Source organism: Neomonachus schauinslandi, chromosome 10 (genome assembly GCF_002201575.2).
Source record: "Neomonachus schauinslandi chromosome 10, ASM220157v2, whole genome shotgun sequence".
Taxonomy (NCBI): domain Eukaryota; kingdom Metazoa; phylum Chordata; class Mammalia; order Carnivora; family Phocidae; genus Neomonachus; species Neomonachus schauinslandi.
Window position 1 is genome coordinate 17,681,957 of NC_058412.1, and position 144,179 is coordinate 17,826,135.

The following is a 144,179-nucleotide window of genomic DNA, read 5'->3' on the forward strand; positions in this document are numbered from 1 at the left end:
TTCTCTCTCCCTAGCAGAAAAACCCCAGAGGAGCATCTTGTAGTTTCTCAGAAAACCTTGAAATCATTTCTGGGCCACAGGACTCTGATTGAAGGACCAGAAAAGGTCTGCAGCTTTTGTATGCGCACACTCTTCCATCTGCGCTCTCTAGTCCCTGTCTCCAATGAGCAGTCTACACACAAGGCTGCATATGACACCACAATCTGAATGGAGCCTGCTTGAGTCAGAGCTTCACTAAACATTGGGCCTATTCCATGCCACATTCATCCCGAACACTTCCTCAGGACAGAGTTCTTTGCTAGTTGAGTGGACTCATAATGGATATGATGTTCTCTCTGCTTCCCAAAATTAGAGAGCAGTTATGTGGTTATGGATGGTTGCTTACATTTAATTTCACAAATTGGTGAAGAAATAGGTCTCTTTTTGGGATGATGGGATTTCTGGACAATTAGTATGATATTTCTTTGAGAATTCAAAATCATGGAATTAGGAAGTCAAGGTATATATGCTAGACCAGTGACTTCACCAGTTCTGGACCACAGTCTCTCCAAGAGAAAAATAATGGGGGGCAAGGGGGTTGTGAAATGACTGAGCACTAGATAACTCAACTGGACTCTGCTTCCTACAGCCCCACCACCCCTAACAATTGCTTTCTTGCAACCTGATCTCTGAAAGCTCCACTATGCCCCTAGTGACTGAAGATGAGATAGTCCTTGATTCCTGCTCTTCTTTGCCCAAGACTCACCTCAAATTACACCAACCATGACATGCTATTAATCCACCACCTGTGTGTTTCTGTGTGTTTCCCCACCTCACCATCCCTGGTGCTTTTTTGCCTTGGTGGACTAGTCCCTTATGTTCTTCCCAGTTGGTAGCCATCACCCTCTATCTGGTGTCACTCTCTCAGGTCTCCCCACCCAAGCCCTAAACACCCCACCACTTCAAATCCACATCACATAGAAAAATCATGACTTTTCTAAAATAAAAATACATGCACCCCAATGTTTATTACAGTATTATTTATAATAGCCAAATTATGAAAGCAGCCCAAGTATCCATTGATAGATGAGTAAATAAAGAAGATGTGGCATGTATATATATATATATATATGGAATATTATTCAGCCATCAAAAAGAATGAGATCTTGCCATTTGCAACAACATGAATGGAGCTAGAGAATATAATGCTAGGTGAAATAAGTCAGTCAGAGAAAGACAAATATCATATGATTTCACACGTATGTAGAATTTAAAAAACAAAACAAATGAGCAAAGGAAAAAAGAGAGAGACACACAAACCAAGAAACAGACTCTTAACTATACAGAACAAACTTATGGTTACCAGAGGGGAGGCGGGTGGGGGATGGGTGAAATAGGTGCTGGGAAATTAAAGAGTATGCTTATGATAATACTGAGTGATGTACAGAATTGTCGAATCACTATATTGTACACCTGAAGCTAATATAACACTGTATGTTAACTGTACCAGAATTTTTTTTTAATTAATTTAAAAAAATCTGACCATACTATTCTTCCCCTTAAAAATACTTCAAAGCCATTCTATAGCTAGAAAATAAAGTCCAAGCATCTCTTCAGATCCATTTCTCTCCGTATCACAGAATTTAGCTAACTTATATATGATTTGGACTTTTGAAAAGAGATAATACATTGATTAAATTGAACTTTTTAATTTTGGATGATAATAGATTCACATGCAGTTTTAAGAAATACTGAACAGACCCCTGGACTCCTTACACAGTTCATAATGGTAGTATCTTGCAAAACTAGAGTACAGCATCACAACCAAGACATTGACTTTGGTACAGTTAAGATAAAGAACATTTCTACCACCAAAAAAATCTCTTTTATTGCTCTTTAATAGCCATACATACCTACTTCCCCACCCTCCCTCAATGTCTCTAATCTCTGACAACCACTCATCTATTCCTCATTCTTATAATGTTATATTTTCAACAGTTTTATAAATAAAATTATACAGTATGCAACCTTTGGGGATTTCTTTTGCAAAGGATAATTCCCTGAAAATTCATCCAAGTTTTTTCATGTATCAATAGTTTGCTTCCTTTTATTGCTGAGATGTATTCCATAGCACGAATATGCCACAATTTGTGTAATCATTCTTCTGGTGAAGGACTTTTGGGTCATTTCCAAATTTTGACTATTACAAATAAAACCGCTATGTGCATCCACATACAGATGTGAGTGTAAGTTTTAATTTATCTGGGACAACTGGCCGCAAGTGCAATTTCTAAGCTGTATGGTATTTGCATGTTTGGTTTATAAGAAATTGCCAAATTGTTTTCCTGTATGGTTGTAATATTTTATATATTGACACTAGCAATGTGTGAGTGAATCAATTTCTCTATATCCTTGCCAGAATTTGATATTGTCACTATATTTTTTAAATTTTAGCTTTTCTAATAGGAATGTAGTATATCTCACTGTGGTTTTAATTTATATTTCCCTCATGACAAATGTTGGTGAATCTCTTTTCATGTGCTTGTTATTTTTTATTCACTTCGTTAAAATGTCTCTTCATGTCTTTTGCCCATATTGTCATTGGACTGTTTGGGTTTTTTAACTGATGAGCTTTTATTAGAGTTACTTGTATATTTTAAATACTAATTCTTTATTGGATAGGTGATTTGCAAATACTTTCTCATAGACTGTAGCTTGTCTTTTCATGCTGTTAACAGGGTCTTTTACAGAGAAAAACTTTTAACTTTGGATAAGGTCTAATTTATCATTTTTTCCTTTATGGTCTGCTTTTGGTGCCATGTCTGAGGTTTTCTTGTTTTATTTTGTTTGCATAACCCTAGATCCCAAATACTTTCTAATTCTAAAAATTTTATAGCTTTACATTTTACATTTAAGTCCATGATCCATTTTGAGTTAATTTTTATAAGGTGTAAGGTTTAGATCAAGGGTCTTTTATTCTTTTCCTTTTTGTCTCCCCCACCACGTCCCCCATCCAACAAATGTCCAATTGCTCTAGCACCCTTTGTCAAAAAGGCCTGGCAGAAACTTGTAAATGGTGGTGGTTCCATTTGTTCTTCTCCCTTGGTTCCCTATCAGGTGAGGCATCCCTTCTCTGGCTTTCATGATTTCCTGCCCCCTCCCTTTTCATCCAGACCTCCAAAAGGCTTAATTATGACCTACAGTCTCTGGGGCCTCCTGACTGTTCAGTGTCTCTTCAAGAAGCTAGGTACATCCATAGGGGCAGGCCTATGAATCTTAAAAAGCCCTCAAGAATTCCAACTAGAACTACCCTCTATGCTGCTGGCTCAATTACCTTGCCTTCTCCCCCACCACCTCCTCCCATAACCCTGATCTTAAAGAACTAAAGAAATATCAACCTTGCCTAGGTGTGACAACTCACTTGTGGAAACAGGATTTTTAATCTAACATTTCTGGATTTCCTTGGACTTGGTTCCCCAATTTCACAGCATATCAGACTGTGTCCTGGCTCCTTGTTACTACTTCATTTTATGGCTACCATATTGAAAGAATTTGTCATGCCCCGATACCTGGCTCATGTAATAGACAAATACTTGTTACATGCTATAGGAAACCATGTGGGATCTCTTTTGCTTTCTTCAATTCCCAATTATCATATATGTCACAGCTGTACTCACTCTCAGAATACAAACAGCCCTGATTTAAAATCATCTAAATCTATGTGTGCCTGAGGTAACATTTCCACAAAAGAATGTCAAGGACCATTCCTTTCCTGACACATTCTTGAGGGAAACAGTTTAAGCTGAGATACCATGTGGAGATAAGACGATTATTCAGAAAATGCCCTGGGAATTCGTGGTCTGGTCTTAGCACAATTCAGTCCCTTAGGCTGTAAAAGCATGGCCTCTGAGGTTGATCCTGAATCAGTCTATGACTGTTTCTGGTTTTATTTCACTAAACCCTGGATGTGGTAGAGTGTAGAGCTGGGAGTCCTCTTTATCCATAGGTCCATTTTAATGGGCCCTGGTTTTTCTGTCCCTGTCCATTCTTATTCAATGTCACTGTCATCCATGAATTTGATCATACTTTGCCTGAGGTGCTTTAAGCAAATTGGACATTTTTCTTAATGATAAAAAGCTGACAAATGAAATGTTTAAAAATAGGATGGTGCTGATTCCAAGAATGTATCTAGAGTGGATGTGGGAAGAGTGAGGTCTCTGTTGGGCTTTTTTAATGCTCTTCCATGACCCTAAACATTCTGTATCCATTAAGAGGAGTCATCCTTCAGTTTTTTCAAGCTATTCAAACACTGCTTTAGTGCAACTATGTGGAAGACTCTGTCACAGACACCAGTTGGGTAGAGGAAGGTACTTATATGAAGTAGTCCCCAACCCTAACTCTTCAACCTCTTGAGACTCATACCACCCTTCAATACTTTTCCTGTTCCTGAGAGGTCTCCCCTGATCACTATTATGCATAATTATTCCTTCTTCAAGTGCTTCATAAATTAGTACCCCTAACAACTATCTGGCATGTAAAAGGCCTTCTCTGGAACCTCTTTTGCAAGATATTTGTGTAGCATTAGTGAAATCTTATATTGTTTTTGCATAGTCCTGGTGGGAATTCTCTCTCTATCTCTTCCTCTCTCCCCAAATCATAAATTCTCTCTCTTTTGGGGCCATTTTAGCTCCCATACAATTTGAGGCATTTACTTACATGTGCATTAACTATCTGGTCAAACTTTGGTTTGTTTTCTAGTTTTCTTAATTTGTTATATAGTGCTGGAAGCTAAACAGTTGGTTGGAAGCTTACAAGTTGGTTGGAAACTTTCAACAAAATAGAAGTTCAGGTCCTACGTCAGAGTCCTTCTTGATGCATCAGTTGGTCACATCTTTCTCAAGCTTTCAAAATTACATGACCTTTTCTAAAAGATTTAGCAATTTTCATTGTCCTTAACTGCACTTTCTGGAATTTGATAAGGAATCTTCCATAGTCACCATAACTTTATATTCAATTTTTTATAATATAATCTTCTAAAGGTATTAAAAGCAATCATTAGGGATCAAAATTTACATTTAAATCAATGGGGTATAACGTTACCAGTGCAAATTATTTAGCTGAGGTGCAAATTAGGTAAATAATTACCTCCAAAAAGGACTAAGTTTTTATTTATTTAGGCAATAAAAAAATGTCACCATAACTTACTCCTTTGCTTGGCCACTGGAAAGTTTCTCTTGACATAATAAGATGCATCCCAGCTTCTAAACTGCTAAAATTTGAAGACAAAACATGAGTCTTAGAATCAAGAAGTTGCATAATATTTATCCTTCTGGCACCTCAATGATGTTCCAGACATTGGTGTGAAAAACCACACCACCAGTTAATTCTGGTAGAAAATAAAGTACAGGAATTCCATGACAGTTGACTTTGCAAATAGTCTCATCCTTACGTACATAGAAAATATCTAGATTTAAGTATTATTTAGATAGAAAACACCCAAGTAAAATACCTGTAATAACTGTGCCATAAAACCTTTTCCTTCATTTCAGGACCCATTTCTGTTGTTTCTGCTACTTCTAAATTTTGCCATGTTTGGAAATGATATGAAACAACACAGTAGTGGCACAAGCAGTGGATTTGGAGAAGGAAGTTAAAAAATGAAACAAATACATGAGTTTGTATTGGATATGCACCTCTTACCAGTTCTGTGCATTTAATTATTTCTCTGGGCTTCTGCTTCCTCAAATATAAAATGAAGGTTTTAAAAAACTTACTGTAAGGGGCTTGAAGTTATGTAAAATATCTGGTATAGAACAGAATTCAAAATAAAATAGGTGCTCAATAGGTAGTTCATGATAATATGTGTTCCCTATCATCCATTCTTTTTTTTTAAGGTTTTATTTTTATTTATTTATTTATTTATTTATTTATTTATTTATTTATTTATTTAATTTTATTTATTTATTTGAGACAGAGTGAGAGAGAGCGCATGAGCAGGGGGAGGAGCAGAGGAAGAGGGACAAGGAGACTCTGCTCTGAGTGCAGAGCCTGATATGGGGCTCGATCCAATGACCATGAGATCATGACCTGAGCTGAATCGAGTCATATGCTTAACTGACTGAGCCATCCAGGTGCCCCCACTGTCATTATTACTGAAAGTTTTTCATGTGGTGGTAAGGTGTAGGGAAGGGGGTGTCCTATAACCTTCTAACTGAGGCCCAGTCTTTAGTGAGTCTGAGATGTGGACTTCAGAAATGTCTGTCCCTCCTCCAGGAGTGGAAATTTGTCCCTACTGTCCCTTGGTCTCCTTCCCAGTTCCAATGATCCCAGTCTAAATCCTTGAAACCCTTTCCCCTGTTGACCAGACTTCTATTTATTTGTCTTTAGGGTGAGATAGGAAGGCAGAAGTAGGAGGCAGTGGGGAATTGTTCCCTTCTCTAAGCTGGGATAAGTTTTCAGAATTGTCCTCTGGTGAAGTCCTCCACCCTGGAGATTAGACCTTTGCTTGGAAAAAGGTACCATAGCTATTCTTCCTCCCCCTATCCTTGCCGTACCAAGACTGTGTAAGGAACTTTCTCAGATCCTCCCCTTGAAAAACTAATAGGCTTCCTGAAGGAAAATCTTCGAAAATTATGAGGCCCCCTTATGACAGACAGGAGCTTCTCACTCTCATGCTAGTCCAGACTTAGACTCCAGCAATTTGTCAAAATTACCATTTATGTGTTCCTACCAGTTTATGCTCCCAGTGGCTTCTGCTCTAGGTAAGCAGATCTCAGTTGGTGTATCTCTCCAGATGCATCTGACTCTCCAGATTTCAGGGCAGTGGTTTGCCCTGAAACATTAGTTCTCTGATTGGTCCAAGAAAGTCATTGATTTTCAGCTTGTACAGCTTTCTCTCATTTTAAGGACAAGAGGAATGATTTCCAAGTTCTTAATGTAACATAGCTGAAACCAGAAATCCCTCCACCTGTGTTTTGAATCTTGTCCACCCTGCTTTCTCAGGAACCTTACCCAAACCCACTAGTTTCCAATCTTGGCTGTGCACTGGAATCACCTGAAAGGCTTTAGCAACAACCGAGGCCTGGGGTCCAACCCCAGAGGGGCCGATTTAATTAGTCCGGGGCTGAGAACAACTGCCCCAATGATCATACGCTTTCCAGATCAGAGTGATTTTTATCAAAACTTAAATCAGATCACATCAGTCCATCTGCTTAAAATCCTCCAGTGGCTACACCTAGTGCTTTTTAAAAAATCCTTATGTGGTCTACAAAATTCTGTACAGTCTGGCTGCTGCCTAACTCACTAGCTCCCCCGACATCAATATCTGTTACTGGACCTTTTTCATTTCCTAAAATGCACTATGCTCCCTTTCACTACACTCATCCATTTCACAAACGTTATTGAGTGAGGTCTTTTGTGCCTAGACCTACTATGGTCTAGGCACTGATTGAGGTATTGAATATATAGTAGTGAACACAAAAGACCTAATGCCTATGATTAGTGAGCTTACATTTTTGTTTCTGGAAAGACAGACATTAAACAAACAACGTATCTCAAGAGCTCAATAAAAATATTTTTATTAAATTTAGGCACAATGTTGTACAGCACATCTCTAGAACTGCTTCATCTTATATAACTGAAACTGTACCCATGAATAATAACTCATTATTTCTGCCTCCCTCCAGTGCCTGGCAACTACCATTTATTCCTCTGTTTCTATGAATTTATTTTGATACCTCATATAAGTAGAATCATGCAGTATTAGTCCTTCTGTGACTGGCTTATCTCACTTAATGTCCTCCAGGTTTATCTATCTTGTCACATATGGCAGGATTTCATTCTTTTTAAGGCTGAATAATATTCCATTGTGTGTATACATCACTTTTTTAAAAAATCCACTCCTCTGTTGAAGGACATCTAGGTTGTTTCCAAATCTTGGTTACAGTGAATAATGCTGCAATGAACATGGGGGTGCAGATATCTCTTCGAGACCCCGATTTCAATCCTTTTGGATGTATACCCAGAATTGGGATTGCTGAGTCATATGGTAGTTCTACTTTAAGTTTTTTGAGGAACCTCCATACTGTTTTCTATAGTGGCTGCAACAATTTACATTCCCAAGAATTCTAATTTCTCTACATTCTCACCAACACTTGTTATCTTTTGTACTTTTGATAATAGCTATCCTCACAAGTGTGAGGTGATTTCTTACTGTGATTTTGATGTGCTTTTCCCTGATTACTAGTGATGTTGAGCATTTTTTCACATATCTATCAACCATTTGTATGTCTTCTTTGGAGAAATGTCTGTTCAAATCCTTTGTCCATTTTTCAGTTTTGTGCCAGTACCATACTATCTTGACGATTACAGCTTTGTAATAGAGCTGGAAGTCAGGCATTGTGATGCCACCAGCCTTGGTTTCCTTTTTCAAATTTTAGGGTTATTTGTTCCAGCTCTGCATTTTGATAGGGATTGCATTGAATGTATAGATTGCTCTGGGAAGCATAAAAATGTAGCAATATTTGTTCTTCCAATCTATGAGCATGGAATATTTTTCCATTTCTTTGTGTCTTCCTCAATTTCTTTCATGAGTTTTTTATAGTTTTCAGAGTACAGATCCTTTACCTCTTTGGTTAGGTTCATTCTTAAGTATCTTATGCTTTTTGGTGCAACTATAAATGGGATCAATTCCTTAATTTCTCTTTCTTCTCTCATTGTTAGTGTATAGAAATGCAACTGATTTCCGTGCACTGATCTTGTATCTTGCCACTTTGCTGAATTCCTGTATGAGTGCTAGCAATTTGGGGGTGGAGTTTTTTGGGTTTTCTACATAGAGTATCATATCATCTACAAAGAGTAAGAGCTTGACTTCTTTACCGATTTGATTGCCTTTTATTTCTTTTTGTTGTCTGATTTCTGAGGCTAGGGCTTCTAATACTATGTTGAACAACAGTCAAGAAATGGGCAGAAGACATGAAACGACATTTCTCCAAAGAAGACATACAAATGGCCAAGAGACACATGAAAAAATGCTCAGCATCACTCGGCATCAGGGAAATACAAATCAAAACCACAATGAGATACTACCTCACACCAGTCAGAATGGCTAAAATTAACAAGTCGGGAAACAACAAATGTTGGCAAGGATGCAGAGAAAGGGGAACCCTCTTATACTGCTGGTGGGAATGCAAGCTGGTACAACCAGTCTGGAAAACAGTATGGAGGTTCCTCAAAAAGTTAAAAATAGAGCTACCCTATCACCCAGCAATTGCACTACTAGGTATATAACCCAAAGATACAAATGTAGTGATCTGGAGGGGCACCTGCACCCCAATGTTTATAGCAGCAATGTCCACAATAGCCAAATTATGGAAAGAGCCCACATGTCCATTGACAAATGAGTAGAGAAAGAAGATGTGGTATATATATATACAATGGAATATTACTCAGCCATCAAAAAATGAAATCTTGGGGTGCCTAGGTGGCTCAGCCAGTTAAGCATCTGCCTTCGGCTCAGGTCATGATCCCAGGGTCCTGGGATCAAGCCCCATGTCCGGCTCCCTGCTCAGTGGGGAGACTGCTTCTCCCTCTCCTCCCGGCTTGTGCTCTCTCTCCCTATCTCTGTCACTATCTGTTTCTCTCTCTCAAATAAATAAATAAAATTTTTTTAAAAAAATGAAATTTGCCATTTGCAATGACATGGATGGAACTAGAGGTTATTATCCTAAGTGAAATGAATCAATCAGAGAAAGATAATTATCATATGATTTCATTCATATGTGGAATTTAAGAAACAAAATAGGAGCATAGAGGAAGGGAGGGAAAAATGAAACAAGATGTAATCAGAGAGGGAGACAAACCATAAAAGACTCTTAACCATAGGAAACAAACTGAGGGTTGCTGGAGGGGAGGGAGGTGGGGGGATGGGTCAAGGATATTAGGCACTAAGGAAGGCATGTGATATAATGAGCACTGGGTATTATATACAACTGATGAACCACTGAACTCTACCTCTGAAACTATTAATACTCTATATGTTAATTAATTGAATTTAAATAAATAAATATTACTCTGGCTACTGTGCAAGTAGCAGACTTTAAGAATATAACAGGTCAAGTACAGAAGAAGAAAGTATTCAAAGTAATCCAGGTGAAAGCTGATAACATCTTGAAGAGAAGACATAGGAGAGAAAAAGAGAAGGTGGCACACAGTGGTCAGATTCTGAACATATTCCAAAGGTAAAAGAGACAATTCTCAAGTTCACTTGATGTAGAATTTGAATTAAAAAAAAGAATTACAATCATCTATGTGTTAAGGACAAAGCAACAGCATGATGAAGTTAATTGTAACAGAGGAGAGAATATTTTACTAAAGGGAAAGAAAGACAATAGTCTTTTGGGAAAAGACCAAGAGTTAATATGTGGACAGGATGAGTTTGAAGTGCCTAACAAACCACGAAGGGGCAATTTCAAGAAGATAGTGAGATTTTTGATACTGGAATTCAGGGCAGAGATCCAGTCAGAGAAAAAGAAAATGGTACATAGTATTTATAGCCATGGTACTACATGAGGTCAACTTGAAAGTGCTGTAGATAGAGAATCAAAGGAGTTGCAGGTCTGAACCCTGATGCCTTCCAAAATGTTAAGGTAAGAATATGAGTTTGGTAAAGAGAAGGACACCAAATAGCAACCAGTGAAACAGAAGTAGACTAAAGAGTATTGTGTAATGACACCAAGTGAAGTCAAGAGGGAGAAAAGAAATACCATGGTCAAATGCCATTCATACATCAAGTAATAAAAGGACTCAGAAATGACAATTGATTTTGTCAATGTGGAAAACAGCAAGACCTTGATTAGAGCAGTGTTAGTAAACTGGAGGTGAGAATAGCCTGACTTGGGTGGGTTGAAAAGAAAAGTAGGAGTTCCGTTTCTGCTAATGGTAAAGTAGTTTCTATTGGACTAATCCCTCCATGGGACATAATTACAAATTCACAAAACATAAAGTACATGAAATTAAAGCAGCCAAAAATCAGGCAGAGACTGGACAGAGATCGGTCACTTATAAGAGAACTACCCTGGGTAAGGTTTGCATTTAATGGCTCTTCTCCTGAAAGATCTTTTCAGTAAGTGTAGCATAGATTGGCAGGAACTCAAGCAGACAGTTATAGTGTTACTAACTTGAGACATCTTAGAATGGAGGTTAGGGTTTCCAAAGTACTTCAAAAGTGAGGAAAGAGAAAAGATCCACAGTAAGAGAGGGAGACTCAATATCTGTATATTAATTCTACCCAAATCCTTGTTTGAACCCCAACTGTGAATATCTTGGGAAATGCCATGAACCCAAAGGAAAGCAAAAGGTAGAATACTGAATGAACTAAGCAGAGATTCTGGATGCTACCCATCACAAGGGACACAGAGTTTGGAGTTTGAGTCTAGTCAACTTAACTGCCAGCTAGAACAAAAATAGACACTCTTCAGAGGATGATGATAGAATCCAAAGTTTCTATAACATATCACACATCATATCCAGTATAATATAAAAAATTACTAGGCATGTAAGGAAACAGGAAAACATGACCCAAATTAATAGAAAAAAACAATAGGAATTTAACCTGAAAGATTCCACATGTTGAAACCAGCAGAAAAGGACTTTAAAGCCATTTTTATAAATATGTTCAAAGGCTTAAATGAAAACATGGTCGTGATAAATAAACAGAAATATAGGAACTATACAAGAAAAACCAAATGGAAAATTTAGAATGAAAAGAATAATAACTGAAATAAATAATTTCACTGGATGGCATTAAGAGTGATTAGTGATTAAAGAATGAAGAATCAGGGAACTTAAAAAGATATTAATAGAAATTATCTAATTTGAAGAACCAAGTAAAAAAATGATATTAACACAGCCTCAGTGACCTACAGGACAATATCAAGTTATCTAAGACATATATAATTAGAATCTTAGATGACAAAGAGATAGGGTAGAAAAATAATAGCAATAACTGAAAATTTCCCAAATGGTGTAGAAAACATCAACTTCCAAATCTAATAAATACAACAAACCCAAAGAAGGATGATTGCAAAGAAAACTATACCTAATAATATCATAGTCAAATAGCTAAAAACAAAAGATAAAGAAAATATTACAAAAGCATCCAGAGAGAAGTAGCACTTCTTACAAGAGAATAACAATATGAATGGGAAACTTCTCATCAGATACAGTAGAGGTCAAAAGAGATTTATTTTATAAGGTATTAAAACAATAACAACTTTCAATAAAGAATTCTATATTCAGTGACAAAAAATGTATAAAATGAAGGCAAAATAACACAGATAAAGGAAATAGATTAAAGAGGGTTCTGCTAACTAAATTTGGAACACTGTGAGCCCCAAAATAAGTCAGTATTAAATTATAAATCATGCGAAGCAAAAAATAGAAACCTACAAAATTCTTGTAATAATTAATTAGGAAGGCAGGAAGAAAAGAAATAAAAGAAAGAAGGAAGGAAGGGATGGAGGGAGTGAGGGAAAAGACAGAGGGAACTTATTTATAATACAATGTAGAGGGCTGATAGGTAAATATATAAAATGTACTCAAATTGGAAAATAATATTGTGCAGTTGTCAAAGTAAATAAAGGTCAATTCAGGTAAAATCATCAATTGATTCTAAACCTAATATGAGATATTATGATCATCAAGATATATGCAGGGCTACGGTTTTCCTATTAGTTATAAGGGAAAAAAACAGAAGTTATACACTGGAAAAATCAAACTGGGTGATCAAAATTAACATCACTAGGGAGAGGACAAATGGCCATCATATGCCTCAGACATGATATCCTAAAAAATGACACATCTCTTATGTAATATTGTGCCCCGGCATACATAAACTAAACATAATCATGAGGAAATAGCATTCAAACCCAAAGTGGAGAATATTATATTCCCACAAATCATTAATGTCTAAAAAATACACATACCAAGACATAAAAATGGCCAAGAAACTCTTCCAGACTGAAGAATACTCAAGAGACATGAGTATCAAATCTAATCCTGGAAACCTGACTAGATCCTCTTTTGGAGGAAAATGTTTTAAAAGCATTTGGAACATGGACAGTACACTAAAGTGTTGTATCAATGTTCAATTTACCGAAAGAGGTAACTGTTCTTTGGTTATATAAGAGAATATCCTTCATCTTAGGAAACACACACTAAAAAATTTAGGAATACGGGGAAAAGAAAGAGCACAAAAGATAAAGTAATTTGGCAAAATGGTAACAAGATGTGAATCTTGATAAAGTATTCTTTTTAATATTCTTATAAATTTCCTAAAAGTATGAAATAATTTCTAAATAAAAAGCTTTTCTTTAATGAAGAGGAAATAGACATTCTGAAACACAGAATTCTTTACCAGCAGATTCACACACAAAAATGCTAAAGAAAGTTCTTCACATAAAAGTGAATTGAGACTACATGGAGATTTGGGTCAAAAAGTGAAAACAGCAATGCATAAATATAAAAAATATACTAAAAAGTATTAAAAGAAAATTAGGAATTGCAAAGGAATAGATTAGTGAAGTTGGAAACATGGCAATAAAAACTAAAGTGAAATACAGAGAGAAAAGTCTGGAAAACATTAACATAGTCACAAAAGTAGTCAGGCAACTTCAGCAGCCAGTTTTCCAAATTTGATGAAAATTGTAAACCCAAAAATCTAAGCTCAAGGAACCATAAGAGCATAAGACCCATGATGATATCAAGTCATATCATAATCAAATTGATTCAAACCAGAGATGAAGATTTAAATCTTAAGGGCAGCCGGATTAAAAATGTCTTATTAGATACAAAGGACTAAATGTAAAAGTGAGATCAGAGGTGTCTTCAGAAACCATGCAAGTGAGCAAAAGTAGAAAATCTTTAATGGTGTCTAAAAGAATAGAACTGTAAACGAAGAACTCTATACCCAAGAAATATCTTTCAAAAAAAAGATGAAATAAAAATCTTCAGACCTATAAATCCTAAAAAAAGTCACCATCAGAAGACCTGCACTACAAGGAACATTAGAGGAATTCCAGTGAGATCAGGTGGATACCTGAATTGATGAAAAGGAATGAAGAGTACAGGCTGTAAAAAGTGTACTTTTTACACTTTTACTCTTATTACTTATATCACTTAAAAAAAATAACTATTTAGGGGCACCTAGGTGGCTCAGTCAGTTGAGCATCTGCCTTCTGCTCGGGTCATGGTCCCAGGGTCCCAGGTTCCTGGGATGGAGCCCTGCATCCGGCTCCCTGCTCCGAGGGGAGCCTGCTTCTCCCTCTCCCTCTGCTGCTCCCCAGCTTGTGCACGCTCTTTCTCTCTGTGTCAAATAAATAAAATATTTTTTAAATTAAATAAAAAACTGACCATTTAAAGCAAAAGTAATATATTTTAGAGTAAAAGTAAAATATTTGAAAATAAGAACACAAAAGGACAGGAAAAGAGAAATGGAAGTATACAGTTGTAAGATTTTCATACTATCTGTACTTAGAGATACAGCAATGCTGCTAACATCACAGAAAGGTAAGCAGACATGTGGTTCTGATGGAAGCGTGTAACATTACCTATGAAGAAGTCTTGCCAAAAAAAAAAAAAAGTTGAATCTGAATCTATTCAAGCTTCTATACCTGTCAATTGACAAGAAATACAGGGACAGAAATACATGTTAAAACATGTATTCAGGGCGCCTGGGTGGCTCAGTTGGTTAAGCGACTGCCTTCGGCTCAGGTCATGATCCTGGAGTCCCAGGATCGAGTCCCGCATCGGGCTCCCTGCTCAGCAAGGAGTCTGCTTCTCCCTCTCCCGCTCCCCCCTCTTGTGCTCTCTCTCTCTCTCACTCTCTCTCTCAAATAAATAAAATCTTAAAAAAAAAAAAACACGGATTCAGACAGCAAAACACAGATTTTTGGAAACTATAGGACAAACATTTCAGTTTTTTGCACAAATAAAAAGCAAGGAAAAGTAAGAGAAATAGAGGAAGAACTGATAAAATATTTTTCAGAGACACATCAAGAAAGTATTTATAGGTTAAATGATATACTGTGTTTAATATTTGCTTTAAATTAAATAATATGGGAGTACAGTTAAAACATAACTGACATGAGTTGATAATTGTTGAGGTTAGGTGATGAGCACATGGGATTCATTATACTATTCTATTATTCCACATTTATATTTTATAATAAAATTAATTTAAAAAATGAACACAAACCACAATCTAACTTATAAAGCAAAAGAATTAGTAAAATGATATTTTACTTTCAAAAAGTATTCACTATTTGGCTTAAAAGGAAACAGTTACTTCAATGCTTTACAGTAGTTGCCTTATAAATCATTCAATATTAAACACAGGGCAGGGGGAGGAGGATAAACAAATGTGAATTATGGGAGCCTACCCGAGTCGGAAATTGAACATAAATGAAGTATAACTGCCTCTGAAATGATAATTCTAGTTTATGGTAAAGTGGGATTGGATTAGCAAACACCACCTCAGGATCAGAACTATTTTGCAAAGCAAAGTACACTAGCAAACAAATATGTGGAAGATGTTTACCCTTTAGGAAAAGACAGGCACAGGGAATTGTGACCCAGCTCTAAGCCTATTTGCAAACACTGATACTATATTTTCACTGCTTCTCAGACTGTGGTCTAAACATTTGACATCTTTAATGTCATTCAAAGATATTAAATGTTGCAGGCGTGTGAGAAAGGTCATATATCATTTCTGATTTGTTGTTGACGTTGCTGGCAAATGCGCATTTGTGTGCAGCTATCTTTAATAAACTGCTGGCTTCCTGTTTGAATAATTTACTGTCCCCCACGTTATTGGCACCACTTCTGAAAGATGTGAGTAGAAAGGGGATTCTAATATATCATGTTAAAAAAGAAAGTCAGAGAAAACTCTAAATCAGTACATCATTGTAAAAAGCTTCTCCTCATTAGAGAGCAAACCTACGAACCCAAAGGAAAAATGCCTCCCAAGTCTACTCAGTGAAGCAAAGAGGATCAGTGGAAATGGGTCTGTCTGTTGCTCACCATACCAAGGCTCTGCATGTATCCTGAGCTCCGTGAGCTGTCAAATGGTCTCCTGGGTCTGACTCTTTATTTTATTTTCATTTTATGAGGAAGTTAAAAACAAGTAACTCAATCTTCACATCCTTCAGACAGAGGACTATGCATTAGTTATCAATGCTGTGGATAGAGATACCTGAGCATTACGTACTGGGGTCTTATCCTGACTGGCTCTTAATTAAATCACCCCCCTGGATTCAGATATGCACCCACAAACTAGGGCCAAAATATGACCTCTGACCAGGAGCCTGGCTCAGGGCAACTTAGGGAGAGGCAGAACTACAGAAATTACAGCTGGCTAAATTGATGGGTGGTGAGCTCCCTGTCACTATTTTTTTTTTAAGATTTTCTTTATTTATTTGACAGAGAGATAGCAAGAGCAGGAACACAAGCAGGGGGAGTGGGAGAGGGAGAAGCAGGCTTCAGGCTGAGCAGGGAGCTGGGGCTTGATCCCAGACCTAAGCCTAAGGCAGACGCTTAATGACTGAGCCACCCAGGTGCCCCTCCCTGTCGCTATTTCTTGCTCATCACCTGGCAAAGGTACTATAAACCACTGGTTTTTAAGACTTGAAAGAGATTTTTCTTTAAACTTTTTATTTAAAGTCCAGTTAACATACAGGGTAATGTTAGTTTCAGACGTACGATACAGTGATTCAACGCTTCCATACAATACCTGGTGCTCATCACAAGTGCACGAGCTTCAAATGCCTTTAGAAATACAATAGAACTATAAACTTCTCTATGCAAAAATATGTATATTGAACAAAATGTTACATAGCATACTGGGGGCTCATTGATCCCAAGCACCTCATCAATGGTTCAGAATAAGTTTCCGCATTGAGAGGAATCTTTAAGTAGATAACCCTCACAGTCTCTGTCTGCTCTAAGATTCTATTGCTCTTTAGGGAAGATTTTTTAAATCAAGAAGGATTAAAAGTGATTTGAAATTATTCCATCCTACCCTCTCTAATTATTCATAAGCTGGCAAATGGCCCTGATTTATTGCAAGTAAAATAATTATATATGATTTTGGCTTGGCTTTCATGAGAGCCAGTGATGGCGACAAACCCACAAGCAACAATAACACCTTTCTCCCTTTGTCATGAACAACCCAAGCAAAGCTCTGTCTGGCACATTCACTCAACTTGCTGCCCACTACCTCCCATTCCACTTGTCCAAATCAGTGCCTTCTGCATGCCCTCTGAGTTTCTCTTCCCACTCAGAAACCTTCCCGGGTATTTTAGACTTTCTTCCTCTCCTCTCATTCAAACTCCTGCAAAACAAAGTCTGGTGCACAGTTCCACATATAATTATATTCTGTCATATGCTGTTAGTTTCTCTGTCTTATATGTATGTTTCATTTCTGAGAATAGACTGTAATATTCTAAATCATGGGTACCTGTTTAAATTTTCTTCTGCTTTCCCATAGGTTGTAACACACATCACACACTCAAATTAATAAATACCTACTGACCTAAAGTTTATTCTTTGGCTTCTGATGGTTTCACCACATCTTTGAGAAACAGAAAGGTCTCAGTGAGGGTTATTTAAAGGGCAATCTTTTGAAAGAGAAATAGAAGTGAGAAACAAGCTACTCAATGGGTAAGATCTGATGTGAGTTTAGAATATTATATTTTATTGGAATAATGATTACAGGAAACTCTAAGACTAGACTGAAGAATTGAAGAAAAGCCTGATGAGAGGAAACAGGTAAACACATTTTTAATAGGTCACATGGTCTGACCTTATTTTTAATCATTTTTCTAAAAGCTGAAAAGACTTGTTTCATAAAAATTATTTTTAAAAACATTTCTTAAATTTGTTTGGCTCAAGGAATCCTTTGAAAAACAGAGAGACTGTGTTAAATTTCTATGCCTTTAATTGTCTAGTATCCACCCCAGCCTCACTTAAATGGCCCATTGTCACCTTAGAAGGAAGGTTTTACTTTTCTTGGTTATGAATATCCTCAGTTGCTGTCATATTAAACAAGGGGTCAGCACCACTGGAGAATATCGAGTCAATTGTGAATTCTCAGCCTCAGCATCTAATTAGAGGTAGTGTATGGAATGCTTTCCTTAATTACTTTGGAGTCATTGGGGTATTTCATTAGTCTCAGTTTTTATCTTGTAACTTCATTCATAAAATATGTTCCTTATCAATTAGCTCCACCAAGAACAGATCATTGGCCCCGTGCATCCCGCTCTCTGTGTGATCTCTCAGCCCCGAAGGAGGAGGTCAGAATTCCTCTACATAATAACACTTTCAACTCTATTACCACACTCAGAATACCATGAAGGGAAAAGAAAAAAAAAAGCAAGATATTAGGTTGCTTACGAGATAAAATAATGTCCCCACATTTTGCCAGAAATATTAGGTAAAATTGTTATCTTCAAAGAAGTTCAACAGTAAATGTTATTTATGTAAAAATTGATCATAGTTTCCTTCTATACTTTCCTGGGATCAATAGAAGTATGCTTTCCAGATATGCTTTAAAAAGAAAAATTATAAACTCTCTTTGCGTATGAAATTCTATCAACACATATTCAATCAGAAGAGAGATGCACAGGTCATGCTAAAGAGAAAGATGGTTTCAGGGTAGAACACTAAATTCAAGATATTAACATGGCTGAAGAACATTAAGGCAGGAAGGTAATGTCAGTTCTATGCAGAGGCATTGGCAAGGCCATCCGATATGCAGGGTTCTCCCCAGGCATTCAGGCACACCAGGCCCCACTGCAGGGATTATGGAGCTGGTGTATCAGGTTTAATATCTTTAAATATTTAAATCCTGCAGTAAACTTTCTGTCATTCTAATTCCATGTTCACAAGGAAATTTCTAATTATGAATTTGGCTTCCAAATTTCCCTGATACTGGGAAGGACATGTTCCAAATCGGCTTTTGGACCTATCCATTACCTGTGTGACTTTTATTACTGCAAATCCTTCACTAAGAGACAGGGTTTTGATCCCAGCTTTTTGTTCTTTTTTTTCCCCCCCCCCACCTTTTCTTATTTAAAGACAATTGCCATAAGAGAATTTGGAAATAAAGGGAGAAGCTGCTCATTCTCTGTGGCATCTCTCAGTGTTATGCCAACAGATCCAAGCAGTAGGCTCTTCTTTGCTACAGACGTGGCTAAAGGTCCTTTTGTGATAGCCTAAGGCAGGAAACATGTTTTTAAGGAATGGAAATCCACCTGAAGTAGCTCCATAAAAAGGCTGTATTAGAAGGAACCAGAACCCAGGGCATGCAAGAAAATGGTGATCAGAACGGAGGACTTGTCATCTATTGATTAGCTGTTGCTGCACAACAAATGACTATAAATCTCAGTGACTTGAACAGCATTATTAAATAGTTGCTTATGAGCCTATGGGTTTGGTGATGTTTGAATGCTTCAAGTTGGGCTCAGCAAGGCAGCTCTGCTTCAAGCCACAGTGGCTGGAGTGACTATTTCTCACTGCAGTGTATCTGTTGATCTTGGTAGCTCTGCTCCAGGTGTCTTTCTTACACCTCTAACCAGCAAATGAGCTGGGATGTGCTCTCCTTCTTGCTAAAGGAAAGGTACACCAGGGCAAGTGGGAAGACACAAGGCCACTCAAAGCCTCACCTCAGAATGCGAATACCATCAGTTCTACCCCATTCTTTTGGTCAAAGCAAGGCAAATAGCCAAACACGATATCAAGGGAAAGGGAAATATCCCCTGCTCTTTTCATAAAAGGAATTGCAAAGTTACATGGCAAAGGACTTGGATAGAGAGAAATCTAGAATTGGGGCCGATGATGTAATCTACAACCCGTGGTCATCTGGACCACTACAGAAACTCTAGCGGTGGCAGTAGCAACAGGGGCAGGTTTTGAACCTTTATTCGGGTAGCACAATGATCTGGTCTTGACTCAGAAACAAACTTGCACATTTTCTGTCTCCTAGTTCAAATTTTCAAAAGGAAGAAACTGACTTGGATCAGCCTGGCCTATCATTGGTTCCTAGAGGGTCAGGGAGTTCCTTCTTTCAATCAGGGGGAAATCCTCTTAAAAAGGATGCAAGCAGTGAAATAGTGATCACATACATACAAGAATAGTTTTCTTTTGGTTACCATCATCGCGTTGTTGGCAATTCTCTTGGTTTCTAGTCATTTGGCTTCTGTACGGGCAATTTCCCCTTGAGATACGCATATCTTTGTTTTCAAGATTTTTATATTCATAAAAATCAGTCCATTTTACAGTGTTTCACAATTACTTATTGGCCACCTGATCATGGCCAGAAAATGATCTAGTCTTTATCTCAACATCTTAATACTCTGCATGCAATGAATTATGTCTTTGTCCACTCACTGATTCCAGACCTAACCACACATCAGATCCTGACTTCAGCCTGAAAAACCTTGCTGCTGAGATCATCAGTCTTATAGGACAGAGAAGTAGAATTTAGATGGCTCAACTCAGCTTCTTCTCCCTCCCAGAAATACAACCAGAAGTAAATGATGGTGGGGAAACGGCACCATCTTTCCTTACATTATTTCTTTGAAGGAGCCAATTTTTCCATCTCAAACTTCCATAATATATGCATTACTTAAAGAAAACCTACAATCCAAAAGAAAAATGAAGTCAAAATAAAAAATAAAGAAGAAAAATATTTTGTCTTAATAAAATGTTTCTGTTTTTGTTTAAATGTAAAATCACCCACAAAATATAGAGAACATTTGAATGTGTTGATGATGGAAGGTAGAAATTATCTATCAAATAAGTTGGCAGAACATATTTCAATCTATTGTCATTATCTTGAAGGAAATGGTACCATTTTCGTTGACAATTTGCAGAATGAGCAATGAGATGCAGGTCCTATTTAAGTCATGATTTTCCTTATGGTAAGACACTGGGGAGACAGCAGAAGAACCCTTAGTGTGAGCTTCCCTCCACCTGAGCCAATAATGGAAAACACAGACATAAACTAATGTCTAAGCACTGTGTACATGATATACTGTTATTTTGTTCAAGGGCCCTGAGGCTAAAGAAAAATCAAAATAATTTTTACAATAGCACCTGTTTTAAAATAAGCAATTTATTCCATCCTTATAAAATATTTATGGATTTCAAATGGATGTCCTTGAATAAGGCCATTTCATTTCTGTTCCCCACTGAGGATAGGTTAGAGAAAACTCTAGATCTATTTCCTGTTAATTTAATACAGTTCCAAACCTTTTGTGAAAAAGCAGCCACCCAATAACTTTATTTACTAAACTCCATTCTTAATGATTCTGACTTAGTAGTTGTACAAGCAACAGCTCATGCATCATTTCACCTTATTGAAGAGAGGAATCCCTTCTATGCAATAAAATAATTTGATTTCCATTGAGAAAATGTATTTCAAAAAACCCAAGAGATTGAAGGAGCCTATTACTTTTTATTACCCATATCATAATGTTCATCTTAATTACTGATAAAGCAAGTTCACAGATGTAGTCTAATTGAATGTATAACTTTTTAATTGAAAAGGGGGAAAAGTATGAGATTTGAGTTCTAACAAAAGGGTGGGACGCAACTGAAATCCTTCTCTTCCAAAAAGCTTTCCTGGAAGAATTGAGGTTCTTAAAAATGTCCTAATAGGCAGGTATCAACATGGCATTAAAAATATATTTTGGGGGTGCCTGGGTGGCTCAGTTGGTTAAGCGACTGCCTTCGGCTCAGGTCATGGTCCTGGAGTCCCAGGATCGAGTCCCGCATCAGGCTCCCTGCTCGGCAGGGAGTCTGCTTCTCCCTCTGACCCTCCTCCCTCTCATGCTCTCTGTCTCTCATTCTCTCTGTCTCAAATAAATAAATAAAATCTTAAAAATATATATATATATATTTTGGGAATTTGGAGAAATGAGTGAGTGTTATCTATTACGACCAGGATTCCAGCCAGGTCAGAAAACAGTACCTCGTGAGTCATGTGGGAAACCACCCGAGACTATTGACAACTCTGCCTCTGATATCTTGACCCATATCGAGGCTAAAGATTTCACATTTTATATAAAGAATAAAAGATAGGGGTCCTCAGTGACCTCAGCTGGATGGTCCAATGACCATTCTGTCTTTATGAACTCCAGCGAGAGGGTTCTTTGTAGTTGATCATCTTCCGAGCCTCCATGAGGAGGCTCTCTAATGGGAGATCAAGTTGCTGGGACACTTATGCCAATAAGGCCAATAGGTGGGACCGTGGGAATTCTGCTTCCTGACAAGAATAAGCATCAGCAAAGTGAACTCAGGTGTCCCCTCCCTTCTATTCTGAAAAACAGCATAGATTCCCAGGAGTCCATCCAAATTGATTTTGAAGAAATGGGAATCTGTCAATGTTTCTGGGCCTTTAGTTCTGCCCCTTATAACCCAAAGCCTTAACCTTCTATTTGTACTTACAAACACCAGATATGATCCACCTATTTTTGGCAGCCTGAAATTTTAGCCATACTAGTGCTGGTTGAGGGAAAGACCCTTCTAGTAATACTATTGCATTATTGCTATACCTTCCATCTGTAATTGAACAGTATTTCTTCCACGTGTTTTCTTTCTCCATATGAAATTATGTGATGTTTCCCTGATGCACTACAGTGGTACATGCAATGGCTAAACCCACTGAAAGAATATCTGAGATTCTCTGGAGTAAATATATATATATAAATGCACTTGCAATAGAATACTTATGATTTAGATTCTTGTTATCTTGTATGCACATGAACATGGAACTGTTTTCAGACATTCCATTTCGCCAAAATATCAATTAGTCTGACTCATCGAATCTTCTCTTTATATTCTGTATCATGTATGGGACATGTTTCTATTTACGCACCAGAGAACACCACTCGAACTTCCGCTGAAAACAGCCTCTGAATACGTAGATGGTAATCATATGCTTAGGCAGCAAAGGAAGCCTTTCATGACTATTTTTAATGTATCCATAACCACTTCAGATGTCTTTTTTGCAAACCAGCTGCAGAATCAATGTGTTCAAAGTGGTCTCATTCAGCCTCTGCTACGTATCAGCTACCTTTAATTTCTTAAAGGCCAGGTTCTATGCTTACACCAAGACAGGAGTAATATGACTTTAAGGGTGTGGGTTATACTTCAAGTATGACTGTATTAGCATAAAAGAACATAAGCTGCTTTTTCTGAATGCAAACACGGTCCCTAAACTGAGGATGTAAATTAGTATTACAATGAAAGCCGCCAGAAGGACAGAAGTTGGAAGTGTTCTCTTCTCTGAGCAGCAGGAGACTGTTCAGGTCCTGCTGTTTTGAAAACCTTTCTCCCCCCATGCAGGCTGCCCTGCTAAGAGAAACCCATTTGAATATTTTGGCAATCACAGAGGCCCCCACATAAATTATGGATACAGAAATGCAGAAGACAGTCTAACAAATGGAACACGGTGGAATCTGTTTTTCCGCCGCCATATGGTGTCGACAGAATGCCACTTTGTTTCTCTGGGAAACAGCTCATCATTAAAAAATAAATAGCATCTTTTCTGTGGGGAGAGAACCCACAGTCATTATTTTGAAAAATAACAAACAGGAAACTCTGTCCTTTCATTTTACGATCTTTTTTTTCTTACATTATTATTATTGCTGCACACATAGACATTTTTTCCAGGAAAACTTACGATGGCTTGTACCTTGGTGCCCAGGAACTCGACATCATGTTTTTCTAGATTTGGGGAGGTAAGCACAATACACATCATGAAAAATCAGGGCACTTCATTATAGACCTTCTTCTTTCCTTTGGAAAAACTATTCTTTCAACCCAGCATATGGATTTTACTTAAACATATGGATTTTACTTTATGCTTAGATTTTATGCTTATAGATATAATGCACATAAACCATCCTGGTTTACATAAGCTTAACAATTTCCAAACTGAATTCACATGACTTTATTATTTATGGAATGAAGCTATTACTGGAATTCATTCTATAATACATTTGATAACTGACCCTTTTTCAGACCCAGAAAAAATGTGTCATATTCCATAATTAAGTGTAATACAAAGCCTAGGCCTGCCTTTTTCCCTCCAACACCCTTTTCCGGCACTGTCCCCTCTGGGCCACAAAAAAACTTTCCTTTCATGCCCCTATGTCATCCTTCTACATATCAGACTGCTGAAAATTTATAGCTGTAGTGCTATCTATGAACAAATCACAGTATTTTCAAAATAGCATAATTCCCAAAGTGTTTTCACAAATATTATTTTATTTGATGTACAAATAGCACTGACATCGGGGTAGGAAAATTTATCATTTCTTCTTTGCAAACAAAGAAATGGAAAGAGGGGTTTAAAAAAAAGTAACCTAGATTGTTCATGTCAGGGTTGAGCCCTGGTCTTTTGACTCCCAGGTGAGGGATTTTTTTGTTTTGTTTTGTTTTGTTTCCTACAACACTCTGTTAGCTGGGGCAAAGGTACCAAAGAAGACCTCCATCATTACTACTTACTTTCCATTGTCACCTCAGTGATGGCCTCTGACCATATGGCTTGTTATTGATAATGCATCTTCTACCTATTTCCTCCCAAATCAGGCATATATTTTAAGACACAACAGGGAAGTTAAAGGTTTTTAAAAGTCACTTACCATGGAGCAAGAGAAAAGTAGACATCTATTAAGGTTATACTATGTTTCAAATGCAAACCTTTAAGATTCTGAGACTAGAATTACCTACTTCCATTTGGTGAACTCGGTGGAATGGAATTCAGGGTCAGAAAAAAATATTTGAGTTGATAAGCTGCTCTTTGTTATGGCATAATGTTGTTCTAAAACAAGCAATAATTTTATAATATGTTGTCCTGTTGGAACAATGAGTAAGAAATTTTCACAACACCAGGTTAATGATGAGAGCACAAAATCTAGTCCTCCTGTGGATCAGAACTCAAGAACAGAAGATGTGCATTCCCTCTTCTCCCTGAGCTGTCAACACTAAATTCTGTTCTGTAATAGGACGCTGAGTCTCTGCCAAATTGAAAGAGTCCTCACAGTCTCATCTGATTGAATTCATTTCTATCACTTCTAAAGAAAGCATATTCAAAAATATAACTGATCTCAGGGTGCATATGTTATTTTATTTCTTTTCTTCAACTCTTCCAGCTTTGTCCTTTAATACTCCCTTAATTCATATTTGGGATGGGGATTTTGCAAATTAAGAAGCAGAAAATATTTTATATCTGCGAAGTTCCAAGGCATATGCTTTGTTCCTTGTTTCTGGAAACACTGTCTTCAAGAAATTGCATACAACTGGTGGATAATTCCACAATGTTGCTGACAGCCTGTCAATAGTCGATGCTGACAGCTATGTGACATCAAGTGCATCAAGCCAAAAATGCCATAATGTGGAGCAAGCACCAAAAGTAAAGATTCAGAAAAAGGTAGCAAATCTTCTATTGCTCAGTCCTGTTTTAAGGTTGCTCATTCTCAATTCTATGGTATGATTTGCATATATCATTTGTAAGATAACCACCCAGACAGGAAAATGAATGAATAGAATATAACTTTGGATGTTGTGTCTGATAGAGAGTGAGGAAGGAATATATTTTGTGTTATTATTAGATGAAAGCTACTTCTCAATCACCTGCATCCAGCATAATATGATTTTAAACTGGAGTTTCAGACTGAGAAAAAAAAAAGATTTGGGGGAAAATATATGGGAGAGGTGGTCTAAGAAGCTAAACTATATGATTTAAAGTTGCCCTTTATGAAAAGAACTGAGGTCATAATAACTATAAATAAAATTAAATTAAATTAAAGTTTAATTCTTCAGTTGTGGGAGCCTCATTTTGTGTATTTAATAGCCACATGTGTGTAGTGGTAAACACAGATATCGAATATTTCCATCAGCACCGAATGGTCTACAGGACAGCCCTCCCTTTATTGAGTGTATGATTTTCAAGGGAAGCATCATGCAGGTAAGAGAGATTTAGAATACAAACTCTATGTCTGACTTCCCTCCTGAGGTTTGCTATTGGTTTCTTGCCTCATAAAACAGGCCACAGTGACAGAGACTGTATGGGCTTTTTCTAGAAGAAACAAGCCAAAGGTATTATGTAGCTTTTAAGTGCTCAGTAAGTGGGTTAATTATACTAATAGTCATGCTCACTAGATTGTGTCCATAAATTCAGTTCTGTGAATAACTGTTGAATCATCTTCTGTCTCATGATAAAGAAAGGCTTCTACTCTTATATTTGAGCTGCTAAGAGTAGCAACAACCATGAATATAAATGTTTATTGATTCCTTAACATAAGCCAGGTGCATATATGTCTAGATTCAAGTTCGGCTACTGCTATATACTTCCCAGTGAGTTGTGTGCCCCTGGAGTAGTTACTGTACCTCACTGACTTAATCTTCCTAATAGGAAGATGAGATGGTCATCGTCTTTGTGAGGACTAGGTTAATGCTGGCCATAAAGCTCTTAGGACTGTGGCTAGCACACGGTAGGCACTCGCTCAACATTAGCTATTTTTTACCCATTTTCCAGACACTTTGATAAATACTTTACAGCCACTATCTTATGTTGAATCTTAAAACAGCCCTATAAGACACATATCATCATTAGCTACATTTAACAGATGGAAAAACTAGGACTAAAAGAGGGTCAGAAATTTCACCAATTTAATACAGGAGATAAGAAGTGGAGCAAAATTTGAACCAGGTACCCTATCCTCAGAGCCTGAGCATCTAATCTTGATCATGACACCAACCACATGAGATTATGGGGATTTTATGAGATAATGCAGGTAAAGCATTTAGCACATATATTTTCAGCGATTACATTATTATTAAGCTAAGGCTCAGTAGGTAATGTTTTTTCACTGTGGTAGCAATTTTAGTGTTTTATGGTGAGGGGGTGATTATGGTGTTATCAGAGTGGAAGTTGTATCTGATGTCTTAATATTACAGAGCATTTTATAGCCATCTAATAATGTACCTTTTAAGGTTGATACACCATTCCTCCTCTCAAATTTCACTGTCCTTAAAATATAATAATAATGTCATTCTATTCAAACAAACCAGTAAGCAAGTCCTACTTAAAAGAGGAGCAATGACAATATATTTCCTTTGAAACCATGAGCTGTCCTTTGCAGAAGAGTCTTAAATGAAACAGAAGATGATCACTGTATACAGGTAACTGTCCTGAAAGTGGGGCTGAAGGGGTTGTTCTCCACTTTGAGAGCTAGCCCAGCCCAGACCGTGAAAACCTTCACTGATGGGACAACATCAAAGACAATGCTTCACAGACCACAATTTTCCAGCACGTTGCTCCAGCCTGAAGCAGCCCGTTAATATTAGCATAAAGCAACATAAGTCATTTTGGAAGGCGCAGTGGGGGAGACAGTATTTTTTATTACTCCTTTTCAGAAATGTATTAAACTACAACTTTGGATACTTAAGCTGACTATTTCTGCACCAGATAACACCTTATCTATGATAAGGTAAACTCTTTAGGAACCAAGCTCAAATCAAAGAAGCCATCGTCTTCGGAAGGAAAAATAAAAGAGATGAGAGGCCATTTAGAAATCTGGTTGATGTCACGGTAAAAAGAATAAATGGCCTTTTTGCAACATGTAACTTTTTCCTAGAGCAAAGAGAGTGAATAAATCTAATTTTTCAATCTTTCCAAGCAATACAGAATGAGATTTTTGAAAACTGCATGGATATCCTAAAGAATTTCAATAATGGTTTCCTAAAGGCTGAGAAGAGTCACTGATACATAGGATGATATTGTCAGGATCTAAGAAAAAACGTGATTGGTGAAAATAGTAGGGTCAAAAAAAAAAAAAAACCTGGCTGAATTTTAACAAAAATCAAAGTTAATCCTGCACAGCTTTCCAAATTTCAATTTCCCAATTCCCTTGAGATATGGCTTAATAAAAACTCATGTGGAAAATGAAGCATAGGCCTTAGCTGTCCATAAGCTAATGGAAGACTACAGTGTGATGCTGCATGACAAAATGTGATGTAATCTTGGGAAATGTAAAAGGAGAAATACTATCCAGGTCACAGGAGGTGATAGTTAGAATACATTCTATGCTGGAGAGATATAATCCAGAATTCAGGCAGCTTATATACAGATAGCAGAAAATATTAGGATGGGAAGGTACAGACTTCTAAAAGAAGTTATGTGAGCAAGAAGTAGGAACCTGGAAAATATGAACGAACAACAGACGCCTGAGAGCAAAAGAGAAGAAATTGTATCAATTGATAACAATAATTGAATGTATGGACATTATTTATTGCATTATTGCATTCTCAAGTCAAGTGCAGCAAACCCTGGATTGCTGTGTGATACATTACCTCCCGTGAAACTATGCTTGACTTACTTTTGGGCCATGTTTTTTTGTGTTTTGGGGGCGCTGGGACTTTTGGTTTTGGGGTTTGGTTGGTTAGTTGGTTTTGGGTATTTTTCGTTATCATTATCATCATTGTTGTTGTCATTTTACCCTGTTTTACCTCAACTCCGTGAGCTTCCCCAGGCCAGATATCCTGTCATATTCAGCTATTTCCCACAGCAAATGGGACGAACTCCAGGAGGTCCTCAGTGACTATTTGTTGATTTCCTCCAACATGTCACTTTTTCTGCTATTAAGTTAAGCACTGTTCACAATCTGGAGGAGACTTTCTACTCCAACTTAGCTGTTCCTCCTGATCTTCCATATGGGCCATCAAGATGTGTTATCATTAGCAGCCTCTTAAATGCCTTAATTGGAGAAGTTAGGCATTTAGTATCAAGGGGGCACCAAATTCAACTGAGTTTAGCTACTCCAGTACCTACCTTTCAAAATCCAAAAGAGAAATTTTTTTAAAAAGGCTTTGGGGTTGCAAAAGCTATAACTTAATTGGCAACACTGCAGGGAGCAGGTGATAAATGTACGAGGAGGATAAGGGGTATCTCCAATCTTTCTCTGTTGTCGTTCCCCATACACATCTCCCTACTGAGCAGTATACCTCTAACTGTTCGTGTCAAACCTGTTCAGGAAAAAGAAAACTATCAAATAGAAAAAGATCTTCTAGTATTAACAGCTTTCGGAAATGCAGCTGAAATTCTTAATAAAAACTATTTCATCTCTTTCCTTTCTTCCCATCACAATCTAAGTTATTGAGGGTAAAAATTCAAATGAACATATCTTACCAAAATATTTATTCAAATAGGAATGTTAGTGATTTTCAGATGCTTGCCGGCAGAGTGGAAACAGAAAGATAAACAACTTTCTCACCCTATTGAGGAGTTATTGTTGTGCTCTAGCCTGTGATGTTTCCTTGTTATCGAGGGGTACACAAATCCAGGCAATGCATAATTTGGGAACCAAAAGTAAAATAGTAAAACATTTCTCAAGATGCTTTCACCATTTCACCATTTTTTAAAAGAATTTAAATGCAAGAAAAGAAGTATAACTCACACTAGCTCTTCCCAGGCATTAAAATTCCAAGCACAAAACTCTGCACATCAATTCACAAGGTGCTACCAACGCTTTGCAAAGAGCGGGTTGGAATCCCAGTCCATGGAACTCCCAGGCTTCTGGAGAAAAGCTGCTGTTGCCAAAGTTTATCCACCACATTTTACAGATTGTCACACTGAGGTCCAAGGAGGGAAGGCCGCCATAACTTTTCTCAGACCCATCTGGCAACAGTTAGGAGATGAATGTCTTCCAGTCTTCTCACCAATGGACAAAATAATCACCTGAGCTGTTTACTTCCATTTTAATCAGTCAGCCAATCAAGTCTGAAATGAGAGCTTGCTTAATTATGCTCTCAGCCATGTGTTTAGCTCTGCTGTGAAGAACTAAGAGAGCAGAGTGCAGTTTTGCCCTCTGGGAAGCCTGACTTAGACACACCTGAAACAATTAGAAGACAATACAGGACCAGATGCAATTAAGCGGGAAAACTTTCAGTAGAGTGATTATCAGTGCTTCGAAGGGCCCAGAAGTGTGTCTCCAGTAAAGAATGGGGCTGCTCTCTCCCAGCTCCGTCACCCTGTCACCTCTTCCTGGCCGCATTGCTTAGGATTAACGGAAGCGCTAAGATGCTTCAGACACGGCGCCTGCTGCACGGCTGCTAGGCCCCCCAGCTCTTGTTCCTTCCCATTCGCTGTCCAGCTCCGTTTGGGCTGATACTCTTGTTTCTGTCTGAACTCCCCTTCCACAGGCCCATTTCCAACTTCCCTCATGATGGTGTTAACACCCCCCACCCAGGTGACTTCCTCATCACCTTTTCCCTTGCTAACCGTTCCCTTCTTATGCTTCTCACCAGAATCCATCTTATCCTATATGGGTGACACACATGCTTTTGCTTTCTTTCTAACCAATCTGTGGGGGTCCCCAGAGGGCTACATGAGCCTTTCAGTCTTAGATGCTTAAAAATGAAAGAATATTTTATTTTTAAAGAAAGATATTATTTATTTATTTGAGAGAGAGAGAGAGCGCGTGCATGAGCAGAAGTAGTGGGGAGACAGGGAGAAGCAGACTCCCCACTGAGCAGGGAGCCTGATGCGGGGCTGGATCCCAGGACCCCAAGATCATGACCTGAGCCAAAGGCAGATGCTTAACTGACTGAGCCACCCAAGTACCCCTTAAAATGAAAGAATATTTTAGTAGTCCTGAGGATGGTCTCAGGGTATGATATGACAAATTTCTCTAGCAGTACTAAATAAGGCACCATGAGATAGGTCCATATCCTCACAAGAGAATGTGCTCATTTTGGTACATATAGAAAATTTGAACTTTTAATTCCAGACTGACTCTTGAATTAAAAAGTAAAATCTTTTTTGGCAGAACCTCTTTCCTTATTCTCAAATGATTTCTTCTGCTCCACACTCTTCTCTAAGCCAATGGCCTTCGTACCAGCCTCATTTTTAGAGTCCTGGAATGGAAGGTTCCCATAAAAAGAGAGCTTTTACAAAGAGGAAAGAAAAAGAGTAATAATTTAAACCTGACACCTTTTTATGCCTTTATTTTTTCCAAACTAATATGTCAAACTAATTCAATTTATCATGTCCATTTTTCTTCAACGGAAGACACAGATCTGAAGTAAATGAATATGCTCTAGATAATACGGAAGGCAATGCAAATACATAGTCAAACTTAGACCATTCCGGGACTATAATATAGCCAGAGATATAAAATTTTAATTCAAAAGTTAACGATTCATATATCACTTGTTATCTGCACCTGTCAAAACTTCTGACAGCACATTTTAATATTTAGTATTTTTTTCATACTTTATCTTGTAAAAAGAATTTTATCCCTTTCTCACTGTATTTCTCAACATGGAAAAAAAAAAGGCCAGACTACAGTTTGAGATTTTAGGCATGAAGGATGATAACAATGGTTTCTAGTGATAAAAAACAGTTCCTACCCTCATGGGAAAAGACCGATTTTTCTTCAGCCAAAGCAGTAAGTAATCACTAGAACCAATTTCAAATCCATCCTAATTGATCAAGGATGACTTCACATCAGTAACCTTGCTTCTGAAAATCAGCCAATGCGTAACAATGATTTTCAAGTAACTATGTTTTCACAGCTAAAGATCACCCAATATCTAAACACTTCTGGTTTTGAAATTCTACCAATCCCTGAATTCCACAATTCCTGAATCCTTATACAAGGTTAGGTCTCTGTTCAATGAAGGCTCAACTGTGAAGCTCTCCCCGGCCTACCATGCAATAAATTCACAAACTTGTTTCAGATATGGAGTGATAGCCGCTTTCATTTAATCTAATTTGACACTTCATTAGTATAACATATTTAAAGACTTATTTACTTATTATACCATCATTTATTAAAATAGAATATAAAGTAGTTAAATATTATAAAAGCCAACCCATGGCCCAGGCTGCAACGTGCAGGAGGTGATCTATCATGAAATAAGCCAATAAAATTGTCTGTTTCACATGCTGGTTTATTCAAATGTAACATCTCCATCAGTCAGCCCTATTTCTGCACCTCTCTCCCAGCGAGTACTAATATCTGAGCCTCAAGCAAATTATCACACAGCAAGGAAGGAGTTTCCAGAATATCACAATTATGACAACATGGTGGGCAAAGTCAGGCCCTCCAAAGAGCCTTCACCTCAGAATGTCCAGACACCATATACTTGAAAGAAGTTCTCAATATTTATCTAATTTGTTCACAACAAAAAGAGAACAAGAGTGATTTCCCTTAACTCTATTTGAAGTATTTGAAATCATGAAATGTCTTTTAAAGAACAATTATTTTCTTAACACTGAAAGGCTTCAGTGAGACTGTGCATTGACCATGTGACCACCATTTTGTTTAAAGTAGACATTTTATATTTGTTAGAGGATTTCCAAAATACTATATACATAATTACACACGTCATTGTCCTCTTTATTATTTTTAAAGGCTGTTTATACATTATGTCCACTAATTTTATGGATGTAAGGGGCACAAAGTTTGTGGAAGGCCCGATATAATGTACTGATTTATGTCTACAGTAGCCCCCCCTTTTCTGTGGTTCTGTGGTTCCAGTTACCCATGGATGATCCTCCTCCTAACGTATCATCGTAGGGTCAGGAGCAGCCTAATGCTCCACCACATTGCCTGCGTCATTTACCCCTTCATCTCACCACGTAGGCATCTCACATCATCACAAGAAGGGTCAGCACAGTTCAGTAGGATGTTTTGATAGAACCAGAGAGATAGATAACTGCATTCACATAATTTTTATTACAGTATACTGTTATAATTGTTTTCTTTTATTATTAGCTATTGTTGCTAACCTCTTACTGTGCCTAATTTATAAATTAAACTTCATCATAGGTATGTTTGTATAGGAAAAGACATAGTATGTATAGGGTTCAATACTATCTACAGTTTTGGGCATCCCTGGGGGTCTGGGAATGTACTCCCCTAGGAGAAGGGGATACTACTGTAGTATGAGAGCCTGCCCTCGGTAGGACTTATTGTGTCCAGAGAGAGCTCATTATCTATTTTATAAATGAGAATCAGGTCCCCGAGCACACTGTGTTTAGCATGATAAATATCATGACTCCAAGTCTCCTTTACATCCTCTGAGCAAGCTTGCCTGCCATCTGCTGCAAACCTGCCCGCATGGCCTCCCCAGTTTCTCTGATTCCTGTCTCAGTGCTTCTGCCCACGCTCTTCCCCCAAATATATGCTCTGCTTTCCCCTATTTATCTCTACATGCCCAAACCGTCTCCTTGCTATCCAAGTCCATATCCAACAGGAAGTTATATACTATCACTTCGGGATATCCCTTCTCCCTGCCCCAAGCTCACATACACTCACCCAGTTGATGCTTTCATTCATTCATTTACTCAGAAACATTTTGTCTTGTTGGGAAATATGCAGGCGTTTGGTGATTACCACCTGTTGCCTTGTATTATAGTTATCTGTGTATCCATCTTATCCTCCCTTCTTAGCCATAAACTTCCTTAAGTGCAAAGATGTGCCCTTACCATTATAGGGGGCATGATCCATGCTAAGTGGATGAACACATTTGCCTTTGGCATGGTAGGAGGGTTCACAGAAGGTGAACCAAGTCAGCAACATGTGATTCAGTTATCATCAAGTGAGTATCTGATCAAGTCTGGGTAGTTCTGTTCACCAAATTCCCCCTGAACAATTTTTAAAATGTTCCTTCTGCAGTGGATGAATCATGAGCCCTCTAAGAAATAGAAGTTGGAGCAGTGTATTCACAGAGCACATGAAATAAGTTTTAAAACCTCCAGCTATTGGTAACTGTCAATCATTTTGAAAAGTCTATCAATTTAGCTTGCATGCTCTTAGAATCTGTGTGCTTGCATATCCCTAAGGACACCATGTATTCCTGAGATTATCACATTTATGGATCTCTCAAAAGCATAGAGGGGAGCTGACAGGCTTGTTAAGATAACTAACAGTAACCAACATTAGACCAGGAAGCGTACTGGCACTGGACCCTCTGTCCTTTCTTTTTGCAGGATAGAAAGATTGGCGGTTTTTCTTCATGACCACTAAAGGCCACAATGTGTATATTAAGAATGGAACTTTTTATTAACAAGTGTATCACCTGCAGTTGTGTAAGAAACAGAGCCTGTGCTAGAGACTGAGACAACAAATCTGAGACTGAACCTGTGTCCACAAGGTGCTCCTATTTATAGGCTTTTCAGTCTCTGCCATGCATGGTATTTGTGGGAGGGGCTCCTACTTAACCTAGGCACATAGGCACCTCCTCTGGCCCAGGCCCATGGAGAACCAGGGCTCTCTGAAGCTTGTCCTCCCTTGGCTCCAACTGGCACATCTGTGCCAACCTCCCTCCCTCTGTGGAGGTGCCTCCTGGGACTGTGGATTCTATTCCTTCCCCTCTCCACCTGTCTTCTCGGAGAGCTCATCTGCTTGCAATGCTTCCTCTCTCACCAGGATGTAAATGACTCCCAAATCTATTTCTCTACTTTGCATGTCTATCTCTCTACATCACAGGGTACTTACTGCATGCTGTTGGCAGGCACTCATTACTCAGTAAATACTTACTGCCTGATTGTAGGATAAGATGGAAGTAATCTTCCTTCAGGTAAATGCATAAAGGGCTTTTCTGGGTCAAGATGGCCTTGGCCTTCCTAAATTCAAAACTAGAGAGAAAAGGATGAAATTGCTCTAGGTAAACTCTTTAGAGAAGGAACTGTATAATTTTTGTTCAGCATCTGCTGTTTTTCTGCTCAGTATTGCCTTCTTGTTCTGGAATTGCCCTGTCTCCCTCCAGTCTATCTGCACAAGAGCCATATTACCATGTGCTCCTGTCCCAGGCCTACTGAGTGGGCATTTGACCTAAACTAGACTAAGGACCCCTTCCTTGGGACCTTTGAACTCGAAACTGATAGACCCTGTCTCTGGTGATGTCTGCAACTGGAAAATATAAAACCCCTGATATATTTTCCATCATCAAATCACTAACTCAACAAATATTTGCTAAGTAACTACTATGTGCTGGGCACTGTGCAGTGAAGAGCTAGAACAAAAGTCCCTGCATGCTAGTAGAGGAAAACATGGCAAATAAATATGCGAGTAAAACTATAGTATGTCATATGTGGTAAGCCAGAAACTCCCTATCCAAAGAAATCATTACCTCTAATATCCAAACTCAGACTAAGAAGGAAAGGACACAAAGCAAAAACAGAATGTTCATTGTAACACATGCCTATTTCCCCTTCTATTTTCTACGGTTTTTAAACATGAAAACAACAACAGTAAAAGTAACTATAGCAATGGCTCCTACTTAGTGAAGGGGTTCAAGGTGTCCAACAAGGGATTCAATACAGCTGGTCCTCAGCTGACCAAATACCTGCCCTTTGAGATAAGCACTAAAAATTAGCCTGATTTTACAGATGAAGCAGCTGATGCTTTAGAGAAGTCAAGTAATTTGGCCAGCGTCACAGGATGGGCATCAGAACCAGCATTAAACCCAGGCTGCCTCCCTCCAGAATCCTTGCTTTTCCCGCTCACTCCGCCATACTGCTACTGAGCAGCCTTCCCACCGAGACACTGTGCTAAAGTACATCTCGACGCAGGGAGCTCACAGCCAAACGAAGAGAGACGTATCCACTGGGGACAAGTGTGATATGATACAATTGCTGCCTTTATACAGACAAAATTCTGTACTAATGAAAAAAAAAGTGTGTGGCCTGGAATTCTGAGCCCCATTGAACCTTCCGGCATCATCCAACAGCCAAGCCCACCTACTTCCAAGGAGATTAGCTGACAGTGTCTGCTGCTCCTACATGAGGCTGGATAGAGAGTAAGACCCCTCTGGGTGAAAGGAGAAACGGCAGCCCATTTCTGCCCTGACACCTTGAACAAGTTGTCCTCGGTGTTTGCTGAAAGTACGAGGGCTACTGTCCCGCACCTCCCCAATCTACAACTTACTCAAAAGACAGCGCTCAGAAATGTTCGAAGGATTTCCACCAGGCAAATGGGTCAGTACAGCCAGCGCTGAAAGACATGTCACTCCAAATATTAGTTCAAACAGAAAGATGCTTTTTGACTCTCCATCAAATACCAAATTATATTCCAAACTACAAGGACTTTACTGGGATTTTATTTATTTATTTTTTTAACACAATGCCTTTCCATTAAATTGGCTGCCAATGAATTAAAGAAGAGGAAAGCAGGACTGTGGGTTTTTCTTCATTCCTCATTCAGTCATTCATTTTGTTTTTCCACTTTTCAGCCCTTTATTTCGGCCTTCCCAGTAGAAGAGCCCAGGTCAGGAATTCTGCCTCTAAGGACCCAGAGCAGAGGGAGAGAACCTATGGTCTGTGGCCTGAGCAGCAGCCTGCAGGGAAAAGGGAGGCCAAGGAAATGTAGCAGAAAAGTGGGTCAGGAAGGCATCTTTAGAGTTCTCTTAGAAGCTAAAGTGTTTGGAAATTGAATGTCAAAGCCCAACCAGGTTTTTCTTCCCCAAGGGCACTTTTTCTCATCGGGAGAAATATTAAGTTCATTTCGACACTGCTCTCCTGGAATTCACAATTGATATCAGTTCAGGGAGCAGAAGGACAGGTCTCCCCAGCCCCCCCAACCCCAGGCAGGATTCACTGTCCTGGTCCTCCCAGCAGGGGCTCTCACGCCTCCCTCAGTCTCCAAGGGGCCCCTACCTCCCATCCTGGATATCCACACTTGCTTGTTTCCTTGGCGAGATTATAGGATTCTGACCATCAAGAACCTTGTCTCCTTCATCTAGAATCCCCCCAGAGTTTGGAAAGGTGTGAAGTCAAGAACAGCTAGTTTAAACTGTGGCACTTACAAACAATAGGTGAGTGACTGACCTAGGTTTTTTAACCCCTCAAGGATTTCATGTTCTGACCAGTACAAGGAGAGGTAGTAATACGTGCCTAGGCAAGCTGCCCTGATCACTTAAAAAAAAAAAAATTAGAATAACTCACATTTTTTTGAAAGACTGCTGTGTGCTAGGCACTGGTCTGAATTAGCTGCATGCATTATTTCCTTTAAATTTTATAACAGACCATAAGGTAAGTCTTAGTATGAACTCCATTTTATAGGTATGGAAATCAAGGCTTAGGGAAGTAGAATAACTTGCCTCCGGTGCTTAGCCTAAAAGATACATAATAATCATAATAATAACAATAGCTATGCTTTTTGGTACATTGACCCATATATACTAGAGATGTACTAAATATTTTACTTGTATTATTTCACACGTTCCCCATTTTTCCAACTGAAGAACTGGATCTTAAAAGGATGAAGTCACTTGCTGCACCTACTCAATCATTATGTAACAGAGCAGAGATGTCACCCCAGGCCTTTGGGTCAGAGTCTTTAAACTTAACCATTACTCACTCCTTAGAGATGACAGTTTCACCACATCGTGGCTCCTTAATATATTTTGTTAAATCAAATTGATGTTATGGGGAGATTTCCAAATACATTAGATTTCTTATGAAGAGAGTATAGGTTTCAAGTCCTATGCATAGTGTATTTGATTTTCTTTCTAATTTCTTCATGGAGAGGGATCTAAAAGAGGACAGTGAAGAAGAGGGGTGTGCAGTATTCAACCTCAAATGCTCAGCTTTTGAAATGAAGCCAGGTCACCTTCTCCTTAATTTGGGAACCCAAATCCACAACCTTCACTGCAGGCTCCTGAGCTGCTAGAATCAATAGCCCCATTTTTGAGAATGGATGCTGCCCACCAAGAAAAGGCAAAACTATAAGCTGCCAAATTAATGGATGTGTTTATCTGGGGTCTTGGGAATTGCAGTCCAGGAGACACAAAGTCAAGCCAAATTGAAAGTGTGCTCTAAGGTGTAGGCAAGAGGCAGGGGTTTTTAAAGGCAGAAACCACAGGCTTACCCCAATTTTTTTGAATGAATTATGCTTGGTGTTGGTGAGTTTAAGCTGAACATCTAATACATGATTGGCTATTTAGCTAACAGGTTTGCTCATCTCTCCTTCAGTCCCAGGTATGAGGATGCTTTCTAGAATGTGGTAGATTACGGTTGGCAAAAATCACAAGTTCAAAGTTCTATTTGGTTGTGGATGTGCATAGTCCTATTTGCCTTATGGCCTTCTGACTCCATCTTAAAATGATTCTGAGAGCCATGTTTACTCTACTTTGAATCTTCTTTCATGATACAAAGCATTTTGTCAGGCTTCATTGACCAAACAGTGGTAGTAATATAAACAATTCGTAAGAGAGGGTTGATTAAGTGTGAATCCATCAACGGGATGCAACATCCTGCATCCATGAAGGATAATTCTGAGGACCAGAGAGAAGCGCAGGAGCATGCCTAGAATGTTTACCATATGACGTTAACTGATAAAGTACAACATAACGTGCACTCTATGATGGCATTTTTTTTACAGTATAAATATATGTGAAAATTAGAAGTTAATATAAAAAGGGCACCTGGGTGGCTCAGTTGGTTAAGCATCAGACTCTTGATTTCAACTCAGGTCATGATCTCAGGGTCTTGAGATTGAGCTCTTTGTCAGGCTCCACACTCAGTGTAGAGTCTGCTCTTCCCCCATCCCACCCCCACTTGCACACACACTCTTTCTCTCTCTCTCAAATAAATAAACAACATTTTTTTAAAAATTAATATAAGTGGAATTAAATGTTATGTTATGCTGGTACAACTCTGGGTGGTGTTTTATAGTTTTAAGGAATATCTTATTGTTTTGACAGTAAAACATCATAACTGAATGTCAGAATACACTGTGGTCACTGTCCCAGGATGAGTGCCATGGAAGAGCCTGCAATGACTTCTCACAAATATTTTTCCTTGTTATTATTTCCCTGCCACTTAGACTAACTAGGGAGACTGACAAAGGAAATCAACATGTATAGTAATTACTGGCTTTGTGGTCCACAAGACATGCCTGCATGCTATTTTTATATGATACTTAAGTAAGACAGAGATATCCTGGGGTGCCTGGGTGGCTCAGTCGTTAAGCGTCTGCCTTCAGCTCAGGTCACGATCCCAGGGTCCTGGGATCGAGCCCTGCATCGGGCTCCCTGTTCCGCGGGAAGCCTGCTTCTCCCTCTCCCACTCCCCCAGCTTGTGTTTCCTCTCTTGTTGTATCTTTCTCTGTCAAAAAAAATTTAAAAATCTTTAAAATGTCTTCCAAACACTACTTTCTTTCTAAGTGAAGTACAGAATACTCAGGATCCTCTCGCTTGCTGGGACATGGAGGTGAAATAATGGGTCCATGACGTGAACCAGGATTTTCACAGCTCGTCCAGGATTCTTTTCCCTGCGCCAAGTGCTCTTTATACTCCAGTGGTTGTAAATAGCAGTCTGTGCACTTGGGGACCGTAGAGTTGACATACTGATTCTCTGAAGGTTATAGGAAATATGCTTCATGTTTTACTTTTGATACTGTCAGTTTGGGTTGGAGGTGTGAATGTTACAAGACTGAGAGATGCCATCAGAAATGGGGAGCCATTTGGAGCAGGAAGGATTTCCTTATTCGTGTAGGCCTTTTTACTGAAACCACTTCTGCACTGGTCCCAGGAGAGCTTAAGGAGGGTGCACAGTTGTGCACTTTCCTTTCTTTCTCCTGAGCACACATTTTGCATTTATCACCATCCCATGTCCCTTTAAGCCCTGTGCCTCTGTATCCAGTTTCTCTTCCTCTTCCCCTCTCAGCCTCATGTGTCTGATTTAGGGGGGCTTATCTCTGTGCTCCCTCCCAGGCTGACTCAGTGCTACAGCCCTGACTGGTCTGCAAAATTAACAGTTTAACTCCTGTGTCAGAAAGCAGGACTGGGGAAGAGCATCCGGGAAATCGTTAATTTACACAATCGTGTTCAGCAGCCAAGATATCACCCCTTTACTGTCTGTGCACTCCTGGCCCCCAGCAGCACAGGGCCACATGGGGGGTGAGAGGGACACCTGCTCTGTGCAGAGCCTGAGAGGGAGGCTCTCTGCTTAAAGTCTTCAAGGTCTCACTGAGAGTCAAAGACCAGGAATGCTTGCTACATGCTTCTCCCCACCAGCCCTATCCCATGAGGAGGAGGGTGTGTGTGTGTGTGTGCACGTGTGTGTGTGTGTGTGTGTTGTGTGTGTGAATAATTCCAGGAAGTCAAGTCCAGGCCTTTTGAAATGTATCAAAAATCTATGTCCACACTAACCTGGGATCTAATTTCCTGCCCCAGCCTCTCTGTTTAATAAAGTAAGAAGCTGCGTATCTCACAGCACTTTTCCCTTTATTCAACTTAAGCCTTCCCTCCTGCCTTGGTTGTAGGTCATGATCTTGGCTGCTCCCTGCAGATTGAAAAGGTTGACTCCTAGATCTATACGTGACCAGCTTAATTCTAGGGAGACTGTCTGAAGTACTTCACGGTGGTTAGTTTCCACGTCATTTATCACTGGCATCGTCCCATGCATGAAAGTGCAAGGAGATTTAAGGAGCTGGCATTTGCTCACTAGGTCTCCTTTAGTGGAACGGAGCCTAACACGCTACTTAACTTGCTCTGCCACTGAAACATAACTCTCCTCTCCCCGCACTTCCGTCTTGGACAGAAGAGCACAGCCCTTAGCAAGTGGGGAGCTTTTCTCTGGAACTCTTAAGTCCTATTGTACTGAAATGCACATGATGACCACGGGGTTAGGTCACAACCTGTCTTTGCACTCCAAATCCCAGGTCTCAAAAACAGCAAGAAAGAGCCTGGTGTTGCAAGAACAAGTCACCTGAATGGCCAAGAAATCCTCTAACACCACACAGAAGGCAAATCAAGAAAACACTTCTCTGAGTTTGAAGAGAACTGGGTTTTATGACTCAATTTGGATTTTTGCTTCTTCAATTTATTTTCAGGCTTGAAATGCACCACTTTTTTTACTCTATCAAAACTTTAAAAAAATTAAAATCAAAGATAAGATCTTGATGAGTTTATAGCTGGTTTTACTGGACTCCTCATTCTAGAAATAAGATTTCTAGTTTTGCAAAAACAAGCCCCTGGAAGCAGGTATTTTCTGATAAAGGAGTCAATATTCAGGAAGATACAAGTGCAGAGAGCCATACGAACTGTTTCCAAAACTGGAAGTCACACTGATGCAGATACCATATTCTGAAATATTAATATTCTGTTCGGTCAACAGAATGTCCTCCTGTAGGTTCTGCACACCTCCTTCCTGAGCTTGGAAGACCGGGTGCAGTTCTGTCTTGTTTTACACAGGCATTCTGAGCACGAGCCCCAACACACACACACATACATGCACATGTGCACATGGACACATACACAAACACACACGCGTGCACGAACACACACAGTTCCTAAATGAGAAAGTAGATCCGAGCAGTATTTTACCCTATTCTTCCATATACCACCATTTTACACACACACACACATGCACACACGCATGCACGTACACAAGGTTTCAGATATGTGGTCCTATATTGCCTCAGTTAAAGAGATTTATTTATTTGAACATCAATGTCCTCTGAAATTATGATTAGCCTCTGAGAGGGAGCAACTCTCTGGAAGGACATGTATTAAACTGGTAAGACTTAGGCTAGTATGCTAGAGATAAAGCTTCTGTGACATTTATATGATATCAGACATACTAAATTATTTTTAATCCTCCTGACAATTATAATTGAAGATATATGCCATTTTATCTATTTGTTTCTAAACTACAGAAAAAAACTGAGTCATTCAATTTTGCCCAGGTAGATTTGGGTTTCTCTCTGTTTCATTGTGGATCTGCTCATTTATTGCTTTTCTGTGTAAATGTATACTCTGTCCATTTTTGCAAACCAGGGCCTACTTGTGGTTAAATAGGTTGCAATTTTTTTCAGTTAATTGCAAGTTCTAGGAAGTGCCAATGTATATTAATGCCTCATCCCCCAGGCTGGAATTAATGATAAAGTTTCCATGGTTCAGGAAAATTCTTTTGAGTGAAGGAAGCCCCCTTGCTAAAGTAGAAATTCTCCTGGAAGGTAATACAGGAAGTCATTATCTGACATTTACTCCTCTGAGGAAATCTGTATAACATCCTTTGTTATATGGACCAAGTAGCAAAGGGGAAAAACAGGTCTGGAGTGTGGGCATTACATGAAGGGCCTTAATTATCCATCAGGGCAACAGTCACTCAGGAGAAATAGGTAGAGAGAAGGGAAGGTAGAATGATGCCAAAAAATCACTGATTCTCTTCTTTACTCACTGGCCATATTCCAAAGCTGCCACCCATGAGCCAGGTCAGAAAAGGAGGGTTCTCCTATGGATTGCTGTGATATCGACAAAGAAAAATTGTACCAGACAGAATTAAACAGACAAAGAAGACTTTATTTAAGACTATTGCAATAGGAGAGAGAGATTCAAATCCACTGAAACTTCTTCAGTGTCAAATAATAGGACGTTTTTAAGCACTTGGGTGAGCTGGGAGAAAAGTACTGGAGGACATTAGGGAGGTGGTTGGTCTATGTGATTAAGTCACTTATATTTGCTAATTGTCCCTTATCAGAGTTAGATTCCTACCCTCCCACAGAGACTGAAAGATAAGGGTCCTATCTTTCTTGATAATTACATTTCAAAGGGATGGCTCCCAGGTCCTTGAGACATTCCTGGGTGGTAAAACTGGCAAAAGGCTGGGAGTAGATTTCAATCTCAAAGGAGCAGAGAGAGAATTGACAACTAAAGGTTTTCTAAAACACGTGCTCTGAGAAAAGGGAGATCAGGAACCAGTCTGAAGTTTAGTCAAGCTGAAGGGAAAATTAGGGCCATCTTGATCAATCTATAGTAGTATTGGTGAACATGCAATGAGCACTTGCAAGTTCTCGGTTCTTCACATGCACTCCCTCATTTCACAGCAATGTTTTATTTTCCTCATATACAGATGAGGAAATTGAAACACAGAGAGGCTAGGTTACCTGCCTGTGGTTATACAGTGCTCAGGCCATCTGGCTTTGGAGTCTACAATCTTAGCATGACCGTATGGTAGGTAAGCAACCCTTGCACCTCAATATCTGAGTTTAAAATAAATCCTGTGGCAGATGTACCCTAAGGTGAATCATAACAGGTGACACACCTTGTGCAGGTCCCTCTCCTTGAGTGCAGGAAGAACTTGAGACCTCTTCCAGATGATAGAATACGTCAAAGGTGATGGGATAGTCTGCCATGATTACGTTATATCATAGAAGATGGAGCCTTAGCGACCTGGACTGAGAGATTCTCCTATGGAGTTTGAAGAAGTGAACTGCCATGTTATGAGAGCACCTAAGAGAAGGCCACCTGGTAAGGACCTGAGCACAGCCCCCAGGTGACAGCCCACAAGAGAAGGGGACCTCAGTCTGAATTCTGATCTGAATTCTGCCAACAACCCCATGAGCTTGGAGGAGAACTTTGAGCTTCAGATAAGACATAGCCTGGCTAACACCTTGACTGCAGTCCTGGGAGACCCTGAGTGGAAGACCAGCTAAGTCTTGCCCAGACTCCTGACTCATGTTGTAACTTCTGGAGTTTGAGGTGCTTTTTTGACATACCTGCTGTCTTGGTGAGTGCTCTGGCTCTCAGTTAGTGCAACAGCCTCCTAAAAGTTCTTTCTGCCTCCAGTTTGCTCTCCTCAAAATTTGCCCACCATGGTTATCTTTTGAAAATGTATATCTTGATATGTCATTCTTCAATGTCAAATGCGGTAGTAGCAACTAAAAACCTATAGGATGAAGCACAAACTCACTAAATATTGTAAAAAGCTCTCCCAGATTGTTTTCAAATTACCACATGCTTCCTAATTTCTTGCCATCTCCTTCATAAATTATTTGTTCATCCATTTTTCTTTCAACCTATAGTTACCTGATGCCTTTTATCAGAAATTGTTCTGGCACTATACGTATGAAATCTAAGTGATCACATTTCTTGTAAAATAGAGCTCTAATGTAGTTGAAGAGACAGACAATTTAATCAACTATCACAGTGAAGTAGGGAAGCTGAAGGGACCCCATTTCAGAAAGGTTCCTCTGCTGTTTTTCTGTTAGGCCTCATTTATTTATGTTCTGTATTTTGCCTCTGAATACGCCAAAGAAGCTACATTCCCACTCCAATGGGGAAGCAAGAAAGTTCATCATTCTCTGTGCTTTGTCCTAGCTCCAAACACCTAACGACATCCAAGAAGAGCCGGATCCCAAACATGTTCCATTAGCTTTGAACCAACCTCAGCTGATGCTGGCATCAACATCCCTTACCTTTAATAATTTATGGATTAACTCCTATTGTTCATCTGACACTTGCCTTTGATTGGGCCCTACTCTGGATTCCTAAAGGAACACGCACCTCAGACCCCTTTCCAATACAAACCCCTAGCCCCAAGCAACAACGAGACTCATTCTCCTTTCCTTCCGAGTCTCTCAGACACTCCATCTGCTATTCTCTACCTGTCACTAACATTATTCAATAAACACTGTTTCCATTTTCTCTGGCTCAAAGCCAATTTCTACCCTGCCTGAAGCCAAGGATCCTCTTGGCTGGTCCTGTGGGACCTTCTCCAGGGCTCTTGGACTCAGCCTACCCCCATCAACAGTTCAACATAAAATTCCCTGGCTTGAAGAAGTCAAATGATTCCACCACTTACTGCCTGAGAATTTGGATAAGTCAACTTTCATCTCTGAACTTCAGTGTTCTCACTTGTAAATACTGGAAGTAACACCTAACATCTCAGAGCATCACTGAGAGAGATTAAACTATGTGATACAAATAAACTTATTAGCATAATGCTGAATACAGAGGGAAAATCTAATAAGCATTTGTTAAAGCATTTGTTAAATTTGGTATTTCATTTTTTGTGTGTATCCGTTGACACTTTTATATTGCACATGAAGGGGCTAGGACAAGGATCACGGGGCGGGGGGCGGCCAGGCAGAGTGCTTGTGGGGGTAAGCATTAGGGTGAGCGTGTAAGGAGGACAGCATTTTAAAAATTTAGAAACATGGAAAGTTTCCCAGTAGACCAATGTGTATGAAGACACAGATGCCTGAAACAGCAGGATGTTGCAGACACAGTAGTTGGGCTTGTCTGAGAAAAGGTGTATGTGGGAGAATTAAAGTCCCTCTCATTTATTTCCCCAGTACCCATCTTCATTCCCCCACAAACTAAAAAGAAGAAAAAATTCATCTGGGACTAACTATGTGCCAGACATCATTCTAAGTGCTTTACACCTATGAACTTACTGAATCTTACCCAATGAGTTCGGTACTCCTAGTATCTCTATTTTTCGTATGAGGACAGTGACACCAGGAAGGTCTAAGTATTTTTCTCGAGGCTGTACAACCAGTAATGTGTAGATCTCAGATCTGAACCTAAGCGATGGTAGTGCTCTTCACTCCAGTGTGTATACATTTGCAAAGTCCACCAAAACCAAACAGTACAAATAAATATAGAAGCAAGGAAGCCAATAGGGGAAAGGACTGGGTAAACTGAATCATTAAATGAGAAAAGTAAAACTTCAGAAAAGTTAAGTGACTCTCCCTTCATAATAAATGTGGTAAATGGCAGTTTTAAGACTAGAACTTAAATACCTTCAGCAACATGAAAACTCACACTGTTTCCTTGAATGCGCATATATACGTATACACACACATATATACACACATTATACACACATTATATAGATATGAATATGTGTGTTTATATATGTTTGTATGTATGTATGTATCTTGAAAGTATCCATTTAATAGAGTAAGTAATTTGGTGGCTTTTGCCCTATAAAACTATGTGCTTAGTATTTAAAGTCAACTAAATATTGACTGACTGGCCTTCCAGTTGAAAAAGCATTAAGAAAGCAGCCTCTCATACCACTTTGGAACATATACAAGTAGTATCAGATACAGTAATTCTTATAAGCATCTTGAAGTCCTGCTAGGGGAAAAATATATTTAAAATGAATAAAATAGAGACTACTAATGTATATATTGAAAAGTGCTCACTTTAGAATACAGGTAATTAATTCAAAAGACCCAAGGTGACTCTGTTTGTATTTTTTTTTTCCAAAACGCACTTCTAAACATATGTAGTTTTCCCACAAAATTTCCCCATTGGATCATTTAACACATATTGCTTGGCTGCCTATTAAATGTAAGGTACTATTCCTAGGCCTCTGGAAAAAAAAACAGACGTGATCCCAGCCCCAGTGAAACTTAGGTTGTAGCAGGGACAGACAAACAATACATAATACATTTGAAAAAAATTATATAATACGTTCTATGGTGGTAAGTACTGGGGGACAGAAACACAAAGATCAGAGAAGGGGGACCTCAGAGTGGGGGCTGCAGTATCACATAGGGGAGTCAGGGTGACCCTTTAGAGAAGATGACAAGTGGGGAAAACCTAAAAGATGGGATACAAGCTTTCCAGGCAGAGGAAACAGTGCAGGCAGAGACCAGGAAGCAGGAGTGTGCCTGGAATGCTTAGGAAATGCCAGGGACGCCAGTGGGGTTGAAACATGACTAGGGCAAGAAAGCAGAGAGGAGGTAAGGGAGTGAGATCCTACAGGGATCTCTACCCCACTCTGAAACGGAGAGCCACTGTAGGGATTTGAGCAGAGAACTGTCACAATCCCACCAATATTTTAAATTTTTCTTAGGGAGAACTGTAGAAGGATGCCACCCTAATACCAGTGAGAAACGCTGGTGACATGCTGTACTATGATCCCAATCTCAGAGAGAAACGTCCAACACTTCATCATTAAGCATTATGTTTCTTGTAGATTGTCTGAAAACTAACAATCTAACAGTAGAATCTATTGTAAATTTTAACAATACATTCTATTCCTAATTTCCTAAGTTATTTTTAAGATCGTGTGTAAAGTTGATGATACACTTCCTGTGAGTCAATATGATTTTTGTCTTTAATTTGAATGGTAATGAATTACATGGACTGATTTTCTAATATTAAAATAATTTTGCATGCCTAGGATAAACTCTCATAGTGGTTTCTTTCTTTGATGCTTGGTGACTTTTGACTGTTCACTGTGCTTTTTCATTAAAAAAAGAATTATTTGTAGTAATTATTCTAGTCATATCATAAGGGTCGTTTTATCACAAGAAATTGTGCTGGCTTGCCAACAAGTGATATTGGCAAGTTTCTGATTTTTTTTTTTTTTGCTATTAATATAGTTCCTAATATGAAGGCAGCCTTGTATTATTGATAAAATCTATTTTGTCATAATCTGTTATTGTCTGGAACACCACTGAATTCTATTCCTTGGCATTCATTTCAGATCTTTGGACTTGTAACCCAAAGTGTAATTGGTCCATTTTTTGTCTTATTCTAGCCTTTTCGTATTTAGGTATAAAAGTTATAAAAGCCTTATAGAATAAGTTAGATGATTTTCTCTCTTTTTTTATTTTCTGAAGTAATTTATATATGATAGGGACTTTTAAAATTGAGTTGTTTACCATTTCTTTGTTTTCTTTTTTCTTTTTCCTGATTTCTGATGGGCAAATATTTTTATCATCTATTTTTGTCCACTGATTTGAAGCTATAAATTATGTTCCTAATTCAAATACTTTACCCAAATTTAGCTCCACATTTATCTAAGAAAGTCTAAAGTTATTCAATATTTCCTCTTATGCAAAACTTGTCAAAAATCTTAGCATGCCTTAAAAAAATTATAGCCCCACCATTAGGTTATTGCTGTATGTTTAATTTTACCTTTTTAAACACCAAAAATGCTTTTTAATTGACAGATAGATTTTTATTTTTTCTTTGCTCACTTTTATCCTCTTGTCCATGCTCTGAGTTCCTATCTCCACTACCTGTACTGCATATTGTAATAAATCCTCTGGTATCATTCTATAACTGGTCAACAGTCTTTGTATGACTGAATAATGCCTTTTCCTTACCCTCACATGAGAATGAAGATTTAGCTGAGTATAAAAGTCTAGGTTAACAGTGAAGCTCCCTCAGGATTTTGAATATATGATTCTATTGTCTTTTGGACTTTCTTCTGCGTGATCTGTCTGCTTTCAGTCAAAAGACATTTCATACGCAGATAATTCGTCTTTTCTCTCTAGAGACTAGTTTTTAAGATTTTTTTCTTTCTCTTTAATGTTTCACAATCTCACTTCTCTGTGTTAAGTTGTGGATTTGTTTTTAGTTTTCTTGCATGGCATTTGTTGTCTATTTTTTGTTGTGTATTCCCTAAGGACTCAGAGTTTCCTAATTTCTGAGAAATCTCACCTGTTATGTCTTCCTATATTAATTCTCCACCACTCCATCCCTCTTTTATTCCAGAATTTCTATCATACCTATGGTGGAGCTTATCAATCTACACCCACTCTCATAATGATTTTCCAGTTTTTACTGTTTTTCCTGTCACTACTGGATTCTGGGTGATTTCTTCTGTATCATCTTCAAATAACTGTTTTTCCTTTGGGTCCATTCCATGTTTCATCTAATCTATTAAATTCTTTAATTCCAATACTTATAAATTCCGAGATTTTAATCTGATCCTTTTACATTTTTTAAATTGGCTTTTGTCATAATTTCTCCTTTTCAATAGGTAGTATCCAATTATATATCTTTTGATATTCTAAAGGTACTTGTTTTAAATAACAAAGTCTATTTCACGGGAATGAACTGATATTAGAATTATTAGTTTTGTTAGCTTTCTTTCCTTCTGAATATTTGATTTCTTCATGTGTTGAAGAGATGTATTTCAGCCTCATTTGAGGTGCAGGGACCCTCTCCCTCTGTACTCAGTCTTCTTGGCGTAAAATGTCAGACTCAGCCTCATGCCAGACCCCAGAACTAGGTTTTAAATGGGATGCCAGGACTTTGCCACACAGTGATTCTTGAGAGTATTACAGATTCAGCTGATGGCTTTACTGCTTTCCTTGTCATGAGGTTCTTTCTTTTTCCCTCCTACCTCTCTAACCCACATTTTCCTTTAAAGCCATGGATCAAGCAGATCTTCTGCAAAAGATTTTCTCAGCTTTCTTTTACTGGCTGTGATGAAGACACTGAGCCTACTTCCTATCTCCCATCTAATAAGGAATACTTTTCTTCAGTTACCTCTCTGAGCTGAACTTCTGTCTATCCCTTCTTGCTTTCTCATCATCTAGGAATACTATGGCCTCTAGCTATGAAAGGGTAGCTTGTAGAGGCCAGTGCTCTGGTCAAGAACAATTGGGAAAAAACAGACACAAACTTGGATTTGAGAAGCCTGATCACAAAGAAAAGAAGGCACATTGAAGTGAGCACAATTTTCTGTAAGCCATGTTTACCCTTAGGGATTTGCCTATTCTTGGCACAGGAGGTGAAGCTGAGATGCTTGGCAGAGCCTCACTGCTACAAGACAGAAAACTAGCAAAGATATTTAATATCTTGTGAGGCTGAGGATTTTTTCTTTTAAATATGGAGTTTTGCAGCTGCCAAGACAGTCAAGTCTGGAGGAAATAAGTCTATGAGAGAAGAGAGGTAGAAGGAAGTAAACTTGATACTCAGGGGTTTAGACCCAGGCTCCTCATCCTCCACTATTGACATGTCAGGCCATATAATTCTCTATCGTGGGGGGCTGTCCTATAGAACACTGTAGAATGTTTAGCAGCATCCTTAGCCTCTACCCACTAGGTGTCAGTAGCAATCTGCCCCCTACCCTCAGAGTTGTGAAAACCAAAAATATCTTTAAATATTGTCCATTGTCCCCTGAGGAGCAAAATCGCCCTAATTGAGAACCACTAGATTAGACTCTTGAAGCATCTGCCAAGTCCTTAGGGTGGACAGAGTAAGAGACTAAGAAACCAAGCAGAAAAATAGCTGGGTAACAGAGCAGAATGTTCAAGTCATGAAGTGCTGAAAAGATAAACACTAGAATGATGTTGGGGGGGAATGATCCTGGCAAACAATCCAGGCTCAAAATTGGTACCTCTGGAGATCTGTCTCTAAGGACTAAGATGACCTATTCTAGCCTGATGTCAATGGCAACCCAGCCTTTAACAAGCTCAGACTGTGATTAAAGATGATCTGCTCTATCATAGCTATCTACCAGAAAACAAAGAGAATGGTCACCAGAGGAAGATAATGTCCACCAGAAACTATAACATTTTTACACAATGTCTTACATTCAATCAAAACTCTCTGTGCATAAAAACAAAGGACCCATGGAAAATAATACAGATAATAAAATGGATCCATAGGTGACCTAGGTTCTGATGTTATCAAATACAGACTTTAAAATAAATATTATTCTGGGGCACCTGAATGGCTCAGTCAGTTAAGTGTCCAACTCTTGATTTTGGCTCAGGTCATGATCTCAGAGTAGTGGGATTGAGCCCCATGTCAGACTTTTGCTGAGCCCTGATTGTGGAGCCTGCTCGGGATTTTCTCTCTCCCTCTCTCTCTACCCCTTCCCCCACTCACAATGTCTCTCTCTCTCTCTCTCTCTCTCAAAATAAGTAAATAAAATCTTTAAAAAAAAATAAATATTATTCAACAAACCAATATCATAGGTAAAGAAAATTGATAATGAGATTGAAATTATAAAGCTTAAACCCTCAAAAAATCTTCAAATGTAACTTTTAGAACTAAGAAATATAACCGTTCATGAGAAATTAAAAGATGTGTGTAACAGTACATAAGGCATTTCTTCACTCATGGCCCCAATCTTACCATTGCTCCTGTTTGTCACATCTCCGTTGACTCTGATGCTCTTCTTTCCCTCTTAAAAGGATCCTCGTGAATACACTAGGCCCACCGGATAATCCAGGCACTCTCCCATCTCAAGTTCCTTTACTTACGTCTGAAAAATATAACAAAATTTTGTTGAATTTAACAGTAATATGCAAAACCGTACACTGAAAACTAAAAAACATTGTTGAGAGAAATTAAAGACTACAAAAAAAATGGAGACATATACCATGATCATAGATCAGATGGCTCAATATTTTTAGATGTTGATTCTTCCTTAATTGGTCTAGAGTTCTTGGTTTTTTTTATTTTTTTTGTGTGTGTGGAAATTGATATGTGGATTCTAATATTTATACAGAAATGCAAAGAACCTAGAGTAGCCAAAATAATTCTGAAAAATAACAAAGTTGGAAGACTTACACAACCTGATTGCAAAAATTTCTATAAAGCTAACATAATCGGGCCCCTGGGTGACTCAGTTGGTTAAGTGACTGCCTTCGGCTCAGGTCATTATCCCAGAGTCCTAAGATCAAGTCCCGTGTTGGGCTCCCAGCTCAGTGGGGAGCCTGCCTCTCCCTCTGACCCTCTCCCCTCTCATGCTGTTTCTCACTCTCTCTCAAATAAATAAATAAATAAATAAATAAAGTAACATAATCAAGAGAGTGTTATACTAGTGTGATTATATGTATATAATCCCTAGAAGAGACCAGAAAGTCCAGAAATGGAGTGACACGTGTCAAAAAATTTTTAACAAAGGTACCAGAGTAATTCTGTGGGGAAAATAATTCTGAGATGATTGGATTTGCAAATTGACTTTTTCAAGTCAATAATAAAAATCCAAAAAATTCAATTTTTAAAAATGGGTAAAAGATTTTTAAAACACCACCAAAGATATATGAGTGACAAATAAGCACATGAAAAAAAATTGCTTAAAGTCATTAGTCACTAGGGAAATGCAAATTTAATACCACAATGAGATTTCACTACACACCCACCAAAGTAGGTAAAATTAAAAAGACTAACAATAGCAGGTGCTAGGGAAGATACAGCAGCTAAAATTATTATATTTTGCTGATAGAATTGCAAATTATACAATAACTTTGGAAAATAATTTGGCAGTTCTCAACTATTTAAACATACTTTCACCATATGACTCAGCAGATTTACCAGTAGGTATTTAAACAGATAAATAAATACATATGCTCACACAAATAGTTTTACTAGAATGTTTACAGCAGTTTGTTTCCCAATGACCAAAAATTGGGAACAACATACACAAACACACACACACACACACACACACACACATCTACTGGTAAATTAAGAAACTGTGGTACATACATGTAATTGAACACTACTCAGTAATATTTATACATATGACAACCTAGATGAATCACAAAACATTATATTAAGTACAAGATATTGGATATAAATTATTATTTACTATTGACTCAATTTTTATGAAGTTCTAGAAGAGCCAAAATTATAGGAACAGGAAACATCGTACTTGCCTGGGGCCCTGTGGGTGCTTTTAACTAGGCAGGGCCAAAAAGAAACATTTTGGGGTGATAAAAATATTCCATATATATCCTGATTGTGGTAATGGTTGCCCAATTACAGAGTGTTATAAAAACTAATCAAACTGTATATCTTAATATGGTAAATTTTATTATATGTTAATTATACTTAATTTTAAAAACAAAAGGAAGTAGATAAAGATTGATTGGTAGAGCCCAATGCTAGTCTTAAAATGCAGACAGATGATTTGAACTTGGTATGATGAACAATATCAATACAAGATTAGTGTATTTGTGTGTCCTAAATAAATTATGCTCCTGAGGTTTACAAGCACTTGAATTGCTTTTCTACACAAGTGTTTTCTTCTTTTCTAGTTCTGAGGAGTTCTAGGAAATTCTTTAGTAAAAGGAGTTATAACAATATATTTATTATATTATATAATATATATACTTCTATAGTAAAACTCTCCTTGGTAATGCAGGATGGAAGCAGGTGGAGGTTGAAGCATCTGCCAAGTCCTTAGGGTGGACAGAGCTCTTCCACAGCTAGTAATGAGTTAATATGTTCCCTTAAAGGTGATGTGAATTGGCTAAATTTCTACATCTGACACTGAAATCAAATGAACAAAAGGAAAATGAACTTGCAAATATAATAAATATCCTATGACTGAGTATTCTGAAACAAAATTAAAATGGAAAGCTTCAACACTATACATTACCCTTAAGAAAATCTACCTGCTACAGAATAACGAGGGTCCTGATCATGCCAGATCAAATGCAAGCACAATTTGCAGGTGTGCAGTTTCTCTTGAAAGAAGTTGTTAAACCATGAAGGGCATGTCAGAATCACTATCATGCTTTTCAGAACACTAAAGAGTTCACCAGGAAGGAAGCAGCACATGCATATCATATCAGTCCAACCTAGAGCACAATTTCATTAAATATTCAGCATCATGAGGAACTCCTTGCTTTACATATAGGATCTGATTCCCTTTGGGACTGAAGTGGTGTGAAATACTTGTTATACAGCACCATTGGGGACAGGAGGGCTCTGGCTAATTCTTGTTGACAGAGGAGTACTGTGCAAATGACACATGGATCAACAACTGTAAAGAAATTAGATTACATTACCCAGTGGATCTTCATAAGAATTTTATCCAAAATCTAGTAAGTGACCCAGAGAAAGTATTTACAGCATATACAATAAACACAAAGGTAAAATCTTTGATATAGCATAACTATGAATAAATGATAGGTACAAAGTAATTCCTAGAAATGATAAATATGTATAAAATGATATTCTACCTCACTAGTAATCTTGTACATGCAAATTATAATAAAAATTGAATAATATTTTTTTTGAGGGGGAGGAGCAAGATGGTGGAGGAGTAGGAGACCTAAATTTCGTCTGGTTCCAGGAATTCAGCCGGATAGGGATCAAACCATTCTGAACACCTACGAACGCAACTGGAGATCGAAGAAAAGAAGAGCAGCAACTCTTTGAACAGAAAAGCGACCACTTACTGGAAGGTAGGATGTGCGGAGAAGTGAATCCGAGGCGATATTCGGGAGGATAGACGGCGGGGGAGGGGGCCTCTGTTGGCGGCTTCTGGCAAGTGATAGAGCCGGGGAGCACAAAATCGGAACTTTTAGAAGTCGGCTCTGCTGAGGGATGTAGCTCCAGTGGCTAAGCAGGGGGTGGAACCCTTGCAGGACAGTGTGGTCTCAGGACCCTCGGGGTCACAGAAAGACCGGGGCTGCCTGAGTGTGGCAGAGCTCCCAGGTATCGGAGCGGGGAAGCCGGCTGCAGAGACGGAGCCGAGGAGCGGACTCTCAGCTCGGGGTTGCCATAAACCGTGACCCGCGGCACAGTCGGGCCACTACTCCTCCAGCAGGGACCCAACAAGCGGCAGATCCAGGGAGACTCCCCTTCCTCCCCGGGGAGAAGCAGCGCGGGGGTGCACTGCAGGGATCTGCTGGGTTTGGAGACTCCACACGGGGTAGGGTGCCAGACATAGAAACGCTCGGTCACAGTCCGGGTGAGCACAGAGTGCAACCGGAGACCAGGGAAACGGGAGTGATTGACTGCTTTTCTCTGGGGGCGCACTGAGGAGTGGGGCCCCGAGTTCTAGGCTCCTCCGGGGCGGTGATTGGGAGGCCGCCATTTTCACTCTTGGCCTCCAAAGCTGTACGGAAAGCTTGCAGGGAACAAAAGCTCCCGAGAGCAAACCCGAGCACATTACTTAGCCCAGACTCCAGCAAGGGTGGGGCAATTCCGCCTCCAGCAAAGACATTTGGGAACCACGGCAAGAGGCCCCTCCCCCAGAAGATCAGCGAGAACAGCCAGCCAAGACCAAGTTTAGTGATCAATGAGAACGGCAGAACCCCAGCACTAGGGGAATACTGCGCATAGAATCCATGGCTTTTTTCCCCATGTTTCTTTAGTCTTTCAAAGTTAATTTTTTTTAATTTTCCTTTTTCTATTTTTTTTTATTTTTCTTTTTCCCTTTTTCAACCAACATCTTATCAATCCTTTTTTAAAAGTCTTTTTTTATTTTTTTCATTTTTAGAGTCATATTCTATCCCTTCATTGTAGTTAACCTTATTTTTGGTGTATATATATATAAGTTGTTCTCTCTTTAAAATTTTGGGATACAGTTTCTTCTAACAGACCAAAATATACTCTAAATCTCTAGTGTATGGCTTTGTTCTAGTCTCCTGCCTGATCACATTCTCTCCCCTTTTTTTAAAAATTTCTCTTCTTTCTTTTTTCAACCAACTTCTTATCAATTCCTTTTATAAAATCTTTTATAATTTTCATCTTTACAGTCATATTCCATCCCTTCATCATATTTACCCTTATTTTTGTACATATATAAGTTTTTCATTCTTTAAAATTTGGGGAGGCAGTTTCTTCTAACAGACCAAAATACACCCAAAATCTAGTGTGTGGCACTGATGTATTCACCAGCCTGATCATATTTGAGCATATTCTTTTTTTTTTTCTTTTTCTTTCTTTCTCTTTCTTTTCCCCAGTTTCAGGTCTCTTCTGATTAGTTTAGTGTATATTTTTCTGGAGTCGTTGTTACCCTGTTAGCATTTTGTTCTCTCATTCATCTATTTTCTTCTGGACAAAATGACAAGATGGAAAAAATCACCTCAAAAAAAAAGAACAAGAGGCAGTACCGACTGCCAGGGACATAATCAATATGGACATTAGTAAGATGTCGGAACTAGAGTTCAGAATGACAATTATAAAGATACTAGCTAGGCTTGAAAAAGGCATGGAAGGGACACCTGGGTGGCTCAGCTGGTTGGGTGTCTGCTCGGGTCATGGTTCCGGGATTCTGGGATCGAGTCCCACTTTGGGCTCCTTGCTCAGCAGAGAGTCTGCTTCTTCCTCTCCCTCTGCCCCTCCCCCTGCTTATACTCTCTCTCTGTCAAATAAATAAAATCTTTAAAAAAAAAAGCATGGAAGATACTAGAGAAAACCTTTCTGGAGAAATAAAAGAACTAAAAATCAAAAAGGCTATTAATGAGGTGCAATCAAAAATGGCGGCTCTAACTACTAGGAAAAATGAGGGAGAAGAGAGAATTAGTTTATATAGAAGACCAAATGATGGAGAATAAAGAAGCGAGAAAAAGAGAGAGAAACAACTCGAGGACAGAATTCAAGAAATAAGTGATACCATAAGACGAAACAATATTACAATAATTGGGATCCAAGAAGAAGAAGAAAGAGAGAGGGGGCAGAAGGTATATTGGAGCAAATTATATCAGAGAACCTCCCCAATTTGGGGAAGGAAACAGGCATCAAAATCCAGGAGGCACAGAGAACCCCCCTCAAAATCAATAAAAATAGGTCAACACCCTGACATCTAATACTAAAACTTACAAGTCTCAGAGACAAAGAGAAAATCCTAAAAGCAGCTCGGGACAAGAGATATGTAACCTACAAGGGTAGAAACATTAGATTGGCAACAGACCTATCCACAGAGACCTGGCAGGCCAGAAAGGACTGACATGACATATTCAGAGCACTACATGAGAAAAATATGCAGCCAAGAATACTATATCTGGCTAGGCTGTCATTGAAAATAGGAGAGATAAAAAGCTTCCAGGACAAACAAAAACTAAAGGAATTTGCAAACACAAAACCAGCCCTACAAGAAATCTTGAAAGGGGTCCTCTAAGCAAAGAGAGAGCCTGAAAGCAACATAGACCAGAAAGGAACACAGACAATATACAGTAACAGTCACCTTACAGGCAATACAATGGCACTAAATTCCTATCTTTCAATACTTACCCTGAATGTGAATGGGCTAAATGCCCCAATCAAAAGACACAGGCTATCAGATTGGATAAAAAAAAAACAAGATCTATCAATATGCTATCTGCTAGAGACTCATTTTAGACCCAAAGACACCCCCAGATTGAAAGTGAGGGGGTGGAAAACCATTTACCATGCTAATGGACACCAAAAGAAAGCTAGGGTGGCAATCCTTATATCAGACACATTAGATTTGAAACCAAAGACTATAATAAGAGATGAGGATGGACACTATATCATATTTAAAGGGTCTATCCAACAAGAAGATCTAACAATTATAAATATCTATGTCCCTAACATGGGAGCAGCCAATTATATAAGGCAATTAATAACAAAATCAAAGAAACACATCGACAACAATACAATAATAGTTGGGGATTTTAACACCCCTGTCACTGAAATGGACAGATCATCTAAGCAAAAGATCAACAAGGAAATAAAGACTTTAAAAGATACACTGGACCAAATGAACTTCACAGATATATGAAAAACATTCAATCCCAAAGCATCAGAATACACATTCTTCTCTAGTGCCCATGGAACATTCTCCAGAATAGATCACATCCTAGGTCACAAATCAGGTCTCAACCGGTACCAAAAGATTGGGATCATTCCCTGCCTATTTTCAGACCACAATGCTTTGAAACTAGAACTCAATCACAAAAGGGAAGTCAGAAAGAATTCAAATACATGGAGGCTAAAGAGCATCCTACTAAAAAATGAATGGGTCAACCAGGAAATTAAAGAAGAATTTTTAAAAATCATGGAAACCAATGAAAATGAAAACAACTCTTCAAAATCTTTGGGATGCAGCAAAGTCGGTCCTAAGAGGAAAGTATATAGCAATACAAGCCTTTCTCAAGAAACAAGAAAGGTCTCAAGTACACAACCTAACCCTACACCTAAAGGAGCTGGAGAAAGAACAGCAAATAAAACCTAAACCCAGCAGGAGAAGAGAAATAATAAAGATCAGAGCAGAAATCAATGAAATAGAAACTAAAAGAACAGTAGAACAGATCAATGAAACTAGGAGCTGGTTCTTTGAAAGAATTAATAAGATTGATAAACCCCTGGCCAGACTTATCAAAAAGAAAAGAGAAAGGACCCAAATAAATAAAATCATGAATGAAAGAGGAGAGATCCCAACCAACACCAAAGAAATACAAACAATTATAAGAACATATTATGAGCAAGTATATGCCAGCAAATTAGATAATCTGGAAAAAATGATGCATTCCTAGAAATGTATGAACTACCAAAACTGAACCAGGAAGAAATAGAAAACCTTAACAGACCTATAACCACTAAGGAAATTGAAGCAGTCATCAAAAATCTCCCAACAAACAAGAGGCTAGGGCCAGATGGCTTCCCAGGGGAATTCTACCAAACATTGAAAGTAGAATTAATACCTATAATTCTGAAAGTGTTCCAAAAATAGAAATGGAAGGAAAAGTTCCAATCTCATTTTATGAGGCCACCATTACCTTGATCCCAAAACCAGACAAAGACCCCATCAGCATGGTACTGGCACAAAAACAGACACATAGATCAATGGAACAGAATAGAGAGCCCAGAAATGGACCCTCAACTCTATGGTCAACTCATCTTTGACAAAGCAGGAAAGAATGTCCAATGGAAAAAAGACAGTCTCTTCAACAAATGGTGTTGGGAAAATTGGACAGCCACATGCAGAAGAATGAAACTGGACCATTTCCTTACACCACACACAAATATAGACTCCAAATGGTTGAAAGACCTCAATGTGAGACAGTAGTCCATCAAAATCCAGAGGAGAACACAGGCAGCAACCTCTTCGACCTCAACCACAGCAACTTCTTCCTAGAAATATCGCCAAAGGCAAGGGAAGCAAGGGCAAAAATGATCTATTGGGACTTCATCAGGTTAAAAAGCTTTGCACAGCAAAAGAAACAGCAAAACCAAAAGACAACCGACAGAATGGGAGAAGATATTTGCAAATGACATATCAGATAAAGGGCTAATATCCAAAATCTATAAAGAACTTATCAAACTCAACACCCAAAGAACAAATGATCCAATCAAGAAATGCACAGAAGACATGAACAGACATTTTTCTAAAGAAGACATCCAAATGGCCAACAGACACATGAAAAGGTGCTCAACATCGCTCGGCATCAGGGAAATCCACATCAAAACCTCAATGAGATACCACCTCACACCAGTCAGAATGGCTAAAATTAACAAGTCAGGAAATGACAGATGTTGGCGGGGATGCGGAGAAAGGGGAACCCTCCTACACTGTTGGTGGGAATGCAAGCTGGTGTAGCCACTCTGGAAAACAGTATGGAGGTTCCTCAAAAAGTTGAAAATAGAGCTACCGTACGACCCAGCAATTGCACTACTGGGTATTTACCCCAAAGATACAAATGTAGTGATCCAAAGGGGTACATGTACCCCAATGTTTATAGCAGCAATGTCCACAATAGCCAAACTATGGACAGAGCCAAGATGTCCACCAACAGAGGAATGGACAAAGAAGAAGTGGTATATACATACAATGGAATATTATGCTGCCATAAAAAAAAAGAAATCTTGCCATTTGCAATGACATGGATAGAACTAGAGCGTATTATGCTAAGCGAAATAAGTCAATCAGAGAAAGACATGTATCATATGATCTCACTGATATGAGGAATTCTTAATCTCAGGAAGCAAACTGAGGGTTGCTGGAGTGGTAGGGGGTGGGAAAGATGGTGTGGCTGGGGTGGCTGGGTGATAGACACTGGGGAAGGTATGTGCTACGATGAGTGCTGTGAATTGTGTAAGACTGATGAATCACAGACCTGTACCTCTGAAACAAATAATACATTATATGTTTAAAATAAAGATCGTAGGAAGGGAAAAATGAAGGGGGGAAATAGGCGGGGGAGACGAACCATGAGAGACTATAGACTCTGAGAAACAAACTGAGGGTTCTAGAGGGGAGGGGGGTGGGAGGATGGGTTAGCTTGGTGATGGGTATTAAAGAGGGCACGTATTGAATGGAGCACTGGGTGTTATATGCAAACAATGAATCATGGAACACTACATCAAAAACTAATGATGTGATATATGGTGATTAACATAATAAAATTTTTTTGAAAAAGCAAAAAAAAATAATATTTTTTTATCTATAAAATTGACCTAGAGGAAAAGTTGAGGTTAAAAATGTCCAATGTTGCCAAGAGAGGGGAAATTGTCCCTCTGATGGTGGAAGACATTTTGGCAGGATCTATAAAAAGGTAAAGCACATTTGCTTGGATCCATCACTTCATTTTCTAAGAATTCTATATAAATATTGACTCCTATCTGCAAAGAATATTTTGCATGATGTTTGAAAATGAAAATACTGGAAACTATTTTAATATCCATTGACAGACAAGTGGAAATTTAATTTATGATCCACCCACAGAATACTTTGCTGCTTTGCAAAAATAAATTAATAGATTAATAGTAGAGTTATTACATGAGATCCAGTATATATTTTTAAGTGGAAAAAACAAAACATGATCCCATTTTCTAATTTTTAACTTTCTATAATGTGGTTGACTATTTTACAATGATCATAGTTTACTTCCCTATTGTTTTAAATCCAAAGAAAAAGAAAAGGTAGAAAAACATACTTGACATAATTTGACCAAAGAATATTTTCTAGCCTTTTCTCTCTTTATTCTTCTTTCCCTGTATTTCTTTGTCCTTTTGTCCCTCTTTTTCTCCTTGTGTTCCTTCAACATTTTTTTTATTTTTTTGTTATTTGAAAGGTGGGGGGATGAACAAAGGGAGAGGGAGAGAGAATCTCAAGCAGACTCTGCACTGAGCTCAGAGCCAGACATGGGGCTTGATCTCAGGACCCTGAGATCACAACCTGAGCTAAAACCAAGATTTTGGATGCTTAACTGACTGCACTACCCAGGTGCCCCCTTCAACATTTATTGGATGTTTCTATGAACCAGTTATTGTTATAGGTATTAAGGACACTATATTTAGTGCATATTAGGAAGATAATAAAAACAAATAAATAATTACAATTGATTACTATAGTGCCACAGCAGAGATATGTGCAGAGCTTGATATGAGCAGTTAAATGAGTGCTTATGTTTGACTGAGGAGGAGAGGAAAGAGATCAGAAAGAGGCAGCAAGGAAGCAGTTTTCCAGATAGAGACTTGGACAAAGGTGCTTTATGCAGAGGGAAGCAGAATTTAGTATCAAAGGAGCAAGCCACTCTGATTCTTAGAGGTGAAAGACAAAGGAAACAATATACATTCAGAATGCATTACATGGAGTGGTAAAAATCTGACCCCACAGGTAGCAAGCATGTGAATTCCTTAAATTTTCAATTCCCACTAAGAAAATCCTAAGCATCCAAAATGTTTTATTTTCCCCCCAGAGCAACGGAGATGCCTCAGGTTATGTTTTTAAGCTTTCTATGTATATGAACATTTTCACAATACTTTCACAATTTATAAGCCATCGTGAACCACAGGTGGGCAGAGCTACCTAAGGTGGCTGGCAGGTATGGACATCTCTAATTCCTAATGCCTGCTAGTTTTAGGGACTACACCATCTCAAAAGAACAGCAGCAGAATTCTGTGAGAAAGACATCATTTCCCTACTTGCAGATACGAAAAAGAGGAGATGGTAAGTAATTTGTCCCTTACTTGATATACAATAATAATTCATAGAGGAAATTAATGGAAGATTACATACTAATAAATTACATAAGCTAGACTTTCATACTGGATGTGTGTAAGGCAGGCTTTGAGGAGCTCAAACATGCTTTTGACTTTTGAAAAGAATTATGTTTTTATGTAATTAAAATAAACACAATATTCATCTAGAATATCAAACTAGGTCTACTTCAAAGGGACATGAAAAAGCTGGGGCAATACAAGAACACAAACACACAATTATCTCAAGAAAAGAGAAAAGGACAGGAAAGTATTTGATATCGGGGTGGGGCGAAGGAGGAACTATTCTGAGCAAATATTTTAATGTATATTAAGTATTTATTTATTTTGTGGTTTAAAATATTTTTAAAAATCATGATTCAAACTATTTTAAGAAATTGTCATCCCTCTTCAATTTTTGTAGAGTTTACTGCACTTGCAGGGAGAAGCTCTTGTGTGGGATGTGAAAAGTTGATAGAGAAGGACAAAAGGCAATTAATCTATATGGGTCAAGCGTCACCTTGCCAGGTATTGGGCATGGCTGACAATCTGGGAGCAGCAGCTCTAGAAAAAGGCTAAAGAAATAGAATTCTGGATCTATTGGTTCTTCTCCTTTGCCAGATTGGGTTCCAGCTTGGAGACAAAGGTATGGGATGCACCAGCAGTGGGACCGGCATCTTGAATGATGTGCCTGTAGGTCACTAGACCACAATCTGCTCAAGAATATGTTGCCAGAAAGATGACACCACATTTGACATCCCAATAATTTTCTTGGTAACATATGCAATCACTTCACAAACCCAGCCCAGCACAGTTGGCCAGGTTGGGGGAATGGGTGGGAACTTATTGGCACTCCGAAGAAGACAGGTGGAAAAGCTAAGGATTAAGCTGTTCTGCTCAGCCAGCAAAGAGAGAGATGCACCAGAAGCTTCTTCAGCCCTTCTCCCACTGGTCTAGATATAGCATCTATTAAAGAGCCCTAGCTTGACCATGGAATAATGAGAATTCAAACTGCACAATCATAAGTTATTTTAAATCTGTCTTTAACCCACAGAGAGGAAACTCCTTGAGGGGAGAAAACGCATTTATTTTTGTCTCTCTCCATAAAGGTTTCTGTGTTGTAGATATTGTCTGAATAACAGAATGGGACTAAATGCACGTCACAAATGATAAGTGCTATTTAAATGCTTTTGTCTGTTGATTAAAAAAATGAAGTAAAAAATGTGAGTTTTAAATTAAAAAAACAGGGAATTTCAGGATGCCAATGTCACATCCTAAAAATAAAGTTTTACACTCCATAATAATTCTTAATGACATCCTGTTTCTTGAGGGCCCTCTTTTATCTTCTTTTGTAATAAAAATTGAGTGTGTGTTAGTGCTCTTGAGTCCTCTGTGGAACGCATCTAGAATACAAGTGCCATCATCAGGAATCACAAAAATGTGAAATAGAGAAAAGTTAATACTGTGTTGTTATTTTCATTGATGAATCCCAAAGTTTGGGGAGGCTCACAGCACACTTTATAAGTGTAAAATTAAAAGGCTCACACCCAGGGATGCCTGGGTGGCTCAGTTGGTTAAGCATCTGCTTTCGGCTCAGGTCATGATCCCGGGATCCTGGGATCGAGCCCTGTGTCAGCCTCCCTGCTCAGCAGAGAGCCTGCTTCTCTCTCTCCCTCTGCCTGCCACTCTGCCTACTTGTGCTCTCTCTGTCAAATAAATAAATAAATAAAATCTTAAAAAAATAATAAAAATAAAAGGATCACACCCAGCTTTATGGAACTGCAAGACCATCAGAGTAATTAGGTCCCCAAGGAGCAGAAATGTAGAATGGGGCCATCAGACTCAGGCAGGGTGAATCCCAAAAGCAGCACTTACATTTGATTCTGTTAGCAAGCAAAGAAGAAGGTGGGGGCTCATCAGAACATATCTAGGATTTAGTGACCTCCTCACTGGTACAAGAAAATACCTGGCAGGCAAAGACACACTAGACATGCTCCTCCTCCCAGGCATCCACCTTCAAAAAACCCACCCATACAAGACAGCCAAGGCATAGCAAAGGGGAACTGCACCCAGAACTTGAGAGAAGGGGATGGAATAGGGGCTGTACTGGTAGCATAGCAAGCAGGGCCTGGGAGGGGTCAACCAGCAAGGCTCTGGCAGCCTCTCTGGACTGGCTATGGATTGAAAAGAAAAGACAGAAACAGAAAGGGGAAGCTTGGAAAGAGTAAAGGATGGGAAAGAGGCATTAGTGAAACTAAACAGATACAAGGATCTAATGAGTATTCCTCAGAGTCAGGCTTTGTTGGCATGAGTTTGAAATCCAGGAAATAAGAGTGAAGAAGAGGCTCCCAGATATACCCAGGAAATAAAAGAGAGAGAAGCAACCTTCATTAAAGTGAAAACTCAAGTGAGAGAGAGGACCGCTCAGAAGGAACAGGAAAGGAGGAGGAACAGGGAGGCCATCATTCATAGAAGCTGTAAGCAACGTACTTGAGACAGAAGTGTAGCAGATGGGCACTGCTTCAGACGCTGATAAGGAAAGCTGATAAGGAAAGCTTCAGGACTCCGAGAAGAATAGAATATGTTCGGCCTTCACTGAAGGCTTAGAATAAGAATGTGCATATAAAAATAATTAAAAATAATTTTGGTAACAATAGCTAGCATTGATTGAACTCTGCCAAAATACCAGCTGCTGCACCAAATACTTTCCATAAATTTATGTCATTTAATCTTCACTGCAAACCCAAGAGATGGCTGCTGCTCTCATTTCCATGTTGTAGATGAAGAAGCTGAGGAAAGTAATTCTCCCCTAGTCATGGCTCTGTTGAATCAGGATTCACTTTAGGACTACCAATCACCAACCTCATTTCCTTCTTCTTGATGGTATCATGTAGCTCCTGACCTGAGATAGAAGAGTCAGGGACATCTACAAGATTGGAAACTTTCTTGCTGGACATGACAATTTGGGGAGCTGGAGAAGTCTAAAACATTTGCAATAACTAATTTCAAGCTTTCCTAAGAGAATTACCAAACATACATCCACATGCAACTGATTTTTCCACCTCTGTTATTTCCACCTGATGTAAGGACATGATCATCTTTCTTGTAGGTTACTGCACTTGTCTCCCCACTTCTTCCCTTACCCTCATCTTGTCTATGCTTATCCCAGCACCTACAGTGTTTCTTTTAAAATAAGAGTCAGATTACATCACTCTTTGTCTAAAAACCCATCCAGAGGCATCATTTATCACTGCGGTAAAAGCCGGAGCCCTTATAGTGATCTATGAGACCCTACATGATCCAGCTTTCCACCTGGCCTCTCCTCCAACCTTGCTTCCCCTTGCTCATTCCCCTGCAGCCACAGCAACCTCCTTCCTGTTCCAAGGCTCCTTGCACCTGCTGATCCTTCAGTCAAGGACTCTCTTCCCCAGATACCCAGATGAATTCCCCTCACTTCCTTCAGGTTTCTGTTCAAGGGTCATAAGTGAGATCTTCCTTGATCATCAAAATAAAATGGCATCTCCTCCCAGCACCTCCATCCCCTCGCCCCTGTGTTATTCTTCTCTAGAGCACCTATCACAGTCTGACCTTCTAGTTTGTTATCTGTTTGTTATCTGATCCCACTCCAGGAACATGAGCTTCATGAGCCTTTTTCCTCCCTGATTTATAGTCAATGCCTCTAACAGTGCCTCGTGCAGGTTCAGTAAGTATTTGCTTAATGAATCAATGCAAAACAGGCTCCACTTCAGTGTTGGCATATCCTTGATTGTTTATTATGAATAATGAAAAGTCTAACTAATTACTGCGAGAGAAGGAAGCAGGACCTCTGGTGGGAAAAGCAGAGAAGGGGATTCTAAGTTAGGAAACTGAAGGACAGCAACAGATGGAGCAGGTCGATAAGCAACAAAGGAGACGCGAAAATCATCTTATCCCATTATGAGAAGCTGAGAGTATAATTCTCAGGAACAAGAAACAAGCTGGGAGTCTCACTCACAGGCTTCTTCAGGCCCTGTTCCTTTGGCTATTGACGTATGGAAGCCTAGGGACACACTTTCCGAGAAAATCCTTATAACTCATCACTGTCCAATCAATCAGAGCTCTTGAGTAGGAAGTGATGAGGAGTCTGAACAGTCCTGGATTAGAAGCCATCCGATTAGACTGCTGGGCATTTGGAAAAAGCCTGATGGCCTCGGCACAGGCATTTATGCTAATAAAGCTCACCATTTCCACGTGATGGGGGGAACACACTTTTTAAAAATCGCTGCATTACTTCTGACAATTTAGCCATTCATGTCAAACCTCCTTCAGTAAATCACATCAGCACACACTATCTGATGGAAGTTTTCACAAAGGTACATCTGACAACTTCGAGGTGATTTTTAGGTCAAATATAACATGATTAAATATGTCTATTATTGAAGTCCAATTTAAATCCATCAAACACAGCATTTATTTTTCAAGAATACCAGGTGTGCCTTTTATGGGCTTCATTGTACTAGACGGCCCTGCTATTTTGGGTGAATTTCATTTTAGAGGTGTTGATTGTTTGCAGATGCTCAGGATGAGACAACAGAAAAAAGTTTTTAGAAGTCCCTCAGAAAGTTTTAAAAAGTAGGAATAAAGAACTCAGCAACATAAGGACATGGAATCTAATAAACTCAAAGTCCGGACTAGTGTAGTGTTTAAGGGAATTCTGGACTCACAGCAGGAAAGCTTTATGGGCACTGTTCCCTCGGGCAAATAATGAAACCTCTTTCAGCTTCCATTTCTTCATCTATGAAGGTGAGAGGTGACCACCCACTCAAGAGACCACCGGTGGGCAGGACACAAGAGAGTTTCTAAAATGCGGGCCATACGCTGCCAAGCACTCAACAGATCATGATGCCTACCACCCATTCCCTCTGCTACTGCAGTTTCCCCGGTCATCCCTCCAGTTCCTTCAGCTCTGTCAAAACGAGGGTAACTGGACCCCAGCTTTGATACCACCCACCTAGTAAGATAAGTCTTCAGGTCGTTGCTATCCCCTTTGGTTATTTACCCATGGAAGACATCCGCTATTTTAAAAACTGAGTGAACTCTTTTGATGCTTCAGTGCCCTTGCTTCATAGTTTTGTTTTACCAAGTATGTCCTGGGGATCCCAAAGGCCTAGGCATCTCTCTGCAAAGTGGCCCCGACAATGACTGTCTATAGAAATACCCAACTATAGACCACATTGACCACAATTCCATTTCTGGTGTTTAATTTGTAGCTGGCGTCTATGACAGCCTCAGCACACACACTGTCTTCTTCAGTTTAAATAAAACAAGTGGTGACACCATAGCTGCAGGTAGCTTGAAAGGAAAAAAAAAAAAAAAGATCCTGGAATCATTTAACAGTGCTTTTTAATTTTATAAAACTTAACATATTAATGATATGTAATTTAACTTAAGCAAACTGGGCCACCAGATAATCATATCTTGAATAATCCTTCTCCTTTATTAAAAAAAATTAATAACAGTATGATAAGGCCTCAAGCCTTTTTTCTCCCCCTCCCAAATTGTAACTGTGCAGCAGTTGAAACACATTTGAAAATAAAATCAATCAACCCAAGCTTCGTCAAGGACAAATCATATGTCTCAGAGGACTGCTGTCTGCATACAGGCAGAGGGTGGACAGCCCAAGTCTGGCCAGGGGAGGCTGGTCTTTAGAAATCTTGACTGTAGAGGTCAGAGGCTCAGAACATGGAACATTTGGCTTCTCCTCAGCCTCCCCAGTGCTTTCTCATCTTAGTGGATTTCATTTTCTTGGCAAATGTTGGTAGCATATCAGTAAGTCTTTTTAACACTTCTTCATCCCTTAGTCTCTCAGTTTCAAGATCATTAATAAAACAGCAGCTTGAGAAGACAGCACCCCAGGCAATCCACAGTGATAGCAGGTAGGGTGACTGCCTGATTTTCACAACCATTAGCATAGATGAAGTTGAATTTCATAAATAGGGTATAAACTCCATGAAAGGATAACTAGGAATAAGCACTATTTTTTGCCCCTATAGGAAGTTAAAGCAAAAATAAACGTAGAAAGTTTCCAGTTTCTTCCTGTCATAAAAGTTTACTTTCCTGGTATAAAAGCCAATTACACTCAAATTAGAAAAACTGGGAAAAAATGGAAAATTGTTGAGAATTAGAATATTTCCTAGTTCCCTAAGTTCCTTTTCTTCCAGTTTCTTCATACATGAATTTTTTACCTTTTTTTTTTTCCCTTAATGCCCCATAAATAATATAACTTTGTATCCTGGTTTTTGTTGTTGTTGTTGTTGTTGTTTTTCACTTAACTTGACTGTATTCTCCCTTCTCGTTTTTGTTCAACCTGACAATACTGGTTGGCAATACTCTGTGACACCGAGTAGGTTCTCAGTCAAACAAATTGCTGACTGTTCTCCCCAGATAACTCACTTATGATCAGAGTTTGTTTTCCTTATTCATTCTTAAGTTCTCCTGTGCTGACATGAACCCTCTCCTGTTAACCCTCTCCAGAAACAGCCCCAGTTGAAGGCACCTAATGTTATCAGAACTCGCACTCCATCTGGGACACCAGCCCCAGATGGTGGGTGTAAGACAACTGTTTCAATCTCTGCTAACACTGAAGCATGTTTGAGAATTAAATCAATCAATCCAAACTCTGTCAAGGACCAGGCATGCCTCCCTGGAAATGAAGCTAAATGCTCAAAGACTTTTCAGGCATTCTCGAGTAATTTCCAGATAAAAACATTTGGTTTCCATTTAAGCCAATGGAAATGCCTCAGAGACATCAATACTACTTTCCCAATGCTGGAAATTATTGCTTAATAATATATAGAGGGCGCCTGGGTGGCTCAGACGGTTGGGCGTCTGCCTTCGGCTCAGGTCATGATCCTGGAGTCCTGGGATCGAGTCCCGCATCAGGCTCCCTGCTCCTTGGGAGCCTGCTTCTCTCTCTCTCTCTCTCTGTCTCTCATGAATAAATAAATAAATAAATAAAATCTAAAAAAAATAATAATAATATATAGAAAATTACAAAGCCTTTTAGCTGTGGTCATACTAGAAATAAGACATGCTGGATATCAATCTATTTGATGTCAGCTATCAACCTTACATTTAATTGATTTAGTATTAATTATTGCTTTTAGATATTTTTATCTTTTCCCTTGGTTTCTGAGCCACTGTTCAGTCCTGCTTCACTTATCTCACTAATTACTCCTTCTGAGTCTCTGTTAGGCCTCTCCTTTCACGTCCCCAACCTCCACATCTGCAGCTCCTATGGGCTCCGTCCCTGGACCCTTCTATTTCCATCTACACATTCTTTTTGATGACACATGTCATCTCATGACTCGAAATGCCTCCCATTGGTTGAATTTCAAAATATCTATCTCCAGTCCTGAAGATTACAGTATTCAGCTACTGAACTGCAAGTCTTTATTTGAATATCCAACCTCTTTTAAGTGGCCTGCTCCTACTACTGGACTCCTGAAAGCCCATGAGTCTTGTTTCTCACTTCCCTTAGGTCCTTAAACAAGGGTCAAAGTACTTGAAAGGTCTTCCCACTGAGGAGTATCTCTTTCTCTAAGCCCCATCCCCACTGCCCTGTGCCCTGCTCTGTGGTTCTGCAGAGTACTTTCTATTATTTGACATACTTTACAGCTACTTGCTTACTTGATAGTGCTCTCTTCCTTCCCCTAGATTATAAGCTCTAAGAGCAGGGACTTAGCCAGGTTTGTTCACTGCTATGTCCTAGCACCTAGAACAATGGCTGGCTCAGTTAGGCACTCAATAAATATTTTGAAGAAATGAATGTCTGAATATGATAGAGTCCAAAGCAGATATTTACTCAGAAATTCCAATTCTGTCCCAGTGAGGCCAGTATGACTTGGGCTGATTTTCTTTTTGTCACACTCTGGATCATTCTTCACAAAACTGTTCAAGGTCACACAAATATGGGCCTGAGAACCCCAATCACCTGCCTTCTAGTCCACTACCATGGAATGGGACTCAATGCACTGTCATGGAAAATGTTCCCAAGGGTCTATGTGGTGGTGTGGATTTTACTTCAGGTGAGAAACTTAAGAAAAATCTAAGCAAAGTTCTAAACGTCTTAATCCATTTCTTTTATTTATTCATTCTTTCACAGAAGGGAATAAGTACCTCCTATGTACGAAGTTCTGTAGCTGTGATCTTAGTTGTAGATGTAGCTTAAACATGAAGCAAACTTGCCTAAGCTCAAAATGTGGATGTACTAACAGGAACCCAGATCGTCTATCTCCTCCTATGTCCTTTCTCTCTGGTGTCCCTCTGATAATATGCTGACAGTAAGTCCCATAGCTTCAACCTTGGCAGTTGCCTACCTGTGCCTGTGTGAATCCAAGACATGGTGCCTATTCTCACAGAATTCACAGTTTCACTGGGGAGATAAACTAACAGACCTCAAAGAATTTCCACCTTTTACAGTAGGAGGAGGGTTGGGACTGGACCATTTGGGGTGTTCCTTATCTGCTCTTGTCCCACAGTCTCTTCCTGCATTTTCAGTGTTTGATTGCCTTGCTGAAAATCACTCTTTGCATATCTACTTATTCTTTTTCAGTCACCAGTTAAAAGATAGGGGAGTCCCCATGGAAGTTTAAACCAGCACAGAAAGGTCTGCCCACTAGTCAAGTCTTGGACATTTCTAACTGAAGCATGAGCTACTTTGCAAACCTGGATCCATGTTTCCAAATAGCGTTCTATCTGGGTTCTATTCAAGCTTGGAGTTGTATTTATCCTCTAAGAACCAATAAGTATGAATGAAAGGCTTAAGAGGCACCTTTCCTGAATTCAAAAGGTTATTTGTTCCTTAAGCAATCCTTTTCTGCAGCCCTACAAATCACCTAATTCATGAAATTACATTATTCTCCAGGATGACCATAATGTAAATTTTAATATCAGTTGTTAATACCCTAATGCAAGATAAGAGTCATTGGACTAAGATAAGGAACAATAATAACAGATAATTTTATTAAGCACTTACTGTGTATGAGATACAATTGTAGATACTTCATTTTTTAACTCATTTAATATTCACAATATATTAGTGCAGACATGTCACAAGCTTGGACATTTGGATATGTCTTCTAAACACCCTGACATCTAAGAATTTTAGAAAAATTTTCTAACATTCTGGTTGTCAAGAACATTTTGGACCATATTTAACAGCAGAATGCCTCCAGTCAGCCATTCATTATTCCAAATGCACTAATTTTTAAACCAGCTGTGTGATCCTGAAGTACATGTGAACTCTGAAATTTCTGTGTCTCTTTTCAACAAATAGGGCATGCTCCAGGGAGAAGACATTTACTGTTGAGTGCATTTAGATGAAAACTGACATTTCTTATGGGAGTATTTTAGCCTGGGCTACTATGGTGTGAAACGAGACCACAAATTCATAATTTAACAGTTCGATTTTCAGCAGAGGTGGTGACATGAACACCGAATGTTCACACTCAGAATCATTTCTGGCTCCATAAAGAGATGCCTAAGATGGATGATAGAATGGTTCAGAAGGAATAATGACAAGGGAATACAGTTCTTAAGTGGAGAGAGGAAAAATTAGGATTGAATAAAGAAAAGAGAAAGAGAGAGAGAGACAGGGTAGCAACCTCAGCCATGGCTGTTTTGTACAATAAACATCTTTGAGCAGACAATGTTTCAAGTACATAGCAGCTTTAATTTTAATTTTAGGCAGATTACATATTTTCACGATAATAAAATGGAAACTGGCTTTGTGGGGATACTTACTGCCAGGGACAGAATTATTAATCAATATGTCTGTCTAAAGCTGTCACATCAATTACTTGAAGCCATGTAGAAAGTCGGATTTGCCCACTGTCATCCAAATGTTCTTTAGGACTATATTTTAAAAATCCTATTTAAAAAAAAAAAAATGGATGAAGTATAGCCAAATCCTAGCAGGCAGGAGGGAGGGAGGGAGGGAAGGAAGGAGGGAGGGAGGGAGGGAGGGAGGAAGGAAGGAAGGAAGGAAGGAAGGAAGGAAGGAAGGAAGGAAGGAAGGAAGGAAGGGAGGGAGGGAGGAAGGAAGGAAGGAAGAGAAAGAAAAGAGGAAGTAACTCTTTAAATATCCTCACAGAGCAGATACACAAACACATGAACTGTAATCTGTCCACACTGTAGAGTGGGCAGCCTGCCTCACTGCTGAACCATTTTTGGAGGGCTGGCTGGACTTGTCATCTAAGACAATGCCCCCAGCGGGCAAATCTGGAGTAGCATTTTCTTACAGCCTGATTGATTTTGATCAGCCCAGTTCTGACCTTTTTTCTGTTAGTCTAAGACAGATCACCGAAAAGAAAGCTGGGTTTCTATTACAACGTAACAGTTTTTAAAACTGATTTGGCTTTAAAGACTTATTAATGACACCACTGTCAGGACCTTTAAGTTGCTAAGTTGTTTCCAGCCCCTCCTCCAGCTTCACATTTTTCTTGAGCCTTTTATTTTTAAGACTTTATCTACACAATTAGGTAGGAGAAGGAAAAGTTGACCTCTAAATCTCCTTGAAAGTCTCAGACTTGGAATCAAGTTCTCTTTAGTTCATCTTTATAGGAGCTAGAATTTTTCTGTCTTACATAAGAACTTGACCCTTTTTCCCCATGAGATTTGGCACCTTCATTACCAATTTCTTTCAGATGTACATTTTCTCCATGCTCCAGCCCTAATAAGAAAAGACAAACCTCAGAGGAAGCTTAAAATATTTAATGACTTTGACTTTTAAACATAACCCAGATTAGATAATAATGTCAAGTGATAATTCAACACACCAAAATATAAAATGGAACAAACTGTACTCTTTTATAAAGTTTAACTCTAGTCAACTCTCACAGATTTAGGGCATTAGTTGTGAGAAGGGAAAGGAGCCAGGGTAAAATCTGAGATTCAAAGTCATTCCATTACATTCAAGTAATGACAGCTCACAAATACAACAATTTTACCAAGGAAAATTTAATAGAAATCCATTTATTTAAAACTACATTGGACATGTAAGAATGCATATATTATTCTACACATATCATGTGAAAGGACAAAAAGTACACATGGGGAAGAATGGACCTAAATTATATAAATTGACCAAAAATGATCATGAGATCATTTTTTTAATAATCTTAAAAAAACATTTCTTAGCTAAATTAAGAAAGAAGAGGGAACAGAAATCAGCACCAAAATCAAGTCACAGGAAAAGTACAGTGAGGACCCCAATGATTGATACCGCTCTTGCTGACACTGGATGCCACCACCATGGAAATAAATTCCAAATAGTCTTTACATCTCTGTGTCTTGGGACAAGAGCAGCCAGTTGATGAAGTCTACTAGGTAAGATTCACCTTTTCAACAATGGAAAGGGGAAATGGAGCCTCTGGCTTCCTTTAAATTCCAGTGTGGACCTTCCACTAAGACTCATCAAGTGCAATGCCCCCCCAAAATAGGAAGGGGATTGAGATATTTAGGCACATTAAATATGACAAAGTCTCCGACACAAAACCAGCTTAAGTGTTCAGTGTGAAACATGAGATTATTTAAAAGAGAGCTTTCACTAGATTCAAGTAGAGACAAGTCCTAAGAAGTATCCCCTAGCAGGAATTTATTTGAACTTGCTTTAATGAGTATGAATGAGGTACCTACTTGCACACACAGATAATTCAGTCCAAGTCCTTAAAAATAATCTTATTTCTAGTCTCAACATGCCTCCTTTCACTCTCAATTGTGATATTAGATTTCTCGGACTAATTCTTTCAAGACTTGTACAAAGGAAAATGCAAACAAGGTGAGATGAAATTATTTACTGTAGATTTTAGTGATCTACACTATATGTATACATGTATATGAGAGATAGAAATTGAAGTGGGGGGGGCTTGGTTTCTGTTTGGGAATGAATGGATCAATAGTTAACTAATGGTTAATAGTTTCCTTATGTAGTCATACCTACATCAATGAATATAAGTCTAGGGCAACTGAATTTAAGTTTTTCTATTAGAATGTTTTAGGAATTATTATCAATATCAAAGACATACATTTTATGCTCTGATTCCTTTCTGGTGGATATAACTTTTGAATCCTCAAATGTCTTTCTTGATCTGATTCAAACATTAATGAAAATCCTTAAATCAATGCTTTATGTGCAGTTGAGACTGTGGCTATTTGGTGTTTATGAGACAGAGCAGGGACTGGACTCAGGTCTCCTCAATCCTTACTGTGAAACCTTGAAAGCTGAAACTCTATGCCTCTTGACTAGCATATCTTGCAGAAATGTGGAAGGAAGATACTTACCAAGGGGCACTGACTAGCACTGACCAGCACTGACCTTTCACTAAAGTTTCCCCTCATTATAAGGCTAAAAATCATGCCCAGGGCTGGAGACTCAGCATGCTAATGAGACTTATGATACATGACAGAGCATGTTCTGTCTACTGTGTCAACCCCCGCCTCTACCTGCTTAGGTGTTTTCCTTTCCCACCTTAGCTTCTTTAAAAATTTTCCCTGGCCTTTGTTCATAGAGTCAGCCTGAAGGACTCCTTCCCTTGTGCTCAAGCTTGAGCCCCAATAAAAGTCTTGCCTGGAATTTCCACTTGGCCCCAGTCAATTTCTATTATTTGGAGAGCCCAAGGACCCAAGTCAGTAACATTTATAGTAGTTAATTCTTTAGAGATGACACTTTTAGTTCTACCATGAAAACCTGGGACTTCCGGATCCTAAAGTATCTAACCTTAAAGCACCCTCACCCTTACCTTGTCCTTACCCGCGTTTAAATGTGTTCTTATCACTTGAATCTGCTTTCACTAATTACCAATTACAAGAGACAATCTCACAATATTTCAAAATCAAATAAAAGCAACATAGTGGTAGTCAAAACTTGGCTCAAAATCTAAGACCTTACCCTCCCTTTGTTCCTCCCCACACCATAGTATCAGCTAATCGTATTGTTACCCCTAAGGTCTAGGATCCAGTTCTCCAAACCCTTTCTCTCAGGGTCCTTACCTAAAACAGTAGCATGTGAACTTCTCATCAGCAAACAATACATTACTTATGGAACTGTTATAATACAAAGGTATCTTCCTAAAGAAGGTAATTTGAAACTTTTTAGCTCTGGCTGGATAGGATTTAGCAGGTTGAAAAAAGTGCATTTGATATCAAGTAACCTACCTGGGTAACTTTTTATATTCATTAATGTATCACTGGGGAAGGGGGGGAAAGATGGCGGAGGAGTAGGGGACCCTATTTCAACTGGTCCCCGGAATTGAGCTGGATATCTACCAGACCACTCTGAGCACCCACAAAACCAGCCTGAGATGTAAGAAGATCTGGATCTCTACAAACAGAATATCGCAGGCGGTGGGTTTTGAGGTACGAAGCGGAGAGCCGTGATTCCGCGGGCAGATATCGGAGGATAAACTGCGGCGGGAGAGAGCCTGGACATGGGGATCCTGCACCGCCGGTGAGCGACAGCCTCGCGCGCTGCGGGCGGGGCACAGACTCGCAGACTGGTAGCGGTGGGAAAGAACTTTAGGGCAGCCCCCGGGGTGGAAAACCAGACCGACCGCCGCCCCCCCCCCCCCCCCGGACAGAAACCAGAGCGACGGTCGCACACACAGGAACTGCAGCCTCCGAGACAGAAACCTGGTGCGCCGGGTCCCCCCGGTGAACTGCAGCCCCCGGGGTGGAAACCCCAAGTGGCAGAGTCGTGCGCGCGCGAATTGGGAGCGGCTGGCGGTTTTAGAAGCACAAGGGCAGAGACGTGCCCCGACCTGGAGGCAGGACTGGGGGCGCTGCAGAGGGGTGCACAACCCAGGATGCTGCAGTTTATAGCAGCACAGACAGAAACAGAGACAGTGTGGCCTGGAGAGCTCACTGAAGAACAGACTGAGGTCTCTCTGCTCTGAGGCAGAGGGTTGGAAATGGTCTCTTCTGCTCTGACTCGCGGAAGAGACTCGGAAAGCCACCAGGGAAAGGCGCCAGAGAACAAAAGCCCCAAAGACTGATTCCCACTGAGCCCATCCCCCACCACAGGGGCGCAGGGCAACTCCGCCCAAACAGGGTTGCCTGAGTAACAGCGCGGCAGGCCCCTACTGCAGAAGACAGCCTGGGAAAACAAGAGGCCAGCAACCCTAAGGTCCCAAGAAAACAGGTGCATCTTGCTTGGGTTCTGGTCAATAATTTCGACTCTATACATTCCCTCAAACACCCATCAACAGAATGACTAGGAGGAGGAGCCCCCAAAACAGAAAAGACTCAGAGATTATGACTTATGCTGCAGATTTACAAATGGATGCAGATATAACCAAGATGTCGGAGATGGAATTCAGGCTACCAATTGTGAAGACAATGGCTAGAATGGAGAAATCAATTAATGGCAACATAGAGTCTCTAAGGGCAGAAATAAAAGGTGAATTGGCAGAACTTAAAAATGCTATCAATGAGATCCAACCCAATCTAGATAATCTAACAGCTAGGGTAACTGAGACAGAAGAGAGAATAAGTGATCTGGAAGACAATATAATAGATAAAAAGGGAAAAGAGGAGGCCAGGGAAAAACAACTCAGAATCCATGAAAATAGAATCAGAGAAATAAGTGACACCATGAGGCGATCCAATGTCAGAATAATTGGAATCCCAGAGGGAGTGGAGAGAGAGAGAGGGCTAGAAGATGTATTTGAGCAAATCGTAGCTGAGAACTTCCCTAATCTGGGGAATGAAACAAACATTTGAGTCCTAGAGGCAGAGAGGACCCCTCCTAAGATCAAGGAAAACAGGCCAACACCCTGGCATGTTATAGTAAAACTTGCAAATCTTAGAACCAAGGAAACCATCTTAAGGGCAGTTAGGGGGAAGAGAGTCCTACGTACAGAGGGAGGAACATCAGAATAACGTCAGACCTATCCACAGAGACCTGGCAAGCCAGAAAGGCCTGGCAAGACATATTCAGGGTACTAAATGAGAAGAACATGCAGCCAAGAATACTTTATCTGGCAAGGCTTTCATTTAGAATGGATGGAGAGATGTAGAACTTCCACGACCGGCAGAAGTTGAAAGAATATGTGACCACTAAGCCGGCCCTGCAAGAAATATTAAGGGGGGTTCTATAAAAGGAGAAAGACCCCAAGAGTGATCTACAACAGAAATTTACAGGGAAAATCTATAAAAACAATGTCTTCACAGGCAACATGATGACAATTAATTCATATCTTTCAATAATCACTCTCAACGTGAATGGCCTAAATGCTCCCATAAAATGGCACAGGGTTGCAGACTGGATAAAAAGACAGGACCCATCCATATGCTGTCTCCAAGAGACTCATTTTGAACCTAAAGATACATCCAGACTGAAAGTGAAGGGATGGAGATCTATCTTCCATGCCAGCGGACCTCAAAAGAAAGCTGGGGTAGCAATTCTTGTATCAGACAAACTAGATTTTAAACTAAAGTCTGTAATAAGAGACACAGAAGGACACTATATCATTCTTAAAGGGTCTATCCAACAAGAAGATCTAACAATTTTAAATATCTATGCCCCCAACCTGGGAGCAGCCATATACATAAGCCAACTGTTAACCAAAATAAAGAGTCATATTGATAACAATACGTTAATTGTAGGAGACCTCAATACTCCACTCTCAGCAATGGACAGATCATCTAAGCAGAAAATGAACAAGGGAACAAGAGCTTTGAATGATACATTGGACCAGATGGACCTCATAGATATTTACAGAACATTCCATCCTAAAACAACAGAATACTCATTCTTCTCGAGCGCACATGGAACTTTCTCCAGAATAGACCACATACTGGGTCACAAATCAGGTCTCAACCGATACCAAAATATTGAGATTATTCCCTGCATATTCTCAGACCACAATGCTCTAAAACTGGAACTCAATCACAAGAAAAAATTTGGCAGAAATTCAAACACTTGGAAGCTAAAGGCCACTCTGCTCAAGAATGTTTGGGTCAACCAAGAAATCAAAGAAGAACTTAAACAATTCATGGAAATCAATGAGAATGAAAACACATCGGTCCAAAACCTATGGGATACTGCAAAGGCGGTCCTAAGGGGGAAATACATAGCCATCCAAGCCTCGCTCAAAAAATAGAAAAATCCTGAATTCACCAACTAACTCTACACCTTAAAGAACTAGAGAAAAAGCAACAAATGACACCTAAGCCATGCATTAGAAGAGAAATAATTAAAATTAGAGCAGAAATCAATGAATTAGAAACCAGAAACACAGTAGATCAGATCAACGAAACTAGAAGTTGGTTCTTTGAAAGAATTAGTAAGATCGATAAACCACTGGCCAGACTTATCCAAAAGAAGAGAGAAAGGACCCAAATTAATAAAATTATGAATGAAAGGGGAGAGATCACGACTAACACCAAGGAAATAGAAACAATTATTAGAAATTATTATCAACAACTATATGCCAATAAACTGAGCAATCTGGATGAAATGGAGGCCTTCCTGGAAACCTATAAGTTGCCAAGACTGAAACAGGAAGAAATTGACAACCTGAATAGGCCAATAACCAATAACGATATTGAAGCAGTGATCAAAAACCTCCCAAAAAACAAGAGTCCAGGGCCTGATGGATTCCCTGGGGAATTCTACCAAACATTCAAAGAAGAAATAATACCTATTCTACTGAAGCTGTTTCAAAAAATAGAAACAGAAGGAAAACTTCCAAACTCATTCTATGAGGCCAGCATTACCTTAATCCCCAAACCAGGCAAAGACCCCATCAAAAAGGAGAATTTCAGACCGATATCCCTGATGAATATGGATTCCAAAGTCCTCAACAAAATCCTAGCTAATAGGATCCAACAATACATTAAAAGAATCATCCACCACGACCAAGTGGGATTTATCCCCGGGATGCAAGGGTGGTTCAACATTCGCAAATCAATCAATGTGATAGAACACATTAATAAGAGGAGGGAGAAGAACCATATGGTCCTCTTAATTGATGCAGAAAAAGCATTTGACAAAATACAACATCCTTTCCTGATTAAAACTCTCCAGAGTATAGGGATAGAGGGAACATTCCTCAAGCTCATAAAATCCGTCTATGAAAAACCCACAGCAAATATCATCCTCAATGGGGAAAAGCTGAGAGCCTTTCCCTTAAGATCAGGAACACGTCAAGGGTGCCCACTCTCACCACTGTTGTTCAACATAGTACTAGAAGTCCTAGCAACAGCAATCAGACAACAAAAAGAAATAAAAGGTATTCAAATTGGCAAAGAAGAAGTCAAACTCGCTCTTTTCGCAGACGACATGATACTTTATGTGGAAAACCCAAAAGACTCCACCTCCAAATTACTAGAACTCATCCAGCAATTCAGTAATGTGGCAGGATACAAAATCAATGCACAGAAATCAGTCGCTTTCTTATACACTAACAACGCAACTGTAGAAAGAGAAATTAAAGAAACTATTCCATTTATAGTAGCACTAAAAACCATAAGATACCTCAGAATAAACCTAACCAAAGAGGTAAAGGATCTATACTCTAGGAACTACAAAACACTCATGAAAGAAATTGAAGAAGACACAAAAAGATGGAAAAATATTCCATGCTCATGGATCGGAAGAATAAACATTGTTAAAATGTCTATGCTACCCAGAGCAATCTATACCTTCAATGCCATCCCGATCAAAATTCCAATGACATTTTTCAAAGTGCTGGATTAAACAATCCTAAAATTTGTATGGAATCAGAAAAGACCCCGAATCGCCAAGGAGATGTTGAAAAAGAAAAACAAAGCTGGGGGCATCACGTTGCCCGATTTCAAGCTATATTACAAAGCCGTGATCACCAAGACAGCATGGTACTGGCACAAAAACAGACATACAGACCAAAGGAACAGAATAGAGAACCCAGATATGGACCCTCAACTCTATGGTCAAATAATCTTTGACAAAGCAGGAAAAAACATGCAATGGAGAAAAGACAGTCTCTTCAATAAATGGTGCTGGAAAAATTGGACAGCCACATGTGGAAGAATGAAACTCGACCATTCTCTAACACCATTCACAAAGATAAACTCAAAGTGGATGAAAGACCTCAATGTGAGACAGGAATCCATCAAAATCCTAGAGGAGAACATAGGCAGTAACCTCTTTGACATCGGCCACAGCAACTTCTTTCAAGATACATCTCCAAAAGCTAGTGAAACAAAAGCAAAAATGAACTTTTGGGACTTCATTGAGATAAAAAGCTTCTGCGCAGCAAAGGAAACAGTCAACAAAACAAAGAGGCAACCCACAGAATGGGAGAAGATATTTGCAAATGACACTACAGATAAAGGGCTGGTATCCAAGATCTATAAAGAACTTCTCAAACTCAACACCCAAAAAACAAATAATCAAGTCAAAAAGTGGGCAGAAGAGATGAACAGACACTTCTCTGAAGAAGACATACAAATGGCTAACAGACACATGAAAAAGTGTTCATCATCATTAGCCATCAGGGAAATCCAAATCAAAACCACACTGAGATACCACCTTACACCAGTTAGAATGGCCAAAATGGACAGGGAAAGAAACAACAAATGTTGGAGAGGTTGTGGAGAAAGGGGAACCCTCTTACACTGTTGGTGGGAATGCAAGTTGGTACAGCCACTTTGGAAAACAGTGTGGAGGTGCCTCAAAAATTTAAAAATAGAGCTACCCTATGACCAAGCAATTGCACTACTGGGTACTTAGCCCAAAGACACAGATGTAGTGAAAAGAAGGGCCATATGCACCCCAATGTTCATAGCAGCAATGTCCACAATAGCCAAACTGTGGAAAGAGCCGAGATGCCCTTCAACAGATGAATGGATAAAGAAGATGTGGTCCATATATACAATGGAATATTACTCAGCCATCAGAAAAGATGAATACCCAACTTTTACATCAACATGGATGGGACTGGAGGAGATTATGCTAAGTGAAATAAGTCAAGCAGAGAAAGTCAATTATTATATGGTTTCACTTATTTGTGGAACATAAGGAATAGCATGGAGGACATTAGGAGAAGGAAGGGAAAAATGGGCGGGGGGAATTGGAGGGAGAGATGAACCATGAGAGACTATGGACCTGAGAAACAAACAGGGTTTTAGAGGGGAGGGGGGAGGGGGGATTGGTTAGGCCGGTGATGGTATTAAGGAGGGCACGTATTGCATGGAGCACTGGGTGTTTTTCAAAAACAATGGATCGTAGATCACTACATCAAAAACTAATGATGTATTGTATGGTGACTAACATAATAAAATTAAAAACTACAAAAAGAATGTGTCACTGTTTATACATTTCAAGATGCATTCTCAGTCTTTGAAGACATAGAGCCATATATCAAGGTACATACATGCAGAAATATAGAGAGAGAGCTAGTTATTTTAAACAGAGGAGCTATGAAGTTCTAAGCCACAAAGTCATACAGATCTTAGCTCTCAAAGGTCTGGTTTCTATAGTGTAGACATTTGTGTATGGATGGAGCTCTCAAATATTCAGCACAATACCTTCTAATGTGACATATCTTTGACTCCTCTTTGCCACTATATAATAGTTCTTATTCTGTCAAGTTTCTTTTCTCACCAAAAATCAAATCACCTTCCTGTTACATTCAATTACAGTCAATAGTCATTTATGGAGCACCTAATACACGCCCATTTTTGGCAAGTGATGAGGATAGAAAAACTTAAAAGAAAAACAAAACTGGGGCTCTGCCTCCAAGGGCCGACTTTAGGGAGATGGAGAAATAAACAAGTAATTATAGACTGTGAATCCTATTATAACAGAGCAACTCAAAAGTCTCCATAGAGGCCTAAAGGAGGGAATAGGGAACCTGGAATAGGTAACAGAACTCCACTACTAAAAAAGATCTGGGCAGCTTTAAAGGAAGAATACCCTTTTAAAGCATTTGAACTTTATCCTGCAGATTTTAAGCAGGAGAAGAGTGACAGGGTCAGATTTCACATTTAGGAATTTCACCTGGGAACCAGTGTGAAGAAAGGATTACGAGAACATGAGGTAGAAGCTGAGGAGATAGGACAGGCAAAAATTAGTGGTCAATGAGATGAGGGTATGATGAGAGAGGGGAGGGGCTGAGAATAACTCAGAGTTCACTGAGATAGGGAGTAAAGAAAGGGATGATGAAGGAGGTGGTTCATTTGGAGACATGCCTTATTTCTGAGCTTAGCCAGAGGTCTGTGGGTATGCAATGAAATAGGCCATGAGGAGCCATATCAAAATGGAAAGAAATCAGGGTGAAGATTTTTAGACATACAAAAGAAAAGGTTTGTTGGCTTTTGTGAACCAGCAGAGTCCTATTTTCCTTCTGGCCCTAATAATGATTACAATATATTTATATATCTATTTAAGAGGGCTAAATCATCTCTCAAAGTTTGTCCTTTTCCAGGATGTCAAACCAACATTTCCACATATCCAGCAACTAAATCAAACATGGGGACCCCAGGACTTAGGACCTCTTTAGCCTAGGATGAAGTAAGGTTGATTTTCTTTTAATTCATTCTCAAGAATATTTATCTCCAAGTCAATTTAACCAAAGTTTACTGATGGTCTACTTGTGATCATTTCTTGGGATAAAGGCAAGAGAAAAAAAGGAGAAGAGAACAGAAGATGGGATAAGGAGAGGATAAAATAAGTTATTTTGCAATAACTGCTTCTGTGGTAGGTACTACATTCAATATCTGATTAAAGTCAGAATCCCTGTCAAGAATATAGGGCCAAGGGGGTGAAGAGATAAGGGAAAGATAAGATCATTTGGTTGTTTATATTTAAAATAGTTTAAATAAAAAATTTAGTTTGCCTCTAAAAATGTAATTTTTAAATTATAACTGGAATTAAGGGCATAATAAAATTAAAAGCACAATCAGTACAATGTATTGCAGGAATCATGTACATTTAATACATAGACACTATCAGAAGCCAGCTAGTCTTTGCCACAAGTAGGACTCAAAGTAGAAAAGTGAGAAAGATTTACACCTGGACAGCAATCAATGGGAATGAGAAAAAAATTCAAATGCAACAAGTCATTTCCTATTTTCTTGAGGAAAACTACCCCCCCCGAAAAGTACAGTAGCTCCTGACATAAAAGAGCTCCTTGGTCTTATCACAAAGTCTCCAGAAAGGCCCTTCTCCCACTTATTTAATGCCACTTGTCTGCTTGAAAAGAAGCAGGTGCACCCCTAACTCACTGGCCCATCAAACACCAAGCCATGCCTTGTATTTGTCCATGGCTCTCACTTGTCTTTCCTCAAAGACTTCCGCTCTTCCCAGAAGAGTCCTGGGCACCAAACTGTGTTCAGCTCTTAGAAGTTATTCAATGACCATTTATGTCAAGTATCTTGCTCCTGCTTCACAGAAGTAAAGGAAACCATCAAAGGGCCCACTCATTGGTGGAAGACTTGGCACTTGTGATCACTGTTATCTAGTACAACAGGTTCATCGATTACCCATAGCTCTATCAGCCAATAAGCAATCCAGCCAACACTCACGCCCATTCATTTAAGAATTACCCCACCAAAGGAAACAAAATTACTAAAATCTTGGTGCTGATCCATCCATATTAATTTTTTTCACATGGAAACAAACTCCTTATGTCTTCTTAGCCTACTGCTCAGAGTTTTGGTTAGTAAATACTGCGGAAGTGTGTGGAGAATCAGTATGCCTATAAAAAGGCATGAAATACAACTTAAGGAAGGTCAATAGGCAGCATGATTCTAAGGGGAAAATCCTTCTTTCAGAGGTGTAACATTTAGTCACATATTCTCTTGAAATAACAGGTTCCAGAGTTATCCCTCCAGGAAATGAGTTTATGTAAACGAGAACATTCTGCTTTGTGCTGCTGAAGTCACAGAGTCTACCAGATGTTCACAATCCCAAGGCTCAAGTAGCGTGATGTTGGTGAGTATTTCATAAACCCCAATATTGGAAAGATTCAGCACCTACTGGGCTTTCTTTTTCCTACTCTGAAAAAATTCTATACATTACGTTTCAATGTACCAATTTTATTTTAAAAATGTAGCTGCCTTTATTTAAATGCCACAATTTGTCTTATAATAGTATTTAAGGGGCTTCTGTGGCACCGTGCCAGATTTATATTATTAGAACTTAGGCATTTGCAAATGAACCTCTTTCAATTAGTGTTTCAGGAAGCAATTAAACTGTCTAAAGTATATTAATGAATGCACTGGAATTGGGAAGCCGATCCTCCTAATACCCCCGTTATTAATGCACCATCTGCTTTGCTGTCTTAGGATCATCCAGGATCTCTAACCTCAGGTCCACAAAACCCAATTATTTATTCAAAAAGGTCACAGAAGCATAAGTTTGTAATCAGGCTCAATATTCTATACAATAGGTGAATATTATAGATTAAGTACATATATTTTCTTGGACTTTTTTATGGATGCAAATGAAGATGCATATGGGTTTTTTTTTTCCCTCATTCCATGTTATGTGTCAAAACACTAACAGCTCTGTGAATATATTCCTGGATCTGATCTCCCTGCTAAAAGCAAGGATGCTCTATGTACACCCTGTGATTTGTAAGGATATCATTAGGATCTCTGATGATGTTGTCATTTTTCATTAATGAATCATGTAGTTTGCTACCGTGCTTTTTTCACAGGGAGTGGTCCAGGTGCTGAGACATTTGCTGGTGCCTCTTGCCAGTACTCTGCTCAGTGTCCCTGCCACAGGACAGGGTTCTGGAGGGGTGTATGCTTTGTGAGAGATTTCCTGTTGGCTTTATGACCAAAGGAAGCCAGGGCTGCCGGATACAGACTAATGAGAGGGTGGAGGTGAGGGCAGGAAAGACTGGTGTTTGCACCACTCTGCTGAATGCTGCAGTCACCAAGTCACCAACTCCACTGAGCATTGTGGCTTTGATGATTCGTTACTGCCAAAGCAGTCACAAGGGAAGGAGAAGACATATTCTCTGCTTTTATGAAATTTAGAGTCTAGTAGAGGAAAAAGGACATAGGCCCAGTGAAGGTTGTGAACCAAAGAGGGGAGGTCACCATGGAGTAGAGGAGCCAAGCAGGAGTTTGGGGAGGAGGAGGACCTATGGAATTTGCACCAGTGAAGAAAGTAGACAGAACAAATTTTCCACAGAACCCCGGACTTCCCCCACCTTAATTTTCATTAAGGGCTTTTATGGGTTAAATGGTGTCCCCCAAAATTCATAAATTGAAGTCCTAACCTTCCATGCCTCAGAATGTGATCTTATTTGGTTAAAAAGTTGTTGCAGATATATTTAGTTAGGATGAGCTCATACTGGAGGAGGGTGGGCCCCTGATCCAATATGACTGGCGTCCTTGTAAAAAGGAGAAATTCAGACACAGAGGCACACTCACAGGAAGAATGCCATGTGACGATGAAGGCAGAGATAGGAGTGATACAGCAGAAGTCAGGGGACATCAGATGGCCTGCAAGCACCAGGAGCTAGGAGAGAGGCATGGCCTAGTGCCGTCAGAGGGAGCCAGGCCCTGCGAACACCTTGACCTAGGACTTGTTGCCTCCAGTAGTGTGAGACAGTAAATTCCTATTGTTTAAGACACTCGGTTTGGGGTATTTTGTTACAATAGCCCTACAAATTAAGTGCTACTGTGATGAATTATGAAATACCTGACTTTCCTTGTGGGTTATACACTCTTTGAAAACAAGAACAATGTTGGTTTTGTTTATTTATTTATTTATTTTTTGGCAAGTCCCTTATACAATACTGTGTTTATAATATGTATTCCACAATTCTGGGTTGACCGACTAAATTAGGATGAGCAAATTAGGGAGAAATTTTGGAAAGTTCAGGTGGCAGAGAAAATTAGTGAACCTGAGATAGAAGGGGAATTCTGGCAACCATTGGGGCGAGAGGGAAGGGGCTTTGAAGAATCTGTGGAGTCTTGGAACTCCACATTGGCTTCTTCTGCAGGGAAGAAGGAAGGTTTGGGAAGGCTAATCTGGTCACAGACCCACCGTGTCCTCTGATCAGAGTCTTTGGTGATGCGGAGATTCTCCACACAGAACAGGCTCTTCCAGACCTAACCCCACAGGGCATAGCCAGTACACACCTGCTCACACAGAACATGTCCACACCCGTGGACAGGTCAAGCCCTACTTGCAGGTGAATACAGTCATGTGCCTCTGCTATTCCTCCCCCCTCTGATAGCTCACTCACCGAAAGTCACAGCAACTCCCCCTCCATCGTTCGCCTGTTCTTTTCGAACTGTGCGTCTCAGACATAGGCGGTGTGTGGAAGACGGGGCAGGGATGGCAAGGTGAGAAGGCAAGGGGAGAGATTTGTGAGGAAAGACACACATTTACTGAGCTGAAATCCTTCCATGTGCTCAGTACTCTAACTACATACGTTCACGCAGCTGGGTATCATAAACCCCCGTTTACAAAGGGGAGACGGAGGCTCAGGATCATCTGCTCAGGGTCATGCCACACATCAAATGAGTAAGGGAGCTGAAGTTTCACCCAGATCTGTTTGACTCCAAAGCCTATGTTCCCTTTCTACTTCACCAAACTGCCTCTTATTCTGGAAGCAAAATAAAAATCAACACTCTCTTCTGCACTGACGCATGTTCTCCTTTGATTCCTGCCTGTGCCAAGCTGGCCCTTTAAATGAGCTGGCCCACTCATCCTCTGCCTAGCAGCCAGCACAAAAAAAAGCTGGCTTCAGACAACAGTGGTTTGCCAAGCAATCTCCCAGGTTATTTCTGTCTTGTATATTATCTATTAATCTGATTACTACTCCCTGGTACCTCAGATTTTTGGCTCTGGACCCTCAGCTCTGCACTATTAGAACTGGTTTACGGGCCATTGGCTTCCCACTCTGACCTTGCCTTCCTCTTGTTTTTGTCCCCCTGAAGCCTGAGATGGAGTTGGAGGAAGGGGTCGCCAAGGAGACCCCCTCCTCCAACTCCATCCCTTCTTTTAGTGAATAAGAGCCTCCTCCATCCTCATTGACAAAGCCAGCCATTTTCCCTTGAAGAGGTGAGAGGCATTTGAAGGTTTCCCATAAATATGACGATGGATGTGTGAGTATAGAAGGGTCCTAGAATAAAATCCAAGTGAACTTGCATTTAACACTGGCCTTACCACCAACCGGATGTGTACTTTGGAGGAAGGCACTGGTTTCTCCTCATTATAAAAATAAGTGTGCTGCGCAAGGCACTTGTGAGTTTCCTGTGGAGTTAAAAATCTATAACTCTTTGTTAAAACATACAAAACAAGGACCTGTATAACACTATAACAACTGTGTTTACACTTGGCTGTCATTAAGAAAAAAAAAAGACATTGGTGACTTACAATAAAGCATCTCTTTCACATACTTGTTTGGACTTTTAAAAATCAACTTTGGGACAGTGGATCATACTGCTCTGATTCTTACAAGACTGTATATCAGGAAATATAGTCTAGCCTGGAAGCATTAAGGAAAAGAATAGGTAAGGTGGCACAAAGATTTCCACCAAAATAGTAACTTTCTGAATACACCCTATATGGACACATTCCCTAGATGCACTTTTGCATACAGTCCCTGTCAAGATGCCTTTATATAGAATATGCAGCATTCCCATTCTTTTTGGCAAGTGTTTATTTTCAGTCCTACTCCATGCATGCACTAAAGATAAACTGGAGATGAATAAGAACTCACGGACCTTAAATCTGGAGACTGTAGGGGTCCTGTTCTTGGAGGCTTTCCAACTGATTTGATGGACAGAACATTTACTTGTGTGCAAGTAACTCATTTCTTAGAATATCAGATAACTAAGTAATTATGTAGTATTTTGTCTGATCAGTAGTAGGTTTATAGCATTTTTGCAAAAAAAAATATTTTATATTCTTTTTAAAATAGGACTGGTCCAGGGAAAAGGAGGAGAAAGAGTAGGTAAGAAATATTTCATTTCTTTGACTTCAGTGAAATCAGTTCTCTAGTCAGCAGATTAGAAATTCCCCCTGGAATATCTGAAAAGCACAGTATAACAATTCAGTCATTGTCTCTGGAAGGCCTTGGGAAAAGTACACATAACTGCTCCGGGGTGATATCCTAATAGCTTCCCGTTAATAGACTCAGGGATTAATGTTCCTGGTAATCTGGCTGGCAACGTGTATCCCTTATCCTTTTCCCAATTCAACACCATTCTCAATTATTGTCTATCCTTTAAATAATCACTGAAATTCCACCTCTTCCATGAAGTCTTTCCTGAATAACTTAGGGGAAAAAAAGTGATTTCCCTTCCATAAGTAAAGCCTCATCTCGGTACTTCTCCATAACCATGGGCTCACATCCCAACTGTGATTTTTTGCTTAGTCCCAGTGACAGGAAATACCAGTTATGAAGTCAGGTATCATAAAATTTCAAAGCTGAGTGGGACACCAGGAAACCAACTGGTGCCGTCTTGTTTTAATTTGATGAATATCTACTCTTTCCAGCTCTGAGTAATGATTCTTCCCTTAAAGGTCACAGAGATTTTACCCATAAGAGTCTCATTTGTTCTATCCCATGCTACCATTTTTTTATCTTCCTCCTGTCTTCTTCCCTCCCTCCCTCCCTCCTGCCATCCTTCTCCACTGAATACACAGCTATTAGCACCTTCTGTATGCGTGGATATAATTTCTCATTTTCCCTTTGATTATGTATACATTTTGCATTTTTGAACCCTTGTTTCCTTAGATTCCTTTACATTTTTTATGTCGAGAATGTAATCCAGAACTTTAATGGAGGTCTGGAAAAGAGAAAAGGTGAGGGAAGTTTGACTTCTGTATTTAGCTTGTGGACAGCTTGGAACCCTTGCTTATGTGCAAAGTGACCCACCAGGAAGTCACTTCATCTTGTCAAGATCATTTCGAATTATATTCCTGTCTTGTGGGGCTATTAGTGAATTTGCCTAACTTAGTATAGTCTGCAAATCTGATGAGCACATTGTCGATTCCTTCATCTCAGCCATCAGTAAAGATATTGAATAGGCAATAAAGATATTGAATCCTGTCATACTCTGGGACAAGGGCATGGGTGTTTACAATAACACTTATGACCCAAGCAATCCTGCTGTTTGAACTCATACTTTCTTCTCAGAATCAGGTATCAAGCTCATGGGCGTTGTACTTTCAGAGACAACTTTAAATGTCACTAGAACTGGTGTTAACCAGTCCACTGAACTCTCTGCTCTTCTGATATATCATGTACTTCCAACCACTCTCAATGGAACCCACCGTCTTCATCTTTATCCTCCTAATAGACTGGGTCTTTGTCTTTATCAGCAGCTTGGGCTTTGACCCATGTTGGTTACTTAAACATCTGCATCTTGCCTTTGATATCTTACAATTTCTAGCCACGACTATTTCCATCATAACTCTTCTACCTCCCCAAGTCACACTGCCCTTCTTAACATTTAGTCCCTGCAATTCACTTGGGAAGCCACACAGGATGCTGTTTGGATGTTGGCAGGTGTACCGACGCATCTTTGTCACTGGCCAAGAAAAGGAGTGGGCTTTAATTATTTTAATGCGTGGAATATGATTCCTTATACCTGTGGTTTGATAGCAGATTGAACAAACTTACTTTGAGTTTTATCAGAACAGTTCTCTGATTGGAGTGTTGAGAAGCTCAGAATACTTCTGGGGCAATGATTCTTCATTGCGAAATGTCAGGTAGTCAGCAGCCTGTGGCAAGGCCTCTTCTCAATGCTTCCTCTTTGCTCAGCCTCAGATTATCCCTTGACTTAGAAATAAAATGCCAGTATAGTTAATAATGTAACTGGCGGAGAGACATAGAGTCATTTGTCTCCATAGAATGAAACAAAAGCCCGTATCAACTCAAACAAACAGATGACAGTCCTTCTGCAAAAGAACTTTTGCTCATCACTGTCCATCCAGAAAACTTTGTTTTTTTCTTTAATTTAAACCACCTGTTTGAAACACTCATCATAGCTGGAAATAAAGACAAATGATGTGCATCCCTCCAGACTTTGAAATGGGCACCCTGCCTTTTCTCTGGTTCTGTATCTATATACTCATTTTCCTAGGCTGGGCTATGAATCTCTTCACTGTTCTCCTTATATGAAAGGCTCATTCCTCCAAGACCTTTTACTGTTACTGTAACAGTAACACACACTGGGTCATTGCCTCCTCAGGGAAAACATTCTTACTCTCCAAAGAATCGAGATGAGGCTTTACTTTCCTCTGATTCCCCATGTATGCCTTGTTCCTTCATTGTGTCCTTCGATCTTTCTTCCCTCAGTGCCACAAGCTGCCCACATTTTCTCTCCATCCTGACGATTACTTCAGAATTAAGAAAAATTAAAATAAGCATTCAAAAGGTTCACCTCTGATCTGACTCAGAACTGAAGCGAGATTGGAGAAGGGCTTCCGTGCTCTGTTTACAGCAGTGGTATTATATTCATCTGCAAAGGCTGGAAAAGTCTCCAAGACCAGGCCAGACCTAAGACCAATGAAATCAGATTATCAGCAAGTGTGTCTCAGACATTAGGCTCCTTTTAAATCTCTCCAGGTGATGCTAGTGTGCAGCCAGGGTTGAGAACCACTGCTTTCTAGGGTGCCCGGTTATTTTTCTTCAGAGTGCCCCCAGAAGGATCCATCCCCAAAACAGCCTGTGGTGGAACCCTAATATATTTTCCTCACTTAGTTAAGGAAAAGAGATAGGCACTTCTGGTTGGATCAAATACCAGCAGTGCCTCTCACATTTTAATATGCATACATATCCCCTGGGGATCTTGTTAAAAGGCAGGTTCTAATAGAACAGGACTGAGGCAGGCTTGAGATTCTGCACATCTAATAAGCTCTCCTCTGTGTGCTACCAATGCTACTGGTCTATGGACCACATGGATAGCTGGAACTATAACTTCAAGCTTACACTGACTAATCAACACAGCCTCCAATCAACTTTAATGCCCATTTAGCAATGTCCTTAGCTCTTAATAAATGGAGGCTGACAGCTTACTCTCCTTGTCCTGCAAGAACGACAACAGAATTCTTAATCCAAAGCAGGTATAGTCAGGTGACTGGATATCTTGTGATAGTTAATTTTATGTCAACCTGACTGAATCACAGAGTGCCCAGATATTTGTCTAAACATTATTTCTGGGTGTGTCCATGTTGGAGAAATATACATATATCTCCAATCAGCTCTGTTACTCTGGAGAACCCTGATTAATACAGTATCCCTTAAGACTATCTTGGGAAGTGAATGATTCTGGGTCTCAATTACAATGTGTAAAGGGTTTTCCCCATACCACCAATTCTTGGACACCACCTGGTTTCTATAATTCAACTCAATTCTGACACTGTCTACCAAGAGACAGCATCAGATTCCTTAGGTTAAGTGCTCAGATCCACCAGACTGCCCCCAACCTCAGATGCCAATCCCAAGTCCAGGTTATCACTGCGACTTTGACTGATCAACTATAAATCAGAGGTTCCCATGACCTCCTCCTCAGGTTTGATTAATTTGCTAGAGGGGCTCACAGAACTCAAAAAAACACGTTACTTACGTTTACTGGTTTATTATAAAAGGATATGACAAAAGACAACATAAACATGCACATGAACATGCAGCTAGAATAGCTACGTAGGAAGGGGCACGAGCTTTCATACCCTCTCCAGAGACACCACTCTCCCAGCACCTCCACATGTTCACCAACCCAGAAGCTCTAGAACCGCTTCATCTGAGTTTTTATGGAGGCTTTATAACTTTGGCATGATGGACTAAATCAATCAGTGACGACTGGTGATTGATTCAACCTCCAGCCCTTTCCCCTCCAAGGGGGTCCAGGAGTGACTAAAAGTTCTGCTCTCTAATCATATTGGCTCCCCTGGCAACCAGCCCCCAACTTCAGGTGCATTCCAAAAGTCGCCTAATTAACATAACAAAAGACACCTTCCTTGCTCTCCTCACTGGAAATTCCAAGGATTTTAGGAGCTCTGTGCCAGAAACCAGGGACAAGATCAATTATGTATTTCTTATGATAAATCATGATATCACAGAAAGTGTTTCTCAACCTGTAATATGCATGTTAATCACATGTAGATTCTCTAAAATGCAGATTATGATTCAGCAGTCCTAAGAGGGGCATGCCAGTCTACATTTTTCCAAAAAATTCCCAGGTGATGCCAATCCTGCTAGTCTAAGGACCATGTTTTGAGTAAGAAGATTCTAGGGGGAAGTTTTTTTGACTTCAAACATTGTGAGATCTAAACTTTGGAGTCCCCAACTCAATAAAAAATTCTGACTCCTGAGGTCTTCTGAGCAATAACTACCAGGCCCATAATCACCCCAGGCCATAATTTTCCTGCATCACTAGAAACCAGTTTTTGAATAGACCTAAAATTACAACCAAAAAAAGACCACCAGTCTTGCTTCCTTCCCCAAGCCATAAAAGTACCCAGTCCTAAAGAGAGCACTATCTGTGTTTGGGGACTTAGCCATATTTAGGATCTTCAGAATAAAATCCTATGGAAACTGTGTGTACCCAGCCTATCATTACAGGGCTCTAGGGTGGACTAAGATTTCCCTGATCTCAGACAACCACAGGAAATCAAGGACCAGGAGAGTTCTGGTGAGAACACAAGGATATGGATCGATTGTTCAACACAGAATTATTTGGCATCACCATCACCATCATTGCCATCAGTTCCTCCTTTTTTTAAGGGGAAGAGAACTCAGCATTTAGAGAAATACTGTCTTTTTCCTCTCAATTCAAGACACTTAAAGACCAGTTGGAAATACTCAAGAAGAAATCAGAAAGCACACTGCACCATGAACTTTAAGACCTGATTCCCAGGCCCAACTTAACACTGACTTATGCTATGAACTTGTGACAGTCTCAAGTCCTCTGGTAACTAGCTTGTCAGCTCTGCAGAGTGGGGATATTTTCATAGATGTTTCATGAAGCTCACATAAGATAATAAATATGCAAGTGTTTAGAAAAGCAAAAGCTTCCTAAGGTTTACACTAAACTTGGAAACTTCTGTTCAATTTAATAAAAATTCATTGAGTACCAACTCTGAGTCAGGAAACATTACAAGGATGACTTCTCTAGCTTGCCAAGAAATACTGTCGTAGCTGCAGAGCTTTGGGCCTTAGGACACATATTGGTCTAAAGTCACATAGAAAAGCCTCCCTGTTTGGCAGCATCCCAGTCACTGCCTTGGCCATGATGACCACAGAGAGTAATTTATTCTATTTAGTTTACATGTGTATATAGTATGAAGCTGTTGGAGAATGAGGTGAGGAGGAAAGATGGGTTTCTCCTTTGGGCCAAGTTAGAGCCTCTCCTCTAGGCCATGAAATATTATCATCACATATGTAGTATGGGCTTTGTCACCAGACTAACACAGGTCCCAAGTCCACCTTTGCTTTTGTTACTAGAATGACACCCTCTTTAAGCTTCATTTTCTTCATCTGTAATATGGGAATATTTCTATTTCCTTTATTTTCTATCATTAATAAAATGAAGACCAGGACATCCAAAGAGACAATTTCCAAAAGAGAACAGCAGCCCAAATCACCATTTGTTTGATAGCCTTGCCTGAAACTGCTGCTAGGATTACCCTAGCTTCAAGAAAGCATGGTTTCTGCTATAAAGAAAGAAATAGGAGAGCCAAAATCTTTCATGTAATAATCCTCTATATAATTCAAGGACAGTTTATAAGATTCACTACATATATACATATGTGTGTGTGTATATACATACATATATATATATATATATATATAGTGAATACACACACATATACATAAACATATACATACCCATGTAGCCAAGAATCTCAAATTTTGAGAGAAAGAGAAGAAAAGCAAAAGCCCACAAAGCATACACTTTGATAGTCCACTTACAGGACAGCTTGCCTTCTGAGGCACCCACAACCTGGCTCCCATCCAACCTATGAGCAGAGTACCAAAATCAAAGAGCTATCTTCCCATTTTCAAAGCCAAAATGGAGAGGATAAAGTGGTGAGGGGGGGTCTGCAAGTCTTGCCACTCCAATCTATCCAGGGTCTGCCTTCCAAAGTCTGGTTTTTCAGGCTGAAATCAGGCTACTCCATCCATGATGTCCCACTCCTTCAGGAGATACCAAAACAAGCCTTGGAATATTGTGATCTAATAACAGAATCCACCTGTCAAAGAGGAAACTCAAATACACAGTGCAAGGGAATCATTGCATCATCTTGTAATTATACTCAAAAGAAAGAGTAGTTACTGCTATTGTTCTTGTTATTATGAGTTAGATGTTTTAACTTCCAGGTGAAAATATTTATGGAGAGGATGTGCATTGACAGATGAGCCCCACAGAGCTGCTTATCATCTTGGCACCTCTTTTGTATTCCCCTTTGGTCTTGAGAAGGCTTCTTGATGGTACCTACCTAGAGCCAATAAGGAACAAAGACCCATAATACAGTTAGCATTGTTTGTCATTCAGCGCAACTTAAGTCATACAAGACTCAGGATCCGAACATTAGTCAGAAGAGGCTGATACGAAAGAAATCACAGTCCTTGGCTGCAGACGACACTAGTTGGTCCTGGTGGCTCTATTTCTCATGCAGCAGAGTAACACACTATTTGTGATGCCTTGATTCAGAGGAGGATTATTAATCACACAGCTTAGGAAACCTCTACAACATGTAATGAGTTTAGTAACTGAGATCTGTGGTGATGACCCTAAACGAAAGCAGAAAATATTAAAGTTGGGTCAATAGTATAGATTTCTCCCTTTTTAACTTTGTCTTAATGATCACAAAGAGGGCTGTTCTATTTTGGTATCTTTTTGTTACATTCCAGTTGGCATTTCATGTTGACCTCAGAACAATTCATTTAATAGGCACAGCCTGGAAGTACTGCTAATAAGTACATGGGATGATGTTCTCACTGGCTGTCTATTTCCAAAGGAGATAGAGGGGGTGTGTAAAGAAGTGATGGCCTTTCATCTTTCTCTGAAAAACAATCCATTGGTCTTATCCTAAGTTAAATCAACATAATTTTGTCTCCAAACGTTCTTGAAAATGCTTCACCACCACTCGGGAAACAGAAGAAATGCCCCTTCGTTCCAGTTTTGGAATTCAAGCCCTGGGCTTAGGCTCCATCGCTCACTGGGTAGTAGAAACACAAGAGGCTTCCGGTGGGTTTTCCATTTAAATGGTTTGGCATAAACTGAGCTATGGCAGGTTCCCGAGCAGAAACCTAAAGCCGTGTTTGAGGTCAAGTGTCACCTAGAAATCACCTAGTAGCCGTTTTGCTAACTGTAACCAGGACATTGGAAGAAATTCCCAATCAATCTCATCTTTCCCAAAGCTGCTACCCCCACGCTTAGCTGTTTTGAGAGGACCGAGGACCCAAAGGGCCACCACCACGTGGTTTACCGCACACTTAATTATAAAGCTCTCATTTCGTTCTGCAATCAGGGAAAGCAAAACATCATTTACAAGAGGAACTACCACAAAGGGTCAGTCCTGAGAAGTGATTGATGCATTCCCGCAAGGAGAAGACTCTCATTCCAAGCCTGGTGGTTGATAAACACACTTCTCTCACTCCCCATGGTGTAAATGTACAGCTTTCTGGAGTCAGTGAAGTGGCACAAACCTGGAGCGGGGCTCCGCTGAGGCTGTGGGGAAGGCCAGCAGCGCGATTGTGTGGCAGCTGCTGAGCAGGAGCCAAGCCTCCAGGCGGGGCTGCAGCCATCGCGGGAGCATTAGGAAACTCATCACCCGCTGTCAGCCGGTGAGTCCCCCCAGAGGGATTGACAGCCTCAGCCTGCACATGGCGCACGCGCGCATGCGCAGGGCTCTGCCAGTGCCAGGAAAGCCCCAGCAGGAGGTGGCAGAGCAATGGAGCCACCAGGAAACCTCAGGCCCTTTTCCAGACCCAGAGTATCTGTGCCCTGAGCTCTGGTTATAGGAAGGACAGGGCTCCTCTCCCCCTCCCTTGACTTCTGTTCTTGGATTCTGGAAAGCTCACATCTTTGCAAATTCCTTGGCAAGATCAGGACCTAGTAAAAGTGTAACAAGGAGAAACTGCTGTGGTGCCACTTTTTCTCCCCTCTGCCTAGTAGGTCCCTGGTACTTGCAATTCCAAAGCAGCCACCACAGGCCACACAGCAGGAAGAATGAGCAATCCACTCAGTTATGCCCCTCCTGTACTTTCAGTCCATTAATGACTCCAGATGTCCAGGAAAGTTCTCAGGCTTGTAATTTCCAGCACAACTGAACATCACAACCAACAAAAGTTAAAAAGGCACAAGCTAACCCCACAGGCTGCTGAAAATCTATACTGAGATCTTCAGAACTGAAAAGAAGGATAAAGGGAGAGAGACTATTCTAAAGCTTTCTCTAGAATCACACACTCTAAAATTTAACATGAAAGTGTAATTAATGAGCTAATTTGGCCTTCTGATTCCCCATGGGGCTCCCACAGACATCATATCCAACATGCTCTAAATCATTCGGTAAACATTTATTAGGCACATGGTAAACAAATCTGAATAAAACAAAGATTCTTCCTCCACCAGTCAGGGTTCTTGGTTGCAAACAAACAAAAAAAAATGATGGTTTCCTAGAAGAGTACCAGGTAGTTTGCAAACTCAACATGTAAATGAAGAGCCAGCTACAGAAAATGGGCAGGAACCAGAACCAGAGGCAAGATCACATTATAGGAATGGTCTGGATGGGACACTACTGATGTTACCATTAGACACTGGAAACCACTCCTGGACCAGAGCCATGATCCCCACCAAAAAATTGGTTCCTGGGGCGCCTGGGTGGCTCAGTTGGTTAAGCGACTGCCTTCGGCTCAGGTCATGATCCTGGAGTCCCTGGATCGAGTCTCGCATCGGGCTCCCTGCTCGGCAGGGGGTCTGCTTCTCCCTCTGACCCTCCCCCCTCTCATGTGCTCTCTCTCATTCTCTCTCTCTCTCAAATAAATAAATAAAAATCTTTAAAAAAAATAAAAATTAAAAAAAAAATTGGTTCCTGTCCCTACCATGACTAACACCAATTCTCAAAAGCCCCTACTGATGGGCATCAATGTTCTAAATTAGGACTCTAGGTAGGACTATGCTATCAGTTAATTTAAGTCATGTTCCCATGCCCCAATGTCGGGAGCAAAAGAAGACTATTTTCCAGACTTTTAGGTCTCTATAGCCAGAAGCAGGGCCTCTCATCATAACTTACACAATGATATATTCTACGTGAGCAAGAGTTAAGATTCTTGTCAGTCAAGAAAGAAAGGAAAAAAGAAATGTCTACCAGGACTTTCAGTATGAAGTAGGAGTTGCAAATGGAAGCTTGATCATGTGTAGATGCATACAACTGACACCAACAAAGTAGGATAGAATCTACAGGTGAGGTACTAGGAGTAGATCTTGATACCTAAAGAAAGAAAGTGCTACTCTGGCTGAGGAAGAAAAATTTCATATTGAAATAACTTTTAGGTGAATCTTGAATGATAGATGGGATTTCCAAAGTTCTAAGAAGATTCCAAAGAAGAAATACCTCCTGTACATCTCCCTAAGTATAAAATGAAACTCTGTTGGGAAGAGGTTTGGATGAGTGGACAGATGCTTTATATATAACTTGAGAACTTCTTCTGCCAACTTAACTTCTCGATAAATCAAGCAAGGGTCTTTTCAAAACAGAATAAATTCACATGACACTAAGGGAAAGTGCTATTCATCACCAGGGCAAAAATAGAACAGGAAAAGTTACACCTCATCAGGTTAGTCTTAACTTCATTCATATCACAAATAGGAAATTAAACTAGGAGAATACCTAGCCTCTCCGCTTTTGCAACATATTGGGTACTTGTTTGGAACCAGGAGTCATGCTAGTTATAAACACAGATGGAACCAAATAGAAAGATGTCGACTCAAGGCTCAGTTTGGTTTCTAGGATCTTGAAACAGTTGGAAAACTGCATACAATCAATTAAGTTGAAGTAATTAATCAATTTCACTAAGATTGAGGAAGATCTATTATAGAACTTTTCTTTGAGAGAAGGAAACTCTTTCCATAAAGTGCCAAAATACTTAACATGGCTATCAATGCTGGGATCAAATTGATCTGCTTTCATCACATTTTTGTCCATAACCAATGTTGAAGTTTTACGTATAAGAAGTAAAAATTTAAATTCAAGAGCAGGAATTTTTCTTACACGGAAATGTAAGAATCACAACATCCTTGTCTAAAAGAGGGTGAACATAATGGCAGGGGGTCTGAAACACCAGATATTTGAGGAACGGTAGAAAGATCTAGAATGCAAGGGCCAGAGAAGATATGATTTCAGGGGAGTCTGGGAGTTATTTTCAAATATCTGATGGATTGCAAGATAAAATTGGCAAATATTAAAGTATCCAGTAATGAATTCAGCTACAAACAAGAAGAACGGAATTATTCAGGCAGAGTTTGGGTAATGGTCTGTTGTGATAATGGTAACTGTTTGAGGTCCTTCAAATTTCTAAGATAAAACAACCAGATGGAATGGCTGCGCATTGATTTGTCTAAATCTCCTAGAGGTAAGCAAAAGAACATTTATATAAATAATTTTGAAAAAAAAATAAGTATTTGTTGACTAAATGAGTGAATGATTCCTATATAAAGATCAGATTAAAAGAGAGCAAAACCTTGAGTTCCTTCAGCACAGATTAAGCGATTATTGCCAAAGTTTTCACAAAGGCCTAAAAGATCCTGTACTATTTGTTGGAGTCATCTACTTATTCCTAGAGGTCAAGGTAAAGCCATTTCTATTTTAAAAATCTGAAAAATAAAATACCCTTTGAATAAACGAGTCTTTCATGAAGATGGGATAAAAATAAATCACGATCTTGGGTCTCTTTGCCAATGTCCAAGTGACCCTAACTGTCCCCACTCCTATTCTCTCTCATCTCTTCTTCTACCATGTCCCTTCAATCACTCTATCACAGTTACACTGGCTTCTTCAAACACCCAGGCATGATCTTTCCCCGGAGCTTTTGAATTGGATGCACCCTTTGGCTGGAATGCTCTTCCCCAGGGAAGAATCCCCTTTCTCCTTCAAGACATATGTAAATCTCACCTTGTTGGGAAGGCTTTCTTTGACCACTCTATTTAAAACCCCATGCTCTCCCCACCACAGCACATATAACACACACACACACATGTATGCATGCACATACACGTACACAGCACGAACAATCTCCTTTACCCTGCTTTTAAATTTACATGGCACTTACCACCTTCTAAAATTCCTACTTACTGATTACATTCACTGTCTCTCTCCCCATTTTAGAATATAAGCTCCAAAAAGTTAGAAGTCTGTCTGGTCTATACATTGATGAAGTCCTAACATCTGAAATGGTGCACTGGACACAGTAAACCTCAATAAATAATCACTGAATGAATTGAGGAATAGACTTGACCACCATAGGACTAGGTCTGGATTCAATATCACCAAGATAACTATAAAACATACTTGTAATAACTCATGTATAAAAAAAAAACATTATAATGAAACATAGAAATTAGAGGTTTAAAAAAGAAAAAATTAAACATAAAAGGAAAAACTTGCACAGTATTTAGAGGGAAATGTATATCCTTATATTAGAAACAAGGAAAGGTTGAACATGAATGGTCTAAATATCCATCTTAAGAAAGATCAACATAATAAAACAAACTCAAATAATTTAAAAAAGAAAATAATAGGAATAGAATTAATAAAAATAGAATATGAACATAAAGTGTTTAACAATATCAAACTTGGCTCCTTGAAAACACTAAAAAATGTCTTAAAGAAGAAAAAAGAAAAGATCATTAAAAATGAACAAGAAATCAGGGTGCCTGGGTGGCTGTCATTAAATGTCTGTCTTCGTCTCAGGTCATGATCCCAGGGTCCTGGGATGGAGCCCTGCATCGGGCTCCCTGCTCGGCGGGAGGCCTGCTTCTCCCTCTCCCACTTCCCCTGCTGTGTTCCCTCTCTCGCTGTGTCTCTCTCTCTCTCAAATAAATAAATAAAATCTTAAAAAAAAAAAAGAACAAGAAACCAAGGGAGAAGATACTTAAAAACAAACAAAAAACAATATTCAATGAAGAGCATAGAATTCAATATGAAAGATGCAAAAAAATTTAATATGGAAACACTAGCTGAAACTTTATTCTGAAAAGTGAAAATTAGACAAAATAAGTATTTCCTTGAAAATGCTATAAGAAATGGGAGCGGGAAAAAAAATAAGAATGATACAGGCCAAAATTAAAAGATAAAATACAAAGAGATATGGATGAAAAAAGGAATATTACAAATAAAATGGGAAAAAGAGCAGAATTAAAATTCAAATCAAAGGCAGTAAAGAGCAGATTTGATTCTGTGAAAAACCAAATCAGACTTTTAGAACAACTTGGAGAAGTTCTTGAGAGTGAGGAGAAAACTAAACAGGAGATGGAAAACAATGGGGGAAATAGTAAATAGAGATATTCAACCTCACCACAACGCACATTTCTAATTTTAAAAAAAAAGAACATTTTGTAACGAAGTCATAATCAAGGCAATTTTTTTTAGTGTAGAGTTGGAACAGATACATGATATATATTGATTAATAGGGCTTAGGCTACATGCTTGGTAAAAATCAATGAAAGGACTATGCCATTCCTGGTAACCTGCTGGAAATTATCTTAAATTGTTTATATATATATATATATATATATTTTTTTTTTAAGTATATACGCAGGAAAATACATGTTTCAAAAAGACAGGATTATACTGACCTCTTACCTATTCATTATGCTATATCAAAAATATAAACCACCTAAAGTTTTGAGGAAAAAAATGTTGAAACCTAATTATTACATACACAAATAAATTGATGTTCATGTCTTAAAGGAACAGAGAGGGAGTTAAATATTCAAGAGATTTGGACATAAAGCACTGATATATCTACCCCCTTTGAAACAATTTGTTAAAGACAGATTGAGTGACTCAAGGAAAAATCAAAATGAATAAAGCTCAATTAGGAAAGTTATGATATGAAAAAAAAGAGATCTGACAGTCTTTCTTTTCTCATTTGGACCTCTAATTCAGAATCAGTTTATTTATGTGCCAAATTTAGATTATGTATCCCAGGTACAAAATGGAACCTGCTTTGCTCCTCAGCAAATTTCTTTCTTTTCACAGAACTGGGCAATTCTCTGAAGACATATCTTTCCTCTACTGTTGTGTGGAAATCTGTTTGAAGAGAAAAGGATGTCTCCACTGTGATAAAGACCACTAACGCTGGTTCCAGTATTTACAAGTTTTTAGTTTAGGACCAAGAAAATTACTAAAGTCTTTCTCTCCCAACCACAAAAGCAGTTGCACAAAGCATATAAAGAAACAACTTTTATATCAAGGTAATTGAATAGCTGATTTTTAGAATTTAAACTCCAACTTAATAGCTCTAGTAAATTTTCCTTATCATAGGACAGAGCAATAAAAATTAACCAGTGGTCAGTATTATTCCAAGCCTCTCTTCATTTCCCTTTTGGTCTATGAATTGTAACAAATCTGCCTTTCCTATGCTTTAAAAATCACCATGTTCTGTAAAGTAGGAACTATATTAAACCCCAAAGATAGAGTCTAAGAAAATTAATTTTTCTAAGTTTAAGTGATAGAATTTTTTATTTTCTTGTTCTTTGTATTTTCTATGTATTCCAAATGTTGTACATTTCTTTTTATATCAATACTACACTATATGTTAACTAACTTGAATTTAAATAAAATTTTAGAAGAAAAAATAAGAAAAAGACATATTAATGTTTTAAAACATCACAAGGAGACTAAAATTATATAAATACAAATTAAACACAATAAAAAATTGTGTTACAATTTTTTTTACAATTCACTAAAATGTTAATAGTGGCTATCTAGTGACATTGCAGTAAGGAATGAACATTTTTCTTCCCTTTAGATTTTTTGAATCTCTAAATTTCTATGAGTAATGTGTTTTAGAATAGTTGTTTACTTTCATAAGATGTAATTAGTTTAATACTTATTTACGTACCAAAAGAATAGTTCTACCTATGTTAAGAAGGATTCTAGAAGGAAACATCATTTTGAAGCCCAACAAAGATTATTTAGAGGAGCCCAACAAAGGGATTATTTAGAGATTCAGGCAGAGTTAAAGGAACTGACAAGGCAGGATGAGACACCCAGTTAACACTCATAATCTGGAAGGAGTAAGAGGAGGAAGTGGTGCTTGCAGAGCCCAGGGAGAGGTGGAACTATGCAGTAAGGACAATTTGATAATGTGCTATGATAGGAACAAAGTCACTGTCAGATGTGTGGTAGGGGTTGAGGGCTCAGGACTATGACCTTCTATTCTCTTGCCCTCAGAGATCCCACCCACATCCTCCATTGCCTGACCCCAAACACAGCAGAGGGCAAGAGAGCCTATGAGATGTAATGCTTAGAGGTCAGGTTTCTGGAGCACGGGGCATAACACAACATGGTGGAAGATGGATCTGTGGTGAGCAGGTGGACAGAAGTAACTGGTACAGACCTCTGTGTGTGCATCGCCCCCACTCCACTAATGCATCCATGCACTTTTCACGTCAATATCAGACTGCTGAACTGGCAACCTACATTATTTTCTGGATTCTAGTCTCCACCTCTCATCCTACCTGGATGCAAAGAATAAATGGTAGTACAACAATCCAGACCCAAGATAATGACTTGGACCAGAATGACAGTGGTTACATGGGTGAGAAAAGTGATCTATTTCTGCATATATTTCAAAAGTAGAGTCAGTAGGTTTTGTTGATGGTTAGGTGAGGACCACGAAAGAGATGAATGCCAACAAGCTCTGTGGCATACAGACAGACACAGGATAACTGAGAAGAGGAAGACTTTCCCCAGATTTGGGGGAAAATATCAAGAACATACTAAGTGTGAGATTTCTATCCAACATCCAAGTGGAAATACTGAGTAATCAGTTGGATATATGTAAGCATGAAATTCAGGGAGGTGGTCTGGGCTTGGAGGATAAATTGGGGAGTCATATTTCATAGATGGTGTGTGAGACCATAGGATTGAATGAGATCATGAAGAAATAAGTGCAGATAAACTAGTAAAAAAGGACAGAGTGCTAAGCCCTGCAACATTCCACCATTAAGAAGTCGGAAAAACAAGAAGAAACCAACATTGAAGACCAGGAAGGAATGGCCTGTAACATGCAGGAACACAGGGAGTGTTTCACCTAGAAGCCAAACTGAAAAAGGCATTATCCAAGATCCAGTAGGAAAAGATAAACAACTGTATCAGATGTTCCTGATTAATTCAGTAGGATGAGGGTCTGGAAGTAATTATTGGATTTATCATGGGGGTTTTTGGTGATCTTGTCAAGAGCATTTTTATTGGAATGGTGGAGGAGAAAGCTGCTTTGGGTGGACTCAAAAGAGAACAGGAAGAGAAAAATTTGGGGGTAGTGTATGTCAGAGGATTCTTTTAAGGAGATTTGCTCTTAAAGAAGCAAAATGAGATGGTTGTTGATGTGGAAAATGGGGGTCAAGTTATATATGTTTATTTGTTTTAAAGATGGAAAAAATAATGGTATATTTGTATCATGATGGAAATACTCCATTCTCTAGAGTGAGGTATTCCTTAGGGTATCAGAATATCTGACAGCATTTTCCGAGGGAAAAAAATTAATGTACCCATATGTATTCATAAATCCCCTTAATATTTTGAGAGCTGGTCTCTAAGGAGCTGATTTTAAATTTTGCCATCTCCAAGTCAGAGAACCTTAGAGAGAGATAAATAACATTTCTGAAGTCTTACGGGATCAACTGACAATAGCCAGCACTGACACTTCCTCGTAATGGAAGAACCCATGATCGACTTAGTTCTGCCTCCTCCACACTTTGGTTCTGAAACATGAGAGACTTCTAGAGTGGAGGTGGCCATGCAGAAAAAGATGTGAGTGGAAGCCAAACGTGACTTCCAAATGATTCCTACTTAAATGTCAAGTTGACTGCATTTTGATGCTTTTGTGCTGTCCAGTTCACCTCTCCAGTTTCTTTATGCAATGAGAAAAAGAGGAAATGTAGTAAGTCATGGATGGCATTGGTTTTTCTTTATTTTTCTGAATTTTTTCATCACTGTCTTGGGGATCGGGTGGGGGGGGGGCATGAGTCTTCCATACATCACCAGAGAGTCCCATCTCCCTTGTCTGACTGACTCTCCTTTCTCTAAATAGATCCTTTCCATTTCTACACAGCTACATTTCCTGGCAAAACAAACTGAATCAGGGATGAAATTGCAAGGAAGACATGGAGCTCAGTTTGGACAATGATTAAACTCAGATGTAATAACCAAGGAACCATGTAAGCCACGGGCAGGGAAACGAGGAGTTGATTAGTATGGTCCCAGGGTTAACAACTAGGGAAAATGAGAAAAATGATTAACAGCAAGAAAGCATTCAACAGTGCCATTTCCTGCTAGGTCCTGACGGCCAAGGAGCCCAGGAGTCCTCCCAGATTCCACGTTTCTCTGCTTCCCGCATTCAGTCTGCCTCCAACTGCTGCAGCAGACAACCTCTGACTTTTCTCAAAGCGCTTTTCTTTTGTATTTCTGCAATCTTAGGCAAGCTCGGGACCTGGGAGCCTTATAGCTTAATGCCTATTTTTGCCTTGTGGCTCTCACTCCCCAGATGGCTCCCACCAAAGAAGTTTCTGCACCACAGAAATTCGTAATTTACTCTATTTCCAAGCACTTCCAAAATCAAGTTCAGAGTCCTAGTCTTAAGTTTTAGGACTTCCTATCATTCTTGTCCCTGTCACCAACCTCCCCTCTAAAACCCCTTAAGCTCATGCCCTCTCTCCTAACCCATTCCTTGACCCCTATCCCCACCTCTTCTCTTCTGTGGCCCCCATCTCAGAGCTGACTGACTTTACCTGTGCTATTTTTGTGCTCTCAGAGATCATACAGTTTCCCAACCCCAGTTTATATGATTCTGTGATAACCTTTTAATAACTCCATAAACATGGCACACACTAAGGAGACAGCAAGCATTTCAGGAAAAAAAAATAATAATCCATATGGTTTATTACTACAGCAAATTAATGGGTGGAACACATGAAACATGACTTACCCAGGCAGGAGTGTATCTTTGTAAACCTTAGCTCATCAGCATGCTGGGCTAAGGAGTGCAATCTTTAGCAAAGAACCATAATGCCCTCTGCATAACAACGAAATAGCCCTTGCCTCGACTCAGTGAGAATTTCTCAGTGAGAAAATTTATAGAGCAAATGTCCAGAGGAGAATAACTGATGTGCTTTGTATGGGCTGTTTTATCAAATACTCACTCCTTTGTCTGCATTCACAGCAACTTTACAACATGGCATAGGAGGCCTTCCCCAATCTGTCTCCTGACTTTCTCTCCAGCCTCTTCCATCAGAACTCCTCCAAATGCTCCCTACACTCAAACCTGCTTCCTGGATTCTATCACCCTTCTTCTAAACTGACCACACAGTCCTCTCTGCCTTGTTTTCCCTTAGACTCCCTTTTCACTTGCTAAACACCTATGCAACTTTCAAGATTCAATTCAAATGACACTTCTTCAGTAAAGACTTCCCAACTGCACATCTCCCAGCAGAGGACCAAGTACCCACAACAGGCACTTAGGGTGGACTTGTGGGCTGAATGATTATATTTTATTTTTTTATTTTTTTTTTAAGATTTTATTTATTTATTTGAGAGAATGAGACAGAGAGAGCATGAGAGGGGGGAGGGTCAGAGGGAGAAGCAGACTCCCCGCTGAGCAGGGAGCCCGATGCGGGACTCGATCCCGGGACTCCAGGATCATGACCTGAGCCGAAGGCAGTTGCCTAACCAACTGAGCCACCCAGGTGCCCCGAATGATTATATTTTAGACTTCGTTCAATTTATTTCCTTTTAGACCTTCTGGGTATAAAGGTTTCTTTGGAATTAATTCAAAGCCAATCCCCAAACCAAAGTCCCAAGGTAAACACATAGCAAAAGACTCAATAGTGTTTTGTGTAGTCGGAGACACTACTCGATCCCATCACTATGTACATTGAGCTAGGTTTTGGAACAAAAAATCCTAATATTAACCTGTGCTCTGATATTACTATACAGGGATATTTCAAATTGTATAATAGCTATATTTTTAAAACATTAATCATGCTTTAAGTCACTGCTGTTGGCTCCTATTAGTTTAAGGAAGTCAAAGAAAAACACTTTCGTAAAATAAAATACTTCTTAATGTGAACAGTTATCCTCAAATGTATCTAGTTTGTAAATTTAAATTTAGGCAAACCCACCTTTCTCAAATCAGGATACACCAACACTATTGCTTATCATTCAGAATAGATATCTAAGTGTGCAAATTTAGGAAAGGTAAGAAATAGGATAATTTGTAAGAAGATGTAGAACTGAGCAAGACATCTCAGTTATTCCTCCCTTAAAAACAAGAAAACAAAACAAAAAAATTACACGGTAAAAGTATTAACATACTCTCATATTATTTATTGCATTTAATCTCTCCAAATCATTACAAAGTAAGGAAATTATTATAACTATCCCACAGATGAAGAATATGGAGTCCAGAGAGGCAAAGGAATCCCAGGTTATATTGTGTCAAAGCTAAGACTAAGTCAGGCCTGGGCACTTCCAATCCTGTGCTCTTTGGAGTTCTTCTGTAAGGAAGAAAGCCACATCCAATGTTATAGCTATTAACATTTACAACTTGATTTGATTTCTGAAATCTCCATTGCAATGAGCTTGAGTGAGTAGAAGCTTTATCTATTAGTAAGACAGAAATGTTTATTCAGGGAACCTCAATAAGGATAACATTATTGTAAGTCATTGTAAATAGGTAGGCTTCACTTAAAAAAAAAACCTCATGCAATATGTGAAATGAAATATTACTTACTTAATTATAATCCTCAACATACAAAAATTGATATATACCAGAAACTGAATCCTTATTTCAACTTTCATGACAACCTGCATGGTAAGTAATATCATTCATATTTTATAGATGAGAAATTGAGGCTGAGAGAAGTTACTAAATTATCCATGTTGACACAGAAAATTTACCAGTATTCTCTCCCTCATTCCTGGCATCATGCCTTGGACAGTGAATGCTCATGACAAATATTTTTGAATGACTGAGTGGCTGAATAAATGAATGAATGAAGTGGTAAAGCCATGGTTTGGTTCAGGTGTGTCTGCTTCTAAAGGTCATACTTTTTTTCCTTGCAGCATACTCTTCACTTTATAAATAAATGTACAGCTGGCTTCTATAAATGAGAGAATTTCACATATAAGTTTTCAGAACATGATCTGTTATGTAAGGTGAGGGAAGCCTGCACTGTAAAATGCACTCCGTACTGGTGGCTTTGAGACCTGTCAGATTTGAGCTCCACTTTTGCTTTTAATCACTTAGGTACCTTGTCTGGATATGGACAAAACGTTGGTTAGTGAGTCAGTCCAGCCCCCTCCTCTTCTTTGGCTCCCCTGATTCCATCACCACTCTCCTGGGATCTTTTCCTAACTCTCCAGGGTCCTACTTGACATTCAAATTAATGCACAGGAGTACTCCTTGTCTATAGGAGTCTGGGTAGGGACCATGGGCAGCTTCAACAAGACTGCTATTTCCAATAAGGAGAGATGGCCAGAGACAAGTGAATGCAACTCATTCTATCACATGAAGGACTAAATGTATTTACTTGCTGTAAATGGAACAAAGATGGGAATGAAAAGTGTTTGCCAAATTATAAATTCCTAAGGGGAAATCAAGAGGTAAGGTAAAAGAGCCTCCTTTTTAAAGGCAGGGGACTGTTGTCCATATTCCTGGGTCCCTTGCTGCAGTTAAATTTCAGTAAGAAATCAAAGATAAGTTCACGAATGAAGAGAAAATGAAAAGAGGGAATGCAGACCACTGCAACATGTCACCACTGACCCTCCTGAGGACAGTTCACCTACCTGCAAGCCTAATCTAGCAGGTAACCTTGCCTCCTCCCTATTTTCACCAAGGCTCTTCAAATCTATTATTGTAAAGTACAATAATTCCATGGAGTCTTTGACTCCATCTCCTAACCCCATGTGTTGTCAGAAGATAAAGAACCCAGCGTGTTGGGAAGGCTCATGTGAGGGTGCACAATTACAAAAGACCTAGAGAGGAACATGGGAACACAGGGCAAGACTACAGAAGTAGAGAAAAGAGATGTTCTTATAGAACACCAGTTCAACGGAAGAAATGCAGCAGGTCATGAGTAGATAAAGTCACAGCACTGAGTTTCATTTTCTAAGCCCTTTGGCCTAACACTCAGCTCCGCAAAGCCTTTGCACCACAGACCATATCTAACAGCCTGAAAGCACAACCTATTCCATTACCGGTGTGAATTGGGTTTTCTCCAGAAAGAAGGAGGCAGCAATGCAATCTGGTGTTTGTATAGAAAACACAACAGCAGAGAAAGGGAGGTACACACCAGAACATCTGCTCAGACACCATCTGAGAAACAGCAAGCATTCACAGGATGGAAACATCTGTACGCAGTTCTGCATTCCAGGAGCCTTGAATTGCAGGAGAGGGAGAAGCTAGAGAAAGGAGCAGGGACAGGAGGGACTCAAACTAAAAGAAAGTCTGACGTTAAATGACTTAGATAATATAGAAAGAGATGCTGAGAAGAAAGATGCAGAGGGTAGGGAAGGAGAAGTGTCTCTGGACATACTCTTTTGGTCATCTTTCAGCACAAATGATGAACATGGCTCTTGTGAGAGAATCAGTACCCCGTACTCTATGGAACAACTAGAAGGAGCACCAAAGACTCACAGTTTACTGCTAAATGGTTAGACAAGTTGCTCAGAGTCACAGATTATAAGCCGAAGCTGGGGGAAATCCAGGTCCATCTGACCCAGCAACCATGCTGGTTCCTTGATGCAACACTTGAGCTTTTTTGCAGTATTTACAGTAATAATTATTCTCTCATCCCTAAAGAGTTCTTCTCCACTGGCCTCTAGGACTCCTCTCTCTGGGTTTTCTTCCTAGTCCTCTGCACAGTTATCCTCAGCATCCTTCTCCAGTCTTTCTTTATCCCTTACATATTCCCTATGCCTCCATTTTGCCCTTCATGAATATTAGCCAGGGACTTAATATTCTCTCTAGATGATATACCTCATTTGCTTCTCCTTACACATTTATGCTGATAACTCCTGAACTTCTATATTAAATCAGACCCTTTCCTTAGCCCTAGATCTATATACAACCAATACTGTTTTTTACTTCTTCACAGATACCACAATCAATATTTCCCAAAATAAGTTTGGCTATTTGACATTTCCAGAGGCCACTGCTTCCCATTTTGCTCTAAGCTGCATGGTGTGTGCCATTATGCTCTTAGAATTTCCAAAGCATAGTGTTGTTATAATTCTCATCACAGAACACTTGAGTTATGGGTTTGCTACTCTCCCCAACAGACTGTGAGCTGTTCAAGAACTGGAAATGTCTCATTCAAATGGATCTAAATATAAGGTTGGCAGTTAATGTTTCTTGAATGAATAAATGCAGAGCCTGGTCTAGTTAGAGGTACCACCACAGTATGTCACACAAGAAGGAAGTCATTGTAAATGCTTCCTTTTCTCTCACTCTCAAGTCTAAGTGGCCAAGCTATACATATACTTCCTTTATAACTTGTGAACATGTTGTCCATTTCCATTTTTAATCAGCCCCCTCACCCCACCACACACTCCTCACACTACCTCCACCATGTTTCAACTATAGAAGATCAAGAGGCAGTTAGTGAGTGGAGAAAGCAAATTAAAATCCCTAACTGTTGAATTCAGAACAAGCCAACCAAATCCCTCTTTCTACCCAGGGTAGAAAAAAAAAATTCCCAAAGCAAAGGAGAAAAGAACCATTGACTTTAAATAAATATATAGTTTTGATTACTGGTGGGACTGGGCCTTCTAACTACTGAACTAAGATTGTTTGGGGGACTAGACTGAACATAGACTAGTTCCTGAACAGTGACTAGAGAAGCCATAGAACTTTCCTTATCTTCTATCTAAAGAGAAGGGAAAGAACTAGCCCCACAGAATGGATTTGAAAGGACAAAGAGAGAATAAAGTGAAGTTGTTATATTATCTTGTTCTATGAGAGTTCTGCTTATTCAACAACACTTCCCTAATTAGTAGGAAACTATTTTAGAGTTTAGTCAAGCTGTAGTTAAGTAGTTAACATAACTCCATGGTTTATAGGCTTTTAATTAAAATAATTTTTATTTTGACTTGGCAGCTTTTCAATTATAAAGCTAATATTTCTTCTCCCCCATGTCTCAAACAATTTGAGGGCCATTGTAAAGCTAATGGGCCCTAGGCATGTGCCTGCAGAGCCTAAACAATAAAGCTTCATTGACTCTTTATATTCATTCAGCCAAAGTACACTCTTAGAAATGTAAATCTGATCATGTGATTCCTCTATCTAAAATCCTTCTATTAATCTTAGTCACCTACAGGACAAGTCCAAATTCCCTAATAGGCAAGCATGATCTTCACAGCCTGGCCCTAGTTCCCTCTCCAGTTTCATCTTTTGTCATTGACATGCCACCATGTTCCACCATTGCTGGAATTTATGCAAATGCAGACATGAGGTTACTTTCAACCTCCACAGTTCTGAACATGTTTTTGCATTGTCTGAAATGTCTTTTCCTGTCTCATGTATCAAGTGAAAGTCTTTTCCTTTTTAAATAATTTTTGAGAATATCACCAACTCTCTGAAACCTTCTCAAATCTCCTTCCCTACCCTTAGTTACAGTTTATCAGCCATTCTGCCATGATTGATTTTATCCCATGCTACTGTCTAAATATTTGTTACATGACTGCCTTAGCATCTAGACTTGGAGCTTCTTGAAGGTAGGGGCTAAATTTTATTCAAGTGTGTTTCTCAAGCTTTAAACCTAAAACTTGACACATATCAGGCACTAAATAAACTTTGGTTGAATGAATAAATTAAAGAATGTAGTTGTCCATAGTTACAATGTAAATTACAATGATTTGCAGCCATATAGTAAATAGTATACATGTTAAAAGAAGGAAGCTTAGGCCAAATTAGGTGAAGAAATGTTAAGGGAAAAAGACCTTCAATTATGTGATTATATTAATGACTTAAACCACAGAGAATGTGAGAAAGACACAGGTGATTACAGAAAAGCAAATATTATTCCATGTTAAACATGAATGAGATTGATACTGGAATCTAGAGGCAAATTGTCTTGATATCAACCCCTGGCAAGATTCCATAAAATATTATTGAATCAATTATGTGTGATTCAAAAGAATCTATAGAGGAAACAACAATTATTGGGAGCTAACATTTCTTTTCTAAAAAGAAATCATGTCTAAAATCACTACTTATTTTTGCTTTCTTAAAGTTATTTCTCTGATAATTCAGGACAAAGAGGTAGCTATAAGTGAAAATTTGTCAGAATACTTACTTGGATCTTCACAATATCACTTTAAACAAGAAATAGAAATACTGAGATATTACTTAATTCAAGTGCTGTCACATAAGAGACCCCTCCCCACTCCATCTATACCACAAGTCTAACCCAAAGTAAAAAGCAATAGCATTCTCCAATCTGGGTGAGAGAAGGAGAAACACCCCCTGTCATGTGTTTATATTAAGACTACTGAAAGCTAAGCGTAGATCAAGAACACTAAGAAAAAGCCTTCAGCACCATTCCCTATGTAAAGTACAAGTAAAAACAACTCACACTAGAGAATTTTGATGGCTGTGTTATACCAGAAGTACCATCTTAGAACACCACCAAAAAAAAAAAAAAAAAAAAAAAAAAATCCAGTCAAAACATTTACCAGACTGATTCTATCATCCACAGAAAGAGATCTCCTTTTGTAAATAACATTTACTTCAGTCTCTTCTGTTTGAACATACCATCTCTGACATTTAATTAAAAATTATGAGACAAACAAAAAAAGCAAAGAAAGAACTCATTGTCAAGAAATAAAATAGTCAATATAATGAGACTTAGAGATGACTAAGGCTATCAGACAGGGATATTAAAATAACTGTAATTAGTATTTTAAAGGATCTAGAGCAGGGATCAGCAAACTATAGCCTATAGGACAAACCCAGCTTGCTTCTTGTTTTTGTAAATAAAATTTATTGTACACAGCCACGTTCATTCATTCATGGCTATTTTGCCTGATAGTGGCAGAACTGAGTAATGAGAGAGACTAAAGAGCCCACAAGGCCTAAAATACTTACTATCTGGCCTTTTACAAAAACAAATTTTGCTGACCTCTGGTCTAATGGAAAAAAATGACAATGTGCATAAATAAATACAGAATGTCAGCAGAGAGATGGAAACCAAGTATCAAATGGAAATGCTACAGATAAAAATTAGATCAGAAATGAGTAATTCCTTCAGTGGGCTCATCAGCGGAGTGAAAACAGCGTAGGAATACATTAGTGCACTTGAAGAACAGAAATGATCCAAATAGAAATGCCTATAGAAATGATCCAGATTGAAACACAGAAAGAATAAAAGAGGAGAAAAAACAGAACAGAAAATCCAAGAGCAGTGGGACAGTATGAAATCATCAATGGAAATATAATTAGAGTTCCAGAAGAAGACAGAACAGAGAAAATATTTGAAGTGATAATATAAAAGAATTTACTAACATTGTTACATAGACCTACAGCTGGTTAAATGATTATGCTCTATAATATGGACTGCTAACTAACAGAATGACATAACTTGGATAGAAGACTTTCATAGTATAATGCAGAGTCCTGAATTTCATCCTGTCCTTTATACATTTTTGCTCATTTCTATAAAAATATAGGTTTACTAATCATTTTTTGGATGATATTGATCTAAGTAAAAAAATGAGTGAGTGAAAGAATCAGAATCAATAGTATCTAGATAAGCTTGCTGGTTCAATGGGCCAAATCATAAGTATAACCACAGACTTGAAATATATTATATACACCTATGAAAACAGAAGATGGAAGAGACTTGGCTTAATTACATTACATATCCAAGACATAATGGAGTTACACAAAATCAAGTCCAAAACAAAACAGTATCTGTGTTTGATGTAACCCAAATAAATGGATATACTCCCAAGTGGTATAAGCAGAGGTACAGATTTTAATGAGACTTAGAATAAAGTAAAAGTCTACTTTACTTAGAGTAAAGTAAAAGTCTCTTTCTAGTCTTCGACAAACTTGTTAAAATTGGTAGAACATTTGACAATTGCATTCTTTATAGGTAGACAAACTACATTGTGTTCAAATGTAAGTGGCAAGAATAAATGAGAAGACTTTAAGTCATGCCAATGGAAAAAGAAATGTTTAACTCAAGTAAAGTCAATGCAACCAAGAGAATTAAACAATTCTCACAAGTAGAAGAGGAATTAAACTTGCTTTATATGGCTTCAGGAGACAGAATTGAAATATGAATAAAAGTAAGATTCTAGTTCAATAAGGCCCCAAAATGGAATAGGCTGCCTTATGAGGAAATAAGCTTTCCATCACTACAGATGATCACATAAAAACTTGATCTTGCAAAGAAGGCACAAGCATAGAATTAGTGGTTATGTACACAGCCTTCCCACATGGACATTTTACATTTCTGTAATTCTAGAAAAGAAAGCCAGTGGAGAAGAGAAGAGGGAAATGATGATGATGGTAGGACCAGTCCCTAAAATAGGATGGTATTTAGGGGAAAACATCTCACATTTCATTTTGGACATGGTGATTTTTAATTGCTGGCAGATAACCTAACAGAAATGTTAAGGTGGCAATTAGTTTTATTGTTTGGAGTTAAAAGGAGAGATCTGAGCTAGAGATAAGTTCGGGTGCTTTCAATTGCATAGGTCAGAACTGCCCAATAGAAACATAATGTAAAATTAGTTTTAATAATATATTTTATTTAACCTAATGTATTCAAAACATTATAATTTTAACATGCAATCAATATAAAAAGTATTGAGATAACTACATTTTTGCTGTTGTTTTTTATTGTTGTTTGTTGAAATCTGTTGTGTGTTTTATACTTTTAGCACATCTTAATTCAGATACCTACTGGATGCTCAACAGCCACATTTGGCTAGTGGTTACCATACTGGACAATGCAGGCATAGGTGGTCATTGAATTTTTTTAAATAAATAAATATAGAAAAGAAAAAAGGTTAGGAATCAGCATTGAGAAAACCCAACAAAAGGAACTAAAATAAAGCTAACAGAGAGGAAAAATCTGGAAAAGTGTATTGTTATGAGAGCCAAGAGAAGAAAGGGAAGATGTGTATGGTTGGTTTTGTTTAATTCTGATGAAAGTTCAGGACTGACAAACTATCTTTTAGATTTAGTGCTGTAGAAGAACTGGGTGCCACTAGCAGGACTGCAGTCATATGACCGTGGATTGAAAAATGACAGTTTGTACTCCACTCTTCTCAGAATGAGCAGTAATGTGCTCAAACATTGTGGTTCTCTGCCTAGTCTGCCAAGGGCTTTGGATCTCTGCTGGATAATCTATTAAAGAGAAAGAACAATTGGCAGGCTTCAGGGTGCCATCTCAGGAGACTCCAGTGCAAGGCACAGAAATGAAACAGCTGCAATGCCTCCCTTCCATGCACATCATATTCTTTTGTAGTGGATTCTTTCAGAAGATGTAAGCTTTCTTCCTATTCTTCAGTCACAATCCAGGATAAAAATTGTTCAAAGCATAAAATAAGGCATTTCATTCTTTAAAAGAAACATTCTCTGGACATATTTGGGCAAAAATGGGATGAGGGAGCATCTTTGTGCACAAAGTTGAGATTGATGATGACTCTTCAGAACTAACAAGTAAGCAACATGTGCATGGGTGACCGTGTGGTGGTCACAAGGGAAAAAAATCCATGTGTATATATGACCTGATCTCAGCTCCATTCAGGAAGATCTTCTCTCCATTAAAATGAATGCTAAGCCCCATCTATAAGACTCTATTAAATAAATTATATCCACATGTTCTGCCAACCACAGCAAAGACATAGCAAGGTTTTCCAGTGCCTTCTCTTAGAAGCTTTCTCACTGCTATCTTCAGGGCTGCCTCCATTGGTGGGGGTCCCAACACTACCACCATCACAAGGGAGCACATCCTCTGGAGAAGAAATGGGATGGAAGAAAATGAGATTTGCAGCAATAACATGCCTTGGGTCCAGATGAAATCTTGGTCCTGAAGCATTAGACTTCTCTGAACAAAACTTCACGTTCAGGCCAATGGGTTTAAATAAACAACACATAAAGATTCTACAATATAGCCTATTTGCCTGCAGTTGACACATGGCAAGTCTGTGCTCATTCGTTTACTTATACACCATGTTGCAAGGAAAAAAGAGGCCTGGGTTCTAGTTCTGTGTGATACTAAGCAAAACCAGCCCCTCTTCTGGGCCCCAGTCATCTTATCCTTTCCAGTTCTGACATGATCTGATCCCACTTCTATGGGTTCAATGTTCTCCAGTTTCCCTACTGCTCTAGGTTCCCCCTAGGATCTCTGTTCTCTTGAAAGCGGTTTTTTCCTGCTAGCTCACTCAGAGGATTCATGATGACTGTGGTTGCCATAGGAATGATTCATCTATCATAAAGGTGGCTGCATGAGATCACAAATACTCTAGGGAGAGCTAGAAGTGGGGGAAGTGGTATTCAGAACCAAGAGATAGATCGACTCTGAAAGCAGATGGCAGCTTAATGAGAGGGGGAGATAAAGTGCGGGCATTTTCTATAACTCTCATGTGTCTGTGCACGTCTCCGAGAGGTGTAAGTGCAGATCCACCGTCAGATTTGTCTCCTGTGATCCCTCCCATGCCCACTCGAGACACCTCCTCCACAAAAATAGAATGTAACATGTCAGCTGCAATGAAGCCCCCTCCTCACCAGCCAGTTGATGACACTGGGAGGTCGGGAGAGCCTGGAGCAATCCCAGATGCCATGCCCTGAGCATCCACTGCTGGCTGCTTGTTTATGATAATTCACTTGTCATTTACAGGAAAGAGCTGGAGACAGTTTTAAAAGATTTAGTTTTCTACATGGATTGTTTGAAACTTGAACTCACCATTTTTATTCTTGAGGTAGATCATTTTTATTATAATATAATTCAACTGCCAATACTCTTAACGGTCATTTCCTTCTTTTCTCTCCCAAATAGGACTTCACAACAACTGAAATCCTAATCCCAATCCTAAACTGAGTAGTGGAGGGTGGGAGGGATGGGGTGGCTGGGTGATAGACATTGGGGAGGTTATGTGCTATGGTGAACGCTGTGAATTGTGCAAGACTGTTGAATCACAGATCTGTACCTCTGAAACAAATAATACATTATATGTTTAAAAAAAAAGAAGAAGAAGAAAGCAGGAGGGGAAGAATGAAGGGGGGTGGGAATCGGAGGGGGAGATGAACCATGAGAGACGATGGACTCTGAGAAACAAACTGAGGGTTCTAGAGGGGAGGGGGGTGGGAGGATGAGTTAGCCTGGTGATGGGTATTAAAGAAGGCACGTTCTGCATGGAGCACTGGGTGTTATATGCAAACAATGAATCATGGAACACTACATCAAAAACTAATGATGTAATGTATGGTGATTAACATAACATAATAATAAAAATTAAAAAAAAAACTCAGTGGTGAACTGAACATCCTGCCAATCCTGATTATAGACTGAGCCCCCCATTCTGGGCATAGATGGACACTCTCCCAACCTCAGCCATGCACAGGACCCTAAGTCAGACAACAGACAGCACTGTGTGTGGCCAGAGAATGACCACATTATTAAGGAGAACCAGTCCTCTTACAGTGGCCCCACAAGGGAGCAGAGGAGAAGAGAGGTGGGAGGTCAGTGCAGGCCTGTTCCACACAGTGTCTCAACTCATTGTGTATGGCTTTCCAAGGATGGGTCAGAGGCATTTTTATTATGAAATATGATACATTCATTTCACAGTTTCCCAGCAACAGGATGCCAATCAGCTAGCTGTAATTCAAGGATTCATCTTTGTTATGAAGGAGCTGGGAGCATGGGAGGGGTGGGGAGGGGAGGGAGGTGTGCAGGAGGACTTCCCAGCATGAGGCAGAACTGACAGTGTGGTTTGAGGATGAGGAAACCAGGCCTGCAGAAGGAGGAACGGTCAGAGAGTCTGCCTTCTTGCACTGTTTGAAGCAGGGATTCGTCCTACTGCCGCAGCTTCTGGCTTCTTGCTTCTGCATTAATTACTAGTGTCAATGGGTCCAATTTCAAATCATATGGCATGTTCTTGAATCACACACAGAGCTTGTTCCATGCACAAAACATTGGCAGTAAAAAACCAAATCAGGACAAAAACAATAAACCTTCTCAGGCTACTTCCCCTAGCTGAGCTTTGGAAATGCTGTAATCACTAAGTCAGGTGGTTAGGTCACTGAGACATTATCCTGTGGCTCATTCCCACTCTTTTTAGCACCTGCAAATTTATTACATATTATTTTGTACTCAGTTTAATTAGTTAGAACTATTTGTAGTCATTTGAAATACACTCCATGTTGATTAAAATAATTAGTGTAGGGCTACTAAATATTTACCTAAGATATGAATCCAGGGGGAATTTAATAAATTTAATTAGCAAGAACTAATTATTGTTATGATAGGAGTTAGGGCTTAATAAATATAATTACAGAGCACAAATGACGGTTTCTTAATTAATAGATACTAGTTGCAAACACAAGAGCCATTATCATATTTTCATGCAGGACATGCTATTCAGCACACCTTCCAGATGTCAACGTAACAGCCGTGGTGACTTTTCAATAAGAGAAGCTAACACTTATATAGTGCGCTTCTGCTGTCAGGCACAGTCCTAAGTGCCGTTAGCACGTGAACTCATTTAATCCTTACAACGACCCTACTGTCATCCACATTTTACATATATAGAAACTGAGGCACAGAAAGGTTAAGTAATTTGCCCAAGATTACACAGCTAGGAAGTGGCTGAGCTGGCATTTGATCCCCTGCCCTTTAGTTCAAGAGCCCAGCCTCTTAACTACTCTCTGTAGTTCCAAAAACAAGTAAGCAACAACAATTAAAACAAAGATAGAAAGCATGATTGTTCAAAAAGGTCAGCAACCAAAATCCTCAACTCCACATTTCTGATCCCAGTACAAGAGACTTCTGGTATTTGCAGGTACCATTTTCATGATTTCGGAGATCCTGAAGAGAATGTGAAGGCCACTGGCCTCTGGCCTTTGATAATTTCACTGAGGCTGAGCTGCAGAAAGGTGAGGTGCTAGAACCGATGAGCAATGTGTGAGCTTTGCTGAATGTTCAGGGCTGTGTCCCAGTAGTCTTCTTTGGAGCTCCCTGCTCTGGCCCACTCTGCACGTGCATTCTATTGGGAGATTTTCCACCATCGAGGTGTTTGCAAGTTAAAGAATCAAGAAAGTATCAAGGGTTTACTATGTAATACCTTTGGGCAAAGTGCAGTTGATACTCCAACAAATCATGGGTAAAGGGCACACTCCTCATTCAGTTTAGGATGTGTAAGGTCAAGGGTCCTTTCACAGTAATAACAATGGTCCTGAATCACTGCCTATCTGACCATAGACACAGCAGTTTCCCTGATCAGACACACATGTTCAGGCCCTGACATCTCACTCCTTCTTAAGAAATGCCCTTCCTCAAGAGGTCTGGCTCTTTCCTAGTATAGTATCAACCTAGGGATTTGGTGATGTCCTTGAATTCTGATAATGAATTTACAGGGAATGTGCAGATCTTCCAACATAACCACCCCCACTTGATGCCATGGATATTTCTGGAAGGACAATGGCTCCTCCTACATATAGTAATGGCTGTCACCGAGCCTACTACAGCACTTGAGAAATATTCAGAATATATTGCATATTTTCCTGTGTTTGTAATATAGAAAAAGTGAAGATGACTTTTGTAGTCAGCGTGCGGGATCCCTCTGTAGGTTGGTATTTCAGGATGCCGAGGCGAGCAACCTGTGCTTATCTGTACCTATGGGCTGAAAAAGCCCTAAGTGGGACAGGTATGAAAATTACTGGTTGCAGGGGAGCCTGGGTGGCTCAGTCAGTTAAGTGTCTGCCTTTGGTTCAGGTCATGACCTCAGGGTCCTGGGGTCAAGCCCCGTGTCAGGTTCCCTGCTCAGTGGGGAGTCTGCTTCTCCCTCTCCCTCTGTGCTCTCTTGCTCTCATTCTTTCTCTCTCTCAAGTAAATAAATAAAATCTTTTTTAAAAAAATTACTGGTTGTGGATCCCAAATGAGAGGCACTGCAGGAGGAACCACAAAGCAGTGTTCTCCTCCAAATCAAGTGCCCCATGTGAGGAGCTGAAACCCACAGCTTGTGCCCACCTATCCCTCAGCATTTCCCAGTGTGATGCAGAGTACCCTTGATTTGGCCTATAAGGAGAGTCCTTGCTTTTTCCTTGAGGCCTGGAACTTGACACAATTCACACATGCTTCAGGCTTCCAAGGACAGCCTGGCTTGCAGAGATCAGTTTTCTAAAGTAGATTATTTGACAGCAAAGCATATGAACAGGGAGCCAAGTATGTCGATTGTTTGCCGAGTGGAGACATCAGCTGCAACCTTCATGTACTGCATTTGTGTCCCTAGCTCCGTCTGGACCAGAAGTCTCTCCTCCAACCTCCTGATCTTGGAAGAAGTCATCTAATCAGCAAATTAGAGTGAGAGGCAGGTTGTACCCCCAAATTAATCTCTCAGAAATACCACATTCTTCACCTCACACTTGTCAGAATGGCTATTGTCAAGAAGACAGGAGATAGCAGGTGTTGATGAGGATGAGGATGTGGAGGAAAGGGAACCCTCATGCATTGTCAGTAGGAATGTAAATGGTGCTGCCACCATGGAAAACAGGATGCAGGTTCCTTAAAAACTTAAAAATAGAAATACCATATGAACCAGTAATCCAACTTCTGGGTATTTATCCAAAGAAAACAAAAATACTAATGCAAAATGCTATTGTAAATAATAGCCAAGTTATGGAAACAATCTGTCTATTGATGGATGAAAGGATAAAGAAATCATGGTACATATATACCATGGAATTTATTCAGCCATAAAAAAGAAGGAAATCCTGCCATTTGTGACATGGATGGAACCTGCTAAGTGAAATAAGTCCGACAGAAAAAGACAAATACCAAATACCATATGATCTCACTTCTATGTGGAATCAAGGAAAAAAAAGGCTCATAGGTACAGAGAACAGTTTGGTGGTCACAAGGGGAAGAGGCAGGGGGCAGGGTAGTAGAAATGGGTGAACTGTTTTTGTTTTAGTTTAGATAAATTGAACAAAAAAATTTTTAAAAAAGAATTACAAACTATTAATTAGCAATAGAAAGAAAGAGAAAAAGAAAGAAAACCTGAAGTAATTATGAAAAAAAATACACCATCTGCCTTATTTTTAAAGTTCTTCAAGGTCACATATGCAGCTCACCTTACTTTTAATTGACAGAAATTGCTATAAAGTTTCCCTGGGTCCTGTGCTGAGTCATACAGCAGTGACATTTTACCATGGTCACACGCTTCTGGATTCTATCCAATATTCAATGAGAGCTCAACTCATGCAAGGAGATCCTAATGAGTCCCAGAGTCAAGCTCAGAGCACCTTTAAAGAAAAGGTCCTCCTGTCCTTGATACCATTCCTACATCACAGGTGACAGACCAGTGAGTGCCCCATTCTATGCCTCACTATACATATTTTGGCCACCACTTATGATCCAAGGATATATAAAAGCTGATGATTTTGTTGTAATTGGAGAAGTCACTGCATGTGAATAAAACCACCTTTCTCCTTCTACAGATAAATTAAGTGAGATCCAGAGATGGAAAGCGAGTGTGAGCTTCACACTAGCAGAGGCAGGCCTAGAACTCAAGTCTCCTGATTCCCAATTCAGTGGTGCCTCCACTGAATGCAAAATGATGTAGGACATCTTTCTAAGAACACATGCCCTATAGGCCTCACTAATTGGTATTTTGAAATCTGGACAATGTTTGGAAGGTATGGTCTAACTTCTTCCAAAATGATTGCACTATTCACATTAGCAACATGAAGCAAGGCCATTAGACTCAACCAAAGCTTCCTTGAACCTTTTTCTAAAAATAAGAGTTTGATTGGCTATTGTCATAGGTGCCTTTCCCCAGATCCCAGCTCATATCCTTGCCCCTAGCCTTCCCATCAAGAATCCTTTCACTTGAGCCTCTGGGACACTGGGAAGTACCCAGGCTTCATTCATGAGGCAAAATGGGTAACTGTTTGCAAAATAGGAAAAAGGTGGCATTAAGGGGAGGTTGCAAAAACCTAGAGTATCTAAGGCCCAGGGCTTTCTATTTAAAGTGGAGTTCTGGAAGGTCTGGGTTGGTACCAAAGAGCAGGGCAAACCTAGAGATCACCTCCCTGGGGCTCAGCCCTGTGTATAAGGAATGGCATTTTTCCCTCCAGTCAAGCTTGAAACACAGTTTAATCTAAGGGGAGCAATGTGGGAGGGGGAAAAAGAGGAGAAAAAAACCAATAAATAGTAAAAATGGGAAGCAGGAAAAGACAGGCCTGGATGTGCAATTCTTTTTGTGCCTGTTAAGTGAACTCTGGTGGGGATGAGGAGAGAGAATTATCCTATTTATATATTGAAAGGAATTTTAAATATGCATAGGCAGGGAGAGAGGATCCACAGAGATTGAAATGCAAAACACAGCATGGCCTATGCATCTCCCCTTCTATCTCCCAGTACCATTAGCAAGTTCCTTGCACCGATTTCTGGAAAGCTCCTTCTAAAACTCAGAGCCGTCCTTCCACTTACTCAGCACATCTGTCTTAGAAAACCAATTCTATTTTTGTAAAGAAATGGGCCTTTACTTGCAAAACACCTTGCAAATGTATTCTCTCATAGGAACACAGCTCATACTTGTACACTGATGCACATGCATGTCCAACCAACCCTCCCCCAGGCCCCCCACACACACACCTCCACCACCACCTTTACTTCACTCCCACAATCTCCTGGCCACTAGGCACTGCGGTTTTAGTGTAGATTCATAACAGATGCAAGGAAAGAACAGCGCGTTTACCGTGCAGGGAGCCATGGGAACAGAGATTACATGGCATGGGAAACATGTCATCATTCAACTGATCACAGTCACTTTGGGAATATATAAAAACCAGAAAACTGACCATAAATATGCTTTATCTGCATTTAAGAAGCAATCCTTTTCTCCACACAGATCTCTTCTCCCTTACCAAATCCCCCTACTCACCATTCCCCACAAAGCAAGCATCACCTCCTCTAAAATGGTGGGAGCTACTGGCCTCACTGGCCTCGCTGAGCAGCAAATAAAGCCTAGAGTAGCTGCTGCCAGTTCCCCTACCAGGGACCAACACACCCTCAACCCCAGACCAAAGTCCTGAAAGAAAGAAGAATTGCTAAACACAAGTGAGCCCTTGGTGAATCACCTTACTTGCTCCCCACCCCCGCAATCTTCCCTTCCTCCCTGTATCTCAGAGGTGCACAAAGCCCCTGCCCCTCTGCAGGAGAGCTGTTCCTCTAATGGGATTGGGTCACAGACACGGGTATTGCGTTGGGAAAGTCGCCATTCTATGAAGACTATGAACTTTGTTAATGGCCAGTCAGGACTTGGGAGATTTTTATAAAAAACTTCCATTTAAGAATGAAATTGGAAAGAGTAAAGGGAAACAGGGATGGAGAGTGACGGGAGCCCATGCAACACCCCAGTGCCAGTGCGCTCTAGGCTGTTGGTCTACTCTTCGAGTAAGAGGCAGCCTTGCGCCATCCAGCTATCTAGCTGGGTCACCCATCCACTCAGGAGGCAGGAAGAAGCCTCTGCCCATCTCCTGACCTGCTGGAGACCTCAGGCCCAACGGCACTCTTCAGCGTTTGCTTGGATAACACCCCTTTATCCTTTAAGTTTAGCATGATTCCCTCTCAAAAATCTGTCTTAATGCTTCCCTTCTGACAGCTGAACAACTGCAGTTTGGAGGGAGAGGGATGGATGGGTCGGAAAGATGACAAATTCCATACTGAGACATGCAGGGCTTGTGGTCTTCTATGGAAAAGCCAGATGGTGATATAGGGTGAACAGTTGGTTCTCTGGCCCAGATATCAGGACAGAAGAGGGGGCTCAGAAGCACCTAGAAAGGTCCCAGCATATGAGCCATCCTGAAGGCATTGGTATGGAAGGGGGTCCCCAGGGATAGTCCAGGCTTGAGGCATCCCCAGGCAGCCACTGCGCAGAGGGCAGATGTCACTTTCTGGGGAAAAAGACAAAGTCAGAGCTCGATGTGAAGAGTTTTCTGTAGGCCCAGATTTATGACACTGGGACAATATGAATCATCATTGCTGTAATTACGTTAATGTAACATTTCTCACTGAGAATCCAGGGAAGTGCTTACATCTACATTAAGCTTTCAGGCAATCAAAGACCGGGGAAAAAAAAGCCTGAAAATGGTATTAATGTGTGAAGAACACTTTAAAAAAACCCACAGATATCTTGAGAACAACCAAGAAGAATGTTTCACCAGGCTGTCTACAATTCACAGCTCCAGCCTGAGCACAGGCTTCTGAAGACATGTAACAACAGTGCCTTCCCTCCCTGAGGAATTAGCACCTGAGTCATCCACGGCCTTCAAGTGTGGTACCTACCACAGAAACAACTCTCCCCTTAGCTGCCATAAAGTATCTACCCTTCCTTAGTGTTGATTTGCAGGTGGGAGGTTAAAGGGGTCCAGAACCCAGGTCTCCAATGGACCCAACTATCGCTAACCATCCACAGAGCAGGGGCTGGGCGGAATGAAGTGACAACTGCCATCTCTCTGGGCACCTCAATGTCCACCTCTTCCCCCTTGCAGCCCCTCTTGAAGTGATTCAGGCTGGGATCATGATGCTAGGAGATCTCTTCTCTGATGGAAGCAGGATTGTAGTTTGGGGAAAAATTAATTAGACTACATTAGACTAAATTAGACTAAATTTTTATTGAAAAATAAAAATAAATTAGACCCAATTAGACTGAGGTCATATATGTCTTCAGCAGCTCCCCCCACCTCAATAGTCATTTATTAGGATATTCGTGGAGCCCTGCAGGCATGTATTTCTGAGTTCTGTTTCTGATGATACCATCAGACCTGCTTTAACCGTCCTATGCAGTTGGCCAGCCTATGGCTCTCCATGCTGTTCACCTTCCACAGTCCAGATGGAAGACAGCCTCTCTCATGAGAGCTGATAGCGCCTTCCCATAGCCTCACATCCAGATACCATGTATGTCCCAAAGGATACATCCTTGATGTATCACCCATCACTGACCCTACCCCAGCTCATAGCCCCATCCTTTCTTATCAGAATCTGAAATTTCTCTGTGTTCAGGGAATTCTCCTTCTAATCCTTCTCACATATACAAATCACATACACAAATTCTGTAATGTGTATCTGACTTTGCCAGTCCTCTGCTAAAAACCTTTCAGCCCCATCATTGGCTTGCCATGCCTACAGGATCGCGTCAGAAGCTCCCGCCCATGGCTTACACAGCCCCCATGATCTGGTCCCCCTCTCTCTTATCAGCTGCAGCCCCTGTGCAAGACAGAACATACCAGACAACTAAGGAGATGACATTCAAGTTATTCCTACTGCAATAGGAAACACATTCATGAATGAGGAACATATCAAAGATAAAGGGACAGGCCTTGAGTTTTATAGAGGCAGGTGAACAAGGGAGCTGTAGGCCAGTCTTATGGCAGTCGTGAAGAAGAATGCAGATGGGTCTATCCAGGAATATGCAAGATTACAGGGGTGTTTGTAGTTAGTTTTTCTTAGAACACAGAACAGTGGGGAGACTATCTAATAGCCACTGTCTCTGGGAGCACAGGTAATGTTCAACATTATCGTTTCACTCAACTACTCTCCATTGTCCTCCAGCCATAGACACACTCACCCAAACCCGTCTCCACACCCTTGGGACGGAGTTCAACTGGTTCTCTATGAATGAGAAGCTATTCTCTGTCTTCTGTTCCTGACCAGCCTTTCAATGTTCAGTTACCTTCTCCATAAAACCTTAATCAGGGCCTCCTTTGCCCAGTCGCTGTAAGGATGAACTAAGATGATACAAGCAAAGTCCTTTGCATGGAGCACCTGGTGAGTGTTTGAGAAATACAGACTTAACGGGAGCCTTTCCTGGCCGGGCCCTGCAGATGGAGCTGCCTATACTGTGGCCCACGCCAGGCATCTGTCTTCACACCTGAAACACCAGGGCTCAGTCACGGCCATTTGTAGCTCCTTCTCATGCTGAATATTTTAATAAATATTTATTAATCCTCGCTGAGGCTGCAACAGTGAACAAGACAGTCCCCCTGCCAGCCCAGGTGAAGATCACAGCCCACAGGGCTCCATATTAGTAAATACACAATCACAACCAGAGGGATGTGGGTGTGAAAAGGCTGGGGACGAGTACTCTGGGGCACAAAGGCAGACATCCAACCCAGACCTGGGCTGTGGTAAGGGCAGGTGTCTAGAAGAAAGCAGTGGCAAGGCTTTGATGAGGAGAACTGTTCAAATGTAATTTGTAAAAGATCTAGAAGTTGGAAGGGGAGAAGGAGTATGGAGTGGGAAGATGCCCCATTTAGAGTAAGAGAACTGGTCCTACCTTTTTCTGCATTCCCAGTCCACACACATACATATGTACACACACACACACAAGCACACACACCCCACATTCACACATACACATGCGCACATGAACACATGCATGCACACACATACCCCCCCATACACATGCACACACATACACATGCGCACATGCACATGCACACACACAAACACGTACACACACACCCCATTCACATACACACACACCTCCCACACACACACAGGCACACACAGACGCTTCCCCCATGGCTTATCTTTGTTCTGCCTATATGCATCAAGGTGTGAAGAATGAACCTTTTATGCTACGCTTTGGATGGATTGTCTGTGTCTGAATTTTTTGTTTCAATGCTGATAGGAATCTAAGTCATTAACCCCGCTAAGCACTCTTTTAATTTTTTTTTTCTTAGAAGGTAAGCGGGACTAGGACTTGACGCAGAGGAAGAGCTGGGCGAAGAAAATAAGAAGGTCACATGATAAGCGCTCGATAAACATTTCCTTCCTTTGTTCCTGAGCCAAACCTTTCAGGCAGCAAGTGTAATGAAGTTTGTGCACTGTGTGTATAGTTAACACTAGATATTGTCAGGAAGAAACCAGCATTTTGAAAAACTTGTTCCAGGCATCACACACAGGGACAAACTCCTGGGACTCAGAAATGATGGGGGTGGGGTTGCTGGTGAGTAAGTGGGGTTGGGGGCCACTGCCAAAGAATGGGTGTGGGATGGTCAGCAAAGACCCGAAAAGCCTCTCAGGGAAAACTGAATTCATTAACCTCTTGTCCCTGAGTCCTCCTCCATCTTCTGCATGGAGGGATTGCTAACACACTATAGATCGGCCACTTAGCAATACCGCTCACAAGCCCCCAGGCTGGCTGGCACTGTGGCTGTTTTCAAGAGCCAGTAGCACATGGCATACCACCCTTAGCCACCGAGAGCTTTCCACGTGCTCTGCTCCACGAGGTGCCTACCAGCATCTGTAGACATGCCGTGGGCACACATCACCAGCCCAGAAGCTCGTCTTACCATGTGGTCCAAGTCAGCCCACTGTGCCATGGCAGATGGTGGTTCCGTGGCCACTGATGCACAGGGAATTGTGAAGGATCTATAAAAAAGCTGAGAAAGTGTAACAATAAGAAGAGCCCTTAGGAGACAAAATCTGCCTCCTGTTTTGCAGGGTCCTATGAATAATGAAAAAGGGGGGCTCCTTGTTCAAAAATTATTAGCAATTTCAAGACAGCAACAGCACATCATGGAATCAAACCTGCGACCCTTCTGATTCTGGGGCCCTGTTTGACTCTACAGGTTACACATGCACAAAGCCAGCCTTGCTTAGGGGTCATATCGTCCAAAACCCTTATTTCACGGGCAAGGAAACTAAAGCCCAGAAGTGGAAACCATTCTCTTGCCCCAGTCCCGCACCATCACCATGTTCACCCTCTAGGGGTCCTTCACACTGGGGTTCCTGAGCCATGAACTGTTCTTACCAGTTGTGTGACCCCAGACAAGTTACTTAAACTTTTCTCCCTTAGTTTCCACATCTGTAAAATGAGGATAATAATAGTTTAGACCTCAAAGATCAGTTTCCAGGATAAAATAAGGGAATGAGGCAAAGAATTTAGATCAGTGTATGATACACAGTAGCTCTCAATAAACAATCACAATTTTAAATATTAGTAATAGCAGTAATAACAGCTGTGGTATTTCAATAAATACGTCCCCTTTCTCCTTTGAGTGACCCTTTGCTTTTCTGTATTGGGAGGAAGAGAACACCTTCCAGAGGCCTCCTTCTACCAATACTGTGAGCTACACCTTGGCATGGTCGGAGGAAGAGGGAATTGGGCTGGAATATCAGCTCATCAGACTCAGAGGAAAGCTAGGCTCTGTAAAAAGCTGGCTACACTATCCCTACCCCTGAGACCCTGCACCATTTACTCCCACCAAAGATCAGGCTGCCTTAGGAAAGGAAAAAAACCCTGCCATTTGCAACAACATGGATGAACCTGAAGGCATTATGCTAAGTGACTTAAGCCAGGCACAGAACGACAAGTACTGCATGATCTCACTTACATGTGGAATCTAAAATAATCCAACTCATAGGAGCAGAGAGAGTAGAATGGAGGTTACCAGAAGCCGGGAGGAGGTGGAAAGGAGGAGGTGGTGGTTAGGGAGCAAAGCTGCAATTGTGTAAGATGAGTAAGTTCTGGTGATGGCCTATTCAGCACAGCGCCACAGCTAACAGTGCTGTACCCTATACTGAAAATCTGCTAAGAGGGTAGATCTTATGTTAAACGTTCTTATCACAAAGTGATAAGTATAATAATTAATAATAATAATAGGGGTAGATGGGAACTCTGGGAGGTGATGGATATGTTTACAGCCTTGATGATGGTGATGGTTTCACAGGTACACACGTATCCCCAAACTCGTGGCATTGTATACAGGAAATATGCACAGCTTCCTACATGTCAATCAGATCTCAATAAAGTGGCTTAAAAAATAAAAATGAAGTTCCTGCTAGATTAAAAAACTAATAAGGCTTGGGCTGAGCTGCGTGAGGGCAGGTCTTCTCAAACTTGTGTCTCCTACAGTAGAATGTCCTTGCCAAAAATTCCAACCTAAACCCAATAAACTGGAATCTCCCAGCACAGGATCCAGGAATCTGCCCTACCAAGCACCTCTGGAATGCTTATCTCACACCAAAGGGTAAGAATCGCTGGGCAGGGCCAGCTGCTGGTGCACGGCCACCAGGAGGCTGTCTGGGCTGCATCACCGGCATTGCAGGTAGCATCCCCATCTATGCTGTTGGACGGTTTCGCCCCGTGGTAATCTTGCATGGGCAAGGCACACAGCAGGTACCAATTAAAGCATCTTGGTCGGTTGTCAGATGGTTCACTGCACACATCTCACATCTAACACACAAGAAAGGCTAACTGCTGGGCCAGCTGGTCAGGCCACTCCATCTGGGCCTTGTCCAGGAGGACTCTGGCTGGGGTCCTGAGAACAGCCCCAAGAACCCAGAGGCAATGACTTGCTCTCTCACAGCCTCTGCTGGGGGACATCTCTTCATTTCTGCTACTTCCTCAAGCTTCACATCTTACTGCTAAAGCTTTTGAGCTCTATCAAAGAGGACGAGGGACATTTTGGGACTCATTTTAAATAAGCTTCAAATGGATGAAGATAGTCAAATGTACAAACTTCTAGCTATCAGATAAATAAGTTCTGGGGATGTAATGTATAGCATGGTGAATACAGCTTACAATACTGTTTTGTATATTTGGAAGTTGCTAAGAGAGTAGATCTTAAAAGTTCTCATCACAAGAAAAAATTATTTGTAACTATGTATGGTGATCACGTCAACTAGACTTACTGTGGTGATCATTTTGCGATATATACAAATAACAAATTATGTTATACACCTGAAACTAATACAATGCTATCTGTCAATTTTATCTTAACAAAACTGGAAAAAAATTTCTCCCACCAGATGTGCAGTCTTATAAATTGCCTCAGAATGGTTAAGTTATTCTGCTGGTCCTTAATACCAACTATAGCAAGCAAATGGCAAACCTTCCTCATCGTAAAGGGCCTGCCCAGCCCTTTCTGTCATTCACTTAGGGAAAAGGGGAGAAATCCATTTGAAACCAGGCTATGGTCATCAAAGGGCATGGCTGAATATTGCTTTAGCATCCTGCACTATGTCCCCCTCTCCCAGCCCCCTAATATGCCCTCTTTCAAGGCAGTTAGTTTGTACTTTTCCTTTACATCTCTTTAGAAAATGGTCAGAAATTAAAACTGACTTTGCTAACTTTTTTTTGGTTGGAGTCTCTGATGAGCCCAATCTCATCCCATGGGGTGCTGTATTTACAAGGGAAGTGAAGGGGGAAACATGAAGACATCCTAGCACATTGCAGGAAAGGGAGCAAAGATCTGAGGAAGTGTGGCTTATTACCCAGGGACCCTCACGGGGCTCCGGATGCCAAGGTGCCTGCTTCAGGACATCCTTGAGAGTTGATGTCAACTCAGCAAGCCTCCCTGGAATGGATCCAAGCCTGTGACCGCTAGCCACCCCCAAAGAGCCCTTCCTAAAAGTTCATACCCTGCACTCATCAGCACCAACTCTTCCCTATGGGCCATGGAAGTGACCAATGTGGACACTGACAAAAATGAGTGCAGTGTGAGAGAATAAAATCATAGGCCCACCTCCCAAAAGCTTTATTTTTCATTATTTTGTTTCATAGTGCTTCTCCCAGGTTTGGTTTGGTTTGGTTTGGTCTTTATCTACTGGTGTATGCTACCACTACCATGTAATCTTTATGAGAGGGGGACTATGATTTGCTTTGTTCACATTTTAAACATCACAAGATACAGAGGTGCTTAAAATATGGTTTTTAAATGAAAAAATCAGCTCATTTAACCTATCCTAATCTTGATGACCCCCCACAAAGTGTTATCAGGTGCTCTTCAGGTGACAGAATATTTAATAAAGACTTGAGCGATATGGAGTTTGTTGAAATTATTCTTCTTTAAAAAATCAAAAAATATATAAATTCATTACTTTGTTTGTTCCAATAAAAGAGATAGGAAATACTCTAAAAAGTAAATGTAACAATGAGAAGCATGTGGTGGGCAAGTGACAATGCTCAGAAGGAGACACCAGGTCAGGGGAGATGTGCTGAACGTGGAGGGTCTTGAAGGAACGTTAGCCCCTAGGTCATTAAGTGAGAAGAAGACATCCTCTCTTCTGAGAAGACAGCCCTGATGTCGCAGGCTGGGCTGAGCGCCCACACAGCCTTAAATATTATGCCAATCATGGTATCTGCCATGAGTTATTTTAACACCTATGTACTTGCCCATAAACCCAAGAAAGACCATGTTTTATTCATCTCTGAATCCTTGGGCTCTAGCACTAAGTTCTCATTAAATGTTGGCTGAACAAATGAATTGGCAGGCTATGTTAGGTTGGGAGGGAAGGAGGGAGCAAAGCTCATGGGAAGTAATGGTGTAAAGCAGACAAAGAGTTTGTGTTTGCTTGTTGCTAAAACAAGACCCCTGAGCAATTCAAGGTTATAGAGACAAGATGCATCTTAAGTCAATGGTCCAGGCAAAGAGCTGCATTAAGAAAGCATCCCTCCAGCCCAAAGGAAACTTTGTTGCCACACCTAGGGCATTAAGTCATAAAGGCATCTCTGTTTTCTCAACAGTTTTATGAAAAATGGGTTCCAATTTCTACATCTTTCTCACTGGGGTTTTCCCTACACATCGAGAAACAAGTGGGTTCTAGCTACAGGGAGGGAAAGCAGGACTGTGCTTCAGATAATGATTCTGGGGTGCACATATAAAACCTGGGCAAGTAAGAACATAGCAATCAAAATGTCATCTCAGGGATGGGGTGGTCATGGCACCAGCCCTTCCTCCTGCTCTCTCCTCCTCACAGGATTTCCAGAAGAAATGGACTCTTGCACTTTCTAACAATAATCTAAACCAGAGGCATCTGCTTTCATCTTTCTCAGCTGAAAGGCCTTTTAAGCTCCCCACTGTTTGTTTTGGTTTATTACTGAAAGGCTAAAACCATAAAAAAAAATCATTGTTGTGGGTATTTTCCAGTTGAGATGAAATATTTAACAAGGGTAAGGTGGGGAGGAGGAAGTTTGCAGAAAATACCATTTTTTAAAGGTCAAAAAATGCATAAACCCATTACTTTAATATTTTTGGTTCCCATGAGAGACAAAGTGTTCACAGCCCTCCCCCCACCATCCCCCAGACTTCAGTGCCCAAATGCACACACATCAGGTCCGTCCCCGAAGCACAGCTATGATCCTCTTACAGCCCTGCTCAGAATCTTCCATGGCTCCACCCAGCCCAGAAATGCAATACAGTCTCCTAGCCAGCACAAAAATCATACCACAGTCTAGCAGGACCTAGTTGTGCATACTCACTGACCACAGGGCCCTCGGACCCCCTCTCCATTTCCCCTGTGAAAAAGATGTCTCCTTGTGCATATTTTCAACATGTGGTTTTACCTCCCTGCATCACAGAATCATGCCAGTCTCTGTTTGAAATCATCTCCCTGCCTCTCCCTTCTCATCCCTGGTGACACATCAAAATCCTACCCACGCGTTCCATACTTAGTGTAATTTCACCTCCTCCGAGACATCTCCCCAGTACCCCCACTCAGAGCCCTCCTTGCAACACACGGCCACTCTGGCTTCTGTCCAGGTTCTTCTCCCCTTTCAGGGTGAGTTTTGTGGGAGCTGGGGCCACAGTCTGTATAACTTGTGTCCCCTACCAAACACCATGCCTCCACCTAGCGTGTGCTCGGTATGTATTTTTTTAATGACTGAATTCATGAAGACCTGAACAAACCCTTTCCTCTCTGCAGCATTTGCTCTGCTATTTGGGTAAAAATTAAATCCTTAGAACATGCCAAAGCACGCTACTTAATGGATGCATCTTCTGATTGGATTATAATTAAAATAAGATTTTTTTTTTGTAATAACATAGTTACCTCGATTAGCAGAAGGGAGATGGCAGATGTAATGGATAATTGATGAACAGTCTGAATGTTGCCATAATGTATATCCTGTTATGGTTCCTGTTTCAAAAGAGAGCTTAAGAGGAACATCCCAAGAAGCTGCTGTTGAATTATCATCCCCAAGTGTGGCCGAATTATACAGGATGAGAAAGTCAAAACTTTCAAAGAGCTGACACAGGAAAAGGGCACAGAGCAAGAAGGCTGTGGGGCAGAAAGAACACAGTAGTTCCTTAGATCACTGCAGAATGGCATGCAGGTGGGCTCGAAGCAGCCCAAGAGGCAGGGACTGCTCTGCACACATTCTAGACCTGGCTGGTCCAGGACAGCAACCATCAGCCACATGGGGTTAAGGAGCACTTGTAACGTGCATAGTGCGAATTAAGATGTGCTCTAAGTGCAACAGAAATCCACCCTGGATTTTGAAGATTTAGTATGGAAATAAGAATGTAAACAATCTCATTAATGATTTTTTATATCGATTGCGGGCCGAAGTGATAAATGCTGGATATGTAGGGTTAAGTAAAATATACTATTAATATTAATTTCAACTGCTTCTTTTTACTTTTTTAATGTAGCTACCAGAAAATTTAATATTACATATGGGGATAGCATTTGTGGCCTGCATTATATTTCTATTGGACAGTACTGTTCTAGACTAAGTTTTCTAGATTGAGTAGGATGTCAGTCTTCTCACCCCTCAGAAGGAAGAAGAGCATCATTCATACTCAAAAACAAACAAACAAACAAACAAAGGAAGTTCTTTAAGCAGAGGAGCTGTCATGATTTAACGTGTATTTTTTCTATCATTGTAGGGCTCATTCATATTAATGGTTTATTTGACCTGGTATCTCCAAATGGGCTAGTAAGTATGGCTTAGCTGATTCGTTGTCATTTGTAGGGATGATTGGGCCTAATTTCTTACCAAAACAAACAAAAAAAACTTAAGATTAATGTATAACCAAAGGAATCTTTGAAGACAAAAACTCTGACCATCACTTTGCTTCCTCATCCTAAGTACACAGACTTGGCCCAGCGACCTATCACGAGCTGTGTGCACACCCGGACAGATGGGTGGTGTGGGTGGGAGATGGGGGAGGGATAGTTTGAAGGTGACTATCCTTGTATCAACAGAAATCTCTTTGCTGTAATTGACTTAGCCCTCGGTTAAGTTATGCTTATCGAAAATCTTAGGTGGTATATTTGTTATCTGTTGCTGTATAACAAATGACCCCATAACTTAGCAGCTTAAAACAACACACATTTATTATCTCACATTGTCTGTGGGTCAGGAGTCCAGGTGTGGCTTAGCCACATCTTCCACCTCACAGCTCTGTGATCGAGGTCAACAGACTTCAGTCATCGAAAGGTTCAGCCAGGATGCGATCTGCTCCCAAGCTCACTCATGTGCTAAGTATTTTCATGTATGTACATATGTATGATAATGAGCTAGTTCTTACTAATATCACTAGTGCCTTTTCTATTAACTGTACAAATGACTTACCCTGAATTTATATCTCCACTCCCCTACCCTCCCCAGGTGCCCCCTCCTCCTCCCCACACACACAGGCCTTTAATCAAGGATAAATTTATTTCATAAAAGACTGAATCAGAAGCTGATCTAGAACCAGCCTCCCTGTATCACATGTGAGTTCTACCAAAAAAAAAAAAATTGCTTGTAATGCAATTCTTTGTGAGTTTTCACTTGAAACTGTACTAACAAATTAAAGACCAAAGAGGGAGCAGTCCCTTGCACAGCAGAATGCCAATGGCCTCTGGACACTAAGTCACCAATCTCTCCACAAACAGGTGTCCACCCTTTTGCCAACCAATTCCTTCCACCCAAGAGACCACCTGAAGAACAACTGGACTGAATGTGAAGTTGTAGCTTTTGAAATAACAAGGAAAGGCAAAGCCTCTTAGGACAGACAGGATGTGTTTTATTTCTCCCATACTTTTCTGTTTGTTGAAGCTCATCAAATCCCTCCAGTCAAAAACCAGTCAAAGGACCATGAGGCTGGGGCTGGGAATTTGTGGCAGAGAAAAACAATCCATGGTAGCAGCACCATTCAGGGCAAACATCCTGTAGATTAGTACCTCATGTGGCAGGTGCAGCAGAAGGAAGTCTGGGCCCCAGGATGAGCCATGGGTAGAACTCTCCCTAACCCACTGCCCCCACTCTGGACTTTTTGTCCAATCACGAGGGAACTCCAGCCAACATTTTCACTCCCCTGCCAATGGCTATAACATCACATCCTACTTTTTTTTTTTATTTATTTATTTTTTAAGATTTTATTTATTTATTTATTTATTTTTAATTTTTTTTATTCTTATGTTAATCCCCATACATTACATCATTAGTTTTAGATGAAGTGTTCCATGATTCATTGTTTGTGCATAACACCCAGTGCTCCATGCAGAATGTGCCCTCCTCAATACCCACCACCAGGCTAACCCATCCTCCCACCCCCCTCCCCTCTAGAACCCTGTTTGTTTTTCAGAGTCCATCATCTCTCATGATTCGTCTACCCCTCTGATTTCCCCCGCTTCATTCTTCCCCTCCCGCTACCTTCTTCTTCTTCTTTTTTTTTTTTTTCTTAACATATATTGCATTATTTGTTTCAGAGGTACAGATCTGAGATTCAACAGTCTTGCACAATTCACAGCGCTTACCAGAGCACATACCCTCCCCAGTGTCTATCACCCAGTCACCCCATCCCTCCCACCCCACCCCCCACTCCAGCAACCCTCAGTTTGTTTCCTGCAATTAAGAATTCCTCATATCAGACATCACATCCTACTTTTAATGCAAAATTCATTTGTATTTTGATTATTTATAAAACCTACCAATTATTTCTTTGCCTAATTAGGTAGTAGATCAGACCTCCATATACAACCTTTTACTGATGGCTCAGTTACCAATGACCTCAGGACCAGAGTGTGTATCTACTTATGCCGTGTCAAAATGGCCTCAAATTTTTGTGTTTTTATCTTTATATACCATTTCCTATAGATTTGCTCTCTCCTCTCAAAACTGGGCTTTGGCAATCATTTCTACAGATGGTTAATCCACCTGATGAGGACTCTCTCCTGCATGCGACACACAGATACATATATTCACATTCCCCACTAACAAATGCAATGCTTCCCATTAGATGTGGGCTTGGGGGGAAAATACAACAACAACAACAGATATCCATGCAAAATGAGTTCAAAGGTTCCGATTAAAAATCTCAAGGTCTCTCTTATGAATTTAATACCACCTTTACCTTTATTATTAATTTGCATGGATTCTTACTTATAAACAGCTTTGCTCCAAACAGCTATGAAGAATGGTGAACTCTGGATAAGTGATTAAAGTTCAATTTACCCCTTAACTTTATGCATATCTAATAGAGGTTGGTGTATGTGGGGGTGGTGTGTGGGTGTGTATTGTGTTGTGCTTCCCCTGCACATCACCCACTCCATCATCTGGGATAGGAATACTGAAGATATTACTGACTCATTACTCTTCTTTACTCCTCACATCTGATCAGTCACCAAGTCCTTATGATTTCATTTAGAATATTTTTCTCTTCTCACATGTTCTCTTCACTATGGCTACATGTATTAGTTTGATGGGGCTGCTGTGATATTTAATTTTATGTGTCAACTTGACTCTGCCATGGGCTGCCCAGATATTTGGTCAAACATATTCTGGGTGTGTCCCTAAAGGTGTTTTTGGATGAGATTAACATTTGAATCAGTAGACTGAGTAAAATGGATTGTCCTCCCCAATGTGAGTGGCCCTTACCCAATCAGTTCAAGGCCTATATAGAACAGAAAGGGTGACCCTTTCTCAAATAAGATGGAACTCCTCCTGCCTAACTGGTTGAGGTGAGACATTGGTCTTCCTGTCTTTGAACCTGAACTGAAACACTGGCTCTTCTTGGGTCTGAAGCTTGCTGGCTTTTGAACCAGAACTTACACCATCTGCTCTCCTAGTTCTTAGACCTTTGGACTCAAATTAGAATCACACCATTGGCTCTCCTGGGTCTCTAGCTTGCCAGCTATAAGGACTTCTTAGCCTCCACAATTATATGAGCCAATTCCTTAAAATAAATAAGTAGATAGGTAAATAAACAAAGAGACAGACAGATATATCTTGTTGGTTCTGCTTCTGTGGAGAACTCGGACTAATATAGCTACCGTAACAAAATACCACAGACTAGGTAGCTTAAACAATGGAATTTTATTTTCTCACAATTTTGGAGGTTGGAAGTCCAAGATCAAGGTGTCAGTAGGTTTGGTTTCTCCTGAGGTCTCCCTCCTTGACTTACAGACAGCTACCTTCTCATTGTGTCCTCACATGGTCTTTCCTCAGGGCATGCCCATGCCTGGTATATATCTCATGTCCTAACCTCTTCTTCTTATAAAGACATCAGTCAGATTGAATTGGAACCTATCCTAACAGCCTCATTTAACTTAAGTACTTATTTAAAGACCGTATCTCCAAATACACATTCTGAGGTACTTGGAGTAGGGCTTCAACACAAGAATTTTGAGGAGACACAACTAAGTCCATAACAATATGGCTACTGTCTTAGTTTATGGAAATAATCTTCTACCATTTTTTCTTCGTCCACTATTGCCACCTTCCAAGCATTGTTTGTTTAATTTGGTCTCACAGATCCTTAATGCTTCATTGCTTATAGGACACAATTGAAAGTCTTTAGCCAGAAACTACCAGAATATTCTGGGTCTTTCCCCTAATTAACTCTTTTCTAGCTTCATTGCTCAACATTCTTGCTCACTTGCCCAATACCCTATTTGTAGCCATTCAAAACAACTCTCTGAAGAGATGTTTTTTCTAACTTGGAGGCTTTTTCAACTATATCTTTTGAGATATGCAGCCTCCCTGAACACATACCTTCTGGCCATTGCTGCATAATTATCAGTGGATGTGAATCTTTTTTTCCAGACAGAATAGAACTCCAATATTGCTTTTTGTCCAAATAACAAACTGTACTAATAAGTTAACCCGTTACATATTTGTTGGGAACCTACTTCTGGTCTAGCCCTTTCCTATGGACTAAACTTCCCTGTCTTGGGAGATGAGAAGTGTACATGACCTAGAAGAAATAACAATACAATTTATAATCTCTTGGCCTTCTCCCAAAGATGGCCAACAGAGGTAACTCATTCACATCTATGGCTAAGGATCTGCTAGAATCAATGGTTTAGAATAAATTGAAAAACACTATCTAATAGCAACTCTTCTTCTGGTATAACATATACAACGAACCAGTAATAGCCAGCTCCTGCAGTCCAACATTTGCCACCTAGAAGTAATATCTAAGAATAACATGAGTGTGACAGTTTAAAGACTCAGACTATCAGGACAGTGATTTCAAAAGCTTAGTGTAGGTGGATTTATAGGACCAATAAGCCACCACTGCCATATTCTATAATAAAGTAATATAGGTCCCAAGGGAAGTCTAGGGAGCTGAGGACATTGTGTGCATATGGTTATGGGGGTAGGAGTGATATAGTTGGGGGATACTATCACTTGCTGAAATCTACACACTGAAACTTCCAACACCTTAAGTTAAATTAAGGCAGTTAAATGCCATCAGTCAATTTCTCCTTTCCTGTCAAAACAAGCCACAATATCACTATTGTTAATTGTCTGCACAAGCTGCTTACATGGAGAAATAATACCATCACCAAAGAGATCCACAATGCCTTCCTTGGATTTCCGATACTGTTTTTTTTTAAGATGTTAAGGTCAGGTGAGTAACATTTCACCAAAAGGGAACAGCCTTTTTTTTTTTTTTTAACTAATTGGCCAACCTAAAGAGAATAAGCACAGGTTAGGGGTTCTACAGGGAGAAAATATGCAAGGAGATTTGAAGAGATGCTATTGGTTGCCTAAATATTGCCTTTATAAAGGTGCAAGGAAGAACTCATGAAGTCATGGTAGGAAAACAATCTTACTAATAATTTCTAAGCTGTCAGCACAGAGACCATGACTACCATATACAGAGAAAGTATGCAGACATGATATATTAATTTCTGGGTGAATGACCAGACCACATAGCTCTGGGTGTTCTAAAATGTGAAGGCAATTGTTGTCATAGCATTCTTGGAGTGATAACTCATGTAATGTTGCCCTGTTCGGGTGATGTTAATGGGGGCTGAAATGGGAATAACATCTCCAGAAAGTCCCCCATGGTCCGAATGACGGCAGTGCCTGTGAATTTTTCTGGTCTACGGCTCAGCTATGGGGCCGTTGTATTGAACCTTCTGTTTTGAATGCATCCAACCTTGAATATGAAATGATGGATCTCCTTAGATCTTAAGCCCCCGACACTTTATTCCATTAATAAATATTCATTTTCCTTTTCTCCCTCCAGTAGCATTTTCTCATCAATCATGGCTGAAGCCACAGCTGTGAAAGCCCTCTATCCGTTACTGTTCATCTCTACATAATTCCGTGCATCCTTACAAAATCATGAAATTATTGAAAATTGGGTGTGGACCTTTTGCTTGGTGTGGTTTTTAATCATCACTGAGCCCGTGTTTATTCCCAAAATGAAACCACTTTGTTATTTTTTTCTTCATTTTCTTCTAGTACATGTATAAATCACTCCATTGGATTCTACTGTCTTGTAAAAATAAAAACGATCCCCAAATGTTCAAGAATTACTCAGGGACTATTCAGTGTTCAATATGTCAAAGCAGCCAAGACAGACAGTCAGGAAGAAGATTAGAATCAATGAAGAAAAATCCATCCCGGGCACACATTGTCCCGCGGCCAGCACTGTTGGGGAAAGGCCTGCTCGCTCTGCACTCTCATTACTGGGAGAAAAAGTCTTCAAGCATGAGACCAGGGAGGAGGCCACAATCCCTGCTGCCTGAGTTCTTCAGACAAATCCACAGTTTATTTGTCAAAATGGATACTCCTATGGAGTGGCCATCTGCTGCGCGGTTTTAAAGATCTCCTCTACCTCTCTGCCGCCTCCAGACAGGGAGCAGTAACCTGGGCCCCAGGAGGGGCTCAGCCAGAACCCAAAAAGCTGGGATGCTGAGATCTCCACTTATTCCCCGCTGGTCACCAGTATCAGAGGCTCTCCGGCTGGGGCAGGCTTTCTGCTCATTTCTGCTGCTCTTCGCATCCTTCCATCTAGTGTTGGATATCATCCAGTCTCCTCCTATCCCATTCAAGCTCTTTCCACAACTGGGGGCCTATAAAAGGTTAACATCTGCCTGGATTTTCAGGATGAAAACTGGCCCAGGTGTTGATAGAGTTGATAATAGTAGATCAAAGCTGTAAAAATGGGATCGATGAGCACAATGCAACCCGATATTCCATAAGCACCTTCTGTGGGCATGGCCCCGCGCCAGGCTGCACATTTGCAAAAGCAGCCTCTGGAAACTATATGGTGGCTACAAAGGGAGAAGGCAGGACAGAAGAGAGGCAAAGCAATTGGGGCAGGTTTACTGAAGACAGGGAACACCTGGAGAAACCTAGGAATATACTGGAAAAGATGTCTGCTCCTAAGGCATGCTAGGCTCACACCATTGCAAAAGGAATCCCAGCCTTAGCATCTGCCTGGATTGTCTCTAAGGGTCCTTCCAAGCCTTTGATGCTGAGACTTTCTGGTCTGAAAGGGAAGTAAACTCAGTTCTTCTGGATGGAAGACAGGGACTGCTTGAACCCCCACCCCCAATCAAAAACCCCAAATTCTTTAGAAATGAGTGACAAGGGACATGCTTCAAGTCAGCTTCCTCATTAACAGATCAGAAATGTAAGGCCCAGAGAAGATAGGACCCCAGCCTAAAATCATGCATTCAGGTGGTCACAGGGTGGAAGTGACTTCCATGTCTAGAAGCCATGTCTCTGGGTTTTCATTCCTAGGCTCTTTTCCCACATATCTTACCTTTAAGTGGGGATGTTATGGGCAATAGGCTGTTCCTTCCTACTGAAAGCTAAATGTTGAATACAGCTTCCATTGGCCTGAAAAATAGAGCTAGGATGGCTGCGGGACTTAGGCAGGAGACCCCGTGCCATATTATTGAAATACAAGGCTTTTAACAGAGACCTCCACAGTTATGTCTCAGGAAGGGACACCAATACCTCTTCTGGTTTTGAGTATATGACTTGCAGCTTTACCCTGGTTTCCACATTTTAAAATAAGACAGAGAACCTACTGCTCTTACAAAGATATTGGATGACCAAATTAATGATTAATTAGGAGTACACAGAATTTCATGGAGATTATTCTTCAGTTTGACATTATTACTTTCAACAGACCTGTTGTTATAATTATGTGTCCAACAAGTAAGACTAAATATTGGAAGTTTTTTTTAACTTAAAAGATGACAAATGCAATCTAAACAAAACAAATACAGTAAAAGCTCATAAAGCATTGTACAGTTATGCTTGACATGCACAAATCTCCAATACCAGATGCCCAGTGAGAGAGTTTCTGACAGGCATCCAGCTCTCTACATGGCAGCCAACAAATACAGGCTGCTGGCACCCTCCCCAACCAACTAGGAAGACACCAGAAAAAAAAAAAAAGAAGTTTGTATATTTAAGGGGGGGTACTTAAAAACTAAGTGAGGTGTGTGTGAAGTTTCTGGAGAGACAGAAGATTAATAGTTGAATTTGGGCACTGGCCTAAAGTGGGACAGGCCAGGACTCAATTAGGAAAGAGCTGGTCTACCACTCTGAGTCCCAGTATGGCCCCAGCATATCATTTTCTGGCTTGTTTAAACACAAGGTGTAACACAGGAATGTAGCTGTTCATATCGCCCCAACCAGCCTACACATTACCACAGCGGGCTGGGGATGCTCTGGAATAGGGAGCATGGAGAAATCGTCTGGGAAAGAGGACAAGGGACAATTGAGCATAAAAATCAACACCAGCGCCTCCACATCTTCCTAAATGCACCAAGAGGAACAATCTAGGACCTAAGATTTGCTCTTCCATCCTGATAGCATTACTAGGCAAGGCAGCTGGTGGTCCTAGGGTATACAAGGTGAGCTCAGAGAGAAAAGTGAGGAATCTGAAGACAAGGTACACTATAAAAAAAGGACAACAAATGGAACAACCAACATTGAAGATAGACTATACACTGAAAGGAAGATGGGTCTTAAATCTGCTTGGAGTTTATTTTCTTATAAAAATGAACGAATTCTTCTCAAAACTTTACTAAATGATCTATCCATTCTTCCACTGGTCTGTGATGCAGGGTCTGTCATATACCAAGTTCAGACATATATGTGGATTAAAAAAAAAAAACATTGTGAAAGGCAACAGTATTAAGTTAACAGAGGAAATATAGTAGAACATATATTTATATAAGATTGGACAGGTATTTACCTTATAGCGAGAAAGGCTTTGTTAAACAAAACTCAAAATACATAAACCATGAGGGGAAAATCTAAACAGAAAAAGATTCCTGTACCTCAAATGTCACTCTGCAAAGTCAATAATAAGAAAAGCCTGGAAGAAGATATTAATAAGGAATTACTATTTAGATACATGAAGAATTTCTGTAAATCATCTAGAAAAGATAACAAACCCAATACAATATAGACAAAGGATAAGAATAGGCAACTCAGAGCGGATCCAAGGGCTAATAATAGATGCTCATACCCAGTAGTTATCAGTGAGTATCACTTTGCAAAGCAAAACTTGGTAAGTAGGAAAAACTAAATGTTGTAAATAGAAATATTCATGCACTGCTGGTGCCTTCTGGAAAGAATCTAGAAAAACTTAGTGAAATTAAACATATGCAAAGACCACAGCCCCCCCAGTCATGCCATCTCAGAGTGGATATCCCAGAGTAGCCTTCTCATAGGTCCCCAAGGAGACATTTACGAGGATGGCCACATTATTTGTGACAACAGGAAGTTGGGGGCAACCCAGATATCCACAGCCAGAGAACAGTTACATGAAACGTGGTATGAGCCCACGGTGAAATACTCTGCAATAGTCAGAAATCATCAACTAGTTTTGCATAGAATAACAGGAGAGTAGTAAGTAAAAAGAGGAATTTAATCAATGTTATTTCTATGAATTAAATGTACATAACAAAAGTTTTTTTAAGGCTATATATATAAATCACTGTGGAAGCTGAATTGGGAGGACTTACATTACATATACTGGAGAAAGTGCCTATGCAAAAAGGGGAGGGGGGTCTGGACTTGAAAAGGAAAATAATTAAAATCAAATGAAACAAAAGAGGCGCCTTCCTGAATAATGATATTACACTATTCCTCTGTGCATCCAGCGGGACTTAGGCATTCACCCATTGGTCTGGGAAATACAGGGATAATACGTCTGGTGCCTTTTAAGAACGCTAGGATTGCGTAGATGAATGGACAGAAGGTTCCCACCCTCACACTACTTCATAGCCCTGAGAAACAGAAGTGCCAGTTGTTTGTAAATTCACTCTGGGCTTCTAGGATTCTTTTATTTTATTTTTTATTTTTTTAAATATTTTATTTATTTATTTGACAGAGAGAGACACAGTGAGAGAGGGAACACAAGCAGGGGGAGTGGGAGAGGGAGAAGCAGGCTTCCCAATGAGCAGGGAGCCTGATGAGGGGCTCGATCCCAGGACCCTGGGATCATGACCTGAGCTGAAGGCAGACGCTTAGCAACTGAGCCACCCAGGCACCCCTGGGCTTCTAGGATTCTAAGAGAAATGGAGAAGATGGTGATTATAACCAGGACAACATATCAGAAGTGGCATATCCTAAGATAATTGCCAAACTTCACCAGCATATATACTTAAGTGAACTTAGGCAAACTGGGTTTTGAAGCCTGGTGAATTTCCTCTGGAGACTGCCTCACAGGAACATGGAAATTCTGTGCAGAAGGACCTCCAGCTATCTGGTGCCCAGCAGCACTTCTCATTCCCTGCTCCATCCCCCAGATGCACACAGCCCTCATACAACAACAGATGTAGAAAAGAAATAAAATACCACCTGATCAGTTAATTTTTCCTAGTGTTATCCCTCATTAGGTTTCTCCCCTGGAGCAAAAATACAGCCCAGGTCTCTAGTGCTGTGCTGGGTTCTGCTTCCTGTGAATAGATCTGTCTCTAATCCAGGTGGCCAAAGGCAAAAATGAATTCCTTCTAAAAAGGAAGAGTGCTAGTCAGTGCAAAAGGAGTGCTTCACCCAACCCCTTGGCACTCTGGGTCCTACCTTCAAAGCTACTCGGGAGGAATGAGCTCCGATGAAATCTTACCATGCAATCTGCATTTTCAGGGCAAAGCAATAGCTTTGCAACCTCAGAAAGTGGCACAGAACTGCAGTATGTGTATGTGCTTGCAGGTACTAGAAGTGGTGTGGGGTAGGGAATAGAAAGGGAATTAGAATTTAGAGACAGCACCTAACCTCAAGTTTGGGGCTAAGAGGTCTATCTCAGCCTTAAAGATCCTTCTCAGAAATTCAATTTCTCATAGTTTCGTTTAAGACTGGGCCAGTTACCATTCTCATCCTCCTTAGACACGAACTATACTGGATCCTTCATTTGTCCCATGTTCCTTCAGACATTTTCTGCCCCTTCTAGATCAGGGATACAATCAAAAACCCTGGCTGACGGGCGCCTGGGTGGCTCAGTCGTTAAGCGTCTGCCTTTGGCTCAGGTCATGATCCCAGGGTCCTGGGGTCAAGTCCCACATCAGGCTCCCTGCTCAGCAGGAAGCCTGCTTCTCCCTCTCCCATTCCCCCTGCTTGTGTTCCTGCTCTCGCTATCTCTCTCTCTGTCAAATAAATAAATAAAATCTTTAAAAAAAAAAAAAAAAAAACCCTGGCTGAGGCTACAGGTGGACAGGGATTTCCAGAAGAAAACATGGGACACTTTCTCAGGATCAGTGGCCAAGCATTTAAACCCTTCAAAGTTTCTGAAACATCACAATACCTTCCAGTGTTGGCAAGGGGGTGGGGTAAGTGAGCTCTGTCACAGCAAATGGCAATGCATTTCAAGGGCTATATATGGGCACAACCTCTGGACCAGTAATTGCTCTTATGGGAATTTATACATAGGGAATTATCAGAAATATGGGCAAAGACTGACATTTAGGAATACTTAATGCAACATTTTGTATAGGACCCACATGTCATCTGAGGCCTTCCTGACTTCTGAAAATTAAATAAAACAATTCCAAGGCTCTATCTCATCATCTATGGAAGTTCCAAAGTCTTCCTCAAGATTTCTGATGATTCTCAGTGCATCATCTTCCAGTTCCTGTAACGACTGAACCCTAAATCTTCCCAGAATTATTCTAAATTCAGAGCTTTAAACCAACTGAAGTCAGGGAATGAGGTCCCTTTTCTTGACTTTCTCTCCAAAACAAACAAGTGGAATTTATATATGCTTCAGTCTTTAGAGAGGAATCAGGAAAACGGAGGGAATATAGACCACAGGAATTCAAAGACATTAAGTTTTAAAACTAAAAAAATTTTAAATTCTCAAAAACTTCCTTCAGCCTCCCAGATCCCCAGTAATGTCACTCAACTCACTGTCCTTTTTGTTTTAATCTCTTTTCCCTCTCTCTCTCTCACTTCTCTGCTTACACCAACCCCAGATTTTACCTAGCACCATAAACAGAGCAATGTAACACTCTGTGTTTTGCTATTTACAAATAGATCATGCCCTCATGGCCACATCAAAAAGCCTAATGAG